This window comes from Pocillopora verrucosa, chromosome 10 (assembly GCF_036669915.1).
Source record: "Pocillopora verrucosa isolate sample1 chromosome 10, ASM3666991v2, whole genome shotgun sequence".
Lineage (NCBI taxonomy): Eukaryota > Metazoa > Cnidaria > Anthozoa > Scleractinia > Pocilloporidae > Pocillopora > Pocillopora verrucosa.
Window position 1 is genome coordinate 1,436,265 of NC_089321.1, and position 121,896 is coordinate 1,558,160.

At 38.0% G+C, this 121,896-nt stretch overlaps 3 protein-coding genes and 5 pseudogenes across 5 annotated transcripts; 1 reads left to right on the forward strand and 7 right to left on the reverse strand.

Annotated features, from left to right (window-relative positions):
- Nucleotides 1-9,349: 9,349 nt before the first annotated feature.
- Nucleotides 9,350-15,116, reverse strand: LOC136283935 (uncharacterized; annotated as a pseudogene).
- Nucleotides 15,117-18,361: 3,245 nt separating this feature from the next.
- Nucleotides 18,362-27,938, reverse strand: LOC131787213 (rho-associated protein kinase 1-like; annotated as a pseudogene).
- Nucleotides 27,939-31,339: 3,401 nt separating this feature from the next.
- Nucleotides 31,340-48,186, reverse strand: LOC136283995 (serine/threonine-protein kinase MRCK beta-like; annotated as a pseudogene).
- On the reverse strand, nucleotides 44,610-103,295 carry LOC131781083 (paramyosin). Of its 3 annotated transcripts, none has more exons than XM_066173653.1 (15): nucleotides 103,076-103,295; nucleotides 94,718-95,391; nucleotides 94,130-94,504; nucleotides 93,715-93,792; nucleotides 86,819-87,097; nucleotides 86,115-86,183; nucleotides 64,678-64,776; nucleotides 63,479-63,760; nucleotides 61,423-61,983; nucleotides 60,895-60,993; nucleotides 59,491-60,138; nucleotides 48,167-48,253; nucleotides 47,727-48,008; nucleotides 45,425-45,823; nucleotides 44,610-44,749 (listed from the first exon to the last, which is right to left on the reverse strand). In XM_066173653.1, the coding sequence occupies exons 1-14, from the start codon at nucleotides 103,192-103,194 to the stop codon at nucleotides 45,468-45,470; spliced, it is 4,008 nt and encodes a 1,335-aa protein (XP_066029750.1). In that variant the 5' UTR covers nucleotides 103,195-103,295; the 3' UTR covers nucleotides 44,610-44,749; nucleotides 45,425-45,467. The 3 variants fall into 3 exon arrangements, with proteins under 3 accessions (XP_066029750.1, XP_066029749.1, XP_066029751.1); XM_066173652.1 differs by having other exon boundaries at nucleotides 44,626-44,752; XM_066173654.1 differs by lacking the exons at nucleotides 44,610-44,749; nucleotides 45,425-45,823; nucleotides 47,727-48,008; nucleotides 48,167-48,253 and adding an exon at nucleotides 55,783-57,764.
- LOC131783681 (uncharacterized) lies at nucleotides 67,078-73,779 on the forward strand. The gene is made up of 9 exons (XM_066173656.1): nucleotides 67,078-67,992; nucleotides 68,510-68,618; nucleotides 68,864-68,967; nucleotides 69,300-69,415; nucleotides 70,176-70,249; nucleotides 70,611-70,885; nucleotides 70,992-71,282; nucleotides 73,124-73,206; nucleotides 73,640-73,779. The coding sequence occupies exons 2-7, from the start codon at nucleotides 68,521-68,523 to the stop codon at nucleotides 71,210-71,212; spliced, it is 888 nt and encodes a 295-aa protein (XP_066029753.1). The 5' UTR covers nucleotides 67,078-67,992; nucleotides 68,510-68,520; the 3' UTR covers nucleotides 71,213-71,282; nucleotides 73,124-73,206; nucleotides 73,640-73,779.
- On the reverse strand, nucleotides 74,046-77,095 carry LOC131796612 (serine/threonine-protein kinase PAK mbt-like; annotated as a pseudogene).
- Nucleotides 103,296-105,307: 2,012 nt separating the features above from the next.
- On the reverse strand, nucleotides 105,308-108,754 carry LOC131787214 (uncharacterized protein MCAP_0864-like; annotated as a pseudogene).
- A 1,349-nt stretch (nucleotides 108,755-110,103) lies between these two features.
- On the reverse strand, nucleotides 110,104-121,189 carry LOC131791131 (uncharacterized). Its single transcript, XM_066173655.1, has 7 exons — nucleotides 121,104-121,189; nucleotides 118,403-118,552; nucleotides 117,868-117,958; nucleotides 117,428-117,709; nucleotides 113,467-113,541; nucleotides 112,544-113,047; nucleotides 110,104-111,851 (listed from the first exon to the last, which is right to left on the reverse strand). Exons 3-7 carry the CDS (start codon nucleotides 117,893-117,895, stop codon nucleotides 111,334-111,336), a joined length of 1,407 nt encoding a protein of 468 aa, XP_066029752.1. The 5' UTR covers nucleotides 117,896-117,958; nucleotides 118,403-118,552; nucleotides 121,104-121,189; the 3' UTR covers nucleotides 110,104-111,333.
- Between the last annotated feature and the right edge of the window lie 707 nt (nucleotides 121,190-121,896).

Sequence of the window (121,896 nt, forward strand, 5' to 3'; positions counted from 1 at the left end):
CCACTCCTTTTAATACTGCCTCTACGCGTTCGACCCTTGTTTCAATATTCTCTCGTTCCTCTTCACCCTTCGCTGTTGGTATTACGGCGCGAAGGATTTTCTTCAGTTCTTGTAGTTCTTTCTTAATGGTCTGTTGCCCGCTCTGTACTTCCACCATCACCTTTTTAAAGTCCTTTTGTATCCTCCCACTTTGTACCCGGGCGCGGTTTAACCCTATCTCGACTTTTCCGGGTGCCAAACAAAAAAACAAAAGCTACAAATTAAAACCAAAGAAAGCAAGGTGGCAAGCTCTTTTTCAGATGAGTAGGAAAATATCTTCAAACTAGCAATACTACGCTGAATTAAGAAAGAATTCCAGTAAGAATTCCAGTAAGAATTCCAGTAAGAATTCCAGTAAGAATTCCAGTAAGAATTCCAGTAAGAATTCCAGTAAGAATTCCAGTAAGAATTCCAGTAAGAATTCCAGTAAGAATTCCAGTAAGAATTCCAGGCGCGTTGCTTTTCACGTGCATGCCCAAGCATAAACAGTAAATGTCGTGTAAACTGTGAACATCAACAACTCGTGGACAACGCTATTGGTTCACTAACTTTGAACAGACTTCCCTGAAAAGATATCAGCGGCTACTGGTACCATACAAACGACTTATTCTGAAATTCACCAAACAAACGACCCAACATTACCGACGGATCCAAACTCAACGATCGCCTTATGCAACTTGAGTCTTCAATAACACCGAAGAAAAGTGGCTGACAAATTGAAGTTCACACGAACCAGACTTACGACACTTGACTGACAACAACTTTCCTTTGACTCAGATGATGACTTCAGCTGAGTTTGTCGAAACGTCAGTCACAAGACAACAATCTTTCTCAGGATTATCGGCCTCACCCGGACGATCAGACTACCCGAACAAAAGCATAAAAATTTGTAGTAGTGAAATAATTAAATTTTTTTTTCAATCTTTTTAAACGGAATTCAGAACGACTCTTAGCTTCCGCCGCAGTACTTGAACCTCGCAAAAACTGTGCATTGAAAAGCCAGTGGACCTTAGAACTATTACTTTCCGCTAAAATGAGTGCCCGCTTTTTACAGCTGTAAGAGCTAAGCTAAGAATGAAACGTCCTTAACATAACCAAGGAAGTTTTCATTCGGCGATCTTTTGCTACCAAGGATTAGAGTTTTTCTTGTTAAAATTAGATAGGGCCGGCATTAAGAGAATTCGTCTTAAATTATAAAGTTACATACCACGCAGTTTTTGGGCGGCATCCTTCCTATCTATATTTTCAAGAGCATCTATAAGTCTTCCCACTGTTGCTTCAATTCCTTCTCTTTGAAACCACTTTTCAACGGCCTCATACACCTTTTCACAGCTTTTTCTGGAATTAGCGTTAATATTACGAATGTCAGCAAAAGATAGTCCCAATTGAACGGCCAGGAATTTCCAGTCCTCATTGAGGTCAGCACATATTGACGTTACTTGAATCGGAGTGACAGGAGTTTGTCCGTACTGTATAATACTAGAAGTGTCTGCAAATAAGTGTACATTTAGTTTAAAACAAAATAATTAAACAGATAATAAACAAAATGTGCTGCCATATAAGTCGAAGGGATTATTGAACAACATTCACTCCGCCTTCGGCGTATATTTCTGTTAGTATAATTGCTCGGGTGCTTTGGAATTATCTTAAAATTTCGTTTTGCTGTTGAAACCATTCTGCAACAATTTTTTTGAAAACTCGTACTGACATAAACAGCCAGTCTCCTCTAGAATATAATTCAATCAGCAAAAAATTCATGTCTTTCTTTTGAAAAGGCTTATATCAAACTTAAAAGTATCTTTTGTTCACTTCGTCATTGAATTGTCTATCGACGCGTTCACCACTTCCTCGGTAACATTTTGAAATTTTGCTATAATCACCTCGCGCGAGATGACTATAGCAAGATATGATGCAACCCTCGGCCAATCAGAGCGCCCGCATCTCTGAAACAATTCATATGCGTTATTGACCAAGCGTGAGGTCAAGATGGCTGAATGGGAATTCCAACTGTTGCCCCACTTCCGTTTTTTCTTCCATTTTTGAAGCACTTTCCGTGCCCTTTCACGGTAATCGCTGTGATCAGTCTCAATATTATTTATCAAAGCTGATTTAAGACCTGAGACTGCACCCAGCCTCTCCAGTCTGCTACAGCTTCACCGCATAATAGCTATATGTAGATTTCAGGGACAGGAGCTTGTTCAAATCGTATACCATCAGAGGTGGCAGCAAAACAACTAAACATCATTTGAACAGAAATTGTGACTTAAAAAGAGCCGCAATAATTATAGCTGCGAATGCCATATTTAATAATAATAATAATAATAATAATAATAATAAGTAACGATTTGGAAGGGATAATGAGTAAAACTGATACCGTTTCATAAATTTATGAACATAAAGACCTTCACGTTAAAGTCACTTTTGATGTTGATCACGTCGTTTCGACTGCAATACTGCTAGTCTTCATCAGGCAATGAGGTCGAATGTTTACTTGTTTACTACAATCCCGAAGCTTAGATACCCACGATCAAACAACACAACAGCCGATTTATGAGTACCTATGAGGGAACACAATCTAACAACAGAATAATAATGAGGATCGAAATGCACCAATAGCAGCGTAACTACGTGCTACAAATAGCGAACGTAAATAATCGACCTCATCGCCTGATGAAGACTAGCAGTATTGCAGTAAGCACATATTGTTTTACATAAAAACCTTCATTGCTGGCTTCTGAATCAGCCATCCTTCCAAGAGAATCGCTTTTGAATCCCGTTAAATTGTTGTTATTTCCAACTTCTGACTCGGCTAAATTAGCTGAAGGAAAGAAAAAAAAAACGCTCCTGTAGGGATTGCAGTTAATTTACGATTAGGTCTACCTTCTTCTTTCAGAGAACGCATTGAAACGTCTTGTCTTACTCCAGAAAAAGGTGGTACGAATTATATCAAGAAGTGCTTTTACCGCTCATACTGAACTTATATTTAAGCAGTTGAAAATTCTTAATCTATACAATTTATATTGATTTAAACTAGGAAGATTATGTTTTGTTCAAGATTGACCGTCTTCCCGATGCTCTTAAAAGATTATTCGCATTTTCGAGTAGCGTTCATTGCTATTTCACTAGACTATGCAATTCCCTTTACATACCCCCTTGCAGAACAAATATTAGACAGTTTGCGCTATGTTTCTAAGGACCTAAAATTTTCAATTCTCGGAATGTAGAAATACAAAATGTTAGCACGCTTTCCCTGACTGAGTCTAAATTGTGAACTTTACTATTAAGTCGATATCCCTCTTCTCTTTTTTTTCTTACTTTTCTCAAGCTGCTAGTGTTGTTGTTGTTTTATGTGTGTGGGTTCTTTCCTTTTTATCCTAAAACATTTTGTATCTAAATCATAACTAATACCTCACTTTTGTAAAATATGAGAAGCCTGTAGCTCACATAAACCTCTTGGTTTCTCCACAGGTTTCCTCGCCACATGTTAAATTTTCAGTTATGTTATATAATATCATAAAATATATATAAAATGATTATATATATGGCATTCGCCAATCGGGAGGTCCGTATTGGGAAAAACTTTGCTCGAGGTCTTAAGTACCGCCCGAGGCCCGAGGCCTACGCCTGAGGCCTCGGGTGGTATTCAAGACAGTGGGCACAGTTTTTCCCAATACGGACCGACCCGACCTTTTTCCCTTAAACTTAACGGAATTCTTTCCAGGAGAATCAGAATGATTTTTGGCTGTAATTACGGCAAGATTTTCTATAACCTGCATGAACAATTAGCGAGTAAATTAACATTTTCATTTGCCAAATGATAAAGTGCGTAATGATAAAGTTCGTAATTATGAAGATGATTTAAAAGGCTTCCAACAACTCGAAACGTTATTTTTACAAGCATCTGTCACAATCTGACACCTGTTAATTAGAGAGCGCGTAAGGAAAAAAAAAAAGCGCAAATACACTTTTAAAAAAACAACGGAACGACAATGTTTTCTTCAAAAACAGTCAATGATCTTACAGAAAGTATTATTTACTCTCATCGACGATTTATTAATGTACAAAGATTTACCTCTGCTCAGTAAGTAAATGGCAAGGAAAGTAATTGTAAGTAAATTCAAATTTTTTTGGAAGTTGTGAGAGTTTGCACGTTTGTTTATTGCAATGGCGTGTTTGAAGCTGGTCTTCGCTCGACAAAATTAAACTCGAATGAGACTCTTCAACTAGACACAAGAGATCAGGGCCTCACGAAAGTGTTACCTTTGCCCGTGGGCAGAGATAGGAAAATAAGGACCGCGCTAAGAACCAATCAGATCGCATGAAAAGTTATGGTGCCCTCCAAGAAAAAAATAAATTATATTAATGTGTAATACTTTTATTTTATACTGGTGTACTATAATTTAAAATGGCATAATAAACAAGTAAACAAAGATAAACAATAAACAAACATTAATGCGACAAAACAAGAGTCGACGGTCGAGAAAATGAGGAGAAGCGATAATGTGGCGGTGCAAGAGTCAGTGGTCGGACATTATCGCGCTCCCCAGTGAGAAATTACCGTAAAGGAATTTGATAACGACTTTAAATTAAAAATATTTAATTTAGCCCGTGGATGAAATTCAAGTTGAGTTTTTAAATTTTCACTCAGCGTCAAGCTGACTTAATAGATCTTTGATATATTCTAAAAGATAGTTTGCACATATATCGATGCATTTCTGTGGTTCAGCAATTTTTGGTGCAGTATCCGTTCTGAAAGATAGACATACAGTTGTTTTAGAAGCAAATTCTGCGACATTATTTCTTTTCCAGGATACTATGGGGTGTGAATATTTTTTAGTTAGCTGTGCTTTACAAACATTAACATAAAATTCGTGTCTTGCAATTTGGTCTGAAATCGTCCGCGTGAATTCACAATCACTAGCTGTTGGTCTTTGGAAGGATGAAACAAGCGATGAAAAACAAAAGGAAATCCCTAGGTTAAGAAATAATTTGTCGAGAAAAATCCGAATGTTTTCTCGAGCAGCCACTTTTCTCCTCGAACTCCCTGGAGGGTCTTGTCAGGAAAAGCAAGATCACGGGAACTCCAGAAGAAAATGAGGACATTTATTCAGTTGTGCACCGCTCCGTGCGGCGACCCATTTGTACCTATTCATCGTCGCATAAGAAAGGGTTAAGTTTGGAACCGATTATGAACGCTGATTCGTTCTCATTGATCACAACAAAGATGCAATGTAGGTGTTTAATCACTTAATTTATCACGATAAATCACCTGCTGCCTCGATGTAACCATTGTGGCGTTTTTGTTGTTGTTGTTGTTGTTGTTTTTTTTAATTACCAAGCCAAGAAAAAAGCTCGAAGTAGACTTAACACACGTAAATAAAACTGAAAAGGCTTCATTGAATTATTTCTTGGGGATTTATAACTAATATTTCAAAAGTTCGAAATCATTACGCGATGTCAATTTCACTGTAACCCTTGCACATGGAGATTAGTTGACATATGCGATTCTGTGCGTGCCGAATAGAGTGCGAAACTTGAGGCAATCTTACTTGACATGTGTGTTCTCTGAGCGTGCTAAATAGAGTGCGAGACTTGATCAAATACAGATGACATATGCGTATTCTGAGCGTGCCGAATAGAGTGCGAAACTTGAAGTCAATCTTGCTTGACCACAGACAGCCCAAGCTCCAGCTATGATATGATTATCTTGCGTAAAGAAAAGAGTCATGGCGAAAATATAAGAGTTTGTAGGGGAATATATACGACCGCTCTTAGGAATACAAAAATACGGTCAAATTCTTAATAAAAATACCTCACTTTACTTTCACAGTGCAACTTACTTGACATGTGAGTTTTCTGTGCGTGCCAAATAGATAGTTCTACTGACTGGAATGTGTGGTGCGAGTTTTTCTTCAAACACCGAAACCAACTCTTTTGGAAAAGCAACTCTAAAATGCCCAGATATAGACTCTGAAGAAGGTTGTTTTGCTACTTGGAATACAAAACAAAGATTTGGTGTTGATTGCTTATAGGACTCGAACTTAGTGTTCATTACGTATTGTTAACTTGCGAAGAATTTAGTGTGATCACCTTTAATAACGCAACGTTCTGTAACTAGCAGTAGAAATATATTCAGCTGTCCATGTTACTTAAGTTTCCTGTTCATGGAACGGGAAAGCTGTGACTATGATATAGATATGGGTAAAGCACTACATGAGGACAACGTGTTAAAAACCGTTTACCTCGAAAAATGGAATGAACTGCTTCAACTGAACTGCTTAAAACATCAATCCGTGGCAGTTAAAAAAGTGAGAGGTAGATTCGAATATCATATCAAATGAAGAGATTTGTAGAGATAACTATTCGAACAGTAAGATATGATGACGCCCCTTGCCTGACGATGGTACTTCTGAGGATATTGTCGCGGTGATACTCGCAAGAAAGCAGAAAATCAATATCAGGAGATTATTAAAGAGCTTGCACTCTTCTGGCACTTCTGGCAAAGAATTCGCCGGATGCACATGCGTGACATTTTTCGAAAGTACGTAATCTGTTTTAGAGTCACAGGTTTAGTGCAAATATTTGACCCTTCAACACATTAGATACTCGTCCATGTAATGTCTCTAGTTTACTAAGGTCTTAAAACGCTTAATTGCATGGATTTTCCTTCTACGGCTGGAGGGCTAGAAGCAAATTCTCTCGGGAGTAATTGCTATTGATTTCTAATTTAGGGTTTTTTGGGGGTCACTAAACATAAAATTTATCGGGACCTATACCCCATTCACACCAGCAAAACATGTTTTGTTAAACTGGTTTTCATTGAATGAAAATTATAAACAGAGAACTGAAAAACTTGATTTTCCATTGGATTCAAGTACTTGCTAACTTGCATTTCCAATGTGCTACATTCAAGTCAAAAATATTCGGTTAAATAGTTTCTATGAAGAAAAAAAAATTAAACTGTGTTTAACAAAACAACTTTTAAACATGTTTAAGCTTTGGTGTGAATGGGGCACTAGTTTCATGTTCTAATGGCAATAAATAGCAAATAAAAACACATACACTTGAGAAATAAAGTTAAAAATACCAGGGGTTCTTTAAAGCAATTAGTAGTAGAAAGGGAATTAGTTCTGGTCAATATTGACATTTCATATCCTACTTCCAAATCTAAGGGACCGCGCTGAGGGAATAAGAAAAACGTACATGTATGAAAATGCAAATAAAGGAAAATGAGAAAACATAGGAACCCGTGTTTTCTGCCCTTTTGCAGCGTGTAGAAATCTTTTGAGCCAGATCTACACACCTAAACCCCACACACGCAATGAAACTCGAAAGAGTGTTGCGTACCAACTGGCTCCCACGTGCACGCAGAAAAAGTCACGCAATTCAACGCCGGAAATACTCGATCAAGAGAGATGTAGATTTACATGTAGTTGTAGAATGCTTGAAAAAATTCCGATACTTTACGATCGAAGTATGCAAATACACATAGAGATCTGCAGAATATTCTGAAATTGTTATTTAGCAAACAGCATGAACAACGCCCATGAATAATTCCTAAGTCTTCGGGTCACGCCATAGACTTTATTTTGGCGGAGTTCTGCATAGAAATGTTCGATGGGGGTAAGTGACAACGACTACTCTATTTTAGTTTTATCTTCGAATTTGATAGAGCTATTGATATTTCCTCTAAAGCAAGAGGGCAGAATTTCTCGTCTGTAAAAGCCGAAGTTGTCTTACACGGGAGCTTGTATGTCAACCAACACGCAGAATATGACTTTAAAATCTCCTAAAATGAGCGATAATGATAATAAATAATCAAATCATAGACTTATGAGTGTTTTGTGCCGTACAAAAGACATATTTACCGATTTTAGCAAATCTTCAAAGTAATAAACGACAGAAGAAAGAAACGCTACGATTTTCCCATAAAAATTTCGCCTATAAGCATCTCCTTAAACGTGAAATTTTCCCTTCCTAAAAAACTCTCGAAAAAATTTTCACATTTTTTTAGCTTCCTTCAACGATCTTGAATAAGTAGCTATAAAATGTTGGTTTATTTGCTTAAGTGACTGCCTAGAGCCAGAGTTACGTTTCATAAAGGTTAATCTGATTACTGTAAATTAACATCTCCAAGACTATACATGATTATAACATAATGAGTATCTACACAACGAAGGTTCTTAGCTGCTCTCTCTTGAGGCCTGAGTTTCGGTGCTATATAAATCCGCACACAAACTACCTCGTAAAAATTTAAACACCTTTGCGGTGGCTGGATACAAGGCATCATGTTAAATATCGTTACGTTACATGGCTCGCTAGAGCCTCCAGAAATCGCCTGTGATTGTAGCTTGCAAGGCGCTTTGATTTTCGTTCTTGTCTTCCTCTCCTTTTGATAATTATTATTTAGGAAAGAAAACGGAAAAATAAATCAAAATAGAAAAGTATACGAAACTATTTTTATTCGTTGGATTCAATTTCGGGTCGAATTCTTCACCCTCCTTTCTGTTGTTATTTCACCCAACGTTCACCCACGCTCGTTAATTGCTGCATCTGATCAAAAGGACCAGTAAGATCCTTGGCTGGCTCGAGATAATGAAAAATACGTAACTGAGCTTAATTATTGCAATTTACTGTCCACCAACACTCTTCTTTTACGGTGAAGTGTGCCTTATTGTGAAGAATCAATAAAAACTGCATAAATTAAAAACGCTTGGACTTCAATGGGTTCGCAGTAAACTCGCATTAATCACCTGGAGCTCTCCCTCTAACAGCTTTTTCCCTTTCTCACACTGAGCCTCTGAAAATAAAGGTCTTCAGCTTCCGCTCAGTAAGACTGAGTTTCGCAAAACCGGTGGTGTTATTTCAGCATGGACCTGGGCAAACTGAATTAAGATGACCACTGCGATAAATTCTTCCCACAATCCTTCAAGGACTTGCAATGAACTGCATTCAACTGTAATATGCCAGCCTCCCCACCTCATTGTTACCCACCAGAAGATGACGTTTACACCACAAGTATCGTAAGAATAAATCAACGTGATTCTTAAAAGATAAAATTACGACTCCAAATATCTGTCTGGTGGATTATTTGGTTTCAGGGTCATCAGCTTCCGCCGCTAATTCCGGCTCAGGTTTGATGAAATCTAGGTGCGTCTATCAGTATGACTGATAGAAAAAACAACAAAATATTAACCTGCATTTGCACTTAAAAAGAGCACTGTTGATATTTCGAAATGTATTTTTAAAGCAAACGTGCAAGGTCGAAGTAATCAAATGAGGTCTGATGGAAATTTAAATTGACTTAAATTTACTGACCTATAAACACGGGTCGTTGGGACCTCTGTTCCTCTCTCAGCTCTTTCAATTCATCTATAATATCCATATCTCGCATATACCAGGTCTCTAGCTCTTCAATGCATCTTAACTCGTTTGGCGTCAAAGGATCACGAAAAAGATCAGCAATGGACTTCTCCCACTCATCTCTCTTTGCCGGACCAATATTTGTCGCAATTCTTAACAGAGCCTCACTAATTTCCTCCCAGAGACGAGTAAAATCGATGTCAGATATTTCAATATGCGATGGTGACCATAAATTCATTTCGATAATATTTTATTCGTATAAATCTGCCACCAGACTGTGGTCTGAGCCGTTTGGTAAAAACATCCCATCCTCTAGGGGGAGGGGCCAGGCCGCAAATTGTCCTGAATAACTTGAAGATTAATGTGATGTCAAAATCGTTGGACCTGTCATACACCCCGGGGATGGGTTCAGACAAACCCTCTCTGGTTGGGTAAGTCCTGCTCTTCTCAGCTGTGCCTTTATGGCAGGGGATAAGCGAGTCTCAAAGGGAGATCAGCTGTGTGAGTGAATGGAGTCGAACGTCTCCCGGAAAAGCTGCACACCTCCACACATCAGTAATTGTGTCAGGCGATGAAAATTTGCTCTAAGACTTGTTGATCGTAGGGCTTCTTCTGCCATGTCAAAAATACTAGTCCTAAGATCGGAAATGAATATGACAAGTAAGGTGACAAGTGCGGGAAACCCGTAAAGACATTGATAGCCATTAAATCAGCAGCAAGAGTTTATAGTGCGATAATATATGTATTTATATATTTATAGGTGTTACTGAATTTAACTGCCTTAGGGAAGCGTGTTAGTAATAGTATATGTGAAAAAAAAGCCTGTTCTAGCTCTCTGACCAGGGAAACTGATTATTAAGGCCATCAAACAAAAAGGCCTTATGTTTGAACCACTAAATTGCGCCCTTCCGCATAACAGTTCTATGCCCGTATTCTCTCTGTGGGCCTTTACTTTTGTTATTTCTTTTTCTTTTTCTTCCGAATTTTTCAGACAAACAAAAATTACATCTGTCTAATAAAGAAAATAGAGAAGCCTTGACTGTGCTCTGTTCTGTTATAAAGCACGAAGGAAGCGGGGTGGTGGGGAAAAGGGGGGGGGGGGGGGGCTAGAGCACGAAAAAGAAGTGTAGGGAGAATCAAACACGAGACAGTAGTTTTTTATTCGGGGATTGGCCCGATTGCCTTTTATGTTCATTCTTAATAAAGTTCGAATTTGTCTTGTCAGTAAAGGGCTATTGTGTTTATGTAATAAAACAAAATAATACATGGTGGCTTGTAGATATGAAAATTTTCTCGTCATTTTCTCAATCGTTCGCTGTGGCTAACTCGTGAGCTATGCGACCTAAAACGTTCGAAGAGGAAACCTCCATATCTAACGTGCGCCCATGTGTTATTCTCTATTTATCATATAAACTATGGTATTACACATGGATTTCCAGCCCTGAGAAACAGCCGTCCACAACACTCGTGAAAAAAACAACCCAGGAAAAAAAAAACTCTTGCATGCTACAACGTGCTTGTGTTTCATCTTGAGCCTCAAGCGCCAACGCTCTTTAGGATTTTTATTCAGGGGATTGTCGATTCTTTTATTTCCGGGTTTTTTTTTTTTTTTTTTTTTTTTTTTTTTCCATTAATTAAAGTTGACTTTTCTGGTCAGTGAAGGGCCCATTGTGTTGATATTGATAAAACAAAATAATACACGATTGGCTTGTAGAGTATGAATTTTCTCTTTTGCTCGTGTTACTCAAAGTTTAAAAACTCGACATATCACAGTGCATGCTCCATTTCCTGAAAAAATTGTGTTGAAATCTGAAAAAAGATACAGATAAAGACACGCACGTTGTTTCTGTCAGGTGTAATGATAAATTTTCCGGTCTTGTCCCTTGTTATCATATTTGTATTATTAATTAATCATTTATCTTACAGCATTGTCTTCCGATTAACTCCACGTGACTCGTCCCTTTCTTCACACCCTTCCAAGGAATGTCTGTTTTGGTATGAACAGCTGATATAGTCTAACTGTATGGTAATTGGAAGCTGTCAATAATTTTAGATGAAAGGTCAAGTTTTCGCTCAAATTTCCAAAAACTACTCAGTTTTCTCTCTTGGTATATCTCTACTTCAACAGAACTGTGATGATTACTTACAAGAAGTTAAATGAAAAATTTCCCATGTACATCACAATCGCAGCATGTGATTTCACAGGAGCATACTCAGTGATTTTTCTGCCACTACGAGTTACATCGGATGACGGAGCAGACCAAATAAAGAACAAAAACACATTGAATCGTGATCTATTGTGTCCACCGCTTCCGGAGAGTAAGGCGCGGAGGGCGTAGAGGGGGGCAGCGGCGTTGAGTTGCTGAAATACATGCTGAGAAATTTCATTATCCTGTAATATCGCGAAAGGAAAGAACATAAAATATGGACTGGGACCATCGGACCCCTGGACCGTTGGACTATTTTTTGGACCATTTGTTGGACCATTTTTTGGAATAATTTTTTTGGACCAATTTTTGGACCATTTTATCGGGGGGAGGCAGATTCATCTACAACAGCGGTGACTTATTGTCTCCGCTTACGTCAAGCTGGGAGCCAGTGAGATCTACAAAATCGCTACGATGTCCATCAATTCAAAGGACGGCAACTCATTTGTACTTCCTACTACAGATCTCGTAAATATTGCGTTTTTTTCTGAGTAAAGTTCTTTTTCTGCTGATTGAATGGTGAATTAATACTTCCGTTGCGAAATGTATCAATCATCCTTTATGTAGCTCTTCAGTAGTAAAGAAGAGTCGCTACACCTTCTTAAAGGACAGCCACGAAATTGCTGACTGTCGACTATTATCACGCAGCGGACTTTGCTTTGAGTACCTAGGGATAAAAACCTCTGTTCTGGGCGTGGCGTCCAAAGCTGACGGTTTTTTCTTTTTCTTTTTTGGCACTCGATGAAAATAATAGAAGGTAGCAGAGCCGCCGAAATAAGCGACGGAAAATTGGACTTCTACTTCCTACTCCTACTAGACACTCTTTTCGCGGTTTCGCCGCTCATTTTGCGACTCTATGGTTTTAAAATACAGCCAGCAAGCTGGATTTTCCTCTTCCTGGCAGCGAAAATGAGTTAATATATGCATGAATATAGCACTTTATCTCCATGAATTCACAATGGCAGCCAATGCCGTTGAAAGTGATTGTCCATCTCCCATAGTATGATCAGCCATACCCTAAAGATGCATAGCTGCGTGTCGGAACAGGTTCTCGAGGTGTACTTAAAAAACATTGGTGAAATTACTTCATGATTTAGGGTAAGCTGTTTTGCAAGCAGATCTTACTAGACTTAAATTTTTGTTACTCGTGTTTCCACTAAACGTCCATTTAAGCTACAACTGAGGTGGGCAAAGGATAGTCCGGGTTTAACATGCAGAACCCATCTAGAATGTAAAGAGGCTTTAGCCTTGATGGTTTTGCGAAATGGATTTTTGGGTTCACCTGAAAAAAATAACGTTGTGCAAAAGAAACTTTCTACTGCTCTGTGCTGTGTGTATCTTTCTCATTTTCTAGTGTCTTTGGTTTTCAAAACCTTGTCGTAACATTTTTATTATTTTTTTGTGGGGGGGGGGATCCGCAAGATGTAAATTTTTTTTTGATTAAGTGACGTTTTGGACTTTATAAGCCGGGGTTTGACTAGTTGAGTTTGTCTCCATGACTGAAAGAACTGATTTTAGGGATATTCGAGTTGGTATTAAAATAGAACAGCATAATTCACAAAAGAGTTCTTTGTGGCTCAACCGGTAGATCTTTGATACGACCGCCAAATTAGATGGTCTTTCTTCAGTTGGAATCCTCATAGGATACTTGATTATTTTATCTGCCATGAGCTCGTAAAAACGTAATAACTTTAAAATGATTAAGATTCGAAGCTAGTGATAATCATGGATTACTAAATTGTTTTCGAGCTCGAGTGAAATAATATATTGTTAATTGTACTGATTTCCCAGATATATTAGGGAAAGTTGACTGCGAGATGCTTTCAGGCAGGCAAAAGATAAGGTTATCAAACCTTTACAATAAATGTATGTTTGAGGGCCTGCTAGTATTGTTGTTGTTTGTGATATTTTCCATCTAAATCATGCCATATAACTAATACCTCACTTTTGTAATATGAAGAAGCCTGTGGCTCTCATAAGCCTCTTCGTTTCTCTACAGGCTTCCTCGCCACATGTTAAATTTTCAGTTATATCATATTATATTATATTATATTAATGTATGTGTCCACGGTCGAGAAAACGAGGAAAAGCGATAATGTGGCGGTGCAAGAGCCAGTGGTCGGGCATTATCGCGCTCCCCAGTAAGAAATTACCGTAAAGGAATTTGATAACAAGTTTTCATCAAAGAGATTTAATTTGGCCTGTGGATGAAAATCGAATTGAATTTTTAAATTTACACTCAGCGACAAGTTGACTTGATAGATTTTTTATGTATTCAAAAATGACCTCTTTGTCTTTCATTTTCCTTCAATTTGATTGGTTACTTTAAACGAGCCTTGAATCTGATTGCTTATTTTGTTTTAGTGTGTATTTCTTTAAATATCACATTCGTACCTACGAATGTTTTGAAATTCTTCCAATGCACAAGTTATAGCCAAATGCCATGTAATTTCACAAACCATTCGAGTTTGCCCGCCGTTCAATGGTTACGAATGATGATGTCGGGCATCCTGTGCGATGTTAGGTATCATCTTTAGATAATCATAAATGGCTTCAATTTCATTAACATTCCAGAACCCCGTTATTTTTCATTTTACACTTTCCCGTTACTTCTCATTCTATGAAACATACTCGTCTCCCTACCTGCGATGATAATTAGGAACAAAGTTTATTGAACATGGTTGCTATGATTTCTTTTCCTTATGAAAGTTGTCCGCGTATTATATCAATTACGTCTACATGACCAATCGATTGAATCACAGCATTTGTATTCTCCTAGTATCAAGTTGCCCTTCTTAAAGTATTATTTGATAAGGTAAAGCAAAGAAAATTCAGAAACGAAAAGCAGCTCTTGGCTGAGCTTTGCCCGTTGGTCGTAGTTGCCATGCACTAATCTTCTGTTTGTTGACATTCTTTAATCCGAGCCACAAAGCATGACAAAGGGAATTAATAGCAGAACACACAGTCGTATTATTTAACCGAAGTTGCGTTTAATGCCATTGCTGGCGTATTTTCATAGAACTAATTACTAGTTTGGAAAATAACATCGTGTATACTTATAACGTCTACATGATCAATCAATTAAATTGCAGAATTTATCCTCTCCCGGTATCCAGTTACCCTTCTCAAAGTATTATTGCAAAGAAAATTCGGAAACGAAAAGCAGCTCTTTGTTGAGCTTTGCCCGTTGATCGCAATAACTGTTACGTGTACAGTTGCTGTGCACTAATCTTCTGTTTGTTGACATTCTTTAATCTGGGCCACGAAGCATGACCGGAAGGGAATTAATAGCAGAACATCGAATGCCATTGCTGGCGTATTTCCATATAAACTAAATACTAGTTTGGAAAATAAAATCGTGTGACAAGAACCAACTTCTGTAAACATGAATTTGATAGGGCGTTTGGGGCCCTCTCCGATCTCGAACATAGAAACTTTCTTGGATGAAGTTCCTACTTCCTTGTCTTGAGACACGGATGTTTTAAACGGATGATAGGTTCTCGTCATGCTAATTATAAATGGTGAAATGTTACCCCAGAGACTCTAAGGCCCCTCTTGAGCTCGTTATAACTTGTCTCTTATGACTTTTTCCCTACCTGAGGTTGTCCAAACGTCAGTGACTTTTATGTTATCGACAACAGCCTTTTTCAAGACTACTCTCCCACGGACCTCATCCAGTAATTATTCTCTGGAAGTTGAATGAACGACAGTAAAACACTTGAACACACTTGTCTGTGTTTGATGGGATGGTAATAAGGCTGACTGTGTTAGTGTAATTACACACTTGAGAGGGTATGTTATCACTCCAACTAATCCTGAACATTTTTGTAAAAAAATGAAGCGAATTGCGTACATTTTTTCACAGACCATTGAAGTAGGCAAGTTCTCACCATGATATGAACTTGTGAACTAGTTTCTTTGTTGAAATTTCTTATTTCGAGAACGATGTTGCCGAATCACAGAAATGCATTGATTCAAATGTAAATTTTCAAGACTACTCTCCCACGGACGATCGGACAACACGATCGACAGTTACTTCTGGGCTCAAACCATATACTGAATATTTTTAAGGTAAGGCTTACCGTTAAAATTGATCCTGACTGATTGCGCACCACAAAAGTAACTTTTCGAGAACGTTTACGGCACTGCTCTTCGAGATAATGAAATTCAAATGATACCCTTGCCACAGAATGTAGCCGGTCAAGAGTCGCGAAGAGGGAACTCAGGGACCAATTGTAAACTCTGGCAGATTTTGGTATATTTAAAAGATAATTTTAAATATTTAAACCATCTGGATAAGGAGACAAAACTCTTTGAGTTGCCAAAGTTTGGAAACACTACTCGAACGAAGGGGGTTAGAAACTAGGCATTGCCCCAAGATCCCATACACAAACTATCTAGAAACTTGAAAAATTTGGTTTCATCAAGTGCGTTGTAATGTTTATCGCCTACCGTAAAAGTTCTACGGAGGTCAATTTGCGTTATCTGAACAATTAGCTTATTCAGGTGTTCGGATTACATTTAAGGCCAGGAGTGTGACATGTATTTACTGTACAGACCCACGGCAACATGGAATCTATTTGTTTTATATGATTAAAAAAAGCCAAATTATTGTCAGCCTGCAGAGTAGGAGTATTTTTGGCGTGCAAGTGCTCAGTGATTTGTTAACGAAAATTTTGGCGGCCATCTTTGATTGTAATGGCAGCGGAAGGCTGGAGAGAAATCTGTACTTAGGGGGCGGTTGACGGTCAAAACTTAGGAGAGAGGTGAGGGTGAGCGAGTGAATTTTATATTTCTTTTCGCCCTTCCCCTGCCCCCTACCCTAACCGTCTACTCTAGCTCCAAATCAAACATGGCCGGTCGGATAAACGATAGCGAGCTTATAACAAACTTTAGCACGCCCGCGCCCTAATAAGACGCCTGCACTGCAAGCTAAATTATTCTTAATGGAGACGACTTCTTTGCGTCTGTCCCACATAGGATCATTGGTGAATGAGCGCGAATCATCTGTCACGTTTGGAAATCAAGAGCGAATAGTCTAATTGTTTTGTATTAAATCTACCAGTCGTCTAAATTTAACAAACAGGCTGGTACTTTTATTTCATTTTGTTTCCCAATGCACACTGGTAGGTTACTCACTACTTAACGAGGAATAGACAGCGAGTAACGTGGCCAATCAGATTGTTGCGTTTGATAAAACTTGAGCTGCACAACCCCATTTATTTTCTAATGTTCGACAGCGTTTGGCTATTTCTGACTCTATCAGAAACTTTTTCTCTCTGAAGTTACTTTTATACCCGGTCCTCATGAGTTATCCTTCCTCAAAACTCGAATTAGAGAAAATGCTTCAATCTTTAATTGTGTTTAGCACATTGTCAAAAGTCATACTTTCTATTAACTCTCTGATTTTGATGTCTACTCCCTCGTCATTTTGCGTGCGTCAATTAACAGCTGAACACAAAACGCTTCACTCAATCAAGTGATCTTTTATTTCCCCACTTTAGATCTGTCCACTGAAAGTTCGTCAGAAATACTAATGCGGATGAAAAATAGGCTGACAATCCACATAACACTTTAGAAAACTACACCCTTTTTCACGACTATTAAAAGTTTAATAATTCTCCCCTTCTCTCCTGATTTGGAAAATTCAATAACCTACTAACTTCCTAAGTGAATTAATTCTTCTTGACAAAACTCGAGCAGATCGTATTGACACTCTATCACTACGGCTCATGTGTAAGATGATTGTTTACATGTCTTACTTATACTCTAGACCATTGTGATATAATAACTTCAGTATAAAGCACCATAAGCAACTGGCAGATTCTTCCATTCTCTTACTTTTCAATGTCAACAATTTCATGTAACTGCTTCTAAGACACTGATTAGCTACACCCTTTAAAAAACATCATCATAAAATTTGCAACTTTACCATCTTTGAATATGGCAGTGATCTTGGTAATGAACGCTACGTAAGCAGAGGTGTTTTTTTCAGTCCTTATTTTCACTACTGCTTAGGTAGTGTTCATTACTGCAAAAATTGCTTCCATATTCATTTCTCCATTCGCACTTCACATACATATATTTACAGTCATTTATTCACCACTTAACTAGTTTTTTTGGAACCAACATAATGACCAGCTCCTGGTTGGCATGTTAGCTCTGTTGGTAAGATACTATTAGCAATGAAAACAATGATCATAAAAATTTGCATCTTTACTATCTTTGAATATGAAAGCGATCTTAGTAATAAACACTTGTATTGAATTTTTTTTTCAGGCCTTATTTTCACTACTGATTAAGTAGTGTTTATTACTGCAAAGATCGCTTCCATATTCATTTCTTTATCCGCAGTTCACATATATGATTTACATATGTTCACAGTCATTTATTTACTCCTTTTTCAGTTGAATTCCACTCAAAACCAAACAAGGGACTGTTATATGAGGTTCTCAATGGGGTTAACCGATCATTTATCTGTCAGCCATAAAAATTGAAAAATTTTAACCTTAAGTCGTAAAAAAGTTAACCTTAAAACAAATTTATGGTGACAACAATAGATAGATATTAAGCGTTAGCCGTAAAAGCCATCACTCCACTGAGAACCTCCAATACTATAGATGTGGCAAAACTCAGACTCAAAGACACTTAATAGTAAGTCTTACACAGACCTTGCCTCCTGAGAGGTACTATCTTTATCTCGACCGCCTGATGAAAACTTTAAAAGTTAACACCTTTATAGCTGTTAGGTCTTATATTTTCAGAAGTACTCCGTACAGCTCAATTCCAGATAGATATATTCCATATTTACTAGAGGAATTTCTACCTGTCTGGAAAATTCGAAAAAAAACGAAAAGCCGGTACTTCCCCTCCGACAGACCACGTACCTGTATAAAATGGAGCAGGAGCGGCGAACTGTGGATCCTTCCAGTTGTAAATAGTTTTCAGTTTTTCCCAGTTCTTTCCATTATAAGATCCCTCTAGTTGCCAATCGGTAAGTGCTGATTCTCCATACTTTTGGCCTTGTCTCAAAGAGTAGTGTGTCATCACGAGTCGATGGCTCAAGCCCAGATCAATGGACCACCATGAATTTTCTCTTTCCGCTGTTCCACTAATGGTGCCTTTCTTATGGTTTAATATGTCACTTGCTTCTCCCGGGCCATCAGAAGATCTAGAAGCGCGCAGTTTTACAGAAGCATCTCTCTTTAGGAAGCATATGACACCAGGACAGTTGCCGACAAATTCCTTTCCAGTCGGTAAGAAAAACGCCTGAGAGTGGAAAAAGAAAGATAGAAAACGCTTAAAATAACAACGTAGCCTCCTCCCTCATCACCTCGCATCTAACAGCTATCGGTTGTTACGCTCATTGGGTTATCAAGCTATCATTTCGTTTCCTTGCTCCTCGATTCAATTGATCATTTGTTCATTTATTTAATTTTCGAGATAATAAAATGATTAAGAGACACCGCCACTCTGATACATCAAAACCCATCGTTTATTGTGACAATTAACCGAGAAATTATAATCTCTTGTTAACACATACCCATATCACGAAAGCAATGGAACGTAGTCTCTCTTGGTCACTATTCTTCTACTCAAACCACGTGAATTTTTTTTCTCTCAAAATTGTAAGGGAGTATTACCTATAGCTAATAATAAACGGATCAATTCGACGTTTCAACACCCACCCCCCTCCAGCAACCCACGGGCATTTGACCCTCATCCCTATCCGAAGGTGGGGAATTTGAACCTGGAGATGTCAAGTCTTTCTAACGGAATACGAGTATTTTATCTTTAAGTATGGCCGGAGGTGTTTAAAGGTGATGAGTTCACTTTCGCCTGCGAATGGCTCAGAAGAAAAGATTTGCAAGGTCCAGGTTTTAAGCTTGGTCAAAATGTGGAAAGTCAGGGTCGCTGATTTAGTTTGCCTTTTACAAAAAAATCACCATCAAATTCGGCATTTGGGAAGGACATTGGAACACAATTCTGGCCCCGGGGGGCCGAAATGTGAATAATCTAATCTTCAAAAGTTTAAATCACCGGGGGGTTGTGGGGGGGGGGGAGGTTGAAGCTTCGAATTGATCAACGCGTAAATCGTGAGGAAGTGCGGTCTATCATTGATTAAAAGTCGAACTACGGTCCCGATTATTTACCATCAAAAATGGCATGTTTAATGGTAAATAAATGTTGTTTATTATGTTAGGGTTAGCAAATGGCCAAACAATCCTAAAAAGGAAACAAATTAGCAGCGGATATCATAGCACATTTATCTTTGCTCATATATACTTACGACTTTGGAAATTGTAGGACTTCTCAAGCTCCTCTTTTAGCCTCTTGCATTCTGACTCAGAGCTTTTCACTTTTCTGTTGAGCTCCTCTATTTGACTCGACAGGTCACCATTTTGAGTCTTTAGCTGATTCAGCTCCTCTAGATCTGTTTGAACTTGTAACAATTTTGGTTCCTCCTTCTCGGCTTTTAGCTCCCTAATCTGTTCCACCATTTTTTTATTTTCTTCCACAAGATCTTTTTTCTTCGTCTTAATCTGGTCATTCATTCTTTTTAACTTTTCTATGCGATTTTGTAGTATTTTATTCTTTTTCTCTAAGTCAGCGATTTTGGTTTTGTTTCCTCTGATTATCTCATTCTTTCTTTTTGTGTCCTTCCTTATCTTTTCTTCTTTTTTTTTGTTGTCTGCGCCCATGCTCTCGAGTTGGCTGATTTTGTTTTTTAATGTGGCTATTTCTGTTTTTAATTCGTTGATTCCCTTCTCCAAATTAGGGCGTGACAAACATCTATGCGTTTCTAAATAAACAACCTTCAGGTTAGAATAATTCCATTGATATTAACATTATGTCAATGACAACTTAGGAACAAAACTTTAAGTGCAGTAGCAATCGGACAACAGCCTTGGATGTAAGAAAAAAGACAAACTAGAATTACAATAAAACACAATCAAACAAATGAATTGAACGAGATGAGACCACTCAATAGTACTGTAAAAGGTTAAAAATTTGGGAAAACAGAGGAAGATGAAACATTTGACAATCCCAGTCCCTAACGAGAGTAACTTTTCTAAACCGAGTGATAAGTGTGTACACACTTGATATACTTTCCTAACTAATGTCGTGCTTCATATTTCATAAAATGAATTAAGAAACAAATGTTAAAGTTCGCATGGCAACCAGACATGGTTTGATGCTACTCTAGTTTACAGATTTAGTGAATGTAACCGAAGAAGGTACAATTAATAGACCCAGCGTTTCGACACTCCTGTCTAGTGCCTCCATCAGGGGTGATCTAATCGCTGCAACAAGAGTGGTATAGGATAAAATATGGACTGAACTTTTTTTTCGACCATTGCTTGGACCATTTTGAAGAGAGGGAAGCACACCATTAACACTAAGGAGGGGTGGGATGAAGTCTATCACTACTGAAGGAGGGGTGGGAGGCAGAGTGTTATTACTCAGGGAGGGGTGAAAGACGGACTATTTTTACGCAGGGAGGGGTGGGAGGTGGTTGTAATAGTAAACACTACTGGTTAATGGAGCTTTTACTCGCTCGTATAAACTGTTTTAATCGGTTTTTCGACTGACTTTTTGTAAGTCAAAATTTAAGCGCTGGGCCGCGGCGTTTCTTCATTTTTTTGTCATGCGAAAGCGAAACTATCACGTAAACACTGGACCTATACGTTTTTTCCAACGGAGAATATCGGCGAGTCTGAAAAGGTTTTTGAGGAATTTTTGACTGTGTAATCAGTATTCCCAACAACAGGCGACAAAATTCTCGCAAGATAACCAGAAATTGCGTAACTGCGAAAAACCAGTTACAACTAGTAGCGCTCCTGATGAAAGGGAACCAGCGACTGGTTTTGCTTTTATTCCTTACATTCAGGATGTTACGGAACCCATCAAGAGAAGTTTGAATAGCCACAACGTTAAAGTTGCTCAAAAACCTTTTAAGACTCTGGGCATATTTTTGCCAAACCAAAGGATCCTGTCATGAAAGAACAACGAACCGACGCCATTTATTCTATTCCTTGCAGTGACTATTACAACGAATACATCTGACAGACCAAACGTCAGTTGGGTACACGTTTGAAAGAGCATCAAAAAGCGGCTTTCTTTAGCAAAAAATAAAATTCAGCTTTATCGGAGCACACATGCCTAACTAACAATAAAATTGGGTGGGATAAGTCTAAAATTATCACCACTAATCGGCGTTACCAGCAGCGCCTTTGTTTGGAAGCTTGGCATATTAACTCTGCCCACGCTCCTTTAAATCGTGATGGTGGCGGCTTACTTCATGACGCCTATTTACACCTCGTCAGAAAAAAAGGCAGCTAAGTAGTGATCGTATAAAAGGACCTCTTGTTGCAGCGTTTAGATCACTCCTGATGAAGGTAATAAACAGGAGTGTCGAAACGTTGGGTCTATGAATTGTAACTTCTCCGACTACTTTCATTAAATCAGTAAACCGACTAACATCAAACCATTCCAAACAATGTTGTTACTACAATATCACTTGGTGATTCATTAATCGTCCAATTTTAGTTGACTCGGCTTCAGTTGAACAAGCCGAGTTCTATGTTTTTTTTCTCTTTCCTTCTTTTTTTTTTCCCTCTTTATTCCATGTCTTCTCATCGTCTTCCTGCTCAAGCTCTACCTGGATGATTTTGGTTTCTAATATTTCTTTCTCTGTTTTTGTATCACTTAGTTTCCTTTCCAAACCAGGATAAAGCGAAAATATTCGGCTTTCTGTGTAGAGGCAATCTCCAGAGAATCATCTTTAAAATTACTCATTATGATACCAATGAGGACCCGGCTGCAAAAACTTGAAGTATTCGTATTTCTCCGAAGGCCAACCAAAATAAAATCCTTGCCGAATCAAAGAGATGGTATAAGGCTATAAGCAATATAAATGCGCTGACACTCAGCCCAACTTTAACCAAAACATGAAAAAAACATGCAGCCTAACCTCCTTAGATTACAGAAGAGACAAGAACTAAAAGAACGTTACTAATAAAAATCACGATAGACTGTAAAGCAAATGACTGAATTTAACAAAAAAAAATTTACCATTACAAATATCAGAATATTTGGCAAGAACTAGACATCGTGTCTCATTTTGTATGCCCAATCTCACAGTGGTAATAATAAGGTTTTTTAATCGATTTATTAATATAATCATTTAGTATGATTCATATCAAAACAGTGGATAGCGTTAAAGGCGTGCTTTGATTGGCTCCTCAAACTCCGACTCTCCATCCTTTGCTATTCACCTCCGAGCAAATCGTGCGGAATTTTCGTATCGTCGCAGGAATAAAATGGGTTAAAATATCGTTTGTCATAAATGATCTCACGTAGTATATATTAAAGAAAGCTATTCACTTCAGTGTCGGTGGCTAAATGTGGATCTTACCTCGCCGCTTCGTGGTTCAGTAAATATCAATCACTAGCCACCACTTTGGTAAATAGTTGTTACATATCCCTATTCAGTGCCAGCGCCGCAGGTTTTCGAGTTGGGTGTGGGAGGAAGGGGAAGAGGGGCTGAAGGTGTGACCGTTGGCAAAAGGGTCAGGGGTATGCTCTGATGCGCATTTTTAATCTTTTCCAAGTGCCGTAAGATTCTTTTGAAAATGACAAGGGTTTTTAGTTAGAAACTTTTACTGGCGTTTCTACTCTTGAGAAACTGATCCGTTTAAACTCATCTAAACAAGATCCACACACTACCAGGTCCTACAATTATTGTGACACATGCCATCTCACCGATTTCTTTTAAACTTAGACAGTTTGTTAGGGTCACCAAGTTATTCAAGAATCCAAAGAAGCTCGACCTCCCGGTTAATCCCTGGAGTATTAGAGCCCCCACATCAAATCCCTAGGGTAAAAGGCTAAAATTAGCTCGAAAAATGCACTTCCAACGAATCTCTCTCACACTAACAGAATCCGATGGATTTTAATCTTATTTCATCCAATGGTTTTTTGAACCTTCAGGAAACAATTCCTTCAAGTTGAAGTAATTTGATATGACTTATGCCAATTGAGAGCAGTTAATCATTAACTTGTCACGCAACTATTCCAAAAAAGAAGAAAATAGGGTTTTTTAATTGCAAATATCTCCAGTGAGCAACATTATATTATATGTCGAAAAAACATACTACCACAGGCATAACCTATCCTAACGCTACCTTTGTGGGCAAAAAAATTGTTGGCCTCTGTAAAAGATTCGTGATCACGTCCCTCTGAAATACGTGACCCCTAACGTTAATTTAAGCAATTTTTAGTCAAACTGATGTTTCTTCACTCAATTTCAAGTTAAGAATGAGATCGCCGACGCTAGTTTTTGTGGCACTATTGTTTAAAAACAACAGATGTATAGCTACCGAGCTAAGAAGTTACTTATCATCGAAATTCTGTGACTCTGACACAATCTATTGGAAAAATGATTCATAAATGTATGTATATATTACACATTAAACTTTACCGAATTGAGTAATGGACGTTGGCAGTTGACAGCGACGTTTGCCAAATGTAATTTACATAAATGAAACACTTTATATATCTATTATAGTTTTACTCAATGTGCCAAATTTGTTTTCTTCTGTGGGAAGCTTTAGAGAAGACTCCATCTAATATTAAGTACATTACAGAAAAGTTGTTTCAACTACAATTAACTGTGAAGAGTTAATTCTACATTAACTTTCCTCTTAGGGGGGGCTATTCTGAGTTAATTACAACACTTTCCACAAATTTTTTTCTTTTTGGAACTTGTGGAGAACTGTATTTTGAGGCTGTCCCAGTGAAAAAAAAAAGCCCTTTCCTGCACTTTACACTTTCCAAGCTCTCATCCAAACAGATTCGAGGGAAAAGGTGTTCAAAACTTTGATGCCGACCATGCTGTACTTCTTCATATTTTAGAAAGAGTCTTGAATTTTTGCAACGGAGGTGAGCACCTTTTCAACCCCTCCTCCCCCTTTCGCTTATACCATTAAATAGGAGCCTTCATGTATGCATTATTTATGTCATTTATTAGTTCTTTTTATGCCGATAAATTTTCTCATGTGACTTTCAAGTGTGGCTTTACGGCGATAGAAATTCCAAGTATCCCTGCTTACTTGCATGGAGATCGCTGAAGTTGTACCGCAAGATTAGCCTGATTCGAGTACGGTCTTAGCAATCACAGGTTAACAAACGCACTGTTGTAACACCCTGCGTTTTCAGATCGTCAGAAAGCTTTAGTAAGTTTAGTATAGTTGGAATTTTAAGCCACTGAGACGAGATTTTAGATAAGGAAGAGAACTAGAAACTTGTTACCGGTACAAAAATAATTGAAAATGTGACTGTCAGATAATCTCCTCCTTGTGAGTAACCTATGGAACCATTCACTTCATTAAAGTAAATTTAAATGTAACAGAACAACTTTCCCGTAGTGTACCTAAAATCCGATGGAGTCTTCTCCAAAGCGTCCTGGAGAGAAAAAATTTATGGCGCATTGAGTAAAATTATAATTGGTATAGAAAGTGTTTCATTTGTGTAAATTACATTTGCCAAACGTCGCTGTCAACTGCCGACGTTCATTACTCAATTCGGTAATGTTTAATGTGTGATATATACATACATTTATGAATCATTATTTCCAATAGACTGTGTCAGAGTCACAGAATTCTATGATAAGTGACTTCTTAGCTCGGCAGCTATACATCCGTTAATTTAAGATATTCGTACCACAAAAACTAGCGTCGGCGATCCCATTCTTAAATTGAAATTGAGTGAAGAAACATCAGTTTATGACCAAAAATTGCTTAAATTAACGTCAGAGGTCATGTATTTCAGAGGGACGTGATCATGAATCTTTTACAGAGGCCAACAATTTTTTTTCCCACAAAGGTAGTGTTAGGATAGGTCATTCATTTGATAATATGTTTGTCGATATACAATGTCGTATCAAGAAATGGCCGATTGTTCCGTGTCAACTTTCCAAACAAAAGTCCTGAGTAATTGGTAGTCCTGAGGGACTTTGGCCGAAGGGAGGCGGAAAAGCTCGTAACTGATCGAGAAAATTATCGGAGTGACAATTTTGCTGCACTGGGGGAGTGGGTAGTGTAAATATGCACCAGTTAAATCAATCTCCATCGGTATACCTAGGGGTAGACTTGACCCTCGTTTAGCGCATCGAGCCAAAGGTTCGCAAATTTGGCGATTAAAGACCTTGTTTCTGGCGCACAGCTGTTTTCAAACGAGGCGCTCATCATTTTTAGAACCAGCATGTTTACCTAACACGAGGATCTTTCTTTGCAAAAGCGCCGAATTCGTGTAACTATGTTGATGATACAAGATATAATGATCAAAGGAATGATTTCTAGTTTTTGTGAGAGCATGTATTTGAGTTATTTTCGTTTTCAATCAAACGCGTTGCAAGATGAGGGTGTGATATTTTTTCTCTCACAAGTCTCACAGTGAAGAAGGTGCGAGTTTTTTTTATTTATCTTTGCAAAAAAGAGCAGGTCCTGCTTAAAAGTAAGTCTCTCTCATTAAAAACTATCAGAGTTTTACAGCGGATTTTAACAATCTTTGTTAAAAGTAAGGAGCTGTCAACAGCTTCTCCAAATTTTCGTAGAGAGCAGGCGCTGGCGCACAGCTGTTTTCTAGCGAAGCGCTTACTTTCAGGAATCAACAAGTCTACCTAAGAAGAGGATTACATTGGAGATGTTTGCAATTAAAAAACCCTATTTTTTTCTTTTTCGGAATAGTTACGTGACACAATTAATGATTAGGTGCTCTAAATTGGAAGAAGTTTCATCAACTTACCCCAACTTTAAGGAATTGTTTCCTGAAGGTTCAAACAACTATTGGACAAAATAAGATTAAATCCATCGCATTCTGTTAGTGTGAGAGAGATCCGTTGGAAGTGCATTTTTCGAGTTAATTTTAGCCTTTTACCCCATGAATAAGCTGTGGGGGCTCTAATACCTCAGGGATTAGCCAGGAGCCCGAACTACTTTGGATTCTTGAATAACTTGGTGACCTTAATAAACTGTGAAAGTTTGAAAGAAATCAGTCACGCCTGCCCGGTCTTTTCGTGGACAGACTCTCAAGGTTCGAGCCCTGGCCTTTCCTCATGATACTTGGTCATTTTGAAACCCGCGAAGGGCTTGAGGGAGGTTTACGGACTTGTACGACACAGTACCACGAAGCTAGTGCCTCTGGCCATCTTAGAAGGAAAGTACAGCAGGCACAATTAAAACCTGTTCGCGGCGCGATCTACATTTAAAATGAAGCCTCCTTGACAAGGCCACGAAGGCTTTCGTTCGAAGATCTTTTCTACATAGGTGTTCAATTTTTCGTTACGAAAGTAAATAGATCTAGATAAACATGGTATTGAGAGATTTTCTTCACAAGAGAAGATTACATACCGAGCGGTTTTTCGGCGACGTCTTTCCTATCTATCTCGTTAAGAGCATTTATAAGGATTTCGACTGTTGCTCCATTTCCGTTTTTTTGTTTCCACTTTTCAAGCACTTTCCGTGCCCTTTCACGGCATTCGCTGTGATCAGCCTCAATATTATTCAGCAACGCTGATTCTAGCCCTAGGACTGTACCTAGGTTTCTCCAGTCTGCGCCTACTTCACCAAGTATTGACCATATGTGGATGTCAGTGACAGGAGCCTGTTCAAATGGTATATCACTAGAGATGGCTGCAAAACAAGGAAACATCAGCTGAACAAAAATTGTGACTTATAAAGAGCCGCAAAAATTATAACTCCGAATGCCATATTTAATAAGTAACGACTTGGAGGGATGATACCGTTTTATGAATTTATGAACATAAAAACCTTCATTGCTGGCTTTTGAATCAGCCATCCGTCCAAGAGAATCAGTTTTGAATCCCGCTAATCCAGGTTCTGACTCGGCTAAATAAGCTAAAGGAAAGAAAGAAAAAAACACTCCTGTAAGGATTCCAGTGAATCAACGATCAGGCTTTTTTTTTCTCTTTCGGAGAACGCATTGAAAAGTATTGTCCTACTCCAGAAAAAGGTGGTACGAATTATTCAAGAAGTACTTTCCCCGCTCATGCTGAACCTATATGTAAGCAGTTGAAAACTCTTAATCTATACAAAATATATCGATTCCAATTAGGAAGATTGTGTTTTTGTTTAAGATAGGCCGTCTTCGAGATGCTCTTAAAAAATTATTTTCGTTTTCGAGTAGCATTCAAGAAAGAGTCAAGAGAGGACTTAGAAGTCTAAGAAAAGAACTAAGAGACAGTCTAAGACAACTCGTCCCGACCACTGACAATACAATCTAGGAGGACATCCGGAGCCCACCCATGTCGCAGTTAAAACATGAAACTGGATAGACGAATTTTGTCTCATTTGTTTATTGGTGTAGATATTGATTTATTTTGTTACCGTATTGCTGTGTTTATCATTGTTACCTTCTTTTTATGAAACACAATCGATACATATGGAATGCAAATAAAATGTTATTGATCCAGTATTGAGATTGTTTGTAATGTGATACAAGATTTCCCAAATGGCCTTTCTGTCTTTTATTCTACTTCAATTTGATTGGTTACTTTAGACGAGTCTCGAAATCTGATTGGTTGTTTTGTTTTAGTGTGAATTTCTTAAAATATCACATCCGTACCTAAAGAGTTTTGAAATTCTTTTAATGCACAAGTTATGGCCAGATGCCACGTAATTTCACAAAACATTTAAATTTGCCCGCTTCAATGGTTACAAATGATTGATGATGTCGGGCATACTGTGCGATGCTAAGTATCATCTTTGAATAATCATAAATTGCTTCAATTTCTTCAACATTCCACAGCCCCGTTGGTTTGTAATTTTTCATTTTCTCACAAGTTCTCATTTTATGAAACATTCTCGCCTCCCTATATCCTATCTGAAACGAAGGATTCACACCTGTGATGATCATGAATTGGCAACAAAGGTTATTGAACATGGTTGCTATGGTTTCTTTTCATTATGAAAGTTGTCCACGTGTTAAAGCGATTACGTCTACATGATCAATCAGTTAGATCGCAGCATTCGTCTTCTTCCATCATCAAGTTACCCTTCTCAAAGTATTATTTGATAAGGTATAGCAAAGAGAATTCGACGACGAAAAGCAGCTCTTAGCTGAGCTTTGCCCGTTGATCGGAGTCAGGCTATGCACTAATGTTCTGTTTGTTGGCATTTTTCCATCCGGGCCCTTGAGCATGACGAAGGGAATTAATAGTAGAACACACTGTTGTATTATTTAACCGAAGTTGTCGTTGGATGCCATTGCTGGCGTATTTTCATAGAACTAAAAACTAGTTTGGAAGATAAAATCGTGTTACAAGAACTGACTTTCGTGATTTGATATGGCGCTTGGATGTATTTATGACTTTCTCCCCTGAGGTTGTCCAAACGTCAGTGACTTTTATGTTATCGACAACAGTCTTCTTAAGATTACTCTCCCTCGGACAATCAGACCACACGACAGATCAACAGTTACTCCTAGTTTCAAACCATATACGATCCAAACCATTTAAGATAAGGCTTACCGTTCAAATTGAACCTGACTAATTGCGCTCCACAAAAGTAGGTTTTCTAGAACGTTTACGGCACCGCTCCTTGAGATAATTAAACTCACATAACACCCTTACCGCAGAATACTGTTCTAGTGGGTCAGGAGTCAAGAGCAGGGAACTCAAGGACCTGTTGTAAACTCTGGCAGATTTTGGTATATTTAAAGAGATAATTTGCATTTGAATCAACGCAGTTTTGCAATTTAGCAACTTCGTTCTGGAAATTTACGACCTTCCTGTTATCGCACACCGTTGAGCGGAGGGAACTCAAGGAGAATTTTTTTGAAATAAAGAAACTAGTTCATTTGTTCGCATCCTAATGAAGACTTGCCTACTTCACTGCTCACTTAACTCAGGCAATTCAATTCATTTTTTCGTGAAAAATGTTTAGGATTACTTGATTATACATTCTCTCAAGTATGTAATTACACTGCGGACACAGTCAGCCTTTTTACCATTCCATCAAACATTGACAAGTGACGATTTCTCATCGAGAAGTCATCGGACAGTTTCTTGCTTCTTTCCTCAGAGATTGCAAAGACAGAGGCTATCGTCACGATCGTAGAGCCGGTCCAACTGAACGCAAAACGAGCGAGTTTATTGTCATCTGATTTAATTGATCTATGTATTAATCTACATGTTTACTGTACAGACCTACAGAAACATGAAATCTATTTGTTTTACATGATTAAAAAATTATTGTTAATGGTGACGACCTCTATACTTCTGTCCTCCAAAAGATCATAAGTAAGAACCTATCAAAACCTGTGTATAATTTACTTTATAAATTGTGAAAAATGATAACGCGCGTGTGCATTGACGATGAACTACTCTTTATAGTACATCTTTTTGTAAACACCGTGGAAAAAGTCATAAAATAACTCATTCACGGGCCAGCTGAGCGCTCATCAAAAAAGGAGTATCAAAGATACTAGAATAACCCTCGGCTACGCCTCAACAAACTGTTAATCACCTTTAGTGCTTTTAAAATTTTTCCCATGAACGCACAGCTGACGCACGAAACAACTGTTAGGAGAATAAGAATCAATCTAGCTTCTTCAACTTAGCCTTCTTAACCCGCTCACAGGCCATTTCTCCAGTCTACTTTATATTATTTAAAACACCTCGGATTATTTTGGCATTCTGGACTCAATTTTGTAGACACTGGAGCCTAAATTAGAGTTTATGCGTCGTTCAATTCGAAGCTTTGGCATCCTCCCTTGGGTAAATCTCCGGGCAAAGGATTGGTTTGTTCAAATTCCCGCCCATCTTTTTTGGGAAAAAGCAAAATGCTACATTTCATGACCAAGCCTTAAAACCCTAGACATTGTAGACTTTCTCTTCTAAGCCATTACCTCGCGAAAGTAAACTATTTGCCTTTAAAACTTTCATATTCAAAGATATAACACTTACATCCCTCTGGAAAGACTTGATACTTCCGGTTCAAATTCCCCACCACCACACAGGCAAGGTTCAAATTCCCTCCCCCTCTCATGTAAGGACGAGTGAAAGGGTTAATAGTTGAATAATGAGCTTGAGATGTCTTGTGGGAAACTTTGATGACTGCGAAGCGTGAATTACCTATCACGTTTGGAAATAACGAGCGAATAATCTTATCGATTCATATTTAATCTACCAGTCGTCCATATATTCACAGAACAGGCCAATACTTTTATTTCATTTTGCTTCTAAACGCACACTGGTAGGTTACTCACTACCAAAAGCCGAATAGAGGAGGAGTAGCGTGGCCAATCAGATTGTTACGTTTTGAAAAAACTTGAGCTGCACAACCTCATTTAGTTTCTAATGTTCGACAGTTACAACGTTTGGCTATTTCTGACTCTATCAGCAACTTTTTCTCTCTGTAGTTACTTTTATATCCCGTCCTCTTGAGTTATCCTTCCTCAGCACTCAAATTAGAGAAAAAATGCTTCAGTCTCTAATTGTGTTCAGCACGTTGTCAAGTCTTACTTTTTATTAACTCTCTAAGTCGATTTCGGTGTTCTACTCCCTCGTCATTTTTTTTGTGCTTTAATTAACAGATGAACACAAAACGCTTTACTCAATCAAGTAATCTTTTATTTCCCACTTTAAGTCTAACCACTGAAAGCTCTTCAGAAATACTAATGCGGATGTTTTTTAAAAATAGGCTGACAATCCACATAACACTTTAGAAAACTACGCCCCTTATCACGATTACTAACAGTTTGATAATTCTCCCCTTCTCCCCTGGTTTGGGAAATTCAATACCCACTGATTTCCTAAGTGAATGAGTTCTTCGTGACAAAACTCGAGCAGACGAAGATTGACACTCTATCGCTAAGGCTCATGTGTAAGATGATTGTTTACATTTCTTACTTATACTCTAAACCGTTGTGAGATGGCGACTTTAGTATAAAGCAGCATCGGCAACTGGAAGATTCTTCCATTCTCTTACTTTTCAATGTCTACAATTTCATGTAACTGCTTCTAAGACACTGATAAGCATTACCCTTGAAAAAAATGTTCATAAAAATTTGCTTCTGTACCATCTTTGAATATGGAAGCGATCTTAGTAATGAACACTACTTAAGCAGCAGTGAATTTTTTTTCAGGCCTTTTTTTCACCACTGCTTAGGTAGTGTTCATTACTGCAAAAATTGCTTCCATGTTCCTTTCTTGACCCGCAATTCACGTAATTTTATAATTTTCAAATATTTACAGTGATTTATTTACCAATTTACGAGTTCATTTGGAACCAACATAATGACCACCTCCTAGTTGGCGTGTGTATCGGTTGGTAAGATACTAATTAGCTATATCCTTGAAAACAATGATCATTAAAATTTGCATATTTACTATCTTTGAATATGAAAGCGATCTTAGTAATAAACACTTGCAGTAAATTTTTTTCAGGCCTTATTTTCACTACTGGTTAAGGAGGAGAGGATTGCTTCCATATTCATTTCTTTATCAGCCTTTTATCCGCAGTTCACATATATGATTTAAATATGTTCACAATCATCTATTTACTCTCTTTTTAGTTGAATTCCACTCAAAATCACACAAGGGACTGTAATATGACGTTCTCAACGGGGTTAACCGATTACTTAACTGTTAGCCGTAAAATTGACAAATCTTAACCGTTAGTCGTAGGAAAAGTTAAACGTAAAACAAATTTATGGTGACAACAATGGAAAGATATTAGACGTTAGCCGTAAAATGGCCAGAATTTTAGCCGTTAGCCGTAAAAGTCATCACTCCATTGAGAACCTCCAATACTCTAAATGTGGCAAAACTAAGACCCAAAGAAACTTTTAATAGGAAGTCTTACACAGACCTTGCCTCCTGAGAGGTACTATTTTTATCTCCATTGCTTCATAAAAACTTTAAAAGTTAAAGCCTTTATAGCTGTTAGGTCTCATATGTTCAGAAGTACTCCGTACAGCTCAATTCCAGATAGGTATAGTCCATATTTACCAGAGGATTTTCTACCTGTCTGGAAAATTCGAAAAAAACGAAAAGCCGGTATTTCCCCTCCGACAGACCAGGTACCCGTATCAAATAGAGGAGGAACGAAGAACTGTGAATCTCTCCTGTAGTAAATAGTCTTAAGTTCTTTCCAGTTCTTTCCATCATGAGATCCCTCTAGTTGCCAATCGGTAAGTGCTGATTCTCCATGCCTTTTGCCTTGTCTCAAAGAGTAGTGTGTGATTATGAGTCGATTGCTTAAGCCCAGATCAATGGACCACCATGAATTTTCTCTTTCCGTTGTTCCAGCAATAACGCTTTCTTATGGTTTAATATGTCACTTGCTTCTCCCGGGCCATCAGAAGATCTAGAAGCACGCATTTTTGCAGAAGCATCTTTCTTTAGGAAGCAAATGACACCAGGACAATTTCCGGCAAATTCATTTCCAGTCGGAATGAAAACACCTGCCAGGAGTAAAAATAAAAGAAATTAAAATAACACTTAAAATAACGATGTAACCTCTTTCCTCATCATCTAGCATCTAACAACTATCTGTTATTACGTTCATCAGGTTATCAGTCTATCATTTCGTTTCCTTATTCATCTATTCAATTGATCATTTGTTCATGATCCGTCACAACCAATCGCCTATTGTGACAGTTAACCAAGAAATTATAACCCATTGCAGTAAACCCATAATTATGTCGCGAAAGCAATGGAACGTAGTTTTTCTTGGTCCCTTCTTGGTCACTATTCTTCTACTTACACCTTGCAACTTTTTTTTTCTCTGAAAAAAATTGTAAAGGAGTATTACCTCATGATAAACTGATCAACTCGACGCTTCAACACACCAAAAATTTAAATCACCGGGGACCGGGGTTGCCCAAGGGAGGGGGGGGTGTTGGGGGAATGTTGAAGCTTGGAATTGATCGACTTATAAATCGCAAGGAAGTGTGGTCTCTTATTGATTAAAAGTCGAACTACTGTCCCGTTCATTTACCATAAAAAATGTCATGTTTAATGGTAAATGAATGTTATTTTATGGTGTTAGGGTTAACACATGGCCAAACAACCTTAAAATGAAACAAATTAGCAGTGGATATCACAGCACATTTATCTTTGTTCATATGTACTTACGACTTCGGAATTTGCTGCACTTCCTAAGCTCCTCTTGTAACCTCTAGCATTCTGACTCAGAGCTTTTCTCTTTTCTGTTGAGCTCCTCTATTTGATTCAACAGGTCAAAAATTTGAATCTTTAGCTGATCCAGCTCCTCTGGATTTGTTTGAACTTGTAACTTCAATTTCAGTTCCCCCTCCTTGGCTTTTAGTCCTTCAATCTGTTTCCTCATCATTTTCTTTTCTTCCACAAGATCTTTGATTATCTCATCCTTTGTTTTTGTGCCCATCCTTTTCTGCTCGTCGTCTGCGCTCATGCCCTCGAGTTGGCAGATTTTGTTTTTTAATGTGTCTCTTTCTGCTTTTAAATCCTTGAGTTCCTTCTCCAACTTAGAACATCGCAAACATTTATTCGTTTCTAAATAAACAATCTTCAGATTAGAATAATTCAATTGATATTAACATAACGTCAATGAGAGCTTATGTAAAAAAATTTTAGTGAAGTAGCGATCGGACAACAGCCTTGCATGAAGGAAAAAAGACAAACTAGAGCTACAAGAAAAGACGATCAAACAAATTGATTAATATTGAACAAAATGAGACTACTCACTAGTACTATAAGAGGTTAAAAATAATTTATTCAAACCTGCAAGTGACACTGTGCGTTCGGTCAAAACAACCGCGTACGATCAAAACAATAATGTACAATGATATTTTTACATCTTTAAGGCGCAAAAAAGTTCAAATTCCAGCTAAACAGTACAAGGAATTGTTTAGTCTGTGCCCGAATCACTTTCGATGAAATGGGATCGTCGTTTGCGAGGTTTAACCATGTTTGTTTTTAGTTTTGGTGGTATAGAATTGCTCGAGTAAAGTGATGAGCATTGTCGGCTCGTATTTTTCTATTTCCTTGGCAGTTCACCTCTCTAAACACCACTTTTTCCAAACCGACAACCTAAAAGCAGTGCTTTCTACAGTGTTTTCGTTGTTAGATCCGTTTTTCAACTGTTGTATTGTTGTTACGGTGGCGAAAGAAAACCTACCTAAAATGCTGATCATTGTTTCGCTCGTAAATTTTCGGCATATCTAAATGTTGCGACATCCAAGGCTCGCATTTGATTGGCTATCTGTGAGTTTCCTTGCTTATTGACCAATCAGAATGTCTGGTTTGTTACTTCTTTGTACCGAATTAACCCTCTTCTGCATAGGTGTTCAGTTTTTCATTACGAAAGTAAATAGAACTGGATAAACCTGGTATTGAGAGATTTCCTTTACAAGAGGAGATTACGTACCAAGCAGTTTATCGACGACGTCTCTCCTTTCAATCTTTACAAGAGCATTTCGAAGGATTCCCACTGTTGCTTCTTTTCCATTTTTTTGTCTCCACTTTCGAAGCATTGTCCATGCCTTTTCACGGCATTCTTTGAAATCAGTTTCAATATTATCCATGAACGCTGATTCAAGCTTTAAGACTGTACCCAGGTCTCTCCATTTTGCGCCTACGTCATCACATATTGACCATAAGTGGATTTCATCGATAGGAGCCTGTTCAAATGGTATATCCCTAAAGGTGGCTGCAAAACAAGGAAACATAATTTCAACAAAAATTGTGACTTAATAAGAGCCGCATTAATTATAATTCCGAATGCCATATCTAATAATAACAAGGAACGACTTGGAAGAGATAATGAGTAAAACTGATACCGTTTTATGAATTTATGAACACAAAAACTTTCATTGTTGGCTTCTGAATCAGCCATCCGTCCAAGAGAATCAGTTTTGAATCCTGCTAATCCAGTTTCTGACTCGGCTAAATAAGCTAAAGGAAAGAAAGAAAAAAAACACTCCCGTAAGGATTGCAGAGAATCAACGATCAGGCTTTTTTCTCTTTCGAAGAACGCATTAAAAAAGTACAATCCTACTCCAGAAAAAGGTGGTAAGAATTATTCAAGAAGTACTTATCCCGCTCATGCTGTACCTATATGTAAGCGGTTGAAAATTCTTAATCTAAACAATATATATCGATTCCAATTAGGAAGATTGTGTTTTTGTGTTTTTTGTTCTTAGCTATTACACCAGACGATGCCGTTTCTCTTAGATACCACCTTACAGAACAAATATTAGACAGTTTGTGCTATGTTTCCTAGGACCTAAAGTTCTCAATTCTCTGAATATAGAAATCCAAAATGTTACCGTAAAGTTTCGATAGTAGCGACCCCCCGAAAGTAGCGCCCCCCCCGAAATTAACTTCAATTTTTTGTGGCCGCAAGTAAATCCCGAAAGTAGTGACCCCCCCCCCCCCCTCGAAAGCAGCGAGACCGATTTTTTAATTGTACACCGTCTACCTTTAATTTCTCAATCAATACTCAAAATTTTAGTGTACAATAATATGTTCATGCAGTGTCACAAATTTTTCACGATAACACACTTTCATTTACAACAAGGGGAAGCTTTATGCCACCATTCGTCCTTGACATCAGTAAGAAGAACTAAACCGGTATAATTTCGTATTAACAACAGCAACGTTTCTTCAAATCGAAATTGAAAACTCTATATAGTTTTCGTTGATTAACATGAACATTTCTTCCAATTATATGATACTGAGATACCGGTACGGGGAACAGACTAAAACGCAGCGGTGCGTCATGCAGTACAATCGTAGCAGTTTGGCTTTCCTCCTCTGCGTCAGTGAAGAACTCGATCTGTTCTATATCGGCTGATTCACCCACGCGGTAGTCCGGTAAATCATCGATATTTATTTCACTGTCCCTGTTTCAGGAAATGGGTAGTGAAATCCCGCATTCCACAAATGAACGGATAACTGTCTTTCAGCCGGTGCGAGGTTTCTTGCCATGCCGTACCCACCCATTTCGTGAAAAGCACACGTTGATCACCAGCAGTCACTTTTTCTGTCATAAAGCGCTCTGGATTTGCGGAAAGTGTTCCGTGGCTAGTCTAGTCTTAGTCTATCAACACTTTTCTTAAATTCCGCATTAAATGTAACATCGAGTGGTTGAACCTTGCTCGTTGCGCCGTAAGGTACAAGCCCCAATGTCGTCTGGCACTCTTGCGTCAGAACGGTCTTTATCCTCTCTGTTCTTTGAGCTCTTTGCGCATCATAGATAAGCTAGAAGTCTATCGCCTGGTTGACCAAACATGTTTGGCTTCTTCAACATATTTCTGAGCCAGAAGACGATGATTTCCTCGTTGCACCACGCGTTCTCTTGGAACTTGACCACGACTCTTGGATCATACTGCCTCTTTTCTCCGTCTGGAGTTCTTTGTCCTGTGCCTTAAAGATCCACAAAGGTTTGATGCAAGGCTCACCATCGGCAAATATGGTCAGTTGCACGGTAAAGTCTCTTATCATGGCCTTCACCTGTCGTCCGAGTCCATACTGACTTTTCTCCTTTTTCTGCATAAGTAGCTCACCCTTCAGCTCAGTTGCTTTAACTGTTGCCGTTCTTCTGAAATATCTGGTAAATTGTTGAATAGAGGTACGCAGTGTTTCAGACTTACAAGCCATTGATGGAAAAGATGACTTGCTGTGTATCTGGCTAAAGCAGGAGAGCGCCTGAAGGTGTAAGGGTTCAAGGAGGAGGCATCGATATTCCTTGCGTTTATGAAATTGGCGTCAAGAAAGGACTTAGAAGTCTAAGAAAAGAACTAAGAGACAGTCTAATACAACTCGTCCAGACCACTGACAATACAATCTAGGAAGACATCCGGAGCCCACCCATGTCGCAGTTAAAACATGAAACTGGATAGACGAATTTTGTCTCATTTGTTTATTGGTGTAGATATTGATTTATTTTGTTACCGTATTGCTGTGTTTATCGTTGTTACCTTCTTTTTATGAAACACAATCGATACCTATGGAATGCAAATAAAATGTTGTTCTTTTTTTAATTTTAAGTTGTTCATTTTTTATTTGGGAAAAAAAGCTCGCGCCAGCTCTATTTGTAAACGATTTTTGTTCCCCGAAAGTAACGACCCCCAAATGCTGCTAATTCCGAAAGTAATGAGGGTCGCTACTATCGGAACTAAATTGCAAAAATTACTGCTAAGTTGATATCCTACTTCCCGTTTTTTTCTTACTTTTCTCAAGCTGCTTAAGTATATGTTTGTTTGAATGTCAGCAAGTGTTGGTGTTGTTTTATGTGCGTGGGTTCTTTCCTTTTTAATCTGAAATATTATGTATCTAAATCATGCCATATAACTAACACCTCACTATTGTGAAATATGAGAGGTCTTTAGATCAAATAAGCCTCTTGGTTTCTCTACAGGATTCCTCGCCAAATGTTAAATTTTCAGTTATATTATATTATATTGTATTATATTATATCATAATAATGTATGTGTAATTCCTTTACCTCCATTGATGTATCACAATTAAAAAATGGCAGAACAAAAAAACAAAAAAAAAATTTAAACAAGCAATAATGCCACAAAACAAGAGTCGACTGTCGAGAAAACGGTGAAAAGTGATAATGTGACGGTGCAATAGTCAGTGGACGGGCATTATCTGCGTTTCCCCGTAAGAAATTCCCGTAAACGATTATGATAACAGCTTTTCATGAAAAATATTTAATTTAGCTCGTGGATGAAAATCAAGTTGAACTCTTATATTTACACTCAGCGTCAAATTGACTCAATAGATCTTTGATATATTTAAAAAGATAGTTAGTACATATATCGATGCATTTCTGTGGTTCAGAAATTTTTTGTGCAGTGCCAGTTCTAAACGAAAGACATACAGTTATTTTAGAAGTAGGTTCTGCGACATTATATCCTCTCTAGAATATTATGGGGTGTGAAAATTATTCAGTTAGCTGAGCTTTACAAACATTACCATGAACTTTGTGTCTTGCAATTTGGTGTGAAATCATCCGTGTGATTTCACAATCAAGCCAGAACGCAGCACTAGCTCTATTGAATCACAAGTATGATTTCAGACTAAGATTATGCGATACGAAGTGCAATTACCCCTGCCAAAATAAAGGAACATTTAATTCAGTACAAAATATTATTAATCCAGTACTGAGATTGTTTGTAATTTGTTGCAAGATTTCCCAAATGGCCTTCCTGTCTTTTATTTTACTTCAAATTGATTGGTTACTTTAAACGAGTCTTGAAATCTGATTGGTTGTTTTGCTTTAGTATGAATTTCTTTAAATATCACATTCGTACCTACAGAGTTTTGAAATTCTTCTAATGCACAAGTTATGGCCAGATGCCACGTAATTTCACAAACCACTCAAGTTTGCCCGCTTCAATGGTTATGAATGATTGATGATGTCGGGCATATGAGCGATGTTAAGTACTATCTTTGCATAATCATAAATTGCTTCAATTCCTTCAACATTCCACAGCCCCGTTGGTTTGTAATTTTTCATTTTCTCACAACTTCTCATTCTATGAAACATTCTCGCCTCTCTATATCCTATATGAAACGAAGGAGTCAAACCTGTGATTATAATTAGGAACAAAGTTTATTGAACATGGTTGCTTTGTTTTCTTTTCATGATGAAAGTTCTCCGCGTATTATAGCGATTACGTCTACATGGTAAATCAATTAGATCGCAGCATTCGTCTTCTCCTGTCATCAAGTTACTCTTCTCAAAGTATTATTTGATAAGTTATTGCAAAGAGAATTCGACAACGAAAAGCAACTCTTGGCTGAGCTTTGCCCGTTGATCGCATTCAGGCTATGCACTAATGTTCTGTTTGTTGGCATTCTTTCATCCGGGCCCTTAAGCATGACGAAGGGAATTAATAGTAGAACCCACTGTTGTATTATTTAACCGAAGTTTTCGTTGAATGCCATTGCTGGCGTATTTTCATAGAACTAAAAACTAGTTTGGAAAATAAAATCGTGTTACAAGAACCGACTTTCGTAATTTGATAAGGCGTTTGGATGTATTTATGACTTTCTCCCCTGAGGTTGTCCAAACGTCAGTGACTTTTATGTTATCGACAACAGTCCTCTTAAGATTACTCTCCCTCGGACAATCAGACTTAACCACAGATCAACAGTTAGTCCTAGTTTCAAACCATATACGATCTAAACCATTTAAGATAAGGCTTACCGTTCAAATTGAACCTGACTAATTGCGCTCCACAAAAGTAAGTTTTCTAGAACGTTTATGGCACCGCTCTTTGAGACAATTAAACTCACATGACACCCTTACCGCAGAATGCTGTTGTAGCGGGTCAGGATTCAAGAGGAGGAAACTCAAAGACCTATTGTAAACTCTGGCAGATTTTGGTATATTTAAAGAGATAATTTGCATTTGAATCAACGCAGTTTTGCAATTTAGCAACTTTGTTATGGAAATTTACGATCTTCCTGTTATCACACACCGTCGAGCGGAGGGAACTCAAAGAGAATTTTTTTGAAACAAAGAAACTAGTTCATTAGTTCGCATCCTAATGAAGACTTGCCTACTTCACTGCCTACTTAACTCATGCAATTCACCACATTTTTTCGTGAAAAATGTTCAGGATTACTTGATAATATACTCTCTCAAGTATGTAATTACACTGACACAGTCAGCCTTTTTTTGCATCCCATCAAACACTGACAAGTCTGTTCAAGTTCTTACTGTCGCTCGTTCAACTTCAAGAGAAAAATGAGCAATTATTGGATGAGGTTGAGCATGATATCATGAATTATCAATGCCGAGGTCTGAAGCTTCGGTAGATAACATAAACACGAGGTTTTATAATTCATTGACAATGATAATGTTTTGTTATGCATTCTTTAATCAACCTGCAAAAAGAGGCATTACTCGGACGACTTTGAACTCGACATGATATCATGTCAAAAGGAGGTAAGTTTCTAAGGAAACTGTGGTGCTGCGTCGGTGGGTGAGTATAACAGAGTAATTAAAGTGCCCATGACACAATTTGTTTTTGCGTAAACATCTAGCTTATCATATGTAAAAGCCAATTCCGATAGAAGAAAAATTTCAAAAAACTTAAAACTCGGTTTTTTCGGGCCTTAAAGTGCTCTTATTTTGTCCTTCAAGTGTCCCGTGGACTGGTAACGAATTAGCGGCTGATGAAGTACAAAACTGTGAAAACTCTCAGTTGACACTTACAAATCTCTCACAACTCTGTGTACCACCTTCAGTAAGCTCTACGGAGAGTTGTGATACATCGTACTCAAGTAGTAGAGAGGAAATGGAAGTTGCGAGTACGGTTCAGCCCCTCTGAAGGAGAACCGCGTGCATCAAACGAAGATTTCGACGATGACTGACAAAGACGGTTTCTCGCCTGCGGTGTTCAGGTCAAGATTACAGCAAAAAATTCCCGTTACTGAATGTTTAGCTTGTTACGTTTGTGTTTTGCTTTCTACAGCGAAATCTATCATAAGAATGAATAGCTGTTTTCGTTTCTGTTGCCAAAACATTTTATTCCTTCGCACTATGTGCGGCGAAGGTTCCTCTCGGGCAGTGTTCTAGAGTTTTGCCGCTGTGGAGAAATTCCCTCAGTAAACTAAAAGCTAAAGTTTGGCGAAAGAATCAGCTGTGTCACGAGGCACGATGATTTTTCACCGAGAAGTCATCTGACAGTTTCACTGCAATTTGCTCCTTTCCTCAGAGATTGCAAAGACAGAGGCTATCGTCGCGATCGTAGAACCGGTCAAACTGAACGCAAAGCGAGCGAGTTTATTGTCATCTGATTCAATTGATCTATGTCTTAATCTACGTATTTACTGTACAGACCCGCGGCAACATGAAATCTATTTGTTGTACATGATTAGAAAAAGAGCAAATCATTGGTAAAGGTGACGACCGTTATACGTCTATTCTCCAAAAGATCATAGGTAAGAACCTATCAAAACGGGTGTATACTTGACTTTATAAATTGTGAAAAATGATAACGTGCGTGTGCACTGACGATAAACTACTCTTTATAATACATCTTTTTGCTAACACCCCGGAAAAAGTCATAAAATAACTCATTCACGGGCCAGCCGAGCGCTCATTAATCTAAGAGGCTAGAATAACCCTCGGCTACGCCTCAAAAAACTCTTTACCACCTTTAGTGCTTTTAAAATTTTTCCCATGAACGCACAGCTGACGCACGAAACAACTGTTCGGAGAATAAGAATCAATTTAGCTTCTTCAACTTGGCCTTTTTAACCCGCTCACAGGCCATTTCTCCAGTCTACCTCAGATTATTAACACCTCGGATTATTTTGGCACTCTACACTCAAACACTGGAGTCTAAATTAGAGTTTATGCGTCGTTCAATTCGAAGCTTTGGCATCCTCCCTCGGGTAAATCTCCGGGCAAAGGATTGGTTTGTTCAAATTCCCGCCCAATTTTTTTGGTAAAAAGCAAAATTCTACATTTCATGACCAAGCCTTAAACCCCTTGACCTTGTAGACTTTCTCTTCTAAGCCATTACCTCGCGAAAGTAAACTATTTACCTTTAAAACTTTCATATTCAAAGATATAACACTTGCATTCCTCTGGAAAGACTTGATACTTCCGGTTCAAATTCCCCACCTCAACCAGGCAAGGTTCAAATTCTCCCCCCCCCCCCACCCCCCCCTTCAAGTAAGGACGAGTGAAAGGGTTAATAGTTGAATAATGAGCTTGAGATGTCTTGTGGGAAACTTTGATTACTGCGAAGAGTGAATCACCTATCACGTTTGGAAATCACGAGCGAATAAACTTATCGATTCATATTTAATCTACCAGTCGTCCAAATTTCACAAAACAGGCTTCCACTGTTATTTCATTTTGTCTCTGAACGCACGCTGGTAGGTTACTGACTACTTAATGCCGAATAGAGGGCGAGTAGTGTGGCCAATCAGATTGTTACATTTTGATAAAATTTGAGCTGCACAACCCCATTTAGTTTCTAATGTTCGACAGTAACAACGTTTGCTATTTCTGACTCTATCGGCAACTTTTTCTCTCTGTAGTTACTTTTATATCTGGTCCTCTTGAGTTATCCTTCCTCAGCACTCGAATAAGAGAAAAATGACTCAGTCTCTAATTGTGTTCAGCACGTTGTCAAAACCCCTTTTTTTTTTTTAACTCTCTGAGTCTATTTCGGTGTTCCACTCCCTCATTACATTTTGCGTGCTTCAATTAACAGATGAACACAAAACGCTTCACTCAATCGAGTGATCTTTTATTTCTCACTTTAAGTCTAACCACTGAAGGCTCGTCAGAAATACTAATGCGGATGTTTTTGAAAAATAGGCTGACAATCCACTTTAGAAAACTACGCCCCTTATCACAATTATTAACAGTTTGATGATTCTCTCCTTCTCCCCTGGTTTGGGAAATTCAATAACTCACTAATTTCCTAGGTGAATGAGTTCTTCGTGACAAAACTCGAGCAGACGAAGATTAACACTCTATCGCTAAGGCTCATGTGTAAGATGATTGTTTGCATGTCTTACTTATAGTCTAGACCATTGTGATACGGTGCCTTCAGTATAAAGCAGCATGGACAACTGGCAGATTCTTCCATTCTCTTATTTTTCAATGTCTACAATTTCATGTAACTGCTTCTAAGACACTGATAAGCATTACCCTTGAAAAAATGTTCATAAAAATTTGCTTTTGTACCATCTTTGAATATGGAAGCGATCTTAGTAATGAACACTACTTAAGCAGCAGTGATTTTTTTTTTCAGGCCTTTTTTTCACCACTGCTTAGATAGTGTTCATTACTGCAAAAATTGCTTCCACACTCCTTTCTTGACCCGCAGCTCACGTAATTTTATCATTTTCAAATATTTACAGTAATTTATTCACCACTTTACGAGTTCATTTGGAACCAACATAATGACCACCTCCTAGTTGGCTTGTTGGCTTGGTTGGTAAGATACTAATTAGCAATATCCTTGAAAACAATGATCATTAAAATTTGCATATTTACTATCTTTGAATATGAAAGCGATCTTAGTAATAAACACTGGCAGTAAATTTTTTCCAAGCCTTATTTTCACTACTGGTTAAGTATAGTGTTTATTACTGCGAGGATGGCTTCCATATTCATTTCTTTATCAGTCTTTTATCCGCAGTTCACATATATGATTTAAATATGTTCACAGTCATCTATTTACTCTCTTTTTAGTTGAATTCCACTCAAAATCACACAAGGGACTGTAATATGACATTCTCAATGGGGTTAACCGATTACTTACCTGTTAGCCGTAAAATTGACAAATCTTAGCCGTTAGTCGTAAGAAAAGTTAAACGTAAAACAAATTTATGGTGACAACAATGGAAAGATATTAGACGTTAGCCGTAAAATGGCCAGAATTTTAACCGTTAGCCGTAAAAGTCATCACTCCATTGAGAACCTCCAATACTCTAAATGTGGCAAAACTAAGACCCAAAGACACTTTTAATAGGAAGTCTTACACAGACTTTGACTCCTGAGAGGTACTATCTTTATCTCCACTGCTTGATGAAAACTTTAAAAGTTAAAGCCTTTATAGGTGTTAGGTCTCATATGTTCAGAAGTACTCCGTACAGCTCAATTCCAGATAGGTATAGTCCAAATTTACCAGAGGAATTTCTACCTGTCTGGAAAATTCGAAAAAACGAAAAGCCGGTATTTCCCCTCCGACAGACCAGGTACCTGTATAAAATAGAGGAGGAGCGAAGAACTGTGAATCCTTCCCGTAGTAAATAGTCTTAAGTTCTTTCCAGTTCTTTCCATCATGAGATCCCTCTAGTTGTCAATCGGTAAGTGCTGATTCTCCATGCCTTCTGCCTTGTCTCAAAGAGTAGTGTGTGATTATGAGTCGATGGCTTAAGCCCAGATCAATGGACCACCATGAATTTTCTCTTTCCGCTGTTCCACTAATGGTGCTTTTCTTATGGTTCAATATGTCACTTACTTCTCCCGGGCCATCAGAAGATCTAGAAGCACGCAGTTTTGCGGAAGCATCTTTCTTTAGGAAGCATATGACACCAGGACAATTGCCGGCAAATTCATTTCCAGTCGGAAAGAAAACACCTGCTAAGAGTAAAAATAAAAAAAAATTTTAAAAAAAAACTTAAAATAACGACGTAGCCTCTTTCCTCATCATCTAGCATCTAACAACTATCTGTTATTACGTTCATCAGGTTATCAGTCTATCATTTCGTTTCCTTATTCATCTATTCAATTGATCATTTGTTCATGATCCGTCACAACCAATCGCCTATTGTGACAGTTAACCAAGAAATTATGACCCATTGCAGTAAACCCATAACTATGTCACGAAAGCAATGGAACGTAGTTTGTCTTGGTCCCTTCTTGGTCACTATTCTTCTACTTACACTTTGCAACTTTTTTTTTCTCTGAAAAAAATTGTAAGGAGTATCACCTCATGATGAACTGATCAACTCGACGCTTCAACACACCAAAAATTTAAATCACCGGGGACCGGGGTTGCCCAGGGGAGGGGGGGATGTTGGGGGAATGTTGAAGCTTGGAATTGATCGACTTCTAAATCGCAAGGAAGTGTGGTCTCTTATTGATTAAAAGTCGAACTACTGTCCCGTTCATTTACCATCAAAAATGTCATGTTTAACGGTAAATGAATGTTATTTTATGGTGTTAGGGTTAACACATGGCCAAACAACCTAAAAATGAAACAAATTAACAGTGGATATCACAGCACATTTATCTTTGTTCATATGTACTTACGACTTCGGAATTTGCTGCACTTCTTGAGCTCCTCTTGTAACCTCTAGCATTCTGACTCAGAGCTTTTCTCTTTTCTGTTGAGCTCCTCTATTTGATTCAACAGGTCAAAAATTTGAATCTTTAGCTGATCCAGCTCCTCTGGATTTGTTTGAACTTGTAACTTCAATTTCAGTTCCCCCTCCTTGGCTTTTAGTCCTTCAATCTGTTTCTTCATCATTTTCTTTTCTTCCACAAGATCATTGATTATCTCATCCTTTGTTTTTGTGCCCATCCTTTTCTGCTCGTCGTCTGCGCTCATGCCCTCGAGTTGGCAGATTTTGTTTTTTAATGTGTCTCTTTCTGCTTTTAAATCCTTGATTTCCTTCTCCAACTTAGAACATCGCAAACATTTATTCGTTTCTAAATAAACAATCTTCAGATTAGAATAATTCAATTGATATTAACATAACGTCAATGAGAGCTTATGTAAAAAAATTTTAGTGAAGTAGCGATCGGACAACAGCCTTGCATGAAGGAAAAAAGACAAACTAGAGCTACAAGAAAAAACGATCAAACAAATTAATTCATATTGAACAAAATGAGACCACTCACTAGTGCTATAAGAGGTTTAAAATTTGGAAAAAACAAAGAAAGATGAAACATTTGACATTCCCAGTCCCTAACGGTAGTATCTTTTCTAAACCGACTGACAAGTATCTACACACTCGGTATACTTTGCTACCGAATGTCGTGCTTCATCTTTTATAAAATGAAGTAAGAAACAAATCTTGTTACCACAGCATCACCTGGTGATTCATTAATCGTCCAATTTCAGTTGACTCAACTTTAGTTGAACAAGCCGAATTGTATGTTTTCGTCTTTCCTTCTTTTCTCCTCTTCATTCCTTGTTTTCCTATCGTCTTCCTGCTTAAGCTCTACCTGGATGATTTTTGTTTTTAATGTTTCTTTCTCTGTGTTCGTATCACTTAGTTTCTTTTCCAAACCAGAACAACGCAAAAAATATTCGGCTTTCTGTATATAAAGAATCTCCAGATTATCATCTTTAAAATTGCTCATTTTAAATCGTTATGATACCAATGAGGACCTGGCTGAAAAACCTTGAAATATTCATTTTTCTCCGAAAACCCCATCAAAAGAAAATTCTTACCGAATCAAAGAGATAGCACAAGGCTATTAGCGATATAAATGGGCTAATATTCAGCCCAACTTTTACCAAAACTTTAAAAAACATGCAGTCTGACTTCTTCAGAAAAGACAACAACTAAAAGAACTTTGCTAATGAAAATCATGATATGCTGTACAACAATTGACTGAACTTAGCAAAAAAAAAACAATTACTATCAAAATAGTAATATCAAAATATTCGGCAAGAACTAGACATCATGTCACAATTTGTATGCAAAATCTCACAGTGGTTATAATGAGGTTTCTTAACCGATTTATTAATATATTCATTTGATATGATTTGTACAGGTAATCAAATGATTTCAACGACCAACTAAATTGTGGTCTTTGAAAAAATTAACAAGTGCTTAGTTATTTCAAATTGCACAAGAAAAATCAAGTGATTACGTATTAATAATATTCATGAGAAAATACGAGATAGCCTATCATAATTATGCAGAAGCAAAGCGCGCACATCAAGTGCAAAAATAATTTATTCAAACCTGCAAGTGACACTGTGCGTTCGGTCAAAACAACCGCGTACGATAAAAACAATAATGTACAATGATATTTTTACATCTTTAAGGCGCAAAAAAGTTCAAATTCCAGCTAAACAGTACAAGGAATTGTTTAGTCTGTGCCCGAATCACTTTTGATGAAATGGAATCGTCGTTTGCGAGGTTTAACCATGTTGGTTTTTAGTTTTGGTGGTATAGAATTAGTCGAGTAAAGTGATAGGCTGGGTCGGCTCGTATTTTTCTATTTCCTTGGCAGTTCACCTTTCTAAACACCACTTTTTCCAAACCGACAACCTAAAAGCAGTGCTTTCTACAGTGTTTTCGTTGTTAGATCCGTTTTTAAACCGTTGTATTGTTGTTGCAGTGGCGAAAGAAAACCTACCTAAAACGCTGATCATTGTTTCGCTCGTAAATTTTCGGCATATCTAAATGTTGCGACATCCAAGGCTCGCATTTGATTGGCTATCTGTGAGTTTCCTTGCTTATTGACCGATCAGATGTCTGGTTTGTTACCGAATTAACCCTCTTCTGCATAGGTGTTCAGTTTTTCATTACGAAAGTAAATAGAACTGGATAAACCTGGTATTTAGAGATTTCCTTTACAAGAGGAGATTACGTACCCAGCAGTTTATCGACGACGTCTCTCCTTTCAATCTTTACAAGAGCATTTCGAAGGATTCCCACTGTTGCTTCTTTTCCATTTTTTTGTCTCCACTTTCGAAGCATTATCCATGCCTTTTCACGGCATTCTTTGAAATCAGTTTCAATATTATCCATGAACGCTGATTCAAGCTTTAAGACTGTACCCAGGTCTCTCCATTTTGCGCCTACATCATCACATATTGACCATAAGTGGATTTCATCGACAGGAGCCTGTTCAAATGGTATATCCCTAAAGGTGGCTGTAAAACAAGGAAACATCATTTCAACAAAAATTGTGACTTAATAAGAGCCGCATTAATTATAATTCCCAATGCCATATCTAATAATAACAAGGAACGACTTGGAAGGGATAATGAGTAAAACTGATACCGTTTTATGAATTTATGAACATAAAAACCTTCATTGCTGGCTTCTGAATCAGCCATCCGTCCAAGAGAATCAGTTTTGAATCCCGCTAATCCAGTTTCTGACTCGGCTAAATAAGCTAAAGGAAAGAAAGAAAAAAACACTCCCGTAAGGATTGCAGAGAATCAACGATCAGGCTTTTTTTCTCTTTCGGAGAACGCATTAAAAATGTACTATCCTACTCCAGAAAAAGGTGGTACGAATTATTCAAGAAGTACTTTTCCCGCTCATGCTGAACCTATACGTAAGCCGTTGAAAATTCTTAATCTAAACAATATATATCGATTCCAATAAGGAAGATTGTGTTTTTGTTTAAGATAGGCCGTCTTCCAGATGCTCTTAAAAGATTATTTTCGTTTTCGAGTAGCATTCTTAGCTATTACACCAGACGATGCAGTTTCTCTTAGATACCACCTTACAGAACAAATGTGCTATGTTTCCTAGGACCTAAAGTTCTCAATTCTCTGAATATAGAAATCCAAAATGTTACCGTAAAGTTTCGATAGTAGCGACCCCCCGAAAGTAGCGCCCCCCCCCGAAATTAACTTCAATTTTTTGTGGCCGCAAGTAAATCCCGAAAGTAGTGACCCCCACCCCCCTCGAAAGCAGCGAGACCAAGTTTTTTTTAATTGTATACCGTTTACCTTTAATTTCTCAATCAATACTCAAAATTTTAGTTACAATAATATGTTCATGCAGTGTCACAAATTTTTCACGATAAGACACTTTCATTTGCAACAAGGGGAAGCTTTATGCCACCATTCGTCCTTGATATTAGTAAGAAGAACTAAACCGGTATAATTTCGTATTAACAACAGCAACGTTTCTTCAAATCGAAATTGAAAACTCTATATAGTTTTCGTTGATTAACATGAATATTTCTTCGAATTAAATGACACTGAGATACCGGTACGGGGTACAGGCTAAAACGCAGCGGTGCGTCATGCAGTACAATCGTAGCAGTTTGGCTTTCCTCCTCTGCGTCAGTGAAGAACTCGATCTGCCCTATATCGGCTGATTCACCCATGCGGTAGTCCGGTAACCATCGATATTTATTTCACTGTCCCTGTTGTCGGAAATGGGTAGTGAAATCCCGCATTCCACAAATGAACGGATAACTGTCTTTCAGCCGGTGCGAAATTTCTTGCCATGCCGTACCCACCCACTTCGTGAAAAGCGCACGCTGCTCACCAGCAGTCACTTTTTCCGTCATAAAGCGCTCTGGATTTGCGGAAAGTGTTCCGTGGCTAGTCTAGTCTTAGTCTATCAACACTTTTCTTAAATTCCGCATTAAATGTAACATCGAGTGGTTGAACCTTGCTCGTTGCGCCGGAAGGTACAAGCCCCAATGTCGTCTGGCACTCTTGCGTCAGAATGGTCTTTACCCTCTCCGTTGTTTGAGCTCTATGCGCATCATAGATAAGCTAGAAGTCTATCGCCTGGCTGACCAAACATGTTTGGCTTCTTCAACATATTTCTGAGCCAGAAGACGATGATTTCCTCGTTGCACCACGTGTTCTCTTGGAACTTGACCACGACTCTTGGATCATACTGCCTCTTTTCTCCGTCTGGAGTTTTTTGTCCTGTGCCTTAAAGATCCACAAAGGTTTGATGCAAGGCTCACCATCGGCAAATATGGTCAGTTGCACGGTACAGTCTCTTATCATGGCCTTCACCTGTCGTCCGAGTCCATACTGACTTTTCTCCTTTTTCTGCATAAGTAGCTCACCCTTCAGCTCAGTTGCTTTAACTGTTGCCGTTCTTCTGAAATATCTGTGAAATTTCCTTTTCAATCTGAAATATTATGTATCTAAATCATACCATATAACTAATATCTCATATTGTGAAATATGAGAAGCCTTTAGCTCAGATAGGCCTCTTGGTTTCTCGACAGGATTCCTCGCCAAATTTTCAGTTATATTATATTATATCATATTATATTATATCATAATAATGTATGTGTAATTCCTTTTACCTCCATTGATGTAATACAATTAAAAAATTGCAGAACAAAAAAAAGCAAACAAAATTTAAACAAGCAATAATGCCACAAAACAAGAGTCAACGGTCTAGAAGACGATGAAAAGTGATAATGTGACGGTGCAATAGTCAGTGTACGGGTATTATCTGCGTTTCCCCGTAAGAAATTCCCGTAAAGGATTATGATAACAACTTTTCATGAAAAATATTTAATTTGGCCGTAGATGAAAATCAAGTTGAATTCTTATATCTACACTCAGCGTCAAGTTGAGTCAATAGATCTTTGAAATATTTAAAAAGATAGTTAGCACATATATCGATGCATTTCTGTGGTTCAGAAATTTGTTTTGTGCAGTGTCAGTTCTAAACGAAAGACATACAGATATTTTAAAAGTAGGTTCTGTGACATTATATCCTTTCTGGAATATTATGGGGTGTTAATAATATTCAGTTTGCTGTGCTTTACAAATATTAACATGAACTTTGTGTCTTGCAATTTGGTGTGAAATCATCCGTGTGATTTCACAATCAAGCCAGAACGCAGCACTAGTTCTATTGAATCACAAGTATGATTTCAGACTAAGATTATGCGATACGAAGTGCAATTATCCCTGCCAAAATAAAGGAACATTTAATTCAGTACAAAATATTATTGATCCAGTACTGAGATTGTTTGTAATTTGTTGCAAGATTTCCCAAATGGTCTTCTTGTCTTTTATTTTACTTCAATTTGATTGGTTACTTTAAACGAGTCTTGAAATCGGATTGGTTGTTTTGCTTTAGTATGAATTTCTTTAAATATCACATTCGTGCCTACAGAGTTTTGAAATTCTTTTAATGCACAAGTTATGGCCAGATGCCACGTAATTTCACAAACCACTCAAGTTTGCCCGCTTCAATGGTTATGAATGATTGATGATGTCGGGCATATGAGTGATGTTAAGTACTATCTTTGCATAATCATAAATTGCTTCAATTCCTTCAGCATTCCACAGCCCCATTGGTTTGTAATTTTTCATTTTCTCACAACTCCTCATTCCATGAAACATTCTCGCCTCTCTATATCCTGTATGAAACGAAGGAGTCAAACCTGTGATTATAATTAGGAACAGAGTTTATTGAACGTGGTTGCTATGGTTTCTTTTCATGATGAAAGTGGTCCGCGCATTATAGCGATTACGTCTACATGGTCAATCAATTAGATCGCAGCATTCGTCTTCTCCTGTCATCAAGTTACCCTTCTCAAAGTATTATTTGATAAGGTATTGCAACGAAAAGCAACTCTTGGCTGAGCTTTGCCCGTTGATCGCATTCAGGCTATGCACTAATGTTCTGTTTGTTGGCATTCTTTCATCCGGGCCCTTAAGCATGACGAAGGTAATTAATAGTAGAACTCACTGTTGTATTATTTAACCGAAGTTTTCGTTGAATGCCATTGCTGGCGTATTTTCATAGAACTAAAAACTAGTTTGGAAAATAAAATCGTGTTACAAGAACCGACTTTCGTAATTTGATAAGGCGTTTGGATGTATTTATGACTTTCTCCCCTTCCTGAGGTTGTCCAAACGTCAGTGACTTTTATGTTATCGACAACAGTCCTCTTAAGATTACTCTCCCTCGGACAATCAGACTTAACCACAGATCAACAGTTAGTCCTAGTTTCAAACCATATACGATCTAAACCATTTAAGATAAGGCTTACCGTTCAAATTGAACCTGACTAATTCCGCTCCACAAAAATAAGTTTTCTAGAACGTTTATGGCACCGCTCTTTGAGACAATTAAACTCACATGACACCCTTACCGCAGAATGCTGTTGTAGCGGGTCAGGATTCAAGAGGAGGAAACTCAAAGACCTATTGTAAACTCTGGCAGATTTTGGTATATTTAAAGAGATAATTTGCATTTGAATCAACGCAGTTTTGCAATTTAGCAACTTCGTTATGGAAATTTACGATCTTCCTGTTATCACACACCGTCGAGCGGAGGTACCTCAAGGAGAATTTTTTTGGAAACAAAGAAACTAGTTCATTATTTCGCATCCTAATGAAGACTTGCCTACTTCACTGCCTACTTAACTCATGCAATTCACCACATTTTTTCGTGAAAAATGTTCAGGATTACTTGATAATATACTCTCTCAAGTATGTAATTACACTGACACAGTCAGCCTTTTTGTGCATCCCATCAAACACTGACAAGTCTGTTCAAGTTCTTACTGTCGCTCGTTCAACTTCAAGAGAAAAATAAGCAATTATTGGATGAGGTTGAGCATGATATCATGAATTATCAATGCCGAGGTCTGAAGCTTCGGTAGATAACATAAACACGAGGTTTTATAATTCATTGACAATGATAATGTTTTGTTATGCATTCTTTAATCAACCTGCAAAAAGAGGCATTACTCGGACGACTTTGAACTCGACATGATATCATGTCAAAAGGAGGTAAGTTTCTAAGGAAACTGTGGTGCTGCGTCGGTGGGTGAGTATAACAGAGTAATTAAAGTGCCCATGACACAATTTTTTTTTTTGCGTAAACATCTAGCTTATCATATGTAAAAGCCAATTCCGATAGAAGAAAAATTTCAAAAAACTTAAAACTCGGTTTTTTCGGGCCTTAAAGTGCTCTTATTTTGTCCTTCAAGTGTCCCGTGGACTGGTAACGAATTAGCGGCTGATGAAGTACAAAACTGTGAAAACTCTCAGTTGACACTTACAAATCTCTCACAACTCTGTGTACCACCTTCAGTAAGCTCTACGGAGAGTTGTGATACATCGTACTCAAGTAGTAGAGAGGAAATGGAAGTTGCGAGTACGGTTCAGCCCATCTGAAGGACTAACCGCGTGCATCAAACGAAGATTTCGAGGATGACTGACAAAGACGGTTTCTCGCCTGCGGTTTTCAGGTCAAGATTACAGCAAAAAATTCCCGTTACTGAATGTTTAGCTTGTTGCGTTTGTGTTTTGTTTTCTATGGCGAAATCTATCATAAGAATGAATAGCTGTTTTCGTTTCTGTTGCCATAACATTTTATTCCTTCGCACTATGTGGGGCGAAGGTTCCTCTCGGGCAGTGTTCTAGAGTTTTGCCGCTGTGGAGAAATTCCCTCAGTAAACTAAAAGCTAAAGTTTGGCGAAAGAGTCAGCTGTGTCACGAGGCACGATGATTTTTCACCGAGAAGTCATCTGACAGTTTCACTGCAATTTGCTCCTTTCCTCAGAGATTGCAAAGACAGAGGCTATCGTCACGATCGCAGAACCGGTCAAACTGAACGCAAAGCGAGCGAGTTTATTGTCATCTGATTCAATTGATCTATGTCTTAATCTACGTATTTACTGTACAGACACGCGGCAACATGAAATCTATTTGTTGTACATGATTAGAAAAAGAGCAAATCATTGGTAAAGGTGACGACCGTTATACGTCTATTCTCCAAAAGATCATAGGTAAGAACCTATCAAAACGGGTGTATAATTGACTTTATAAATTGTGAAAAATGATAACGTGCGTGTGCACTGACGATAAACTACTCTTTATAGTACATCTTTTTGCTAACACCCCGGAAAAAGTCATAAAATAACTCATTTACGGGCCAGCTGAGCGCTCATTAATCTAAGAGGCTACAATAACCCTCGGCTACGCCTCAACAAACTCTTTACCACCTTTAGTCCTTTTAAAATTTTTCCCATGAACGCACAGCTCACGCACGAAACAACTGTTCGGAGAATAAGAATCAATTTAGCTTCTTCAACTTGGCCTTTTTAACCCGCTCACAAGCCATTTCTCTGGTCTACCTCAGATTATTAACACCTCGGATTATTTTGGCACTCTACACTCAATTTTGTAGACACTGGAGTCTAAAATTAGAGTTTATGCGTCGTTCAATTCGAAGCTTTGGCATCCTCCCTTGGGTAAATCTCCGGGCAAAGGATTGGTTTGTTCAAATTCCCGCCCATCTTTTTTGGTAAAAAGCAAACTACATTTCATGACCAAGCCTTAAAACCCTTGACCTTGTAGACTTTCTCTTCTAAGCCATTACCTCGCGAAAGTAAACTATTTACCTTTGAAACTTTCATATTCAAAGATATAACACTTGCATAATCCCCACCTCAAATTCCCCACCTCACGCAGGCAAGGTTCAAATTCTCTTTCCCCCCCCCCCCCCTTTCAAGTAAGGACGAGCGAAAGGGTTAATAGTTGAATAATGAGCTTAATATATCTTGTGGGAAACTTTGCTGAGTGCGAAGCCTGAATCACCTGTCACGTTTGGAAATAAACAGCGAATAATCTTATCGTTTTATATTAAATCTACCAGTCGTCCAAATTTCACAAAACAGGCTTACACTTTTATTTCATTTTGCTTCTAACGCACACTGGTAGGCTACTCACTACTTAATGCCGAACAGAGGGCGAGTAGCGTGGCCAATCAGATTGTTACGTTTTGATAAAACTTGAGCTGCACAACCCCATTTAGTTTTTAATGTTCGACAGTTACAACGTTTGGCTATTTCTGACTAAATGAGCAACGTTTTCTCTCCGTAGTTACTTTTATATCCCGTCCTCTTGAGTTATCCTTCCTCGGCACTTGAATAAGAGAAAAAATGCCTCAGTCTCTAATTGTGTTCAGCACGTTGTCAAAATTCTTACTTTTTATTAACTCCTTGAGTCTATTTCGGTGTTCCACTCCCTCATAATTTTTTGCGCGCTTCAATTAACAGATGATCAGTCAGCGGTTAGATGATATTAGTTTATTCAAAGTTGCTATAATGCATACTATTTGTAACAGGCGGATATTCATAACAGTTGCACTTTTGGCAGCGCTGTTTCATTGGTTTGCTTGTTTTGCTTCTCCAATTTTAAGAAGGTGTTCACAGCTACGGAGCGGTGTTTAAAAAGCAATGCCTTTTTACAACCGTAACACTGCAGTTTGTGTTTGATTGTGGATAAGCTGTATCTTTTTGTCTCCTGTAGTCCCAGTTGTTAAATATAGAATGTGTGTGAACGCACACTTAGGTGCGCGGAGACGAAACTACCCCGGCTAAAATTTCAACTAACATTCTTTACTAAAATATCTTTACTACAATGTCTTTACTATCATTTCAAGGAACCAGTCCACTTTTTCGAGTGATGTCGTTTAATGAAGTTCTTGAAGTCTATTAAAAACTAAGAAAGTTGATTTCAAACCCTTTAAGAACTTATTCGAGGACCAAACAATAAAAGTGCGAGCAATGTCCGTGTCGCTTGCTGCTGAAATAAATCATCACGGCTTGGCCTGAATAGTCATTCATGAGAGCGAATGTATCAATTTTATTGTGCAACATGAAATACAGACTTTGACCAAATATCACGTGGCGAAAAACTTGAGACAAACCAGTCGACCATAAACACCGAATGCTTTAGGGAGACTTTTCAGATCGGTGTTTGTTGAGAGGATATTTATCCTTTCGACTGGTCGAACACCATGCGATCCACTGACGAGAAATTACCCAAGACCACCATGCGCGCCCAAATACGAAGTTAACCGATAAGACCATGCGCACCTAGTTTGTTCTAATTAAGATCATTTTCTACCCACAATGATGTTACCCGTACCCCATAGAACCACATTAAGAACCAGTGAAACAAATAACACTTCAAGAAAATGTATTTCTTTTTTTTTGACAAACTTCAACAACAATTTTACAACTGTCCCGGATGTATGTGACCTACGTCACACGTCACGCATTTCCGTTACGATTATCGCTTATTTCTACTTGTTTACAACCTAACAATAACAAAACTTTTCACTTTCATATAGATACACGCGGGAGCTCCTATGATGCCTCCTCGGGTGTCTGACCTCTAGGCCGGAAACGCTGCGGGGGCAACTAACCCTGGAATATTTTCACTCAGCGACTTTTGATACAGCAGGAACGAATTGAAGATGCTTCTTCTCTCTTTCGTAAAATAATATTCACAGTGCCAAGTAGATGCTCAACCTAAAAACTATAAAGATCTTTAAACTATAAAGATCTTTGATTCAATAAACTTGCAATCTACCCCTGATCACACAGTGAACGGAAATACCCCAAAGTAGCAAAACGAAGGATATATCACACACCAAAGAAAACCTAAGAACGTACAAACAAAGAGTCATCTGACTCTGAAAGTATGCTCTTTTATAGTTATTGATATTGTAAGGAAGTCGTCCACAAAACCTTCACTATTTCAAAATTTAAGAAGTTAGTTAAAAGCGATATTGTCAACGATTTTTAGTTACGTGTATTTACATTCTTTTAAATTGTAGTTGTGTCGTTTCCCAAATTATCTGGTGAGCTAGTCTCTCCTATTTCCGTATTTCCTCGAGGAAGCGCCCACGTTCCAATAAGCACCATCCTTCAAATAAGCCCAAACTCACAGGGCCAATGTATCAAACAAGCACCGCCCCCTCCTCCCTCACTTTCCTAAAAATAGCGATAAAAGTGAAACATGTTTCTTTTGCCATAGCACTTATAACTTTTAGGCTTCTACTACAGCTAAATCATCAAAGGAGGATAGTTTCTTCACCGTTCCAGTTATTTCCTCCTTGCAAAGTTCCTTTAGGTCCGTTATCCGTTTTTTAAATTTTTGTACATCTTAAAAAGCGACCTCCTTCGAATAAGTGCCCCTTCCTTTGGCCAAGTTTTTAAATAAGCGCCCGCGCGCTTATTCGAGGAAATACGGTGGGTATATAATGTTGTCAACTGTTATAAGTTGTCATAGATATTCAGTTATGTGCTTTTTTCATACAATATTTTATACTCGTGTGTAAATTGAACTATTTCACTTTCCTAATAGCGCAGTGATAGCCTTTTTTCTCTTTTTTTCTTTCTTTTTATGTATCTATCTTGCTGACCTGTATTCTATTTTCATCCAATGCTGATGTCAACTGGCTACCTGGCTCCGCTAACCCCTTTAGTTATTCCTGGAAGCCAGTCCTCTGAATTTATTTTCAACATTTTTTTAATAGCTTCTAAGGTAAGAGAGAGTGCAAATAAACATTGTTTTCATTGTTGTTGATTTTGTTACTAGCCAAAAACTATAGGTTCAGGCATTCAAGGTTGTTAGCCTCTTACATATACAGGAGCATTCCGAACAGCTCAATTCCAGATAAATATACTCCATATTTGTGACAGGAATTTCTACCTGTTTGGAAAATTCGAAAATAACGATAAGCTCCTACTTCTCCTCCAACCGACCATGTACCTGTATAAAATGGAGGAGGAGCAGAAAACTGTATATCATTCTTGCTGTGAAGAGTTTCAAGTTCTTCCCAGTTCATCTCATCATTAGATCCCTGCAGTTTCCAGTGTGTAAGTGCTGACTCTCCATCTCTTTTGCCTTGTCTTAGAGAGTAATGTGTAATTACGAGACGGAAACTTGGGCCCAGATCAATAGACCACCACGAGTCTTTTGTCTCTTTTGTTCCACTGATAGTTCCTTTCTGATGGTCAAATATGTCACTTGCTTTTCCTGGTCCATCGGAAGATCTTGAAGCAAGCACTTTTGATGAGTCAGAATGTCTCCTCAAGAAGCATATAACACCATGGCATATTTTGGCAAATTCCTTTCCAGTTGGTAAGAAGACGCCTGATTGGGAGCAAATGTTAGAATATAATTATAAATACAACGTAATACCCGATCATTTAATGTACAACAACTATCAGTAACAATCCATTCATCACTTCATTTGTTGGTAAAGTCTACTAAGTAACGGAGATACTTTGTGCAGTCTGATTGCCCGAAAACAGATCTTTCATTGTAATGGAAAACTCATGGCTAAGTTAGGAGAGCAATCAATGGACTTTACGATCGATTTTTAGGCGAACCGTTGTTCACTTGGAATGCTAAGAAAATATAGGTCCTAAAAGATTGTTTATCACTGGTCCTCTCAGCCGTGCCTCGCAAACCTTTTTCCCGTTTCTCTTAAAATCTTGTGGAGTTATAACATCGACAATTAGCTGCTGCTCCATCCACTTTAAAAAAGATTAACTAAACACGAGGTGGTTGACGTGGCATGTATGCAAACCTAAGACGCAGCCGAAGGTTTGCAAAACTTTTGAGAATTCTCCAAGCCTCTCGAGTGTTTAGATGACAGTATGAAAACACAAAAAAAAATTAAATGCTTTCATAAAACATATCTCTCCAATAACATGACAAATAAAGGAAAAGGCTGTTTACTTACTTCCGTCTTGATTGATGCAGATTTTCTTAATACATGCTTTGGAGGATGGCATTTCCTGCTAGCTATCAGATCGCACATCTTACAACACATAAACCAATCAAAATTCACCTTATAAAAATGAAAGTCACGTTGAAATTTGGCACAAGCCAACACCGTGTGGATTAAACGGTTTCATCTTTGAATCCTCGTAAATTTGACGAAAAAATAACGAAATGTTCAAAATATACAAGTCCTTAACGAAAAAACTAAAGGAGGCACAATTTTATTCAGCTGAAAATGAAAGTGATGAAAGCTTGCCCAACTTGGCAGCCCGAGAACATGTTTGAGAAGTTGAATTGCGTATCATTCATCCTGCCTTTTGAAGTTTTTCTGGTCAGTACAGTTTTGCTATCCCATACTGAGTTGAAGAACTTAATGAATATCATTGCCACTGAGGAAATAGGTTTTTTAGGTCGAAAACGTCTTGAGAAAAATCACATTTCATAAAAAGTTTTGAAAGTCAAAACACGGTGACCAATCGGCCATACGAAGCTTGCTGTCAGACATTAAGACACTCACCATACTGTAGCACATAGCTTGGTAGGGGTTTCGTAAACTTTTGGAAATAGAATCTTTCTTGTAAAGGATTTCATTACAGACAGAAAACTTTCCTTGTAAAATGTTTACTGCGAACTTTTTTGCATATTTTGTCGTCTCTGAGATCCCTCGACGAGGTCGTCCAGCTCAAGATTATCAAAGCAGGCAAAGCGCTGAAGTTCTTCTTCATTTTTATTTATTATTATTTTTTTTTTTGCTCGGGCTCATGGGGGAAAGAGAAAGCTAAACCCCAAACCAAACTTTGGAAAATTTTTCTTCATTTCAAATATTTGTTATTTGTAATTGAAATTACTTTTTTTAATGCGAAAGCTTTAAGTCTGAATTTTTGATTTAGGCCAGGAAACCCCAAAGCGTGACGTCACACTCGTGTTTACGCACTCTCATCTAAATTCGCCAATCGACCATAAGAGCGCGCGCACTATCTCCATTATTTTATTATATATTATGGTATAAGAGATAACGTAAGGATAAACAAACTTAACTAAAACATATTCAACACGGACAGCGACATTATCATTGTGCCTACGTACTTACGATTTCGGAAGTTGAGATTCTTAAGCTCCTTGTTCATTGTTCCTAGCTTTTCAATCTGTTCCTCCATTTTTTTGTGTTCTTTCAAAACTGTTTCTTTCTGTGTCTCAATCTCTTCAATTTTTCTCTGTAACTTTCTGATTTCTACCAAAAGTTTATCATTTTTGTTTTCTAGGATGCTGATATTCATATCCTTTTCCTTGATTACTTTATCCATGCTGCCTTTCCATTCCCCTTTCTCGTTCCTGTGCATGCTTTCGAGTCGGCCGATGTCCTTCATTAATCTATCTCTTTGAGTTGACAGCTCACACTTTTCAGACTTAAGTTCCTCGTTCATTGTTCCTAGCTTTTCAATCTTTTCCTCCATTTTTTTGTGTTCTTTCAAAACTGTTTCTTTCTGTGTCTCAATCTCTTCAATTTTTCTCTGTAACTCTCCGATTTCTACCAAAAGTTTATCATTTTTGTTTTCTAGGATGCTGATATTCATATCCTTTTCCTTGATTACTTCAACCATGATGTCTTTCCATTCTTCTTTCTCTTTGCTGTGCACGCTCTCGAGTCGGCTGATGTCCTTCATTAATCTATCGCTATCTTCTTTTATATCATTTGGGTCCTCCTCCAAATTAAGACACCGCCCACACAGCTGGTTTCCTAAGTAAACAATCATTAAAATCAAATTAAACACGCGTGTTTACGAAAAAATTACAGCAGGCGGATGAATCCCATATTTTCTCTATTCAAAGTTCACGGCTCTGGTACTTAAGTCGGCCTGGTGAACTCAGCGTCTAAACGAGTTCTACGTTTGTTAACGGAATAAAATTTTCCGAAATTTTTTTTTGGATGATTTTTCATTGCTCACCCTCCATGAACCAAGGTTAGGTGTTCAAAACAGGGCGACATTTCCGGCTCAATAGGAGCCTGAAATGTGTCCTCAGCCAATCAGAGCGCGCGCATCTCTATAGTCACTGAAACAATTAATATGCGTTATTGACCAAGCGTGAGGTCAAAATGGCTGGATAACAATTCCCACTGTTGCTCCATTTCCTTTTTTTTCTTTCCTCTTTTGAAGCACTTTCCGTGCCCTCTCACGGCATTCGCTGTGATCATTCTCAATATTATTCTTCAACGCTGATTCAAGCCCTAAGACTGCTCCTAGGCCTCTTCAGTCTGCGCCTACTTCATCACATACGGACCATATGTGGATTTCAGTGACAGGAGCGTGTTCAAATCGTATACCACCAGAGGTGGCTGCAAAACAAGTACATGTAATTTGAACAAAAATTGTAACTTTAAAAAGGCCGCGATAATTCTAATTCCTAATGCCATATTTGATAATAACAGTTAACGACTTGGAAGGGATAATGAGTAAAACTGATACCGTTTCATAAATTTATGAACATAAAAAACCTTTATTGCTGGCTTCTGAATCATCCATCCGTCCAAGAGAATCGGTTTTCAATCCCGTTAAATTTTGGTTATTTCTAGCTTTTGATTCGGCTAAATTAGCTGAAGGACAGAAAAAAAATAAATTAATGTAAGGATTGCAGTTAATCTACTAGCAGGTCTTCTTTTTTCTTTCGGGGAACGCATTGAAACGTGTTATCCTACTCCAGAAATAGGTGTTACGATTTATATCAAAACAGGGCGACATTTCCGGCTCAATAGGAGCCTGAATGATCAACTCTGAGCCTTGAATAAATTGAAGGTGTCTCTTCTGTTCGCTTACCAATTCGCTCTGAAGAAGGGTAAACGCTCGAAACGTCAGCTTCGAAACTCTTTACGGTGGCCAATTTACGTTATCAACTCAGTTGATAACGGCACTAAATTACCTTGTTCTGTACTTTGGTGACACGTTTCTGAAACGGTTCAGTTGATCCCTTTGGAAAGGGTGTTCGAATGACAAAGCTTACACTATTTCATTCAGTTTAAACCCACCTTCATACAAAACTTCTATGGTCACTTCGTCGTACTTTCGCTGTTCCTCGCATATTTGTTCGGTGTCTTTCTGGCTTCGATCAGCCATTCCGTCCTTCCCTTGTCGTACACCTAGAGACCTATCATTCTTATCGCTCCATAAGGTATTTTCGCGTTTTAATGATATCTCAGCGAACTCCCTCCAGCTTTCATAGACCATTTTGAGATTCTTCACTAAATCACGAAGAGCCGCGCTAATCTGGTCCCTAGATTTCCCCACGCTAGTGGTGTCCTGCTCGGGACCTTCTTTGACACTTTCTTCAGTGTACAGGTCTGAAAGGCACTTTTCCAATCGTTTGCATACTGCCTCTAAGCGTTCGACCCATGTTTCAATATTCTCCCGTTCCTCTTTACCCTTTGCCGTTGGTATTACGGCGTGGATGATTTTCTTCAGTTCTTGGAGCTCTTTCTTTATGGTATGTTGCCCGCTCTGTACATCCACCACCAACTGTTCGAAGTCCTTTCGTATCATCCCACTTTGTACCCGGGCGCGGTTTAACCCTACCTCTTCTTCTCCAGATGCTATTCAAATAAAAAAAACAAAAGCTGCAGATGAAAACCCAAGAAAGCAAGGTAGGTAACAGACTCTTTTTCAAATGAATAGGCAATTATCTTCAAACTTGTAATATTGCGCTGGATTCCAGCAAGAATTACAAGCGCGTTGCTTTTCACATACACGCGCATGCATTAAAAGTAAACTTCGAGTAAATTACTTGAACCCCGGGGTAACATTCTGATCGAGTAGTCTGACCATCCAGGTGAGGGCAGTCCTGAGAAAAAGTACCATTGTCGGTAGTGATGACCTAGGTTTTGTCTGATGAACTGTCAGTCACGTTGCGACTGACAGCTTATCCGATAAAAAAGTATGTCTACAACTAAATGGACGAGTTTCTTCCACGAAACGGCCTATCGATCTACTGCAACTACTGAAACAAACAAAAGCGCAAGTCTTACGTCTACAAAGACTATATACAGTACATATTGGCATTTCTGAAACCATATCGCACATCCTGTAACCCTTCAATATCCGCATCGCATACAGACAAATCATTACACTATTGTTTTCAGTCAGACAAGGATATACCGAACAACAGACAAGACGCAGTCTACAAAGCCAAGTACATCGATTGCCACGCCTTCCATACCGAAGAGAGTGACAAAAATCTCATTAACAAAAGAATGACTGAACACAAACAAGCGACAACAGTGAAGTCAGCAAACACATTGGTGAACATCTACAACCGGCGAACGATGCTACCGACTTGGACTCTGCGCAAGGTTAGCCTACAGCGCTACCTTGTTTCAACGACTGACTCTAGAAAAATGGTTCACTCACTTAGCACAGACTCAGGACCGGAACAGACTCCCCTCAAAAGATGTTAGCAACTACCGGTACCATGCAAACGACTTATTCTCGCAATTCACAAAACAAAGGAGCTAACATTTCCGCCGGATCGAAACCTCACAATCACGATCGTCTCATGCAACTTGAGTCTTCAATAACACCCGAGAAAAGTGGCTGACAAATCGAAGTTCATACAAACCAGACTTATGACACTTGACTAACAACTACTTTTTCTTTGACTCATACAATGACTTCCGCTGAGGTTGTCGAAACGTCAGTCACAAGACAACAGTCTTTCTCAGGATTACTGGCCTCACCCAGACGATCAGACTACCCGAAAAAAAACATTAACATTTGTAGTAGTGAAATATTTAAATTTTTTTCAATCTTTTTAAACCCAACTCAAAGCGGCTCTTAACTTCCGCTGCAGTACTTCAACCTCGCAAAAACTGCGCACTGAAAAGCCAATGGACCTCAGAACTATTACTTTCCGCTTAAAGGAGTGCCTTCGTTTTACAGCTGTGAGAGCCAAATTAAGAATGAAACATCCTTAATATAACCAGTAAAGTTTTCATTTGGCGATCTTTTTCTACCAAGGATTAAGGTTTTTCTTGTCAAAAGTAGATATAGTCTGCATTGAGAGAATTCCTCTTAAATTAGGAGGTTACATACTAAGCAGTTTTTGGGCGGCATCTTTCCTCTCTATCTCTTCTAGAGCATTTATGAGTCTTCCTACTGTTGCTTCTATTCCTTCTCTTTTAAACCACTTTTCAATGACCTTATACGCCTTTTCACGGCTTTCTCTGCCATCAGCGTCAATGTTACTAATGTCTGCAAAAGATAGTCCCAACCGAGCAGCCAGGTTTTTCCAGTCGTCACCAACGTCACCACATATCGACGTTACTTGAATCGGAGTGACAAGAGTCTGTTCATGCTGTATATTATGAGAGGTGTCTGCAAATAAGTATACATGTAACTTAACGCAAAAGTACTTGAACAGATAGTAAACAAAGGGTAATGCTATATGAGACGAAGTCGAGGGGATTATTCAACAATATTCGTTTCGCCTTCAGCAAATAATTGTGTTAGTGCAATTACTCAGGTGCTTTCGAATTCTCTTGTAAATTCGTTTTGTTGTTAAACCATTCTGTGACAATAGTTTTGATACCTCGTATAGAGATATGCGGCCAGTCTCCTCTAGAATTTAATTCAATCAGCAAAAACTTCATATATTTCTTTTGAAAAGTGTTATAGCAAACTTAATTGCATCTTTTGTTCGCTTTGTAATTGGATTGTCTACTAACACATTCACTACTTCCTCAGTAACATTGAAAAAACGCGAAGCATTCATTTTGAAACTTAGCGCCCGTGCTAATCACCCCATGCGAGAGGATTATAGCAAGATATGATGCAATCCTCGACCAATCAGAGTGCCAGCATTTCTATGGTCACTGAAACAGTTAATATGCGTTATTGACCAAGCGTGAGGTCAAAATGGCTGGATAACAATTCAAGTTTTCACTTTTGAAGCACTTTCCGTGCCCTTTCACGGCATTCGCTGTGATCAGTGTCAATATTATTCTTCAATGCTGATTCAAGCCCTAAGACTGCTAATAGGCCTCTTTTAAAAGTCTGCGCCTACTTCATCACATACGGACCATATGTGGATTTCAGTGACAGGAGCGTGTTCAAATCGTATACCACCAGAGGTGGCTGCAAAACAAGTACATGTAATTTGAACAAAAATTGTGACTTTAAAAAGGCCGCGATAATTCTAATTCCTAATGCCACATTTGATAATAACAGTTAACGACTTGGAAGGGATAATGAGTAAAACTGATATCGTTTTATGAATTTATGAACATAAGAACCTTCATTGCTGGCTTCTGAATCATCCATCCGTCCAAGAGAATCGGTGTTGAATCCCGTTAAATTTTGGTTATTTCCAGCGTTTGATTCGGCTAAATTAGCTGAAGGACAGAAAAAAAATACAATAATATAAGGATTGCAGTTAATCTACTAGCAGGTCTTCTTTTTTCTTTCGGGGAACGCATTGAAACGTGTTATCCTACTCCAGAAATAGGTGGTACGAATTATATCAAAAGATACTTTTACCGCCCATACTGAACCTTTACTTAAGCAGTTGAAAATTCTTCATCCATACAATAAAAATCGATTCCAATTAGGAAGATTATGTTTTTGTTCAAGATGGGCCATCTTCCCGATGCTTTATAAAGATTATTTTCGTTTTCGAGTTACATTCATTGCTAATATATAGATGTGGCCAAGCCGAAAAGCGAAGTCCTTGTTAGTTTATTTTCCAGCCCTTCATCATACTGAATAAAAACTATAATAAAACTCTTCAGCGCTGGTTGTAGAGGAGTTTCTTCAAGGACAGTGTTCCCTCAACTTGCAAAGCGATTAACACCCATGCTAGTCAGCGGTATCTTCATAAAGCTTAGAACTTTCGTTCATGTTCCTGATGTTTTGAGAAGATTTTCGAAGATTAGAATGTTTTCTTCTTCAGGTGAGGTGTATGATGTCAGCATCAGTTGAAATTATATTCTATTGAGCGACCGACTGGTAATTTCGGGTTGGGAAAATGAGCTGAAATTGAAGGTAACTGCTTCGCGTTAAGACATTACTGGTCGATTGAAGAATATCCACGTGAGAACAGTGAGTCAGTAAAACAATACGCCAGAATCGTCTAGGCTTCTCTTACATATTCTCTTGAAGTTGCCAGGTATGACTTCCTGCCCCACCGTTTTTCACTAACGTTTCAACCTCCTCTGTTTAGCGTAAAATTTAAAAAGAAAAGTAATTTTCAACTGGTGTTTGAGCTTGTAATTCCTCTATCTGGAAATACACGGCGTCTTTTTCAGATTTTTGTCTGTTATTTAATTCGGTAACCTCTGCTGTAACTGCACATAATATGGATGTCTGTATGAAAATTTGAGATAATACCTGGATTCCATTGCCACATCACAGAAATCAGTTCCAAACATCAATTAAGTTTTCTCTTCAGTTTTAAAGTTGAGTTGATGTTGTTATTGGCTATATTAAATAAGTTGAGAAGTTTTACATGGTATTTTCTCATGTTTGCCGATAACTGAATTTACTGGAAGGTGGAGTTGTTGCAACATGTGAACATGATAGACAATATTATTGACAACAACTTGTAAACACCATTGCAAATTAATTAGTCAGGGAAATGGAAAATTTGTGGCATATACACCATGTTTGAAATGCCATGTCCATAATAAGCTAAGAGGATTGAGGAGGGTGTATGTGGGAATAGGCTCTCTTGTCTGTATCATTAATTTGCACATTGCTCCTGTTGTCAATGTTTTGATGAGGTTGGGCTGTCAGGGCAGAGGAACTGAGGATTTTAGTAGGCAGTGCCTTTTTTAAAACCTGAAAACTATCATCGTTAAAGCCATACTTGTGCCAGTGGTAACTTATTCTTATTCTGATGAACTAGTTTTAAGAAGGATACAATCTTTTATTACATAAACTTGATGCATAGGCTAAAAAGGCTGTACCTGTACGGCACTTTGTAAAGTCATTCGAATTAATCATAATCCCGGTTTTATCCCACCCTTTGAAACTCGCATATCTTGTGACCAATTCCTTATATCAATGTTTGGTTTGGGTACGAGCATTAGTAAGAAACATTATGCATTAATGAAAGCTTTAGCAAGAGTATTTAATGCAATCTAAATAATAATATAAAATGTTACAATGTAGTAACTTACACAGCAAAATTGTACAATCACACAATTCCAAACAAAGGAAGTCAGGTCATTGAATCACCTGCTTCAACTTTTAAGGGCATGAGGTACAGAAAAATGGGTGTGGTAAATAGTTAAAACTGATACAAGTTGAAAGTTTGAGAGCTGAAAGATATCCTTTACAATCATCAGACCCCGTGCATCCCAGCAAAGAAAGGGTCAATTACCACCATAACTTCTCCAAACGTTCATGCTCACAGGAAATCATTAATTTTTGTCACTAGGTGGCACTGTACTAACCATGAGAAGACACAAGTGCTTTGCACTGTAAGTATTAAGCCCGCTGGGCTAGTCTTTTTCAGGTGTGATAATCCCGAAGTCAATTTGATTTAATCTCATTAAATATGTCATGGGCCGACTAACTCAAATTATCAACACTCTCGAGTTAGCAGCTGGATAATGTTACTATGTCGATATTCGAATGTCATGGTTTTTGCCCGCCTATCTTTTCTTTGCAGTTTCGTATTTCTAACGCGTGATTCAGTAGCAGTAGAGATGGCACCTAGGAAGGGTTTCTCGCCCTTCACTCCGGTCATCAGCCCTGAATTAAGTCCACAATTGACTTAGTTCATTCTAAGTTCGAAAGTTTGTGGATCAACGCCGACGCAATACTTTAAGCGGTCGCCTGTTGTCGCCAGTTTTCCAAGCGATTTTCAAAGAATCGACAGTGCCCACATTCGGCTGCTAGATGGCCACCATTACTCGAACAAGAAGTCCTCTAATGCAACGAAAATTGTCTGTTCTTCGTTTGGGTTGATAACCACTCTGCTTCACCGTTCCTCTTCAGAAAGCTCTGAGTTCATTTCGCAGCTGAGAGATTTGCTGAACTCAGTATATCTCAGTAAAATGTCTATCGACGAAGAAAATAAAGCCCAAGCAAACAAAGAACGACCACGTGCTTCACGATGCTTGGAAATGCCAACGACACCAACGAACAAGACATCATCTGTGGCCATGACACCCCCAAACAGTGGAAACTCGCAAAGAGCTGAAAAAAAGAATGTTTCGCCAAATCTAAAGGAGATCAGCGAAAAGGAAGATTTGGATACTCCAGAAAAGGTGCTGTTGATGAAGCAGCGAAGCAGTCGCGTCATCAAGGACGTGCATAACGTGTGCGAAAGAAACAGGGAAAGTTTGGCGATGGTGCTTTCGAACATGTGCGCATTTGGCGACCCAGAAGCGAAGGCCATCGTCAATGAAATTGTCGAAGAGATGGCTGTAAAAATGGGAGTAAAGAGGAGTGTGGAAGAGCTAGTTGGCGACGACACAATGTCGAAGTACGTGGCGTGCCTGAGAGTTCCTGATTGGAAGCTTGTCCTTTTCCAGGCGATGGCGAGAGTTTCTTCGAAAACGTGGCAATCCGTGATAAACATCACAGGGCTCAGAAGGACGGGGGTAAGATGTTTAGTTACGTTGGTCTTACGTCGGTATATTAATATTCATACTTGGCGCCCCGGCTAAGGGAATAAAAGAACAAAAAAAGAACTATTCCATCGCGAGCCTCAATGTTTATAGCAGCTCTTTCTTTTGTTTTATTCAGTTATTCTCGTAAGCGAAGCCTTGTACAGGAAAAGATAAGCAGGCTTTTTTTATTACTTAAGCGGGCGTTTTACTCAACTGCGTCTTCAAAATTACCCTAGGTCTGTTTTCCAGAGCAATTTCAGCCAGTGGTAAGCTCTTTTTCAGCTGGTGAAATATGCTGGAAGCCGTATGATAATCATCCACATATTTTTTTTGTGTGTATGTGTGTTGTACTTCCAAATCAAAATAACTATAACTGTTAAATTTTTTTGGCCTTGCAAGCAGTTCTTTGTATGGAAGGTGGTCATTATAATAATGTGTAAGGTGAAATGGGTTGGTGAAGGGTGCAGTTTTTGTCTTGACTAATTTAGTGTAAAAAATTGTTTTGCAGGTAGAGCTCATATGTTGTTTGGAATTGTTCCCCGTGATGGTGCTGTATATAGCCAGCAATGTGCAGAATCAGTCTACACATTGGCAATTGCCAACTGTAAAGAAGACAGGTTTGTGAATTGCAACTTGCTTGAACTCTTTACTACCTTCTGGCTAGAATATGCTTGTGGTTGTATGTGCATTTAACTTAAATAACACAATGACAGATTTTTGTAAGCCCCACTCAGTTGCAATATCACCAGGTCATGCATCCACTCTGAGATCTAAGTGGATTGATATCAATATCCCTAATTTGGCTTTAATGCACTAAATATAATAATGACTGTGTAGATTTTTGGTTTTTGTTTGTTGACAGAGACAACCTCAAGATTCTTTTTGAGGACATCAACCACCAGAAGAAAATATTAAAGGAAAAAGGAATGACAGTTGATGGTAGACATTACACCGTTGAATTTCTGGGTAAGAATCAATGTTAGTCTTGGAATTTGCTTTAAAAGTCAACTTCTTGTTCATGATACTATTTATAGCAATTTATTGTGTTTCTACCCAGTTGGTAGTCTGACTAGAACTAGATTGAAGCAGTAGTCAAACTATAGTAAATTAAGAGTTTTTTATATTGTAAAACATGTTCAAGGTTTAACTGCAGCAGCAAGAAATAAAACCTGGAATTTATTACTATTTTACGTCAGAAATTGATTTGACGACCCTTTTCTTTAGATACATTAGAGATTAATTTACTGGAAAGTTTAGCATGTTAACTTTTGCTTTCCCATTTCTGTTATCAAACTTAGTTGTACTGGACTACAAGACCTTGGTACTTCTTTTGGTGAAGAAGATGAATGCTTCATTCATGTTAGGTGGTAGAGGTGTCAGTGTCGAGTTCTGTTTCATCTGCAATGCTATCAGGGTAAAGTACTCAAATGATATAGAAATTAGTATGGGGCAACTGCAACTTGTGCTGTTAAAGTTGAGGTACATAAAAGTGCTGCATCAGTTCATCAACTTTTTTTACAGTGATTTCAGATGACTTTGATCTTTGCCAATATTTGGGAAAATAATTAGTGAGTGATAGAAACATCAAGTAGCTTTAATTCAGTCAAAAAAGTTGTAAAGTACTTCTCTAAAGGTCATTCTGCTTTTAAAACATTTAAAAATCACTGAAAGTATGAATACATGTACTGTAAAAAGAACAGGGCTCATAAATTCTTGGAAAAGTCTTGATTTTCCAGACCTGGAAAGAGTCTTGAAATTGAAGATAATGTCCAGAAAAATAGTTCAAGTCTGGAGTTTTTTTTATAGCTACAAAAAGTGCTTAATAAGTTCATTTTTTTCCCCTGTGGTCAATTCAATCTTGCCTGTAGCTAAGACATTCAATCACAGAATGAGAAGTTTCACAATTGCACCATGGTTATTGTACATTTGCAGTGCATCATGAAAGAAACTTGGTTTCTGCAATTTTCAAGATCTCTATTGATCACCTATTTGACCATCTTCAGTCTGGAAAAATAAATTGATGTTTTGGAAAAAAGGTCTGGGAAAAGTCTTGAATTTTGGATCCAAAAATCTGCATGAACTCTGAAGAAGATAATCGGAAGCATGATAAATGTGTAGTTCTATCTGAAATTATAATATTATATATTATTTGATAGTGTGCCTGTTTTTGTCAGGGTTGCAAATGCCATGATGTTGCTCCAGATGAGACATGCCTGGATTGCCTCAGAAGCAAATGCAACTTGGGAAGGTGTGTAGGCATTTGATCATTGTCATATTAAATTACATTCAAACACGTAAAGGGGATTTTCTTACTGTTACATAACAAAATGAATTTTGTAAGCCATGGGGAAATGACTTGTACTAAAGCATGAACTGAAATTAAGTGTATAGTTTGGGGTTTTTTTTTTTAATTGTTGCTAGTAAACTAAAATCCTCATTCAGGATCTTTTGCCAAACTTGGAAGGTTGCCAAAAATTGTTTTCATACTGTCAGGAAAGGAGTACTCATAGTTTGGTAATTGAAAAAGAAAAAGAAAAACATTTTTAGAGAAAAACATGAAATAATTCATTGCTTCAGAAAATCAATCATTCTTTGAAATTGTCTTGTAGATCAACTGGTATACTAGATGATCTGGTTTTTCTTTTGGACGAAGAGCTTTGCAACATTCAACTTTGTGCTCTCCATATGGAGATGTGCAACACTGAACAGTTGTTGGCATCCATTGGTCTTCTTGCATACAGGGTAGATTCCCTAGCAGAGGCCAATGCTGCCTTGAAAAACTATGGCCCAGAGTCATTTCATGGCGATTGCATCTCAGTAAAGAAGAAGTCAGATCAACAGTCTGCTATTACAAAGCAGAATATCCATGTCAATTCAATGTCTGGTAAGACATTTCCTAAAATAATGTTTCAAGAGATGTTTTCCATAGGTCTTTGGTAAAATCTTTTTTTTTTCTTTTTTTAATTTACTCTCATGCTGTTGTGTTTCAGGTCCAACAGATCAGGAAATCCTTCAACACCTTGAAGATATTGTAGAACTTGCCCTACCACTGGATAAATTCAAGAAGCCGTATGAAGATGTGAACACGGCAAAAAATTTGATCCTTAACAGAGTTACATTTTACCAGGCTCGTGTTGATGTTAGTAAGAAGCAACTATTATTTTTATACTTGCAACTTGATTTAACATCGTGTAGTCAAGATCATTGGTAATGTGTATTCATTGAGTTCATACAGCGTCCAGACGATCCGTCGGAGTGCGCTTTAGGAATCAAATACCTCTGTGAGTATTTCTTTAATTGCTACAGTCTCCTATGTAATTTGCCCATCTTATGACTAATTCCATCACACAGCAGCTTGAAATTAATGGAGCTCCATTAACTGAAAGCTACTGCATGTAGGAATATAGGTGAGCTCAGGATTGAAGTGTGAACCATTGTTTAATTTTAGCATGTCTGATTCTGTTAGTTAACACACCTTAAAGTGTAGAGTAACACAGAATTTTCTATAGTTAGAGATCCATAGGTACAGTGTAACCCAGTGTTTAATTTAGTTCAAGGTAACTAACATAGGCTGGACTTTAGGTGGTACACCCATGGGTGCAGTGTAACCCAGTGTTTAATTTAGTTAAAGGTAACTAACATAGGCTGCATGTTAGGTGGCACACCCATAGGTGCAGTGTAACCCAGTGTTTTCTTTAGTAAACAGTAACTAACATAGGCTGCACTTAAGGTGGCACACCCATGGGTGCAGTGTAACCTAGTGTTTTATTTAGTTAAAGGTAATTAACATAGGCTGCACTTTAGGTGGCACACCCATGGGCACAGTGTAACCCAGTGTTTTCTTTAGTAAACGGTAACTAACATAGGCTGCACTTTAGGTGGCACACCCATGGGTGCAGTATAACCTAGTGTTTAATTTAGTTCAAGGTAACTAACATAGGCTGGACTTTAGGTGGTACACCCATGGGTGCAGTGTAACCCAGTGTTTAATTTAGTTCAAGGTAACTAACATAGGCTGGACTTTAGGTGGTACACCCATGGGTGCAGTGTAACCCAGTGTTTAATTTAGTTCAAGATAACTAACATAGGCTGGACTTTAGGTGGTACACCCATGGGTGCAGTGTAACCCAGTGTTTAATTTAGTTAAAGGTAACTAACATAGGCTGCATGTTAGGTGGCACACCCATAGGTGCAGTGTAACCCAGTGTTTTCTTTAGTAAACAGCAACTAACATAGGCTGCACTTAAGGTGGCACACCCATGGGTGCAGTGTAACCTAGTGTTTAATTTAGTTAAAGGTAATAAACATAGGCTGCACTTTAGGTGGCACACCCATAGGTGCAGTGTAACCCAGTGTTTTCTTTAGTTCAAGGTAACTAACATAGGCTGCATTTTAGGTGGCACACCCATGGGTGCAGTGTAACCCAGTGTTTTATTTAGTTAAAGGTAACTACTGTAGGCTGCACTTTGGGTGGCACACCCATAGGTGCAGTGTAACCCAGTGTTTTCTTTAGTAAACGGTAACTAACATAGGCTGCACTTTAGGTGGCACATCCATGGGTGCAGTGTAACCTAGTGTTTAATTTAGTTAAAGGTAATAAACATAGGCTGCACTTTAGGTGGCACACCCATAGGTGCAGTGTAACCCAGTGTTTTCTTTAGTAAACAGTAACTAACATAGGCTGCACTTTAGGTGGCGCACCCATGGGTGCAGTATAACCTAATGTTTTATTTAGTTAAAGGTAATTCACATAGGCTGCACGTTAGGTGGCATACCCATGGGTGCAGTGTAGCCCAGTGTTGTATTTAGTAAAGGTAACTTCCTTTGGCCGCACTTTAGGTGGCACACCCATGGGTGCTGTGTAACCCAGTGTCTTATTTAGTTAAAGGTAATTAACATAGGCTGCACTTTAGGTGGCACATCCATGGGTGCAGTGTAACCTAGTGTTGCTAATGAGTGACTGTAACCCAGTTCAGTTTTTTCTAGAAAGTGCTGTCCTTTAAGTAGCATAAAGACATGCAGACATTCTCTTTAAGACAATGAAATTGGTGTGAGGGAACATTTCTTCAAGTAGTATGGTAGCACAATGTTATGTAATTAATGCGTTTTTCCAAATGTTTAGTACTTTTCAGAAGCTTTAAGCAAGGGCACTTTTGTAAGAGATTTTTGGTACACATACTGAGATAATTGATTTGGAAGGCTCAGGTTTGTAGAACAACAGTAATAATAACACTTTGTTTTTTCTTTGGTTACAAGTTCTGATTTTTTCTCACTGGCTAAAGAAGGTTTACCATACTATAATATGACTTTATTGAGTGTTTTATGCTGAAATATAAAAATTTTGGAAAATGAGTTTGGAAAATATTAAAATAATTAAACTTATTGCTAATGATGAGCTTAGGAGCTGGTACCTTAAAGGTTAGTGTGAACCCACTGACCAGCTTTGCTCCAGTTTAACTTTGCCTAAATGATATTTAGCCACATCAAAAGGAGCTTTTTGTTTTTAATTCCTCAAAAATATGTACCCAAGGAAAACAAAATGTTTACTTGCAACAGTTATTTGAATGATGTGATAACATATAGGGCCTCTCATTACAGTCTTTCTCAGGTCTTATTTCAGGTTTTGGCTATTTTGCAGATATTAAAGCTGACATGGAGCCTCGCCTTGTTCAGTGGCAAGGCAAGTTGGATGAGCTACATGTCTTTTTCAAGAAGTTGTGCAAGTCACGCAAAAAGTCACTATTCACTATCCACTATTGTTTTTCTTGCGTTAGATCTGCTTTTTTCGATTCGATTGCACCTTGGCTATTTTTGTACCGCTACTCCTCTTGCGTTATATTTATTTAAATGAGCAATTTTTAAAAGACAGAAAATGTCCTTCTTTCAATAACGTGGCGGAATAAAACAATTACACAAAGATGTTACTATGATACTTTTTGGTACGAAATATTTTATTTTTGACCAGCACTGTTATGCCTAATTTTGTCCATAAACGGACAAAATTGCTCCGATTTTGAGACGACATTACAGCTTTTTGGCAGCGATCGCCAAGAAACTGAATGTGCCACGGAATTACACCCAATTAAGAAAGATATTTTCACCCTTCCAGCAGTCATTAGAAAGCCGTTTTGTCCCCTCAAAATCGGATGTAGTTCACACGTTAAGGGTAATAAACTGATAAAAAATGATTTACAATTATCCTGTTGTCAATAGGTTCTTATTCGCGTAAGCTGGGTCATAAACTATTTCTTGCGGCAGAATCATGGGGAAGAAGTTGTCCTTCATTTTAAAATCGCTGAAATTGTAGTAACTAAACCTTGAATGAAACTATTGTAGGAAGATTCATTACTTGACGAGGGAATTCCGCATTTAATTGCACGCGAAAAGCGATACGCGAAGCGATGAGTGCGATATCGGTTTTTAATTGCAATTTAACGCGGAATTCACGAGCCAAGTAATGGATTTTCCTTGAATCACATATTTGAATAAAAACAAGATAAAAAGAAAACAGCATTACTTATATTTGTTATGTATACGTGGATGCGAAACAATATCACTTAGCCCCGCTAAACAACTCGCCTCGTCAACCAATCAGAAGGCGCGATTTTATGCAATGATGCGATTCTATCTGATATTAGGTCTGCTGACTTGGAAAATACTACACCTAAAATTTAACATCAGCAATCTTACGAGAGAAAGCATAAAGGCTAGGTCTCTCTGACGGCTTATCTCTGGTTGACATTTTAACCAATTCTCGGACCCTTTCATAAAAACCCAACAAAGACGATATCGCCTTAAGCATTCTTCCCAATGAAAAAATGTCACTGGCAACGCCATAGAGTCGTTCACTAACAACCTCAGGGGCTAAATAGCTTTTCCCTTTGCATTTCATAACGGTGCCGTTTCTGCGGTGCAACGTAACAGATGAAACCTTAAGGCTCTTTCCAAAGTCAATAAGAACTGGGCTGAATTCCCCAGAGGCTGAGGGCCGTTCTAGTACGGGCGACCCTAAAAGCCGGAACGGCGGAATGGCGGAATGGCGGAAAATGACCCCAAATCCTAAAGCACGGAACGGCGGAAAGTGGCGGCAAATTTTGCATAACAAAAGGTAGCTAAACAGGTTTACAACGCGAAAACGCAGCTATCATTCATGCATAATGGTTCATTATTATTTATACCACTCAGTAAAAGAAAAAAAATTAGTAACACTTAATTTTAGTCACGCGCGTTATCGTCGTGAGGATAAATGAGCTAAGCGCTTGGTGTCTTTGTACGAAATTTGTGCAACATGCCCTGGCATCCGTTCCGTGTTTTAGGATTTGGGGTCATTTTCCGCCGTTCCGTGCTTTAGGATTTGGGGTCATTTTCCGCCGTTGCGTGCTTTAGGATTTGGGGTCATTTTCCGCCGTTGCGTGCTTTAGGATTTGGGGTCATTTTCCGCCGTTCCGTGCTTTAGGATTTGGGGTCATTTTCCGCCATTCCGCCATTCCGCCGTTCCGGCTTTTAGGGTCGCCCTTCTAGTACAACATTGTTTCCTTTGATGTCGTTATGAAGGTATCCTTTAGAGTGCACGTGCATATCTTTTTAAATATAGAAATACAGTTTGCTTTAGTAACTGCGTTGTTATCGGCCGCTTGATGGAGAGTTACACTTTCATGCTGAACACCATGAAATTGAGTCACAAGGCATAATGGTGAGGCCTTTGTAACAACACCAAAAATCATGGGTAGATGTGGATGGTCCCCCAAAGCAGAAACGACCTTTGCTTCGTGGAGCAAATCTCTCCTTGCTCGTTCTTCATCCTCTGACGTTTCGTTGTGAGTCATTTGCTTGACAATAACGTCGAAGCCTCGATAGCGCCCGAGAAAACACTGTCCAAAGCTTCCACTCCCAACTGGATTTTTAGACAAGTATACAATGTTTTCTGGCCTGAGTTCTTTGGGTTCAAATCTGGATCCATTGCTCGCTGTGGTTTTTTTTTCCAATTAAAAAGGTTTGATGACATTTCCCACGAGGTTTCTGCGAGACAACTGCGTCGGCACCAACAGCCATTTGAATCATCTTAGCAGCTCTTGAACAACCACCCAAGGCCTCTTTCATCTCTTCACTGCCTGGTTTAAGCGCGAGGATATGGGGTTTCTTGACATTTTGTGGCTCAAAATGTTGGTCCGAAGGAGGCAGTTTCGTTTCCTTAGCCTCAGAAGTACAAGGCACCAACTCATTCGCTTCGCGGTTGAGTGATTGTAGTTCAACATTTTTATTCGTTGAATTCGGCATATGCTTCCCTTGTTTCCTCTTTCTCCATTCTTTTCTCTGTCTGTTTCTTTCTTCTGGAGTGTTTTTTCGTGATTTAATAGCTCGCTCTTTTCGTTCTTCTTCATCTTCAAATTCCTTCACAAATTCCGCCATCATTATGTAGCTAATTGCTCTATTTCCGAAACACAAATGAGCTCGTGATCGGTGTAAAAGTATAAAACAAAGGCTTGTTGATGTGCAGGAAATTCAATGCTCGTTTTAATGAACTTGATGATATGTGAAAGCCCGAGTTTCTCTCCAATCGTTTCTGGTTTGCTTTCATTACGCGACATTCTTCTGTCAGAAGAGTGTCGGGAAAAACACCTCGCAAGGATCGTACGTGACAACACCCTCCACGCCTCGACTAACGCTAAAAAAGCTCCATACAATTCCTTATAATTTTATTATAAGGAATTGTATGGAGCTCTCCGGGATACTTACAGTGCAAGCCCTGTGTGTCTTCTCATGATACTTCTACCGACACAAATGCGTAATGTGCCGCAAGGTTCCTGCACAGGTACTGACATTTCAATTACCTCAGCAAACTGTAATCATCAGAATTGCAAGCCAAGGTGTATTTACTAAGTGCTCAAGTTTCCAAATTAGCCACCTAATTGTTATAGTGGAGCTCACTCCTTTTTTGAGGCTATCTTCAGCTTGACCATCCTATCACATGATCATCCTATTACATGTGAAAATATCAAATGTTTTTCTTTTCTTCTTTTTAAACTCACATATTCAATCATCACCTGAATCAAAATTGATAATTATTTTAATAAACTACTTCCTTTAACCCTTTGACTCCCATGAGTGACCAAGACAGAATTTCTCCTTACAAAATCAATACAATATTAAGCAGACAAGTGATGAGATTAAAGAAAAATATCAATTAGGGGATTATAAATTGATCCAATACCAAATTCTCCAAACTAACATCACAAGAACCACTTGGCAGACAGTAAGAAGAATTACTAACGAGATCTTGGGAGTCAAAGGGTTAATTTTCCTCTAGAAATAATAATAGTATTGAAGAGAAAGGAAGAAAGTTCTTGAAACATTCTATCTTAGATGAAACTTAAATGAATGTTAATTGGGATGGCAACAAAAACATCTGTGAAGCTATAATAGCAATTACCTTACAAACTATAATGAAGCACGATATGAATTAATTTAATCTCACCCAGTTTGAATGTAGAATCCAAAATCTAAATAACTAAATAGTGAATAGGAAAAAGCTCGATGTGTTTTCCCTGCTTCTGTCATTCTAAATATCACAAATCAATCACATCACTACTTCAGTGTGATTTTTTTGATGATGAGTACTTTTTCTTATGGACATCTATTCCTAATATCTATCTTTTACCGCCTGACATCTGATAAGAATCAAGTCCACACTGGTAATTTGACACATTGCAGGCAAACTCTACAACTGATTAAATTTTATTTGATGAAAAACATGAAGGACAATAGAGGAAATAGGCTATCACAATCCAAGTTTCCTTTCATAAGTATTCTGTGATGTTTTTTCTATCATGTGGTAAAGTTTGCAGTTTCCCTCATTTCGCTGTCTTCTGTTCATTTGTTTGTTTGCTTTCCTTACAACTTAAACTATTGTTGCCAACAAATGCGAGGATCATATAAAATGTGTACAATTATTGACACTTTAATCCCTGAGAGTGACCAGCATCAAATTTCTCTTTTCAATATTATCCCTGAATCAAACATTAAGGTCATGAGAATAAAGGAAATGATAATCAGCCGAAAAACCTCTTGACTGTTAAACAAATTCTCCTTGCCAGCACATTACCAAATGTATGGAGAACAGTATGGAGAAAGTGAATACCGGTGGAAGGGTGTAGAGGGGTTAAAGACATCATGTAATCAATTTTATAGGTGTAGAGTATTTCTTGAATTAAAAATTGTGGTAATTGCAACTGCCTAGTAAACATCATTCTATGGTCTTCTACTCTACTACGTTGGAGGGTACCTTGTGTAAATAAAAATTCAAGTCCAGACGTGCCTCTGATAGCTTTTTGGGCTACAGAGATCAACAAAGAACAACTACCACACCAAAAATTTTTTTACAGACACCTCTACAATGGTAGCCGGGTACACACAACTGACATGTCTGAGTGAAGCATGTCAAGCATTAAGGTTTGTCAATTTGTTTTTCGTTACTTGAAAACTGCTTACTCCTATCAGCTTTGAAAACTTCTGTATCCCCGCTTTCAAAGAAAAGCATTTCCCGTGAGCATTTAAACATTAAAGACATAGAGTCAGACGTGTAGATAGAAGTGAGACCAGGTATGCTACAATAATTTAGTTTTCTGAGCAGTTCGCCAATCTACGGCATCATCATCATCTCAATTGTGCTAGGGTCGGACTTCTCTTTCATTACAATATATTCAACAAGACCTTATGGAAAAAGTGTTACGGCCAGAACGATTTAGCACTGATCCAAGCGGCCCTGGAGCTTCAAGATCATGGATTCACTAGAGACAAACCTTCTAGAATTTTCTCGCAGTACTAACAGACGAAGATCTTGATAAATTTGGAGTTCTGACGAACTTCGTCTCAAGTACTGTCTTCGAATACGTAGAAGAATGTGCCACCTCCGAATCTGCTATCGAAACACTCCATAATATCTAAGTTAAACCGACTAACGAGATCTACGCTAGACACATACTCGCGACTCGACGAACCGGGAGGCGAGGCGAGGCCGGTGATCTCTTAACAGATGTCTGGGAATATTCTCTTATTAATCCTAATGGATTCCTAACGGTTTCTCTGATCGAATAAAGTTCATGTGTTATTCAAAACGAATGGCGTCAGCTTCATTCTGTCTTGTTTATTTCAGTGAATATTTCTGCTATACGAAATGAATTTGAGTCGAAGTGTACCATTAAACCCGCAGATTAAAATTATCAAACTTTCGCTGGTTCTTAAAATATGAGACGATTGATACAACAAATGGATAATTACTCAAGGAGCTGGAACTCCTTGTTTCTTTAGAATGTCAACTACAATATTTCTGTCGTATTTAAAAACGAATTTCAGGTTAAAATGTCTTCAAACCAGTTTGACTTGCATTTCACTTTTCCATAAATGTCTTGATTCTTCAACTTTTATTTCTTAATTGAGACAGATGATAGGAATTAACTTTTATGTTCTCTGCTGTTAAGGGAGATGTGAAGTGACCCCACTACATATAGTTGGTACTATTGACAGACTGAATGGATAGATGTGAAATTTACTGTGGCAAGCTGGTATTCAAATAATGTCATTAGTACCAGAAACTCACTACTGGTATAAATTATCAGTCTTTTGTTCTCTCCACGCAAGTTGCCTCGACTAGCTTATGCCATATGCAGCTTGTGTCTATATCTTTTTTACAACTGTAAAATAACCAATAAAGTTTTTGAAATTTTTGTCCAAATTTCATCATGTTCCATAAGAGTGTTTGACCTTCCAGTGAGAGCTATAAAATTTCTTAAGTGACTGATATATGATTTATCTGCCTTAAAATTGACACAGCCGAACCCCTGGCTAGAAAACTATAAATTTCCTCCGACAGGCATTCAAGCCGATGCCCATCATTGCAGAATATACAATGCCAAAGTTCCCTTTTGATAGATGTAAATCATCCATTTTCATAAAGAGATCAACAAACCTCTCCATATTAGTTTAATCTGACCTCATTTAGTCTTGTTCCCAGGAAAAAAAAGGCTTTTGGAAATATTTTGTTTTTTATCTTAAATCTAAAATACCAGCCCTGTTTTTTTGTTGTTTGGCGTGTAATAAGAGTCTTTTCAGACCATCAAATTGTTACATAACTCTTGTAATTTAATAGGTAAGAGAATAAGGTAGCAAAGAGTGTATACGATTTTGTTGTGCAGTTGAAATGATAAATGAATATGATTTTTATTGGGAAATGATTTATTTAAATATTCATATTACAACTGGAAGCCCAAATTAGTACTTGTTTTATTTCCGAGACTAATGATTAAAAAGACTTTTCCCTATTGCGATAAAGTCCGTAATTATTCCTCCATTTTTAACAAGCTCTTTGATGTGACGACCGTATCTCTAGTGCTAACGTTGTCTTACTTTTCTTTCCTCGACATTGACCTCTTTTGTTTTGGTAATCGGCCCCGCCGATTGTGATTCATGTCAAAAAAGCTTTTGAAACCAAACTTAAACTTCTGTCACGGTCAACTTTAATTTTTCGCTAAAATTGGAAGTACATTGCACTAGCAGTACAGCTGAAGCTCTAAAAAACGCCCATAGGAAAGTGAGTACTTCAGACGATCAACGATAACTTGACATAGCAATGACACGATAAAAGTCTGCTATCCAATTCGTTTGTGCTCTTCGACGGGCCTCTTGCATCCTTCAGAAATAACATCATCTACATCGATCGCTCAAACAACCACGTACAAGACAAGACTCGAACTCGTCTGTACAATCTTTTGATTTTTAAAAATAACTTCCTTCCACACATCACGCAACAATTTTAAGACTTTGCCCCTTCCATCTATGTTACAGCGGGAAAAATGACGAGAAAAGTTGTCACAAATACTCGATCAATTGTTGTTTTTCTGATGTATTTTCCTCATTCCTTTCTTTCGCGATTCTTGAGCGAGAAACCGACGCAGGTGCACACCAGCGGTTTCTCGCATCAAACTAAAATTAAAAGAACATGCGCAACAAAATGCCCCTCTTCTCATAGTAACACTGTAGCGGCGATATGGCGGCATTTTTAAAATTCATATTGTTTATCATATTATTAGCCTTAACAGATAAGCTTTCCATTTTCAAGAAAGTTCTTTCGAACCTGCTCTGCAACATATCTTTCCCAACAAAAAAAGAACTTTGGCCACAGGTGTGAATTTTAGTATTGAAGTTGAGCGTTCGTAACATGGCTACGAACTTCGTAGCCCATGTTACTGTTATAGCACTTCCTCAGTATGGCAAACCGGCCAGTGAAAGGTTTGTTGTCTGAGAGAAAAAACACACTATAGCTCCTCTTGTAGAGGAAGCATAATTGTCTCTAACACTGAAATGACTCGAGTGGCGGTGGTAGAATCAGGAAATGTTGTATGAATGTAATCAGCAATTACGAAAAAGGAGCAATATCTGATCGTGCTTACTAGCTTCACATTCTTCCACCCTGAGAGATACACCTATTCCCGCGAGACTTTACAAACTATTTGACGAGGCTGGAGAAAGTGGGGCTTGTTATCAACCAGGGACCCGGTGGTATATAAGAACTGGAGAAAAGCAGACAAAACATTTGCCTCGAAGACCACTTATAAAAATCTAGTAAGGAGAAAAACTTTAGATAGTTATGTTTAAAGGCTGTCATCTCCAACTGGATATTCTAGGTTTACATACTTCCTCATTTACATAATAAACAACGATAACAAATGCGACTTGCAGACCTAGGATCTGGAAACGATATGTAGATGACACTTTCACAGTCTTAGACCAGGACCATGTCGACGGCTTTTTACAACACAGTCACCAGCCTATTATTCGTTTTACCATGGAAGTCGAGGAAGATAACACCATTCCTTTTCTCGACACAACAGTTACAAGGGACTCAGACGGTCTTTTCACCACCACTTTCTAAAGAACGCCCACCCACACTGACCAGTACCTAGCCTATGATTCACACCACCCTAAGTCAGTAAAGCGTGGTATTATTAAGTGTCTATACGACCGAGCCAAACACCTCACAACGAAATCGATAGTTATCTCTCAGGAAAAGAAACACTTGTCATCAGTACTTGTTTCTAATGGTTATCCTTCTTCATTTGTACGAAAACTCGCAAAAACAAGGGTAACAGCCAACAAAGAACCCGCGCAGGAATTTAAATCTACTACCGTTCTCCCTTACATAAAGTGTGTATCAGAGGTTCTTCGCCGCTGCCGACAAAATCAAGGCATACAAACCGTTTTCAAGTCGGACACAACACTTAGGTCTCGCTCAGTACAACCTAAAGACGCTCTGGAACCATCAAAACAAGACGGTGACGTTTACAAGATCCCATGTGAATGCGGCAAAGTGTATATCGGTGAAATTGGGAGATCATACTGAGAGAAAGGATAAAAGAACATCACAGAGACATACGGTTTGCTCGTACTCAGACCTCTGTGATTTCGGAGCACGCTAACGAAACGGGGCATATTTCTGTTAGGAGAAAAGTTAAGTTTATTGACCGTGACCCTCACTGACACACACTTAGGGTCAAAGAGGCTATCCATATGAGACTTCATCCGAACAACATCAATAGGGATATCGGAATCGACATTGCCGAAGCTTGGTTACCCACGATCAAACAACACAACAGCCGATTTATGAGGACCTATGAGGCAACACCATCTAACAACCGGAATAATAATGAGGATCGAAATGCACCAATAGCAGCATACCAACGCGCTACAAATCGCCTGATGAAGACTAGCAGTTTTCAAGTCGAAACATCGCGATCTATACCATAAGTAACTCTATCGTGAGACAAAAAAACAAAGTTCATCTCCTATCTTACACCACGATGAACGAAAAGCACATGTTTTATTACAAAAATTAATATATTTTGTATAATTTACATGTCAGCTTTATTCTAACAGTGTCAGCAGTCGCTGGTACAAAACAACCTTTGTCCTTGAGCATGATAACAGGAATAATATGCAATTTCCCTTAGATCGAAGAAAACATCACTTCTCCAAAAATAAGGTGAAATTTTCTTGATTATTCCTGGGTTAACCAGGTCTGCACAGACTGAAGGGAGAGTCTTGGGCTTTAGCAGTGGAATGTGTGTGAGTGACATGTTTAAACAGCAGAAGGCTGAACAACCATGAGGAAGTTGTGGACAAAACTGTGCTGACAGCCTGCAGGATAAAGCAGAACAAATAAACATAAACACTTTTGCAAAAACATAAGCAATCAATGAAATTAAATCCTTAATTCAACTAAATAACCAACAACCACTGACTCCAAGCTGGATTCTTGGCTTCATGTCATGTATGATGGGGGAAATAAGGCATATGAAAGTTTCATGCAGTCTCAATCATATTTTGGTGTTGTTGAAGCCATACCTCTTGTCAGAAGCAGCCACGGAAGTTTGAGCTATGAAGAGTTAACCGTTTGTTTTTTCAAGAAGCCTAACCCAAGTGAGGAATCTGCTCTGAGTTTTCACCTCAGTAAAAGACTTACCGACACAAATGCTGCTTTTACTATAATTAATGGTTTAACTATTGCATTTGTAGGTGATGCAAATGACAACATCATCTTAACGGATAGCCATCTCCACTTACCGAAAAGCGCCTTACTTGCACAGTCTCAACGCAGTGACATTGAAGAACTATTCAACTGACTGAAGTTAAAGCTATCTGCAACGGTGGACCGGATTTGTGTACGGTTACTTTCATCAACTTCAAGTAACACTGTGTAGTAAGAATTGCATGTAAACGTCAAACAACTGCGGTTGATCGTAAAGTGATATCGACATATTTCCAGACGCAAAGAAGGTTAAGATATGTGTCAAGTCAGTTAATGTTATTGCATTTATTACGTTTAAGTAGTGTTGGTGAAGCATTCGGGCGGTATTGCTTGGTACATTAAGCTTATGTCGATCAAAAGAACGTTCACATCAGCAAAAGCACCGAGCGATGAGTTTGCAATTACTAACTACAGATTCAAAACGAACTTCGATTGTAAAACAACATTTACTACCCAAAGAGGTCACATAGGAAAGCTTTTCAAGTTTAGAGCTTGTACTGAACAAATACCGATCATGAAATGCCTTTTGTAAATAAAATTGGTGAATGGAACGGAAACACGCAACGAGCTGTCTGGAGAAATTTAAATCAGCTTTAGTTGAGCTATAACTAAAAGAATTCTACTTACCCTTCAGTCTTTTCCATAAGAACAAACTCCATTACATTTTCCGGTCGGATCACATCAATATCAGTCCAAAAAAGTGTAAAACAATGTTCTGTTCGTTCTTCCACGAAATTCTTCCACGCGAGTGTGATAAGCGCATTCAGTTTGTCGCTGTGTCCTAGCACACACTAATGGGGTATCCAAATTACGCACGCAATCATGCCTGCGCCTCACCTTCGCCCTCACCCTTCCATTACGTAATGGCTAAGATAGTGCCTGCAGTACAATTGCCCGCGCATGCTAGAAGTAGCACCCTGTACGGTCGGTCGTACGGTGTCAAGTCCAAAATTTTTCGGCTTGATGGGTTACTACTATTTCGTATAATTTGAGGCTAAGCTCCGCTCCGCTAGTACACCAGACTATGCAATTCCTTTCACATGCCCCCTTCCAAAACAAATATTAGACAGTTTGCGTTCTGTTTCCAAGCACCTAAATTTTCCGATTCTCTCAATATAAAGAATAAGAATCCAAAATGTTGGCACACTTTCTCTAAGTCTAAACTTTGAACATTACTTCTAAGTAATTTCCTTCCTCCCTTTTTTTTCCCTTACTTCTCTGAAGCTGTTTAAGTATATGTTTGTTTGAGTGCCTGCTTGTGTTGTTGTTGTTTTATGTGTCCTTTTTTATCCTAAATTATGCCATATAACTAATACCTCACTTTTGTAAAATATGAGAAGCCTGTAGCTCACATAAGCTTCTTGGTTTCTCTACAGGCTTCCTCACAAAATGAGAAATTTTCAGTTATATTACATTATATTAATGTATGTGTAATGTATCGCTTTTCCTCGTTTCCTCGACTGGCAACTCTTGTTTTGTCGTTTTATTGCTTGTTGATTGTTTATTTCTTTATTCTGTCATTTTTCAATTATAATATACCAATAGGAATAAAAGGAATTACGCATACATTAATATAATGTAATGTAACAGTGGTCGTGCATTATCGCGCTTGCCAGAAAGAAATTCCCGTAAAGGAATTTGATAGCAACTTGTAATGAAAGATATTTAATTTGGCCCGTGGATGAAAATCAAGCTTAGAAATGAATAAGGGAAAGAATTAAAGAAGAACCCTCTAAAATTTGCCTGATTCATTTTGTCATTAAGAGAAATTGCTAGGTTGGAAAATAAAATCGCGTAACGAAGACACTTATGCAGACATGAATTTCGTATGATGTCCGCGTTCCTCTCTGATCTTGAACTTGTGAAATTCCTTTGGGATCAAGTGTCTACTTCCCTGTCTCGAGACTGGAACGTTTGAAATGGATTAAAAGACTCTACCGATGCTGATTATAAATGGCAAAATGCAACCTAGGGGTTCTAAGACTCCTCTTTCTAGAATATCGCAGGGTGCCCACGACGCACAAAAACTTGAAAAGGGCTCATATTAAGCAATAAGCAGAGCCAACTTGCATAAAAATCTTCATCAATAAGAAGTGCACAGTTCTTGAGAAGCGTTAAGCAAAATTGTATCGGAGACTTTTACTTCAATGATGTAAAGAATGTTATCTAGAGGTCAATCAATTAATTACTTTGGAAATCCAGGGATACACTCTAGGCGTCAAACTGCTTAGAATCTTTCAATTTAACCTTCTTTTTAGAGGGACTCTCTTTTCTTGTTAACATCAATGTTTCAGACACAGATATATGCTCCTTTTGCCAGAATACTCTAGAAACACTAACTCACTATTTCTGGGATCGCCCGATAACGCATTCTGAGTTTGGAATAATTTACAAGCTTAAAAAGTTGTGCCTACTTACGGACTATACCCAATATGGCTAAACATAGCTTTTATTCAAGATTTAGCCCCTTGAAAGTACGACACCAGCGGATTCCGAGACAGAATTGAAAGGAAAAATAAAAAATAAAACGCACCTTTCGTCCTATTCAGGGACGCTCTCCCTGGTCTTATCATTGTTCCCCTCACCAGTGGATCCGCTGTAGCTGCAAAAGTGAGTTAATTTCTACTTTACATATATTCGCTCTACTCTAGAGTTAAAGAACATAAGAAAAAGAGTATATCACAGAGGGGCAGCATGATTGATTTTGACCGTTCTGCTTTCATGGATTTTCAACAAAGCTAAACACGAGTGTTTCACCGTTGTCATGGTACTCCTCAAGTACTTCAAAAGTACATTCTGAAAGGTTGTTATGTATGTGCTTAAGCCCTTGCGCACTTTACCGACAGTCCAACAAAACCAAAAATGAATTCGAAGAAACCCGATCAAATTCGTTCAATGATGGCCAGTGTCGGAGCTGAACCAGGACGAGTCACAAGAGACGTTATGAGTGTCACATGATACCCCGCCATTTTGAAAACCGCGAAGGGCCTAGGGGAGGTTTACTGACTTAAACGACACATACCTCATCCGGCCATCCTAGAAGGAAGGCATGGCAAGCACAATAAATACTGTTCGCGTAGCGATATGCATCTAAAATGAAGCCTCCTTGACAAGGTCACGAAGATTTCGTTCGAATATCTTTTCTACATAGGTGTTCAGTTTTTTTCCTCACGAAAGTAAATAGATCTAGATAAACCTGGTATTGAGAGATTTCCTTTACAAGAGGAGATTACATACTGCGTAGTTTTCCGACGACGTCTTTCCTATCTAATCGTTCAAGAGCATTTATGAGGATTCCCACTGTTGCTCCCTTTCCATTTCTTTCTCTCCACTTTTGAAGCACTTTCAATGCCCTTTCACGGCAGTCGCTGAGTTCAGTGTCCATATTATTCATCAGCTCTGGTAGCCCTAAGACTGCACCCAGGTCTCTCCAGTCTGCGCTTACTTCACCACATATTGAATATAAGAGGCTAGCAGTGACAGGAGCCTGTTCAAATCGTATACCACCAGCGGTGGCTGCAAAACAAGTAAATGTCATTTGAACAGAAATTGTGACTTAAAAAGAGCCGCAATAATTATAACTCCCAATTCCATATTTGATAATAACAAGTAACGACTTGAATATATCTGAAAGTATTTTTTTATAGGGTAAGATTCATGAATTAATGTATTTCAAAAATCACCTAGTTGTCCAAAAGTTTAACAGCCATTCTTTTACATTGACCAAACTGTATCAGAAATTAAACCTGCCCCCAAATGGAGCGTAATGGTTGCTATGGTTTCAGCATCAATAAGTGAAGAGGAAATAAATATTGGCTCCTAAATATCTTCAGTAGTCAAATCTGTGTTTAAAATGTTTACATTCAAATTCTTTTTTATTTTTGATTTATTTTAGTCTTTATTTTCCATGATAAAACCAATAAATAACATTAATTCGAAAACGATTCTTTAAAAATTTTCCCGTATAAGCCTTTCCACGGAAATAGTGATAAGCCGTGTCTTTTTGTTCTCGAAAATCGGAAAATTTGGAGAAAAAAAGTTCACTCCGAGCGCTAAATGATAATCTACTTGCTAACCTTGTTTGCTCAAGCCATACTGTTAATATATCGTATCAGGGCTTACCAGTTTGGCCGCTTGCCTTCGCTTTATTTCCGAAGTAGTAAGGCTTTTTCCTCAAGAATTTGCTTTGAACTTTTAAATTCTCTCTCGAGAATAATTGAGAGTTTTTAGCCTTTCTCTGATAGGTATCGGTCGATAACAGTAAACATCCCAAGAAAGCTATTACGCTCGTAATCTTCCCCGTCTTTCGTACGAACTGTTGCGTAAAACTTCTCAGGAATTTTTACTCAGGACTTCCGGTTCATAATTTGATATCCGCTTTTGGAAGCCAGACTTTAGGCGAGTTGCCTTCACTTTATTGGGTGTTTTTGCTTTGAGAATTCTCCCTCACACTATAAATTGAAACAATGTTAATTTTCTCTTAACCTATCGGCCATTTTGTTTTGTTGTGCTATCGCGACCCTCAGTCATTTCAAATTCATCTTTCTACACCCAATATTGACTTTCTTCACTCAATTTCGACTTTCTGAAATGTTTGGGGTGAATTGACAAGTTCTCGCCCAATGAGCATTCTGAAAGTTTTGCAAGTATATTATTAGGTCTGAAATTATATATAGGCGTGATTTCAAAGTCGAACGAACACGCAGAGTGAGTTCGATTTGAAATCAAAAGTATGATTTCAGATAAAAATTTCACGATACAAAGTTCAATCACCACACGATGACTTCTTTGACCTACTTTGCCTTTCATTTGATTGCTTACTTTAAACAACTAGAAAATCTGATTGGTTATTTTGTTTTTGTGTGGATTTCTTTCAATTTCACCTACCTATTCAGTCCAAAGTTTGGAATTCTTCAAATGCACAAGTTATGGCTAAATATTATATAAGTAAACGAATCATTCAAATTTGCCTGCCTCGATGGTTGCGAATGATTAAGATGTCTGGGCACTCTGAGCGATGTCAAGTATCATCTCTAGATAATATAAATTGCCTCAATTTCTTCAACATTCTAGAACCCATTATTTTTAATTTTTCAGTTTCTCGCAATATCTCATTCCATAAAATATTCTCGCCTCCCTACATCCCACCTAAAATAAAGGAATCAAACCTGCCATGGTAATTGAGAACCACGTTCATTAAACATGGTTGCTATGGTTTCTTTTCATTATTAAAGATTTCCGCATATTTTACTAATTACGTCTACATGAACAATCAATTAAATCGTAGCATTTATCTTCTTTCAGTGTCAAGTTACCCTTCTAAAAGTATTATTTGATGAGGGAGAAAATTCGGCAACGAAAAGCAGCTCTTGGCTTAGCTTCGCCCGTTGGTTGCAGTCGCTATGCACTAATCTTTTGTTTGTTAACACTCGTTAATTCGGGCCGCGAAGCATGACGAAGGGAATGAATATCCAAACGCACTGTCGTATTATTTAACTGATGTTGTGGTTGAATGCATTGCTGGCGCATTTCCGCAGAATTAATTACTAGTTTGAAAAATAAAATCTTGTAACAAGAACCGACTTCTGTAAACATGAATTTGATAGGTCGTTTGGGGCTCTCTCCGATCTCTAACATATAAATTTTCTTGGATGAAGTCTCTACTTTCCTGTCTTGAGACATGGATATTTTAAACGGATGATAAGGTTCTCTTCATGCTGATTGTGAATGACAAAATGTTGCCATAGACATTCTGAGGCCCCTTCAGTAAGCTCGCTATAACTTGTTTCTAATGACTTTTTCCCCTGCCTGAGGTTGTCCAAACGTCAATGACTTTTAAGTTTTCAACAACGGTCCTTTTCAAGACTACTCTCCCTCAAACGATCGGACTACACGATCGACAGTTATTCCTAGGTTCAAACCATATACTGACTATTCTTAAAGTAAGGCTTACCGTTGAAATTGAACCTTGAATGTTATCTTTTCCTAATATTTGTATTATCTCTACACTGACAGCTTAATTCGATTACACTACAAAGCCATTCGTTACAAACATAACATTCTACTTATATGTCCATGTTCTGTTGGATAAATTGTCGCTACCCAAATTTAGATAACGCTACATTTAGGGTCCCCAATAGGCTTCTTTCATCCCACGATCCCGACTAAAAATTATCTCCAAATCCCGCGATCCCGACAGTTTATACCGGCCAATCCTGACCCGATCATGAAATGTTGTCTTAGTCCATCACCTAAACGTAAGAGGGCCTTTTCGGTGGGTGATGATTTTCTCAACCAGCATTGATCCATTAAAGCCTATGGTCACCGTAAGGCGTAAGTTTATCTCTTTTCATCAAAATAATGAGATCGTTCATTTTATAAGTTTTAACAGTTTTGCAAGAAACTATAACGTACGCTATTGTCATGGTAACGACTTCCTTCCGTTTAACTTCGATCACGGACAAGCGTATTAAGGTCGGTATCAAAGAAACGAATAACAATGTTAACTTCAATCACGGACAAACATATTAAGGTCGGTATCAAAGAAACAAATAACAATGTTAACTTCAATCACGGACAAACATATTAAGGTCGGTATCAAAGAAACAAATAACAATGTTAACTTCAATCACGGACAAACGTATTAAGGTCGGTATCAAAGAAACAAATAACAATGTTACCTTCAATCACGGACAAACATATTAAGGTCGGTATCAAAGAAACAAATAACAATGTTAACTTCAATCACGGACAAACATATTAAGGTCGGTATCAAAGAAACAAATAACAATGTTAACTTCAATCACGGACAAACATATTAAGGTCGGTATCAAAGAAACGAATAACAATGTCAACTTCGATCACGGACAAACCCATTAAGGTCGGTATCAAAGAAACGAATAACAATGTTAACTTCAATCACGGACAAACATATTAAGGTCGGTATCAAAGAAACGAATAACAATGTTAACTTCAATCACGGACAAACATATTAAGGTCGGTATCAAAGAAACGAATAACAATGTCAACTTCGATCACGGACAAACCCATTAAGGTCGGTATCAAAGAAACGAATAACAATGTTAACTTCAATCACGGACAAACATATTAAGGTCGGTATCAAAGAAACGAATAACAATGTTAACTTCAATCACGGACAAACCCATTAAGGTCGGTATCAAAGAAACAAATAACAATGTTAACTTCAATCACGGACAAAGATATTAAGGTCGGTATCAAAGAAACGAATAACAATGTTAACTTCAATCACGGACAAACGTATTAAGGTCGGTATCAAAGAAACGAATAAAACTGTCAATAATTGTATAAAACACCATAGGTGCAGGTGACGGCAATCCCATAGTTCTTTAACGAGAGAAATAAAGAAAAATTAACTGAACACAATTCTGCTATTGAAGCGAATACTCCTTCCGTAGCGGGAACTTCTTCCGAGGTGAAAATCAGCCTCTCATTCCAAAGATGGAATGTCACCATCATCGCTCAAGGAATCGTATATTAATTTTCCATCTTCTTCTTCCGCTGTTTTCCTTGCTACTCCTCCAAGTGAGAGCGGTCGAGGCTGATCAGTTTGCTTGGCTGAATGTCTCTCTGATAGCTCTTGCTGTCGTTGTTTCCTGTGTGACAGAGCGCTGACGCACTGTAACAAATGTTTACTTTTTCTACTGCTACAAATGTTTACGCCCAGCCCTAAATTCCTGGATCCCAGCCTTAAATAGGTACAATCTCGAATCCCGAACTACCTATTAGGGACCCTCCACTTAAGTAAACAGGATAAGAATTAAGAGACCCGCTGTAGTCAATTTACGCCACGTTACACTTAGGGATGTAAGCGTTTTGTAGGCTGTTTTAACTTTCTGTGAAATGAGTAACCTAAATTCGATTGCATAATCAGTCATAATTTATGCGTTATGCTCCATTCGGTATTTTACAGGTCACCTCGCCGCATCTTCGGCAATTAACTTTGGACAGAGTAAAGACGCGCCAAGCTTAGTGCCCATGCCCTCGAGTAAAAAAATTTCTAAATGTAAAAATAAATGTAGCGAGCATGAGGAAACACACATTTTTTCATTGTTGTGATCAAAACGCAAAGATGCAACTTAATTGATACTTGCGGTATCAAACCATTGATTATGACAGGCTGAGCAAGAGCCGTGCGACAGCAGACCGCCGAGGGAGCAAATCACTGAGTGAACAGCAAGGATTGAGATGCACTAATCAGAGCAGTTGAAAAACTAATCACAGCAGAGCATCGTGCTTTATAAGATCACACATAACCAGCCGACCTCATCGCCTGAAGAAGACCAGCAGTATGCAGTCGAAACGTGGCGATCTACATCACAAGTGACTACATCGTGAGACAAACGAAAAACTTAGCTTCACCACGAGGAATAACCACAACCTTTTCTACGAAAGTAAGCAAGTTGTATCTTTTCGACTGAAGTAAGCGGAAATAATTCGCCAGGTGTGCCTACGGTGCTGCACATGCGTGACATTTTTCGGACGTTACATGTACGAGTACGTGATCTGTTTTATGGCCACAGTTTTAGTGCAAATATTTGACCCCTCAACACATTAGATACTCTTCCATGTAACGTCTCTAGTTTACTAAGGTCTTAGGACGCTTCATTGCATGGATTTGCCTTATGTGGCTAGAAGGCTAAAAGTAAATTTTCTCGTGTGTAATTGCTTTTGATTTCTCAATTTATGGTGTGGCAAACACAGTTTTTGAGAGTCACGAAACAAAAAACTTATCGGGACCTACTTTCATGTTCTAATGGCAATAAATAGCAGATGAAAACACATTCGCTTGAGAAATAAAGTTACAAATAACAAGGGTTCTTTGAAGAAAATAGTAGTAGAAAGGGTTTTAGTCCTGGTCAATAATGACTTTTCATATCCTACTTCCAAACTAAGAGAACACGCTAATGGAATAGGAGACGTACATATATGATAATGCAAGAAAGAAAATGAAAATACAAATAAAGAAAGAGGAGAAAGCATAGCAACCCGTGTTCCTCGCCCTTTAACAGAGTGCAGATATCTTTTGAGCCAGACCTACACACCTAAACTCCACACCACGCAATGAAACTCGAAAGAGTGCTGTGTACCAACTGGCTCACGTACACGCAGAAAAGGCCATGCTTTAAGTCACGTAATTCAACGCAGGCAACACTCGATCGAGAGAGATGTAGATTTTCATGCAGTTATAGAATGCTTGAAAAATTGAAGGTATTTTACGAATGAAGCAAGTAAATACACACAGAGATCTGCAGAATATTTTAAAATTGTTATCTAGCAGACAGCGTGAACAACGCCCATGAATAATTCCTACAAAAAGTCTTCGGGTCACGCCACAGATATTATTTTAGAGGAGTTCTACATGGAAATGTTCGATGGCGGTAAGTGACAACGACAACTTCTAGTTTTATTTTCGGAAAAGTAGCACAGTTTTTTAATTTGATCGAGCTATTAATATTTCACTTCAAGCGAAAGGGCAAAATTTCTGGTCTGTAAAAGCCGAAGTTGTCGCACACAGGAGCTTGTAAGTCAACCAACACGCAGCATGTGACTCCTAAAATGAGCGATAATGATGGTAAACAAACTATCTAAACTATCAAATTATAGACTAATGAATGTTTTGTGCCGTACAAAAGACATATTTGCTGATTTCATCAAATCTCCAAAGTAATAAACGACAGAAGAAACAAACGCTACGATTTTCTATCAACATTTCGCCTACATGCATCCCTCTAACGTGAAATTTTCCATTCCGACAAAAACTCTTCAAAGTTATTCACATTTTTTAGCTTCCTTGATCAATCATCTTGTATAAAGAGCTATAAAATTTAGGTTTATTTGCTCAAGTGACCGCCTAGAGCCAGAATTCCGTTTCATAAAGATTAATCTGATTACTGTAAAATAACATCTCCAAGACTATACATGAATTATAACATAATGCGGAGAATATCTAAACAATGAAGGGTTCTAGCTGCTATATATTTGAGGCCTGAGCATCGGTGCTGTACAAATCCACAAATTAAATGCCTCGTAAAAATTTAACCATCTTTGAGGTGGCTGGATACAAGGCATCATTTTAAATATCGTTACGTTACCTGGCTCGATAGATCCCTCAGAAATAGCCTCTGTGACTGTAGCTTGCAAGGCTTGAATTTCGCTCTTGTCTTTCGCTCCTGTTAATCATTAAAATTAAGGAAACGGAAAAATAAATCAAATGGAAAAGTATTCAAAACTGTTATTATTGGTTGGATTCAATTTCGGGTCTAATTCTTCACCTCCTTTATATTCTTATTTCACCCAAAGTTAACCACACTCGTTAATTGCTGCATCTGATCAAAGAACATCAAGACCCTTGGCGGGCTCTAGATAGTGAAAAATACATAACTGAGCTTAATTATTTGCAATTCCCTGTCCATATTTCCTTTTCGGTGAAGTGTGCCTTATTATGTCAAATCAATAAAAACTGTAAAAACGCTCAAACTTCAATGTTGGTAAACTCGCAATAATCACCTGAGCTCGCCTCCCACAGCTTTTTCCCTTTCTCATACTGATCCTCGGAAATAAAAGTCTTCAGCTTCAGCTCAGTAAGACCAAGTTTCTCCAAAACTTGTGGTGATATTAGCATTTCCTGGGCAACTGAATTAAGATGACCACTGCGATAATCTTCCCACAATCCTTCAAGGACTTGCAATGAACTGCATTCAACTGTTATATGCCAGCTCCCTACCTGGTCGTTACACACTCGAAGATGAAGTTTACACCACAAGTATCGAAGGAATAAATCAACTGATTCTTTAAATGATAAAATTACGCTCCAAATATCTATGTCTGGTGGATTATTTGGTTCAGTAGCTTGATTACGTCTTTGTGAGTGAATGTGCACATCTGATAGAAAAATAGCAAAATATTAACCCGCATTTGAACTTAAAAAAGAGCATTATTGGTGTTTTGTAAATCCACTTTTAAAGCAAATGTGTAAGGTCAAAGAAATCAAATGAAGATCTTCGGGGAAAATGGCAACATTGGAGGAACATTGAAGGGAACTGAGGATAAGGTTATTTTTGCCTGATGGAGACTACAATGTATTCTTTTACTAACCTACTAGCAAACTCAGTTTCTCGTCAATCATTACCAATCTATTTTTAACATCAATATCTTGCATATACCAGGTCTCTAGCTCTTCATTGCATATTTCCTCATCTATTGTCAAAGGATTACGAAGAAAATCATCAATGGACCTCTCCCACTCATCTCTCTTTGCAGGACTAATATTTGTCGCAATTCTTAACAGAGCCTCTCTAATTTCCTCCCAAAGACGAATAAAATCGCTATCAGATATTTCCATAGTGTGATGGTGACCATAAATCGCATTTCGATAATATTTTATTCGTATTAAATCTGCCACCAGACTGTGGTCTGAGCTGTTTGGTAAAACATCCCATCCTCTCGGTCCAGGGGGTGGGGTCAGGCCACAAATTGTCCTGAATAACTTGAAGATTAAAGTCATGTCAAAAAGCTTGGACGTGCCATACACCCCTGGGGATGGGTATAGACAAGCCCTCTCTGGTTTGGTAAGTCGTGCTGCTTTCAGCTGTGCCCGTATGACAGGATCAGCGAGTTTCAAAGGGAGATCAGCTGGTGAGAGAATAGAGTCGAACGTCTCACGGAAAAGCTGGACACCTCCACGCATCAGTAATCGCGTCAGGCGATGAAAATTTGCGCTAGGACCTGTTGATCGTAAGGCTTCTCCTGCCATGTCATAAATACAAATCCTAAAATCGAAAATGAATATGACAAGTAAGCTGACAAGTGCGGGAAAACCTTAAAGAAATTGATAACCATTAAATCAGTAGCAAGAGTTTATAGTGCCATAATATATATATATATATATATATATATATACATATACACCTGTTTTCAAAAACGTTGCAATTTGGAAATATACACGAAACATAGATACCTTTTGTTTTCTAATCAAAAAGAGACATTTTTTGATGAGAAAACAAAAGGTATAATATGTATTTCATTTTTTTTTTCACTTCAAATTGCAACGTTTTTGAAGATGGGTATATATATACGTAAATATATTTATAGGTGCTACTTAGCTTAACTTCCTTAGGGAAGCATGTTAGGAATGTGAAAAACAAAAGCATGTGCTTACAAGAGACTCATTATGAACGCGCATGAAACAAAAAAAGGCTTTCCTTTTGAACCACTTAATTGCGCCTTTCCGCATAACAAGTTCTATGCCTGTAGTCTCTCCGTGAGCCTTATTTTTATTTTTTATTACTTTATTATATTGAGTCAGCGAAAGGTAAGAATGTTTCATCAGGCCAGATGAAGTGAGCAATTGACAAGGAATTTCTAGTTGGTAACAAACCCACACTATTACTGGAATAATGATATACATGAAAAATTACGCGCGTCTGATTGGCTGAAAACGGGTGCATTTTTCATGTAACACGAGTGCAAAGTTATAACACCACGGGCAGACCACACTATGTGTTCGCGGTTAATTATTGTTGACATGACGAACAAAATCTATGGGGGTTATGAATAAAGCTCTGAAAATTGCATATCTAAATTACATCTTGGTACATATATCTCAGTGAAGTTGATTGAAATCTTAATCGACGCATTTGTGGTATTTTTTTCTTGAGCCGTTTCAAGAGTCTTTTTACGAAATTACTTTTGACCATCTATGTTAGCGTATAGAAGGTGGCATGTTGCTCGCATCAATCAGAGCGTCGTTTTCGTTCTTTGGTTTGAGAGGTGTTCAAATTTCAACGAAGTAATGAGGGATTCGGAGAGAGTGGTTCGTAAAATGGAATCATCTTTTAGAATAAGAAATGTTGGCTTTTCTGTGTATCACGCTGTGAAAATGGTGGATAGTTGCTCTAGAGAAAATGGAGCCCTGTGCACTGTAGCACGATCATGGTTATTGATCCTTCACGACGAGAGTTAGAGGAAATTTTTTTAATTAAATATTGTTTGAGGTGTTGATCAATTGCACCAAACATTTTGATTTGAGCAGTTCTTTAACGGCAAGCTGTGTTGCAAGATTCATGATTTGTTGAGTGGGCCGACCCTTGCGAACTGAATTCCCAGTTTTCTGGGAATTCCTAGGAATTCCTAGGAATTCTCAAAAATTCCCAATTATGCAAATGACCCTTGCAAACTGAATTCCCAGTTCTCTGGGAATTCTCAAAAATTCCCAACTATGCAAATTAACTCTGATTTAAAAAGCTTGGAATTACTGGGAGTTTCTGGGAAAGGAAGACTCCAGTTTTGTGAGGACTTGGAATCCCTAGGAATTCCTAGGAATTCTCAGCTTTACAAACTACCTATAATTTAAGAAGTGTGGAACTCTTGGGAATTTCTGGGAATTGAATTTGAGGCAATTTTAATACCCTGAGGTCTACATAAATTCTAAGAAATTCTCAATACCTTGAATGTGAAGGTTTTAAGAAAGAGTAATTTCAGAGGCTTAAAACTTTGGCTCAATAAAAGGTATGCTATACAAAACTTACCAAGAGATATACATACATGTACATGTTTATAACTTAAAGATCATGAAATTTATTACTCAAACTAAGTTTTAGTAAATCTTTACATTAATATGGATTTTCTCATGAACCAGCTGTCAGTTATGTTAAATGGAAATTGCCAACTTCCACAATAATTAACAATAATTACATTGTTATCTTACTTCCCTAACCTACATTACTGGTTGCCTTTGTTAGAAAACCTTGGAACAGTCAAGCTCAGTTGCCTCAAACGCTGTCAGAGACTTTTTGTTGACGATACTTTTAGTAGAAATTTCATGCCTTAGACAAACAAATTCAACACCTAATTAATCTTTCTTTTTTCACGATTGTTGTTGCTGCTTTTTTTTTCAGTTTTTTGCTCTATTTTCATGACTAATTGCTGTAATTTGTTTTGCTGTTTTTATTCTTACAAAACATTTTTGTAAGAGTTCCAATACTTGTGGATCATCCACACACTTTGCAAACATTTGGCATGCAGACAAGACAGAGGTAGTCAATGTTCCCTTTGAGGAAAAACACCTTTTATATGACGTCTTCAATTTACTTTATTTGAAACTCTGATCTGAAAATATTTGTCAACAAGACTTGTTAGTAGTGAGAAGTACCAACCAAGTTTCGTTTCATAACTTAATTTCTTAAATGTCCCAATCACTGGATCTCCCAAAAAAATATTACATCTTTTTATTTTTGGTGCAAATTACAAGTCCTTCTTTATATAAAAATGAAAAGTGCTAGTCACACTTCAATAATAACAGCTCTTAAGTTTACTTGTTGTTCTTCTGTCTGTCAGCTATCAACAAGATTGTTTTATACTTCGGGCAGTGCATAACTATTTGTGGACCAGAGTTCCAACGCACCTCTGTAATCGCATATAGCTACTCCTGTCTCTTGTACAAGTGTTTCTCCTTTGTAAGACGCACTCTACTCTGTTGTCAATACTGCTTTAAGTTCAGTGGAAACGACTGACTGAGGAATCGAGATGGCGGTGTTGGAACGTGTTGCTGAACGCTTGCTACGGTCAAGCTTTGTAGATTTAGGTACTGGTTCACTGGGATCATCTATGTATCTCTTATACTTCCGAATGTGGTATGCTTCTTTTATAAATATGAGGGTAAAAGACGATTTGTAGTCGCATTCAAAACTGTGATTGGCTTGTGTTATTTCTCACCTTTGCCAATAACACAACTCAAGTGAGTTTCGAGTCTTTGTTTCCTCGACAACTTTCGGCCACAAATCGTGCATTTGTAATACGATCGATTCTTTTCGATTATTTCTACATAGAGTGAGCTCACATCTTTATTTATACCAAGCTATCCATCCTCTAGAAGCAGAGAATCGGTCGGAGAAGTCAGAATAAAGTTGGGCGCTTCTCTTAACACTGCAATCGGCAAGCCAGCGGATTCACTTTGCTAGCCAATGACAAGTCCTAAAAGATCCACGTGATGATGCCCGTGATCGGAAACAAAGAAGACTCCATTTGGCGCTCATCTTTGAATGTACTTTTCATCGGTTGATCGCTTTTCTCAACTGTTTTGCTTAATATAACATTTCTAAAGATAGCTTTTATTGTGGTTCAATGGGAAAACGAGAATAGCGTGGGTGTTGTAAAAGAGAAGAAAGTCGTTGGCGCCGTGGAGTGAAAAGAAGGGACAACAGTTGACATATGGACTGGTACAAACAAGGGTCGAGTGGCCATCTGTAAAGCTACGATTTTGAAAGTTTGTGGTGAGTAAAAATTGCGATATTCGTTACGTGATCAAAATCTTATAAAAGAATAGATGTAGCGGGTTGAATTAAGCTTACATAACGCTCGGCGCAACTGAAACTAGAATAATTCTGAGAATCGAATCGGTCACTTGCATGCCGCGGTTTCTTAAGCTTATGTTTTACAATGAAATAAACCTATCAGTAAGGTTTCAAGATTCCTCTAGTCACGTTTGGGAACATTCAAGATTCATAACAAACTTTAGTACATAAAGAAGCCCTCCTTGGTAAAAACAAAATAATGTATTCAGCCCTTTTTTAGTAAAATCCATGAGAGAGATGTACTAACTCCAATATAAAAGTCACTCAACATAACAGAGATTTCTCAATTTGAGAATCCAATGAATGCCCTTTTCCTCATAGCCATCTTAAAAGCCTGGTCTGAGCTTTAAACATACATATTTTAATTTATTATTTTTTTTCAAATTCAGATGTCAAGGAATCCAGATACAAAATGGTCAAGGTTCTTGTTGACAACCTCATTCAAGGCCAACTCATTGTGAGCCCAGGAAAAAAAATACAAACAGTACAAACAGCAGCTAAGTTTGCAGTTTAGGATAACTTCATTCTAATTTATTGTTACAGTTACAACAAGATTTTAATCAAAAAATCAATTTTATTTGTCTGTAATTAGCCCCTTCACTCCCAAGAATATAACTATATAAATATAACTTAAGATATTGTATTTTATGGAAAAGAATCAACAGATTTTATTCACAATTTGTGTCAAACCAAATTTAATGATTGATTAGAACTATTTTATATGAATAGCTGTAATTGAGGATTAATCTGTATGAAGTTTTCAAGAAAAGAAAAATAAATCAAATTCCATCCTAATATTACCACACATTGATGTTAATAATTAATCAAAAATATTTTACATGTAAGCCTTAATTAAGCTTCTAAATAAATTTCATTGAATACTTAAATTTTAGCTGGGTTCTTTTAATTTAAAGTATTTATTTTATATCATTAGCCTCAAATTTTGCTTAAAATTCCCAGCAATTCTTAAACATTCCTAAAAATTCCCAAAAATTCCCAGAAATTCCCAGAAATTCCTAGGAATTTTTTAGATTTACAGCTTTTCAGGGAAAGTCATTGGTTCTCTGAGTTGGCATTCCTAGGAATTCCTAGGAATTCCAAGTCCTGTTGGCTATAAACTTGGAATTTCTGGGAATTTCTGGGAATTTCTGGGAATTTCTGGGAATTTCTAGGAATTTCTAGGTTTTTAGAACCAGAGTTGTTATGGTTGGGAATTCCTAGGAATTCCTAGGAATTCCCAGTCCGAATTTACCGTGAAAATTCACACCTTTATTCCTAGGAATTCCTAGGAAAATCCTAGGAATTCCTAGAAATTCCAAAAGCCACTTCGCAAGGGGATTACATTTTTTCTGGATTGGTTTGCTCTGTGGTATCTCTAAATGAATGTCTGAGTAAAATTAACCATGGACGATTTTGTGTATGTTTTCGATGGCTGGAGAAAGTTATCTTGTGGAGTCGTTTGTGTTTGGCCAAGGACGATTTCAGATACCATCGTTACCATGTTTATTTAATTTTGTTCTCTGGAATGAATTATTTACGGAGGTAAGTTAATATGACGTGATCCGCTAACGTCGAAAATATATGAAGTCGAAGGAACAGTTCTGGTCTCAGTCCGCATTTTTGTCAACAAGAGAAACACATATCGCTTAAAAAGATGATAATAAGGACCACGTGCAAAGCTGTTTCTCGAATATTGCGCGTGTTAAATATTCAATACTGATATCTCATTTACATCTACATCTACATCTACTTTTAATACGTTGGGTAAAATCTGTACAGACATCACACTGACCAACTCGCGCGCAAGTGAGAAGAGTACAAGGAGGCTTGAAATTATATTAAGATCGATTTTCATCAAGAAATGGGCCAAGACTATTCCACAATAGTGCAAATAATCGTGAAAGCTAATCGCGGAAAAGCGATTGCGTGACGCTCGATAAGTTATAAGATGACTCAATGTTATCACATACCAGACAAAAAACCTCTTTAGATTCTCATTCTGCATTTTGTACCCACTCTGCAGTCTGCAGTCTACACTTTGTACCTAGTCTACATTTTGTACCCACTCTGCAGACTGCAGTCTACATTTTGTGCCTAGGCTACATTTTGTATCCGGTCTGCAGTCTGCAGTCTGTATTTTGTACTTGCAGGTATCCGTGGCACCAATACAGCTTATTTTTGCTAACAGTTATTCGCACAACACACACAATCTACCACATTTACCCGTGAGCGAGTTAATTCGACATTTTCGTTCTTTTCCGCGTTAATACTCTTCTTTCCTTTTGTAAAAATGTAGACATCACTTACAATGTTTCAAGTAATCCACCTTCCCCGAAAAAATAATTCTTGCATGCATAGCATGCCTATGTTTTTACTAAGTGAGACCGGTGAGAAATCTGATTGCTTGTTTGTTTTAGCGTGGATTTCTTTAAATATCACATTCGTACCTGCAGAGTTATAAAATTCTTCCCATGCACAAGTTATGGCCAGATACCACGTAATTTCACAAACCATTCAAGTTTGCCCCCCGTTCAATGGTTACGAATGATTGATAATGTCGGGTATCCTGTGCGATGTTTAGTATTATCTTTGAATAATCATAAATTGCTTCAATTTCTTCAACATTCCATAACCCCATTATTTGTTATTTTTCACTTTCCCATTACTTCTAATTCTATGAAACATTCTCGCCTCTCGAAACGAAGGAGTCAAACCAGTGATAATGATTGGCAACAAAGTTTATTGAATGTGGTTGCTATGGTTTCTTTTCATTATGAAAGTTATTCGCGTGTTATAGCGATTACGTCTACATGATCAATCGATAAAATCGCAGCATTTGTCTTCTCCCGGTATCAAGTTACATTTCTCAAAGTATTATTTGATGAGGAATAGCAAAGAAAAGTCGGCAACGAAAAGCAGCTCTTCGCTGAGCTTCGCCCGTTGGTTGCAGTATTTCTGTAACGTGTACAGTTGCTGTGCACTGATGTTCTGTTTCGATTCTGTTTGTTGACTTTCTTTAATCCGGGTCACGAAGCATGACACCGGAAGGGAATTAATAGCAGAACAGACTTTCGTGTTATTTAAGTTGTCGTTGAATACCATTGCTGGCGTATTTCCAAAGAATTTAAGACTAGTTTGGTAATCTTGTCACAAGAACCGACTTTTGTAGGCATGAATTTGATAGGGCGTTTGGGGTCCTCTCCGACCTCAAACATGAAAACTTTACGGCATGAAGTTCCTACTTCCTAGCTTTGAGACACGGATGTTTTAAACGGATGATAAGGTTCTCTTCATGATGATTATAATCAGTTGACAAAAAGTTCCCCTAAAGATTCTAAGACTCTTCTTAAGCTCGCTATAACTTGTCTCCTATGACTTTTTTCCCTGCCTGAGGTTGTCCAAACGTCAGAGACTTTTACGTAATCGACAACAGTCCTTTTCAAGACTACTCTCCCTCGGACGATCAGACTACACGATCGCAAGTCACTCCTAGGTTCAATCTACATACTGACTATTCTTAAGGCAAGGCTTACTGTTGAAATTTATCCCAACTGATTGCGCACCACAAAAGTAACTTTTCTAGAACGTTTCCCGTACCGCTCTTTGAGATAATTAAACTCTCATGATTTCCTTACCGCAGAATGCTGATGTAGCGGGTCTGGAGTCGAGAGGAGGGAACTCAAGGACCTATTTTAAACTCTGGCAGATTTTGGTTTATTTAAAGAGATAACCGCATCTGAATTAATGCATTATGGCGATTCAGCAACTTCGTTCTCGAAATTTACGATCTTCGTAATGGCGGACGCTAACATCAATTGAATCTAACAACGCCGCGTCGTATTGACGGAACCTACAAGCGTCTATCGAGTCTGAATTCGTTTATTAACTTGAAAGCTTGTAAAAACTGAAATACAGTTAATTAAAATAAGCTATTACTGTACAATATAATCGAAATGTAGTAATCGAAATGTCCTAAACTCAAACCCGCGGGGCGACTCCATACAGATAAATCAAAACAACACAAACATCCTACGTGAGACAAAACTACCTTTGATTATACACGTTTCGGTAGATAAACACAAAAATAAACAATACGACATACCTCTTTCCCCGTTCTATTACAATCCTTCGATCTATCGTCTCCTCTGGCTGCACTTGCAACTTACATTTTTCTCCCGCTTGTGTGAAACATGATGCTGACAATTCAAAAGTATGTCGCATTAAACAAAAGGGTTTTGAAAGTCACGCAAATAACTGAAAATAGCCTTCGTTACAATCTTCCTGTCATTATAAGTTCGTATCCTGTTGATCACTTGCCTACTTCACTGCTCAGTTGGAAAATTCAGACAATTCGCTTCATTTTTTCATAAAAATGTTCAGGATTACTCGAAAACATTCCCTTTCAAGTGTGTAATTATTGACACAGTCAGCCTTTTCACCATCCCTTCAAACACTGACAAGTGAGTTCAAGTTCTTACTGCCGTTCATTCAACTTCAAAAGAAAAATGAGCAGTTATTGGATGAGGTTGAGCGTGATATCATGAATTATCAATGCCGAGATCTGAGTTGTTTGAGTTTGTGGATAATTGTTTTGCTATACAATTTTTAAACAACCTGCAAAAGGAGAATTCGGCTGATAGCCCCTACCTCGACCTTGATTATTCTAGATATCACAAAACCCTCATCCAATAATTGTTTATTAACTGGATACTCTCGGCCAATCAGATTTTTAATTGTAAGACACTCACTACTTAACGGAGAATAGATAGCGATTAGCATGGCCAATCAGATTGCTGCGTTTTGATAAAACCTGAGCTGCACAGTCCCATTTAGTTTCTAATGTTCGACAGCGTTTGGCTATTTCTGACTCCATGAGCAACTTTTACTATTTATAATTATTTTTATACCCGATCATCGTGAGTTATCCTCCCTCAAAACTCGAAATAGAGAAAATGCATCAGTCTTTAATTGCGTCTAGCACATTGTCAAAAGTCTTACATTTTATTAACTCTCTGCGTCTATTTCGGTGCTCCACTCCCTCGTCATTTTTTGCGTGCCTCAATAACAGATGAACACAAAACGCTTCACTCAATAAAGTGATCTTTTATTTCCCCTCTTTAAGTCTATCCACTGAAAGCTCGTCAGATATAATAATACAGATGAAAAATAAAGCTGACAATCCACATAACACTTTAGAAAACTACGCCCCTTATCAATGATTATTAAAAGTTTGATAATTCTCTCCTTCTCACAGGGTTTGGAAATTTCAATAACCTACTAATTTCCTAAGTGAATGAATTCTTCGTGACAAAACTCGAGCAGACGAAGATTGACGCTCTATCGCTAAGGCTCATGTGTAAGATGATTGTTTACATATCTTAGATACTGTAGACCATTGTGATATAATGACTTCAGTATAAAGCAGCATCGGCAACTGGCAGATTCTTCCATTCTCTTACTTTTCGATGTCTACAATTTCATGTTTCGAGCGTCAGTCCTGATCCGCTCTGACGAAGGGCTGACGCTCGCAACGTCACCTCTTTAAGGTGGCCAATTTTCATTATCAACTAAGTTGATAAAGTCAAATTATCTTGTTACATTCCACCACCGACGTTACACCACAATTTCTTTAGAACTTACCCCCTTTATTCAAAATACTGACGTTTTGATGAAAGTACATATTGGAGGAAAAATAACAATAAAAATGATAATATAAGAGAGGCCTCTTTTTAAATCAGAAAGTCCATAAAATTGTTGTTAATTGATGATAATGTTGTTGAAAAATAGGCAGAAACTCTACATAACACTTTTAAAACTGCACTACTCCCCAGGTTTGGAAAATTCAATAATCCAGTAAATTCCTAAGTAAATGAATTCCCCGTGACAAAACTCGAGCAGACGAAACTTGACGCTCTATACTCTATCGCTAAGGCTCATTTGTAGGATGATTATTTACATATATACTCCAGCAGCATGGACCACTGGCAAATGAATCCAGTCTCTCATGTTTCAATGTTCACAATGTCATGTAACTGCTTATAAAATACTGCTTTGCCATATCCTTCAAAAAAATGATAATAAAAATTTGCAACTTTACTATTTTTGACCTGCAATCCATTGAAAACCAAGCAGCAGACTGCAATATTCGAAACGTGGAAAAACGGAGGAGACATCACACTCTAAATGAAAATGTAAGAGAATACAAAGAAAACGTCATGTGGCCCCTCAAAGACACTTTTGATGGAAAGTCGTAAACAGACCTTTCTTCCTAAGAAGTTACTATTTTTCCTCGGCAGCTTGATAAAACCTTATAGTTGAAGCCTCCATGTAGCTTTTAGCTCTCTACTTTTAGAAGTATTCCGTACCGCTCAATTCCAGATAGGTACATTCCATATCCGCCGGAGCATTTGACACCCGTCTGAAAAATTCGAAAAAAGCGAAAAGGTTCTATTTCCCCTCCTAGTTACCATAGGCCTGTACGAAATAAAGTCTTATCTTCGCATTTGCACCGTGTATCCTTCATGTTGTTTACAGTTTAAAATTTTTCCCAGTTCTTTCCGTCATTAGATCCCTCTAGTCGCCATTTTCCAAGTGCTGACTCTCCTTTCTTTTTACCGTCTCTCAAAGAGCAGTTTGTAATTACAAGCTGATAACGTGTGCCTAGATCAATAGACCACCACGAGTCTTTAATTTCTGCTGTTCCACTGATGGTGCCCTTCTTATGGTCAAATATGTCAGTCACGTCTCCCTCGCCATCGGAGGATCTGAAAGCTAACAGTTTAGCCTTCTCTCTCTTTAAGAAGCATATGACACCACTACATTTGTCCCCGAATTGCGTTGCAGTTGGTGAGAAAACGTCTAAATGGAAAAAGACATTTAGTTCAGAAAACAGCTGAAAAGGGAACGTAATCCCACCCCGCCGGACCATTTGATATCCAACAACTGCCTATCCATCCATTTATTCGTTCGTAAATCTGTCATTTTCATCCTTGTTTATTTGATCAATGGATCATGTTTACATTAATTTGACTAATTTGTTAGCAGAAATTGTACTGAAATAAATGAGACACCCAACGCACCCTATGTGGTTAACCCTTTCACTCCCAAGATCTCATAAGTAATTCTCCTTACTGTCTCCCATACAGTTCTTGTGATGTTAGTTGGGAGAATTTGGGTTTGGATCAACTAATATTCCCCTAATTGTATTTTTTTATTCTCCTCACTCATCTGCTTGATAATGTATTGATATTGTGAGGAGAAATTCTGTATTAGTCACTGGGAGTTAAAGGGTTAAAAACCTACCATTCTATATGACAATACCCAATAGCTATGTTGCAAAAGAAACCGACCGTAATTCTTCCAAATATCCTCTTGAGATGGTGAGAAAATTCTAGTCAGAAAAGTTTGTTAATCGCTGGTCTTCTACTTTTCTTTTCGTTTTCTTCTAAAATTGTGAGGGAGGTATTAACCAGTAACTAGATAGGAAGTGTGGTCTATTCCTGATTTTAAAACGGCGAAGTACTGCTCCATCCTCTAACCAAATTTACTTAACTACATTTCCTAAACAGATAAAGAAATATTGACCACCATTTTACCTAATATTGTTTTCTTTTTTTATCGTGTATAGGATAACACATGGCTAAACCACCCTATGCAGAAACATATTATGGCACTATCAATTTTGTGCCTTTGTACTTACGCCATTTGCAGTTGATGTACTTATCAAGCTTTTCTTGTACCCTCTTGTAATCTGACTCACTTTTGTTCACTCTTTCGATTAGCGCTTCTATTTTAGTTGACATCTCAGTTTTTTCTTTTATTAACTTACTGAGCCCTTCTGGATCCGGTTGAGTTTCTTTGAGCTCCATTAATTTTTTGTTCTCGACTTCTAGGTTTTCAGTCTGTTTCTTCAATTCTACCACTTTTTTCACAGCCTCTTCTTTCGTTTCCTCGATATTTTTTTTTTTTTTTTTAAATTTTTCTATCTTTTCCAGTTGTTTATGGTTTGATTCTAGCAAGGCATCCCTTTTAATCCCGAGTTGTATGTTTTCCTCCTTCAATCTTTTTTTCTCTTCATTCCTTGTCTTCTTATCTACTTCCAGCTTTAACTCTAACTGGATGATTTTGGTTTTTAATGTTTCTTTCTCTTTTTTTGTATCACTCAGTTCCTTTTCTAAACCAGGACAACGGGAACATATTCGGCACCCTGTATATAAACAATATCCAGATTATCATCTTTAAAATTACGTACTTTAAATCGTTATGATATCAATGAGGACCTGGCTGCAAAAACTTGAAGTATTCGTATTTCTGCGAAAACCCAACCAAAAGAAAATCCTTGCCCAATCAAAGAGATGGTATAAGGCTATTAGCAATATAAATGCGCTAATTTTCAGCCCAACTTAGACCAAAATATTTAAAAAAAAACACGAAGCCGAACTTCTTGGATTACAGAAAAGGCAACGACTAAAATAACGTAACTAATGAAAATCATGATAGACTGTGGAGCAAATGACTGAATTGAACAAAAAAACATTCACTATAGTTACAAATATCAAAATATTTGGCAAGAACTAAACATCTCGTCACATTTTGTATGCCAAATCTAACAGTGCTGATAATGAGGTTTCTTGACCGATTTATTGATATATTGAATTTTTATGATTTATATTAAAACACTGGATAGCGTTAAAGGCGCGCTCTACTCAAACTCCGAATATCCTTTGCTATTCACCTCTGAGCAACGCGCGCGGATTTTACACATCACTGCAGGAATAAATGGGATGTGTTTGTCTCCTGTTTCAAGGAGAAAAACACATCCTGCTATAGTTATATAATCAGGTGATTCATTCATCGTCCAATTTCAGTTGATCCCTTTAGAAGACCTTAGATAGGGTACTAATATGACGTGGCTCACACAATTTTATGCAGTACCAACTTACCATCGCACAAAGGTTGTTTTTTCACTTCATCCATTGTTGCAGCCTCGCGTGTTTGGCTTTCCCCATTTTTCTGTCCATCGTCTTTCTTGGTTCGGTCAGTCAACCCGAATTTAACCCGTTGTGTTCTCCCACACTTCTCAGTCGTTTCATCCAATGCAATATTCTTGGGTTCAAATGATTTCCCCACGAATTCCCTCTGGTTTTCAGATATCCTTTTGGGGATCTCCTGCACAACCCGTAGAACCTCTTCCAAGCGGGTCATTTCCTGCTTCAGATTTTCCAGATCGCTATTTCTAGTTGAGACGCACGTTTCTAGTAGTGAGACTTTTGTGTCTATGCCTTGGATTTTTGCATTTAGATCCTTTAATACACTTTTCAGTTTTCTGTGTAAATTCCCACTTCGTGCCCTAGCGCTGCTCAACCTTTTCTTCACATCACCCGTTTCTAGGTACAAAGAGGCAAAAGATTTTCAGATGTACACGGTAGTAAGGTTGCTGGCTCTTCAAGCCGTTAACATTGCTTTAGCAATTACTAAAATGCTGGCATATGCAACTGCATTGGTGAACTAGTTCAGCAGCGTGGTATAAAATGTAAAGGCGTTGATTAAAAGCTCTAGTCAATGCCAGAATTGCGACAGAAGGAAGACTTGGTTAGAGCAGATTTTGTACACTGCTAAACTGATAGGCCGACGGCTGGAAATCAATTGAATAGGTTCATTTATATAATGTGCGTCAAATGTATTTCACAGAAAACTTCACCAATGTTTGCACGCTATTCGTACCTAGCAGGATTGGTGTAGTCTGTCCACGAGAGGACCGGGCAGGCGTGACACATGCCATCTCACCGATTTCTTTCAAACTTAAACAGTTTGCTAGGGTCACCAAGTTATTCAAGAATCCAAAGTAGCTCGAGCACCCGGCTTGAGCCTGGAGTATTAGAGCCCCCACACTACACTTTATATACTTATTATAGTTTTACTCAATGCGCCAAGTTTGTTTTCTTCTGTGGGAAGCTTTGGAGAAAAATCCATCTAATATTAAGTACATTACAGAAAAGTTGTTTCAACTACAAATTACCGTGTAGAGTTAATTCTACATTAACTTTCCTCTTAGGGGGCTATTCTGAGTTAATTATAACACTTTCCGGGGGACTTTGACCTGACTGCGTTGAGGAGTTTGTAATTTTTGGAACGAAGTGTTGCAAGTGCCCGCGATTTCGGAATCAAGGCCAGACCACAACAGCTACGTTCCCTTCTCTTTAAAAAAAGTGCGTGGGTTGTTTAACCTCCCTTGCTGACCAGGTATGGCAACTTGGGGCCGAAATGTTGCCACATGAAACCTTCCAACATCCTTGGATGGCTGGCTAGGTGGTTGAGGTACTTTTATCATATGACTGTACGGCCCTGCGTGCGCAATCCCATGGAAAACCGTAGTAACAGCTGTGACGTGAGCAGGTCCGGAAAAAGTCTTCCCATAGCTCCAACTCGAAAAAACTAGGGATAACTTTTTATTGCAGAATGGTTTTTTTGTTTGTTTTTTTTTGTTTTTGTGTGTGTGTGTGTGTGTGTGTGTGCGTGCGTTTGTGTGTGTGTGCGTGCGTTTGTGTGTGTGTGCGTGCGTTTGTGTGTGTGTGTGTGTGTACGTTTAAATTCCCCACCACCACCCAGGCAAGGTTCCAGTTCCCCTTCCCCTCCCCCCACGCCCTCAAGTAAGGATGAGTGAGATGAGTGAAAGGGTTAATACCTGGATCATGAGCTTGATATTTCTCTTTTGAGAAAGTTTGATGAGTGCGAAGCATGAATCCCCTCTCACGTTTGGAAATCAAGAGCAAATAATCTAATCGTTTTATATTAAATCTACCAGTCGTCCAAATTTAACAAAACAGGCTGATACTTTAATTTTATTTTGTCTCCAAACGCACACTGGTAGGTTACTCACAACTTAACGCGGAATAGAGAGCGGGTAGTGTGGCCAATCAGATTGCTGCGTTTTGATAAAACCTGAGCTGCACAACCCCATTTAGTCTCTTATGTTTGACAATTACAACGTTTGGCGATTTCTGACTTCATGAGCAACTTTAACTTTTCTCTCAGTAGTTACTTCTATACCTGGTTTTCATGAATTATCCTTCCTCAGCACTCGAATAAGAGAAAAAAAATTATTCAGTCTCTAATTGTGTTTTAGCACATTGTCAAAAGTCTTACTTTTTATTAACTCTCTGAGTTGATTTCGTTGTTCTACTCCCTCGTCATTTTTTGCGTGCCTCAATTATCAGATGAACACAAAACGCTTCACTCAATCAAGCCATCTTTTATTTTCCCACTTTAAGTTTATCCACTCAGTGAAAGCTCGTCAGAAATACTAATACGGATGTTTTTGAAAAATAGGCTGACAATCCACATAACACTTAAGAAAACTACGCCCCTCATTAATGATGATTAAAAGTTTGATAATTATCCCCTTCTCCCCTGGTTTGGAAAATTCAATAACCCACTAATTTCCTAAGTGAATGAGTTCTTCGTGACAAAACTCGAGCAGACGAAGATTGACACTCTATCGCTAAGGCTCATGTGTAAGATGATTGTTTACATACCTTAATTAAACTCTAGACCATGGTGAAATGGTGACTTTAGTATGAAGCAGCTTAGGTAACTGGAAGATTCTTCCATTCTCTTACTTTTCAATGTCTACAATTTCATGTAACTGCTTCTAAGACACTGATAAGCATTACCCTTGAAAAAAATGTTCATAAAAATTTGTTTCTGTACCATCTTTGAATATGGAAGCGATCTTAGTAATGAACACTACTTAAGCAGCAGTGAATTTTTTTTTTTAGGCCTTTTTTTCACCACTGCTTAGGTAGTATTCATTACTGCAAAAATTGCTTCCACATTCCTTTCTTGACTCGCAGTTCACGTAATTTTATAATTTTCAAATATTTACAGTAATTTATTCACCACTTTACGAGTTCATTTGGAACCAACATAATGACCAGCTCCTAGTTGGCATGTTAGCTCGGTTGGTAAGATACTGATTAGCAATATCCTTGAAAACAATGATCATAAAAATTTGCATCTTTACTATCTTTAAATATGAAAGCGATCTTAGTAATAAACACTTGTATTGAATTTTTTTTTCAGGCCTTATTTTTACTACTGATTAAGTAGTGTTTATTATTGCGAAGATCGCTTCCATATAGATTTTAAACGTTAGCCGTAAAATGGCCAGAATTTTAACCGTCAGCCGTAAAAGCCATCACTCCTTTGAGAACCTCCAATACTCTAAATGTGGCCAAGCTAAGACTCAAAGACATTTTTAATAGTAAGTCTTACACAGACCTTGCCTCCTGAGAGGTACTATCTTTATCTCCACTGCTTGATGAAAACTTTAAAAGTTAAAGCCTTTATAGCTGTTAGTTCTCATATGTTCAGAAGTACTCCGTACAGCTCAATTCCAGATAGGTATATTCCATATTTACCAGAGGAATTTCTACCTGTCTGGAAAATTCGAAAAAAGCGAAAAGCCGGTATTTCCCCTCCAACAGACCAGGTACCTGTATAAAATGGAGGAGGAGCGAAGAACTGTGGATCCTTCCCGTTGTGAATAGTTTTAAGTTCTTTCCAGTTCTTTCCATCATGAGATCCCTCTAGTTGCCAATCGGTAAGTGCTGATTCTCCATGCCTTTTGCCTTGTCTCAAAGAGTAGTGTGTGATTATGAGTCGATGGTTTATGCCCAGATCAATGGACCACCATGAATTTTCTCTTTCCGCTGTTCCACTAATGGTGCTTTTCTTATGGTTCAATATGTCACTTGCTTCTCCCGTGCCATCAGAAGATCTAGAAGCACGCAGTTTTGCGGAAGCATCTTTCTTTAGGAAGCATATGACACCAGGACAATTTCCGGAAAATTCATTTCCAGTCGGAAAGAAAACACCTGCTAAGAGTAAAAATAAAAAAAAATTAAAAAAAACACTTAAAATAACGACGTAGCCTCTTTCCTCATCATCTAGCATCTAACAACTATCTGTTATTACGTTCATCAGGTTATCAATTGATCATTTGCTCAGAAACCGTCACAACCAATCGCCTATTGTGACAGTTAACCAAGAAATTATAATCCATCGCAGTAAACGCATAATTATGTCACGAGAGCAAAATAACTTAGTTTCTCTTGGTCCCTTCTTAGTGAATATTCTTCTACTTACACCTTGCAAATGTTTTTTTCTCTAAAAAAAATTGTAAGGGAGTATTACCTCATAATAAACTGATCAACTCGACGCTTCAACACCCCCCCCCCTTTCCCTGCAACCCACGGGTATTTCACCGTCATCCCTGCCTGGGTGTGAGGACTTTGAAACTGGAGATGTCAAGTCTTTCTGGCGGAATGCAAGTGTTTTATCTTAAAATATGGAGGTGTTTTAAGGTAATGAGTTCACTTTCGCCAGCGAACGGTTCAGAAGAGAAGGTTTACAAGGTCCAGGTTTTAAAGCTTGGTCAATATGTAGAAAGTCACGGTCGCTGATTTAATTTTGCCTTTTACAAAAAAATGTGACCATCAAATTCGGCAAACAATGAAACAAATTAACAGCGGATATCATAGCACCTTTATCTTTGATTATGTCTACTTACGACTTCGGTATTTGCTGCTCTTTTTAAGCTCCTCTTGTAGCCTCTTGCATTCTGACTCAGAGCTTTTCACTTTTCTGTTGAGCTCCTCTATTTGACTCGACAGGTCACCATTTTGAGTCTTTAGCTGATCCAGCTCCTTTGGATCTATTTGAACTTGTAACTTCAATTTTAGTTCCTCCTCCTCGGCTTTTAGCTCTCCAATCTGTTTCTTCATCATTTCCTTTTCTTCCACAAGATCTCTTTTCTTCGTCTTAATCTTTTCATTTATTCTTTCCAACTCTTCTATGTGATCTAGTTGTATTCTATTCGTTCTCTCTAAGTCAGCGATTTTAGTGTTGTTTTCTCTGATTATCTCATCCTTTGTTTTTGTGTCCTTCCTTTCCTGTTCGTCGTCTGCGCGCATGTCCTCGAGTTGGCTGATTTTGTTTTTTAATGTGTCTCTTTCTGCTTTTAAATCCTTGAGTTCTTTCTCCAAATTAGGACATCGCAAACATCTATCCACTTCTAAATAAACAATCTTCAGATTAGAATAATTCAATTGATATTAACATAACGTCAATGACAATTTATGTACTAACTTTTAGTGAAGTGGCGATCAGACAACAGCCTTAAGCTTGGATGAAAGAAAAATGCCAAACCAGAATTACAATAAGAGACTATCAAACAAATGCTGTAAAAGGTTAAAATTTTGAAAAACAAAGAAAGATGAAACATTTGACATTCTCAGTCCCTAACGGTAGTAACTTTTCTAAACTAACTGATAAGTGTGTACACACTTGGAATACTTTCCTCACGAATGTCGTGCTTCGTATTTTATAAAACGAACAAAGAAACAAATATTGTTACTACAATATCACTAATCGTCCAATTTCAGTTGACTCGGCTTTGAAAGAGTACTAAAGTGGCGCAGTATGAATACTTACCGTCATACCGTTGTTGTACTTTCACTCCTCTACGTCTTTGGCTCGCCTGATCTTTCTTCATTGTGTCTCTCTGATCTGCAGATGTACACGGTAATAAGGTGGCTCTTCAAGCCTTTAACATTACCTTAAATTATTGTGAGGAAACTCTGTCTATGTGGAGTCATTATTACAAATTATAAAAAAAATGCTAGACTAGTCTTTAAAATACTATAAAAATCTGTATAGTGAGAAAGTTCATACGGTGCAGCCTGATATTTTGGAATACTTCCTTGGTCATGCTAGAATTAAAAAATTATCTGAGGAAGATGGACTAAGTTGTGAAGGAGGACTAAGTTGTGAAGGACTTATAACTATTGAAGAAAGTGTTAAAGCACTGGATACTTTTGAAAAAGGAAAGATTCCTGGGAATGACGGTATGCCCTCTGAGTTTCATAAAACTTTTTGGAGTTCTGTAGGTGAGCTCATGTTTAATACTTTTAACTTCTCTTTTGACTCTGGAGAAATGTCAAGTTCACAAAAAGAGGCAATTATCACATTCATTGATAAAAAAATGTAACGATCGAATGTATTTAAAAAATTGGACACCGATTTCTTCAGTCAATGCTGACTCCAAGCTTGCTTTTAAGGTCAGCCAACAGAATCAGAAAGGTTCTTCCTCGAATAATCCGCCACAATTAATCCGGTTTTATCGAGGGTAGATTCATTGGAGAGGTGGCTCGCTTAATTCTCGACATTATCGATCTCACTAAATCGTCTACGCTATCTGGTATTCAACTATTTATAGATTTTGAAAAAATATTTGATTCTATTGAATGGGATTTTCTTCATTCACTAGAGGTTTTTAATTTTGGTCCCACCCTGATAAGATGGATTAAAACTTTCTATAAGAATGTCTCGAGCCGTATCATAAACAATGAATGATTTTCCGAGCCCTTCAAGCTGGAAAGAGGTGTAAGGCAGGGACAACCTCTGTAACCCTATTTATTTGTTGCAACTGCAATTTTGGCGAACATATCTTCTGTATAAATTTTCATCCAAATATTGAACAGCTCTGAAAAATGCTCTAGTTTGAAATTGAATATCTCAAAAACTAAAGCGATGTGGGGCAAGTAAGAACTCAGTACACTGGAGTAAAAACGTTAGGAATTCACTTCTCGTGTGAACAAGGGCAAATCATAAAACACAACTTTCATGAAAGATTAAGTGAAATCCAAAGACGATCAACCTATGGGGTTTGAGGGTTTATCCTTGTTTAGCAAAGTGACCATCATAAAAACGTTTCTTACATTAAAGATGTTATATGTTTCTACAATATTGGAAACTCCAGAAGAAATTATCAAACAGATGGAGAGGATGATAGATAACTTTTTGTGTAAAGGACCAGATAAAGTGATAAGACCCTCCGTTATTAACTCGCTTCAGAACGGTGGCTTAAATCTTACGAATCTAAAAACCCAAATTAAAGCCCTAAGGTTGTCCTGAGTTCCACGGGTTCTTGATGAGCGCGTTGGTCCATGGATATCAAATTTTGTATTTTATTTCAAAAAGTATGGAGGGAATCTGCTCTTAAAATGTAATTGTGATGTAAGGATCTTAATTTAAATTTAAACGGCTTTTATCGGCAGTTACTTATCTGGTGGGCGGTTTTAGAAATGCTTTTTCTGATATCAATTATGCTTATTATGTAATTTGGAATAATAAAGGCACGAGAATCGATAAAAAAAAACCTATTTTCTACAAAAAAAAATATGCAGATTTTGGAATCGTTTATGCTAACGATCTATTATTTAATTTGGATAATGTACGTTCTTCGGAATGCCTTAAGAATAAAGGGCTTGAATCAAATTTTTATAAATGGTCTGCCTTACGGTTGACTTTGCCTAAGGACAAGGTTTCGTCTTTGCCACCCGTGAAATTTGGCCCTGTGATTTTTAAATATGGTAATACCGAATTTGACCCCTACTCAGTTAAGTCAAAAGAGTTTTATGCACTGCTGATTACCAAAAAAGTTAAATATCCCAAAAGGTTCATTACTTTATCAGCCGATTTGGAGCTTTCAAACACGTTGCAGGAAGTGTTTTCGACCCCCTATGACGTTGCTAGTGAAACTTATATCTGGTCCTTTCAGTATAAATTATCAAATAACATTCTGTTTAAAAATGCCAAATTATTCAGAATTGGGTTAATTGAGTCAGAGAAGTATTCCTTTTGCGCAATTTACAAAGAGGATATATACCATCTCTTTTATTACTACTCCTGTGTGCGCGCCTTATGGAAGAGGTTTTGCAATTGGTGGTCTAATCTTCTGAGTGAAAACCTAAGCTTGTCTCTCAAAGATGTTATAGTTGGCATTTTAAATAGAAAAGATATATTAAACTATCTGATAATTCTAGGTAAACTATATGTATATATATATATATATATATATATATACGGGATTGTGGAAGAAACAAATCGGTACCAAAGTTTGATATGTTTCTACACAAAGTAGAAGCTAAACAGGAGACTAAAAGGTTCATTTCCTTAAGAAATAAGAAACTTTAAGGCTCTAGGAAAAGATGGGAATCATCATCACAAAATTTTTTAATTATTTACCTTTTTAATTGTTTATTCATTTATCTATTTTTTTTTCTATTTATTTTTTTTTCCTTTTTTTTTTTTTTTTTTTTTATACCGCACGGAGAGAATTTGTAGTTGGCTCATTCAAAGTCAGCACTCCTTTTTTTTTTTTTGTTAACGAACTTAAGCTCCGAAATGTAACTGAATTATCTGCATTGTGTCTGTATTGCGGTGTAGTCTACCTCTAATAAATTGTGATAGCCTCACCTAGTGTAAGTAAATATTGTTTAGTATGTAGAGTAAGCTAATTATTGATTTCAAATTCGTAATGCAAGTAGGGTAAGCATCATATCATTTGTAGTGTAAGCTAGGTGTTAATGAAAAGCTCTTGTCAAAGCCAAAATTGTGATGAAAGGAATACTTGGTTAGAACAGAGTTTGTACATTGGTAAATTGACAGGCCGAGGGCAGGAAATTAATTGAATAGCTTCATGAATTAAATGTGCGTCAAACGTATTTTAACACAACTTCACCAACTTTTGAATAAAGAGGGTAAGTTTCTAAAGAAATTGTGGTGCTGCGTCGGTGAGAGAGCATAGCAGGTAATTCCGCCAGAGCGATTGACGAAGGGCTAACGTTCGAAACGTCAACCTTTTAACTCTTTACGGTGGCCAATTTACGTTTTCAACTCAGTTGTTAACACTAAATTACCTGCTTCACCAACTTTTGCATGCTATTCGTACTTAGCAGGATGTATATACCTGCTCCTTCGAGTCCGAAATGAGCTTAAGGTTCGAGCCCTGGCCGCGTCAACTTTTTGTTGTCTTTTGTTCTGTTTTCTTTTCTTTTTCCATTTTTTTCCTTCCCATTTATATTCTTCATCAAAGGATATGTAAGAAGTGTTCAGAGTAAAACGCACATGTGACAACGTTCGACGACATATCTTTTACGTTCAAATCGATGACAAAGTCAAAACGCACAGATGAGACCCTGAGCAATCGTAGAACTAAACCCGACAAAGCCAAAAATGAATCCGAAGAAACCCGATCAGATTCGTTTAATGATGGCCTATGTCGGAGCTGAACCAGAACGAGTCACAAGAGCCGTTATGAATGCTCGCGTTACTCCGCCATTTTGGAATCCGCGAAGGGCTTGAGAGTGGTTTAAGGACTTGCCTGACACAGGACCACATAGCTAGTGCCTCTGAGAAGGAAGGCACAGCAGGCACAATAAAAACTGTTCGCGGCGCGATCTACATCTAAAATGAAGTCTCCTTGACAAGGCCACGAAGACTTTCGTTCGAAGATCTTTTCTACATGGGTGTTCGTTTATTTCGTTATGAAAGTAAATAGATCTTGATTAATCCGTTATCGAGAGATTCTTTACAAGAGGAGATTACATACCAAGCAGTTTTTCGGCGACGTCTTTCCTTTCAGTCTTCGCAAGAGCATTTATAAGGATTCCCACTGTTGCTCCATTTCCTTCTTTTTGTTTCCACTTTAGAAGCATTTGACTTGCCTTTTCACGGCTTGCGCTGTAATCAGCCTCAATAATATCCATAAACACTGATGCAATCCCTAAGACTATACCCAGGTCTCTCCAGTCTGTGACTACTTCACCACATATTGACTGTATTTGGATTTCAGTGACAAGAGCCTGTTCTAATAGTATTTCACTAGAAGCGGCTGCAAAACAAGTAAACATCATTTGAACAAAAATTTTGGCTTATAAGGAGCCGCAATAATTATAACTGCGAATGCCATATTTATTAATAACAAGTAACGACTTGGAAGGGATATTGAGTAAAACTGATATCGTTCTATGAATTTATGAACATAAAAACCTTCATTGCTGGCTTTTGAACCATCCATCTGTCCATGAGAATCGGTATTGAATCCCCGTTAAAGTTTGGTTATCTCCAGCTTCTGACTAAGCTAAATTAGCCAAAGGAAACGGAAAAAAAAACACGTTTGTAAAGATTGCAGTTAATCTACGATCAAGCCTTCTTTTTTCCCTTTCGGGGAACGCATTGTAACGTATTGTCCTACTCCAGAAAAAGGTGGTACAAATTGTATCAAGAAGTAATTTTACCGCTCATACTGAAGCTATATTTAACCAGTTGAAAATTATTAATATATACATTTATATATCGATTCCAATTAGAAAGATCATATTTTTTTTCAAGATAGGCCGTCTTCCCGATGCTCTTAAATTATTATTTTCATTTTCGAGTAGCAATCATCGCTATTACACCAGACAATGCAATGCCTTTTACATACCCCTTGCTGAACAAATATTAGATAGTTTGCCTTATGTTTCACAGGACCTAAAGTTTTCAATTCTCTGATTATAGAAGTTCAAAATGTTGGCACACTTACCCTGTCTAAGTCTAAACTGTGATCGTTACTCCTAAGTTGACATCCTTCTTCCCTTTATGTTTTCTTACTTTTCTCAAGCTGTTTAAGTATCTGTTTGTTTGTGTGCCTGCCGGTATTGTTGTTTTATGTGTGGGTTCTTTCCTTTTTATCCTAAAATATATTGTATCAAAATCATGCCATATAACTAATACCTCACTTTTATAAAATACGGGAAGCCTGTAGCAAAACCAAAGATAAACAATAAACAAGCAATAATGCGACAAAATAAGAGTTGACGGTCGAGAAAACGAGGAAAAGTGATAATGTGGTGATGCAAGAGTCAGTGGTCGGACATTATCGCGCTCCTGGCTGTAAGAATCTCCCGTAAAGGAATTTGGTGACAACTTTTCATGAAAAATATTTAATTTGGCCCGTGGATGAAAATCAAGTTGAATTTGTAATTCACACTTGGCGACAAGTTGACTTAATAGATCTTTGATATATTTTAAAGGATAATTTGCATCCATATCAGTGCATTTCTGTGGTTCAGCGCACAATTTTTTGTGCAGTGTCAATTTTAAGCGGTAGACATACAGTTATATTAGAAGTAAATTCTAGGACATTATATCCTTTCTAGAATATTATGGGTTGTGAATATTATTTAGTGAGCTGTACTTTTCCAACATTATCATGAACTTTGTCTTTGTCTTGCAATTTGGTCTGAAATCATCCGCGTAATTTCACAATTAAACGAGTGCGCAGCACAAATTCTTTTGAATCACAAGCGTGATTTCAGACTAAGACTGCACGATACGAAGTGTATCATATCACATATCTGTATGTTCTTGAGGTTTGGCAGAGCTGGATGAGATCGTGTTACTAAAGGTAGAATTTTCATGTGTGCGTATACTGTCTCTCCCGCAGAAAATAACTGCAGAGATAAGTTCCTCAAAACCTTATTCTAGGTATTCTCTACTCATAAAGCATACCTGAAACTCTGTACGTTTTTAGGTAACGTTGAGCGTGACGAATTTGGTCCAAGGAGGCGTAACGCTTCTCCTTTCGTGGATCCCGTATTTACGCTTTTAAATGTATGACATGAAAAATAATTCGTGTATAAAAGGTCGCTGTTTCTTTGTAATGCGTTTGCATGTCAAAGGTCGATTCCCCGTTAAATAACTCGCGAATTTGATGTTATTCACACAGCCATCGGCTGTGCGTGTAACTGCTGCCAAATGAATAGATTCTTGGGCAAGGCTGCAGTTTCGATTTTTTTTTAATCTCTTCAGTTGCCTCCTAACAACGAATTTGTCACAGAGGAATAACAGGAGTCGCACAGGCCCGCTAACCCTTTTTAAATTTCGAAGGAACGGCAACAGAAAGTGAATCCCCATTGCACTCCATGTTTATTCACGCTATCTTGCTGCCACCAGAGATGTTTACTGGACCGCGACACGATGCAAATGACTTGCTTTTCGTTTAACGACCATGATGTAACGCAATTAGAGTGCGCACACCGCCTGATTTGATAACAGGCTGATTTGATAAGGTATAGTAAACAAAATTCGACAGCAAAAAGCAGCGCTCGCCTGAGCTTCGCCCACTGGTCGCAGTATCTCTGTTACGTGTACATTTGCTGTGCACTAATCTTCTGTTTATTGACATTCATCCGGGTCACGAAGTATGAACGGAAGGAAATTAATAGCAGAACACACAGTCATATTATTTAAGTTGCCGTTGAATGCCATTGCTGGCGTATTTCCGTAGAACTTAATACTAGTTTGGAGAATAGAATCGTGCATCAAGAACCGACTTTTGTGAACATGAATTAGATAGGGTGTTTGGGGTCCTCTCCGATCTCGAACATGTAAACTTTCTTGGATGAAGTCTCTACTTCCCTGTCTTGGGACACGGATGTTTTAAACGGTTGATAAGGTTATTATCTCTTCAAGCTGATAATAAATGACAGAATGTTACCCAAGAGACTCTAGGGCTCTTATTAGCCTCGTTATAACATGTCTCATAACTTTTTCTCCTGCGGTGCCTGAGGTTGTCCAAACGTCAGTGACTTTTACGCATATGTTATCGACAACAGTCCTTTTCGAGACTACTCTCCCTCGGACGATCAGACAACACGATCGAAAGTCACTCCTAGGTTCAAACTATATACTGACTATTCTTAAGGTAAGGGTTACCGTTGAAATTGATCCTGACTGATTGCGCACCAGAAAAGTTACTTTTCTAGAACATTTACGGCACCGCTCTTCGAGATAATTAAACTCATATGATGCCCTTACCGCAGAATGCTGTTGTAGCGAGTCGGGAGTCGAGAGGAAGGAACTTAAGGACCTATTGTAAACTTTGGCAGATTTTGGTATATTTTGCGATTCTCGAGATTTACGATCTATGTAATGGGGTGGACGCTGACATCAATCGAATCTAAAAACGCCGCGTCGGAGAAATGTTTTATATTGACGGAACCTCCGAGCGTCTATCGAATCTCAATTCGTTTATTAACTTGAAAGCTCGTAAAAGCCGAAATGCAGCCAATCAAAATAAGCCATTACCATACAATTTACAGTAATCGAAATGTCCTAAACTCGAACACGCGAGGCGTGTATACAGACAAATCAAAACGACACAAATATCCTAAGCGAAACAAAACTACCTTTGATTATATACGTTTCGGTATATAAACACAAAAATAAACAATATGACATACCTCTTTCCCCGTTCTATTACTCTAATATTTCGTCAATTCTTCGATCTATCTCCTCTTCTGACTATACTTGCAACTGATACGTGTCTCGTGCCTGAATGAAACATGACGCCGACAATTCGAAAGCATGTCACAAAAACAGAAGGGTATTGAAAGTCACGCAAATAACTAGAAATAGCCTTCATTACTACCTTCCCGTCATTATAAGTTCGTATCCTAGAGAAGACTTGCCTACGTGACTGGTCAGTTAAAAGATGCAGACAATTTGCTTCATTTTTTCATGAAAAATGTTCAGTATTACTCGAAAACATTCCCTCTCAAATGTGTAATTACACTGACACTACAGCCCTTTAACTATTCCATCAAACACTGACAAGTGTGTTCAAGTTCTTACTGTCGTTTATTCAACCTCTAGAGAAAAATAAGCAAGAATTATCGATGCCGAGGTCTGAGTTATCTGCCGAAGCCTTCGGCTCCGGCAGATAACACAGACACGAGGTTTAATAATTCATAATATCATGGGGAAGCCGAATTTGATAATTGTTTTGTTATACAATTTTTAAACAACCTGCGAAAGGAGACATTGCTCCTTCGGCTTCGGCTGATAACCCCTACCTCGACCTTGATTATTCTGGATATCACAAAAATTTCATCCAATAATTGTTTATTGACTGAATGTTCTCGACCAATCAGAGTTTTAATAGTAAGTCTTCTGTATAATAACAAGAATTAACATGTGATCAACAGTAAGAAGACACTTAAGAATGACGAAGTTGTGCGATCGACTCTCATCTGT

What these genes read in the sequence shown, in the direction of transcription:
- LOC131783681 (XM_066173656.1), top strand. Translation starts at nt 68,521, where the DNA reads ATGTTGTTTGGAATTGTTCCCCGTGATGGTGCTGTATATAGCCAGCAA. An exon ending in TCATCTGCAATGCTATCAGG is followed by an intron (nt 69,416 to 70,175) that starts GTAAAGTACTCA and finishes TGTTTTTGTCAG; the next exon opens with GGTTGCAAATGCCATGATGT. An exon ending in AGCAAATGCAACTTGGGAAG is followed by an intron (nt 70,250 to 70,610) that starts GTGTGTAGGCAT and finishes ATTGTCTTGTAG; the next exon opens with ATCAACTGGTATACTAGATG.
- LOC131791131 (XM_066173655.1), bottom strand. Translation starts at nt 117,895, where the DNA reads ATGGATGGTTCAAAAGCCAGCAATGAAG. An exon ending in TTCAAAAGCCAGCAATGAAG is followed by an intron (nt 117,710 to 117,867) that starts GTTTTTATGTTC and finishes CTTGTTTTGCAG; the next exon opens with CCGCTTCTAGTGAAATACTA. An exon ending in GAGCAGCAAATACCGAAGTC is followed by an intron (nt 111,852 to 112,543) that starts GTAAGTAGACAT and finishes TTTTACTCTTAG; the next exon opens with CAGGTGTTTTCTTTCCGACT.
- LOC131781083 (XM_066173653.1), bottom strand. Translation starts at nt 103,194, where the DNA reads ATGCGACATACTTTTGAATTGTCAGCATCATGTTTCACACAAGCGGGA. An exon ending in CGTCGTCGGAAAACTACGCA is followed by an intron (nt 86,184 to 86,818) that starts GTATGTAATCTC and finishes TCACTTTTGCAG; the next exon opens with CTACAGCGGATCCACTGGTG. An exon ending in TTCAGAAGCCAGCAATAAAG is followed by an intron (nt 60,139 to 60,894) that starts GTTTTTTATGTT and finishes TTGTTTACTTAG; the next exon opens with GAAACCAGCTGTGTGGGCGG.